This window comes from Oratosquilla oratoria, chromosome 14 (assembly GCF_046742065.1).
Source record: "Oratosquilla oratoria isolate Oo_2021 chromosome 14, ASM4674206v1, whole genome shotgun sequence".
NCBI classification, from domain to species: domain Eukaryota; kingdom Metazoa; phylum Arthropoda; class Malacostraca; order Stomatopoda; family Squillidae; genus Oratosquilla; species Oratosquilla oratoria.
The window spans coordinates 43,032,288-43,161,172 of record NC_134790.1 but is presented as its reverse complement, the minus strand read 5'-3'; the positions used below and the strand labels follow the sequence as shown (position 1 = coordinate 43,161,172).

The 128,885-nt window shown below is 39.0% G+C and overlaps 4 protein-coding genes across 16 annotated transcripts in view; 2 read left to right on the top strand and 2 right to left on the bottom strand.

Moving 5' to 3' along the window:
* Positions 1–7,609: 7,609 nt before the first annotated feature.
* ps (RNA-binding protein Nova-1-like protein passilla) lies at positions 7,610–63,824 on the top strand. Of its 9 annotated transcripts, none has more exons than XM_076198034.1 (9): positions 7,612–7,771; positions 24,785–24,814; positions 43,759–43,911; positions 44,539–44,693; positions 45,262–45,436; positions 45,589–45,807; positions 46,100–46,426; positions 46,654–46,879; positions 62,683–63,824. In XM_076198034.1, the coding sequence occupies exons 1-9, from the start codon at positions 7,648–7,650 to the stop codon at positions 62,687–62,689; spliced, it is 1,416 nt and encodes a 471-aa protein (XP_076054149.1). In that variant the 5' UTR covers positions 7,612–7,647; the 3' UTR covers positions 62,690–63,824. The 9 variants fall into 9 exon arrangements, with proteins under 9 accessions (XP_076054142.1, XP_076054149.1, XP_076054148.1 ...); XM_076198033.1 differs by having other exon boundaries at positions 62,610–63,824; XM_076198032.1 differs by lacking the exon at positions 62,683–63,824 and adding an exon at positions 49,068–51,804.
* On the bottom strand, positions 62,815–63,519 carry LOC143032635 (KRAB-A domain-containing protein 2-like). The gene is made up of 2 exons (XM_076197512.1): positions 63,259–63,519; positions 62,815–63,009 (listed from the first exon to the last, which is right to left on the bottom strand). Exons 1-2 carry the CDS (start codon positions 63,517–63,519, stop codon positions 62,815–62,817), a joined length of 456 nt encoding a protein of 151 aa, XP_076053627.1.
* Positions 63,825–93,268: 29,444 nt separating the features above from the next.
* LOC143032634 (uncharacterized) lies at positions 93,269–94,951 on the top strand. Its single transcript, XM_076197511.1, has 2 exons — positions 93,269–93,411; positions 94,381–94,951. The coding sequence occupies exons 1-2, from the start codon at positions 93,269–93,271 to the stop codon at positions 94,949–94,951; spliced, it is 714 nt and encodes a 237-aa protein (XP_076053626.1).
* A 30,394-nt stretch (positions 94,952–125,345) lies between these two features.
* Positions 125,346–128,885, bottom strand: part of LOC143032853 (LIM/homeobox protein Lhx3-like) — a 541,576-nt gene continuing 538,036 nt past the window's right edge. For 3 of the 5 annotated variants that reach the window (XM_076198017.1, XM_076198018.1, XM_076198024.1), the window contains exon 8: positions 125,347–128,885. This exon is cut by the window's right edge and continues 810 nt beyond it. The gene's annotated coding sequence lies outside the window, so the exon portion shown is untranslated. The other 2 variants (XM_076198021.1, XM_076198022.1) reach the window with 1 other exon arrangement.

Genomic DNA, 128,885 nt, shown 5'->3' with positions numbered 1-128,885 from the left:
AAGTCTCTGTTGGTGTAGTGGGCTAAGGCTCTGTGAAGGTAATCTTACTGGTGGCCGAAAGCAATGGGTTCGAATCCTGCATGTAACTGTCATAAAAATTACCGGATTGATGTCGCTGGTGAGTGCGCTCCCCTCCTGCATGTTCACTAATGAAACTTCTGGGCTGGGTTGTTAAAAAAAAAAATTGCACTGTCTTGGCGTTAAATCTATCTTGACATTAAACTTCATGGTAACACAGAGCGTTACAATGACATTTAAAATCAAGATGAACTAACGCCAGAATTAGTTTTTTGAACAACCCAACCCTAGACTCTAAATCCTTGTGAGAAACAGTCATACTTGATCAAGGCTGGGGCCCGACTGGGAGGTGGTGGTGGTGGTGTGGGGGGGGGGGTACTCATGCGCCAGGTAACTATCAGGTGAGGCACGTGGATGTCAACGGATGTCTGTCTCCAAGACCATGAAGATAAAAGCTGGCCTGCACCCTGGACGAATTGTGGCCAACATGTTTTTATCATACTAAAAGAGCATGGCCTATATTCCAATTTTGTACACTCTAAAAACCAAGTGTTATATTAACACCTCCAGGTTTTCGAGCAGGGACAACACTTGTACAAGTGTTATGGATGTAACACCTAGTGACACCTCCAAGTGTTCGAGCAGAGACAACACTTGTACAAGTGTTATGGATGTAACACTTGGTTTTTAGAGTACACAACTTTCATTCTTCGTTGCTTTTTGGAGTATCACTCCAGAATTTGGGAATTCCCCAATGTAATGGACTAGCTTACGCCTCTCACATCATCACTACTGAATGCACAAGAATCCGTCAACAGAAAGGAGAGGGGTGTAAGGGTCAGGGTTAAGGTTAGAGGGGGTTAATACTGATGCACTCTTGATACATAGGAATCTGTGCATCAAAGTGCATCAGCATTAACCTCCTCTAACCTTAAGTGTAACCCTTACACCCCTCTCCTCTCTGTTGACATCCTGCGACTGAAAGGGGAGTGGATTTCTAGGGCTGGCTTATGAAACAACTCATTGATAATGATTTATTTATATTTATTTACACTATAAAAACAGAGCTCTTATTTCTATAAAAAATATTACACAAGAAGCTCTTGATAAAATGATAAAAAGATAAAATTTATTCAAATCTCAGTTCATACAACTGTCTCAAACAGGTTCTTTCTATGTATATAAAAAATAAAGTTTTCCAGTTTTGAAAAATTCCTGGCGTTTTTATGATTTTCATGACCACCTTCCGAAATCCGGCAAAAATGTTCCATTGCGTAAGGAATCTGATTGGCTGAGAGAGTGGTGACGTCACGGCAACGGAGACAACTGATTGGCCAAGAGTGGTGACGTCACGGCAACGGAGACGACTGATTGGACGAGAATACTGACGTCACGGCAACGGAGACGATTGATTGGCCGCGAGCGAATGGCAGGGAGTACAAGAATGAGTTTTTATGACCACCTTCCGAAATCCGGCAAAAATGTCCCATTGTGTAAGGAACCTGAATTGGGATCCGTTGAGATTCCTACTTCAGCTTACAATATTAGTGAAGAAGCCGCAACGGCAATGATCCTGCCTGATTACGACTATGCCGTCGACGAATCGGAATCAGATGCGTCGGTCCCCCTTAAGGTTTGGGAAAGGACTTTCCAAGAAAAAGAAGAATTAAAGGAGAAAGAAGAAATAAAACAAGAATTAAAGAAGATCATAAGAAATATTTCAAAACGGGATGCTGACGAGAACATCGAGTGTCCTATCGGGAAAAAAAAAAAAAAGAGAGACCTTGAGGTTTGGGAAAAGACTTTTCAAGAAAAGGAAGAATTAAAGAAGGAGAAAGGAAAAATAAAACAAGAACTAAAGAAGATCATAAGAAATATTTCAAAACGGAATGCCAATGAGTACATCGGGAGTGTCCCATCGAAAAAAAAAATGAAAATAAAAGAGACCGGAGGTCCTGGAGCGAGCGAAGCGAGCAAGCGCCGTAGGCCAAGGCACCCACGGCGTAGCCGGTGCCTTGTCATAAAAAAAAAGTTCTCAATTGTTCATCATTCATAGTTAAAGTGTTTATAGTACAGTCAGTCACATCACTTCCCAGTTGGCGCATATATCCTCGCACAAGTTTTCAATAGTTCATAGGCGTTTTTTAGTCCTTTCTCGTATTTATCCCAGGCATCATAGATTCTCCCTTGTGTTTTGGCGTAAGCAGTTCTTTGATAATGTTTCAGCTTCTTTGCGCTAACCAGCTTCACTTGAACAGGAATCTAGTCGGCTTCGTTGGAAAGAAGGTTGACTAGCGAGTAGAGTGGCATGTTAGGGCGTCCTCGAGAGTTTAATCGTCGGTGCCATCCTTCGACATCGTTATTTGTGCGTACAGGTTCTTTAAAAACGGACCAAGATTCTGGAGTGAATATACCCGTGAACCACGTATTCCGAATGTTTCATGTGTAACCCCCCCCAAACAAAGGCCAGGTCCCTCCTCTCCCACAAAAAAAGGAAAAAAATATATATAAAAATAAATAAATAAATAAATAGATAAAAATACGTAGTGAAGACGCCACATTTTTGTAACCGACCCTACATCCTTAGCTGCGTGCCCCCAATCACTATGCAACATGTATCTGTAGCCCCTACATTCAATGTATTGGCCCATATGCAAATTTTCTTCAGTGTTGCAAAAACATAACTTCACACAAAAACATTTCTATTTCATTATTAACTAGTAAGTAAAAGAAAAGAAAACAATGATAAGTTACTTTATTGAAATCCAAGGACGTTTTGAACCGGGGATGTTTTGGACCTGAGATGTTTTGACCCGGGAACGAATTGACCGGTAACCGGTAACCGGCAAGACCGATAGTAGCCCCCTTAAGGCTGGCTCTCCATGTGAGCGTTTCAACGTGCGATATGTCACTTTTTTTCACAGGCGTTCAATAAAGTTGACGGAAGAATCACGCTCGGAACAAAAGGGAAAGTGACCGTATCACGCGCTGAAACGCTCACATGGAAAGCCAGCCTAAGCTAGTGAACTCGGCCCAACATTGAGGTGATTTCGGCCCGGAAAACATTGGGCCGAAATCACCGGGCCGAAATCACCTTGGGCCGAAATCACCCGAAATTGATTCTAGGACTGATTGCGCGATCTTTTGACTTCAAAAGTACATCTCTCATTAACAAGCTATACAAATTGTTAGTTCGTCCACATTGGGAATATGCTTTTCCCTATGGTCACCGAATCTCATTAAAGACACGTACGGCTAGCCACAAAACTGATTCTACATATCGAAAATAGATCATACGAAAATCAATAAGAATATATGAATCTGTTTTCCCTAAAAGAGCGTAGACTCAGAGGTGACTTGTAATTCAGTTTGAATCTTTAAGAATTATTTAGATAAACACTTAAGCAAGATACTGTAATGATTCACTTATTTTATATTGTTTATATTTGTTATCATTTGTCTGTATGTCTATTATTATTTGCTTGATTCTCATTTATTATTAGTTATATGTCAATTTATTATTATTGTTTACTATTTACTTTTTTTTTTTTTTTTTTAGGAATGTCCCCTTTTGGGGCTACAGGTAGTAGGACTCCTAATCCCATCCCCCGTCCCTTTTTTGTCGCCTTTTACGACTCAAGTGGAAATACTTGGTGGCAGTATTCTTTTGCCCCAACCCTATGCATTTATTTATTCATTTTATTACTATTTATATTATACTTATTTATCTATTTATCATTACTATAATTATTTCGCATCGGACATAGTTGTGGACCAAAGGGTCTCCTGTCGGCATGCTCCGCTTTTATAATCCTTTATAATCTTTTAAAACATACATGGAGTGCTAAATGATGGGACTAGATCCTCTTGCAGTAATACTAAATGTGTTTTTTATAAAGCATTATACAAAACAAATAAGATATATTGTTTTTGGAATTTTATGACATTTATAAGATAGATAAGTTTAAAAAAACAAGACAGAAGATAGGACGTGCAGTATAGGAATAAATGCAAAAAAACACTTCTTATTTCCCAGCACGGATTGTCATGTTCATAACGATATTTGTAGTAAAGCTTTCGTTTTTATACAGTGTAAAGAATAATTAGTGATATCTAGTAATAACAAATCACCATGATTAACCTTTTTACTGGCATACTTGGGCCGAGATGAAAAAATATATATTACGTTGTAGAAATCATTGTTTACAAAGCTTTTGTGGCATCCAGGAGGCGTAGTGTGAACATGATTTGATACAACATTTTGTGTAGGAGCACACTGCAAAAATATTGAATGCGCCACTTATACTACCCTTGACCAAAATGCCCAAAGACGGGTGCAATGATGCACCTATATGAAAATTTATTTAGAGAGACATTTCGGTTCAGACTGACGGCCATAACTATGCCGTCTATCTACATATCTTGCATGTTGTCAGATATATTTAGGGAGTCGAGAATACTTTCAAAAGACGATGAAAATCTCTCAATATCACTGAAAGAATCGTATGTTTCTCTACAGGACGACACTGCTAATATAGATGGTTTGAGTTAGTATACATCATGACGTCATTAGAACTAATTATCTACCAAGAGATGCGCTGTATAGCCTATCGTGCTTTAGAGTGCCAATAAGCAGATAACAAATATTTTCGTCAAAAAGTCCCTCAAAAATTACTTTTGAGATAAGATACTTGTTTTAAAAATGATTCTCGTGAAAATAGATAACATTACGAAAGAAAAAATGCCACGTTGTACCAGGGCATGATGGTTACCCATTTATGTACAGTCGAAGTGTGGCAACCTCTATTCTATGATCAGTCTCAAAGAACCTTGAAGTTCTGTATGATCCTCCAACGAGTACAGACAAGTATGTGATCAGTCTTCTTTGCCATTCCTCCCGTATTGCTATACAAAATCCATTGGTGTGGCTTTCGTCTATGGCACAAGGAATTGGCAATCCTCAATCTTCTGTACTTTGCAAATTTCAGAATGTCTGAGAACTGTTGGTGTTCCTGGTTCCAGGGCCATGGAGATCAATACATATTTCATAGCTATTTTCGGAGCCAGTAACCACAATGAAGTCGCCCAAAAAAAGTGTGGCGACTATGGATTCAAGCTTGGCATAGAACATCACTTTCTAAGTTCATATGCCTCGATAGAAGCATATACTACAATAAGAGAGATGAAGTCTAATATGTTATTCAATCCAACCGGCATCATAGGTTATTCAACCTAAGTTACGTTCAAAATGGCATGTTGTATTCGGCTAAATATGCCTACAGATACTGCTAGGTGAGCCCCATCGATATGACCCAACCAGTAGTAAATGAATCCTCACTTCTGATTTTACCACTGCCTGGTCTTCTCATCTCAGAGAGAACCACCATATTCATCTCAAACCTCTTGAATACCACCGATCGTTCTGGGAGAGGGAATACCCCAAGCGCCCATACAAGACCATCAGATCACCCCGAGCTTTCGTGTTCTATTTGCAACACCATGGCAACGCGCGCAGCAGGTTTTGTGTATTGACAGGAGCAATTTGCAAGCTCATTTTCACTATAATCGTCATATATGGATGTCATAGATATATTTTAAGATTTTCCCTTCCACGCATCCACTCACCTGCTCAAGATTTTTAACCCATCAGTCTCAGGGGTCGTGGTCACTCGTGGGGAATCATATGCACCTTGGCTCTCGAGGGAGACAGCCACAGACCGTGAGGTGTCGACCCAGACAGTAGCTGTTTGACTCAGGGTTTACCTGATTCAGAGTTGCAAGTCAGGTTGTCCAGCCAATTTGCCTCTCCGGACCAGAAGGGGCCACTCGTCTTGGGCTGAATTGAGGAAAAAATAAAATAAAGCGTGTTGCTAGCCTTCAGCAACATCACTCATACTCCAAAACTCCCGTATTGAAGCCCTGCAATGATGCCACACCCAATAAACATGTGGGTTTGTGATCCATAACGGGGTTGCATGACCATTGACTCGTAAAAAGAAAATATCTTTTATCCTTTTTTTATTCCTATTTGGATGGTTGATATATCCTCATTGGCGGGAAACCAGTGCGGGAGCCGGTTTGGTCGTCGACAACACAACATGAAGCTGTTAGCACTGGGTTACAGGGTAGAAGTAGATGGACAACTGCCTCATCTGAGCGTGAAGTGATTGAAAAAGAGAAAAAAAAAGTAAATGAGTAGTTAAACCATCAATAAAGCAAAGGAGAGATATCTGAGTCTTGAAAAAGGGTAGAAACACAGGATTGATGAAAGAGTGATATTTCACAGAATTGACGAAGATATAATGGCAAAAGTAATTGAAAATCTTATTTCGCCTTAGATTGGAATACGTGATAGGCCTGTTTTCCACACTAAAGGAAATATATAAGAAATACTAAAAAAAAAAAAAAATTCTTGGCCTGAGATAAGGTACGAAGAAAGGTTACAGAAAATGGGATTGCCTACACATGATTACTGTCCAGAAATATGAAGATATGGGAAAATGGATATATACAATTTAATGTGGAGTGAAAATATCAAGAGGACGTACAAAAAACTTAAGAAGACGAAAGGATTGAACGTCTAATAAATTTATTTTTCCGCATATATGTATCAATTTGCATAAAACACTAAAAAAGTACAGCTATATAGCATGGATTAATTTCTAGCAAAGTTTGATGAATGGAGACAGAGACAGGTCACGAGTATAACTTATGTCCTGTATATAACAGTGAAGTAAATATTTACGTATGTTTGGACGGGCGCAATGTGTTAGGGTGTTCCGTATGGTTCACAAAGATTCAGCATTGCGCTTCCTTCAACAATTGTGTCTGATGTGGAATTATTTAAGGGGACACGGAGGCAAAGCTGACAACATTGCACACCTAGATTTGGCTCGCCCACGATAAAAATTAAGCAAAGACAAACCTGTTTATATGCTGAGAATTACATCTACATGTATATATATTTAACCTTTTTGATACACTATATTTCCAATGTTTACACATCCATGGGGCGTTTCTCCGTACGTTTATTTTTTATTTTTTTCTTAGTTAAATTCACTTACATAGTATCCTGCATTTAAGTTATTATTTTGTATCGGTATTCAAAATCTTATTTGTTAAACATGTTATATTTACATTGCCACAATGCTGAACTGTACTAAGGAAATACGCACAACTAAATGTCATGTGGAGACGACTTGAGTTTTTGCATTAATCAATAATATGGTGATGCGCACCACAAACTTATAGTGTTTGTCAGGAAGGTAATTATTTTTCTCCATAAAATGGTATTTCATCACACTTGTTAAATAATTCCCCTAGTTACTTATATGTTTACCCGTACTGTTTAAATAATCCCGTGCGAGTAATCGTACGATTTGCATGGCACGCTAGTAAAATGTCAAATATACTATTTTTATTAATTATATTTGATAATTTCATATATTCATTATCAAAAGATAATTTTAACATGTAATCTCGAGATTGCACTACAATTTTGAAACGATGTTGTATGAAATTGAATTGAAATATATACAATAAAAACGTTTACGATATACCCAAATTGGCATATTTATGTCATCTTCCCTTGCGCTTGCGCACAAGTGGCGTGGTAGAAGACCGAGCAACATGGCCGACGTTAAGGTGAACATGGACGAAAGCATCAAATCTCCAGGTACTCCGGACTCCAGGAAGAGGCCACTTGACGGTGATTCTAACGATGCAATATCCAAGAGATCACACTATATACCTGGTAGGTAATGCTGTATGTAGCCTAGAAGTTGAGCACTTGAAACATTGAATTACGTCAGAACTCAGCGTCCCCGTAAAGCTTGTTCAAAGTACGATATTTCTGTCATCTTATATTTCACTTGCATTAAATTGTTAGGTATCATTTCTCGTCAGTTTAAAGTCAGTATGCATATAAGTTGCAAATATGCTATTGATAGAGTAGAGTTTCATGATGGTTTGTGAGCATCGTCTGCACAGAATTTTTTTTTTTTTTTTTGTTTGGGTAAGGATAGTATACATTCATGGCGACGTTCGATCGGCGAGTAGCGTCGGTAGGAGCGCGTGCGTAGAGCCCACTCCTTACAATGGGTTGTAATGACTTTGTTGTATTCCTCTCTTCATGTCATGTCGATGCGATATTTACATAATTTTGAGCAAATGTTATGGATACTTAGACTAGCGGAGGTGAAGGGTGTTTGGGTGAGGTGTGGTTTTCAGGAGCTGTTCTGGGCCGCCTTCGGCCCCGTCAGGTATGCACGGTTGGCGAAAGATTTTTAAGGTGGGACTGGAGAAACGTAGGATAGGTTTAAATTTGTGTACTATGTTAGGTGATTGTCATTAGCCCTTGGTTTATGTTATGGAGGGTATTCCCTGAAGAGGGAATGTTATTCTTGTGTTCCTGGGTCACATTCTGATGTAGAAGGCTAGGATGGTATATTGTTTTCAATTTTTTTTTTAAGTTTATGGTTAGGAATCTTTTGACAGATTGTTAACAATTGGTGTTGTTGCCAGAAACCATAACAGTCAAGTAAACAGCCTGATGAGCAATTGTGACAATGTCGTACATTTATTCAAATTTTCTATTGCCACATGCAAGAGTTTAATTTTTTTATTTTTGCTATTGAAAAATTATGTGAAAGAATAGAATATCACTGGAAAAGAAAAACAAACCAAATGTTTGTGGCAGTTTAGCAGCTCCAAGGGACGTTGAAATAAGATTTATGGAGGTACTAGGAAAGTGTATTCCTTGTAATATAGGAGCTGTAGTCCTCGTAAACAAGTGGGGCTGTTAGGCAGCCAGAGCCTGGCTGTAGGTAGAGAGTATTGAGGTCAGAAAAGGTTAAGGTACTGGCTTATGGCAAGGTGCCAAATGCAGTTTAAAAAAAGGAAATATGGTTCTAATTATGCATCCACAATAACTGGTTCTGTTCCAGTATCTCATATTTTTCACTAATTTTAAATTAAATATTTAGGAGTGCACATCTAAAAGAAATAGTAACAAAATTGAATACCAATTTTGTAAATTATGATGCATGAACGTAATGCATTTTTCTTGGTGGAAATTGATTAAAAAAAATGCTTAAAGCGATACATAACTGAATGGAGTTATGACGAGTGCATGAGGTGCCATCTTTGTTTTGATAGATGTAGAAGTTGAAGAAATTTATGTGGTACCTGTAATGCTAGATGTCATTGTCATCAGAGATGACCTAAACCTATTGTTGCAGCTTTGTTCAGTAGTGTATTTGCTTTTGACAAGGTTTTGTTATTGATTTCCCCCAAGAAAAATGGGTACTATGTTGATATATTTTAATTTACAAAAATAACATTTAAATTTTTATATATTGCTTAGGTGCGCATTTCGACAAACCCGTCTTTCTATTTTGCATTTGAAATTATTTTTTCCATGAAATTATGTTAGGTATATGAGGAATAATAGGTTAAAGTTTTGGACAAAGTGGATTTTATGTTAAACATGTTTGCATGATTATGAAATTTTACCCAATATTATATCTCCAATACACCACAAAACATCCATTTAAAAACTGGTTTACAAAACCAGTACACAATAATGAAACCAAATCCTCACCCCCTTCTGTGCAAAACAATTACCAACAAACTTATGTGACATAATATTGGTGGTAGTTTTTTTTGCCATGTTTCATTGGGAAGAGTGGAGGTTTTCAGACAGTTTCATGATTTGGACCATTTCCCTTAAATTGTACCCATTAATTGAAGTGGCATGTCAATGTTCACTTACCACTGCACCAAAACTGTACCTACACTGAATTGGCCAGGAAGACACCATTTGTCTTACAGCCACCACAGAAAATGCAGAGCACATTGTACTCTAATGTCCTGTGTAGTATTCCAGACAGCAGCACAGTTTTTTCACAAAGTGATTGACAAACTGAACCTATGGCTACAAGTGAGAACTGAGGCAGCAGATTGATTTATCAATTCAAAAGGTTGAGTGATGGGGACTGGAATGGAGAGATGAGGTCACATGTCAGAAGATGAGAATGAAATTGTCAGGAGTACAGTAGTTTATGATAGCTATGTGAAAGTGAACCTGTACTCCATTATCTAGGTTGTAGTTGATGTTAATTTAATTTAACAGATGCTTTTGCTTATCTGATAGTGAAGAGGTAAGTGTCCAGCGTCATATAGGGTGTCTTGTATTTTTCAGTCTTTTAAGCTGGCTTGGTCACTCTTGGGCATTTTATAATATCTGAACACCAGGAAAGCAACACAACACATGAGTTGAAGCAAAGTATATCCATATTTTATGTGTACAGTGATTTAAGATTGGTGATAATTTCAATATATAGTTTATATAGCTATAATGGCAACTCGACCATTTACCCTAGTTATGTTTGAGTATCTGTTTTCTTCATTGAATTGTTTTAATTAGGTTTGACTATTTCTTGTGACAGTCATCAAAAGTTAGTAGCCATGAGTAGAGTGGATTTGTGTTGAGGAAAGCAGAAAATTTTGGAATAGGTCAGTGTGATAATTCTGTCTTTTGTGTGATTGTTACATGTGAGACAAATGGTGTCCTTGTTGGGTACAATTGATAGTTTTAATGCAACAAGGTGACCTGAATGAACATGTATCACCAATATACAAAGTTGGGTAACAGCCTAATGAACGTCCAAAACAGTGTTTCTCAAACCGGGGGCATCTTGGTATAATACAAGATTTTTATGAATTTTGTCATGGATGGATTGTCTTGATACACATTTGTGACAGTGTTTGTGCAGAAGTCTGCCTATAATTAATTAGCTTTGTAAGAAGGTACTTTCTCTAATATTTTTTGTCGGCAGTTTTATGGGGGGGGGGAATGTAATTTATTTTTCCCCAGTAATTAAACAATAAATCCTGTAAAAAATCATGATTTCTGAATGGGGGTTGCTGTAGAAAAGTTTACACAAGATCAAGGTGACATCACTGAAAATTTTGAGAACCACTTCTAAAACTGAAGTACATTTCCATTTCAAAGGAGGTTGTTTTTAATTACATCACAAAAGCATGACCCAGTGATTCAATAAGAAACCAATTGTAGTACTGTACTACTCAAAACATCAGTAATTTACCACAGGCTCCAGAATATCTCCACTCTTTAACATACACAGGTCAGATAATGACAAGTGACTAACATGCCTGAAATCAGGCCATCAAAAAACAACAGCAGGTAAAATGCTGCTAAACTGATGACACAACATATTGTATGCACTTCAGACAACTTGACAAAATAACAAGTGACCTAGAGGGTTTCTTTTAAGTGTTTACAACCACCGGACAAACATGAATCGGGAAAACCATCTGATACACACCTAAGAAGAAGACCCATACACACCTAAGTAGAAGACCCATGTTATCATATCATGCCTTCTGCTCATTCACATCCGACAAATTGACAAAATATCAAGTTACTGATGGGGTCTCTAGCATAAACACAAATATATACATATTCAGAATAATAAACAGGACTTTCAACACAGACCAAACTTGGTACTCCAACAACCCCAAGACATAAGCCCCACAAAAAAAAACTCCCACACCTGATAAGAATCACACTGCATTCGGGACACCATCCAACATTAAAATGGTATCAGCACAGAATAGGGCAGGCTACAGATTGCCCCAGATACAACCACCATACAGAGAATAGAACACCTCGTGCTACAATGCACCATACTAACAAACCCCAGACAATAGCGCTATACACCTTCCCTGAGTGTCGTATGGTCCCACCTGGAGGCTTGCAGGTTACCTGAAGGCAGCTCTGCAGGAGAGACCAGGGACAATGTATTGATTGATTGTGGTTGGATTTGTTTGGGTCACAGGTTTCGGGGAGAGTTGATCAGTGGTAGTGGATTCATAGATTGATGGAAAATTGTAAAGGTGGGGGTGCAGCACTGGAGCTGTATTATTCTTTATTAAGTGACAGTTGGTCATTTGTGACCTAGATGGTGTATAGTATTAGAACTGGGTGAATGTAAATCCAATGTCCTAGTGTGTGTTCCTCCTTCAAGAATCAAAGCATCTTTCTCTGGTAGAGCTAGTTATTTCCATGCGACAGTATCTCCTTAATTCACATTTTATAGGCATTTAGAGTGCCTTATACTTTTTCCTGCTTTTTAGAAATTTCCGAAATCGACGAATGTCTTGGCACAGTTTTCAAGCATAATTCTTGGTGATTTTGTGAACATAATTTAGACATTAATTATCAGATCCAAGTCTTGTTATTATATTTATTGAATGGTGTAATTTTATGTTATGAATAGATTAGTTCCCAGGAGGTTTACATTTTCAAAGTGATGTATGCTATCATCGCATTTTGTAACAACCACGGAATAGCTATTAATTGATTTGTTGAGCCGGGAGGCATTTTCTAGTTTGGTCAGCAGCTCCCTCTTTAGTACATTTTGTAGTTTTTGAAATGTTTGGTAGTCAGTCTTACAGTAACACTTAAGGGGGGGGACCCCCCCTGAAAACTCCAGTCCAAAAAATGACATTTCAAGATATTGGCTTCTAATTTTTTTTTTTTTTTTTTCCTCCTCCTCTCTTCTTGTCCTGCCATGTGTATTCATCTGATTGGCATGAAATTTTCACATGATTTTGTATACATTATTGACTTAGTGGAGAATGATGAGGCATTTTGTCCTCCTTTCTATAGAAAGTAATAACTCATAGGTGATAAGCCAGGCAGTGATAATACATGCTAGTTTCTCCTTGGTTAATCTTGATGCCTTTTCTTTCTCCCTTTACCCTTCTTGAGGTTGGATATCTTCACTATTGCAAGCTTACGTTTGCAGGTCAGCTACACGACGATTATAAGATAAATATTGCAGGGATGCAGCGTAACAACCTCTCTTATGTCTGTGTAGGTACTGAATAGGCCTAGCTAGGAAGACCACACTTTTTGGGGAAGGGATGCCGTTTGTCGAAATTTATATAAAAAAAAATGTAATAATAGTTTACGTAGTTGTAAGCATTGAATGATACCTCATTTTTATTAGCGCATGTGTCACAATCTGATGCCCGGGTCATTTAAAATGGTGTCTGGGAGGGGGGAGAAGAATTTAATTTTTAGAAAAAAAAATCCAGTGGTAGTTTCAGGTAGCAATGACAGTGTGAGCGAATAAAAACTGAAAAGTGAAATTTGAAAGATATTCATGAAAAATTCACTGGGGTGGCTCCCCTTAAGAATCTTATTAGGTGCTTAACCTCTTAAATATGAGTCAAATCCTCACATGCAGCATCGGATGCCTCAGGTACGATGATTGATGCAACACAATACTCGTATTATAAAATATAATGTCACTTGTATTACTTATTCTTAATAAACACAGAAAAGGTGATCAAGCCAGTTAACAGTATTTGGGAATCACTCGGCTACAATTACAAAGTAAATATACAATAAATCCTTGATTTAATGGACAAATGGGGACAGGTCTGTTGTTATATCCAATGGAAATACTGGACAGATCTGTTGTATCCCAAAGTTTTGTCCAGTATAAGAAATTACAGTAAACCCTCAATACAATAGATGATATGGGGATGGGTCTGTCATTATATCCAAAGATCTATTATAACTGAGCCTTCACTATAATTGATTTTCATCTGTTATGGTGAGGGGTTGTTGGGTCAGATTCTTTTTTCCGTTATAACCGATATATTGGGATCCATTATATCGAGGGTTTACTGTAATCAAGACGCTGACATCAGCATCCTCATGTACCCACTTGCGCTTCATGACGCCTATGTTGTATGGAAAAGGTTTCAGCCCATCATTTCCTGCCTTGCTCTTAATTTGAGGCTCAGCACACATTTCACAGGCAAAGGATTTTTATGTTATTGGCTCCATAGGTTCATTGTAATAATCCACCACCTTTTGTCCAAGCATAGGATCATTAGTATACTGGTCAATCTCATTCTCATGAGTTTATGTTGTTAAATCAACATTCTCTTGCATTGCTGTGGAAGTAGTAATTATAATATTCAGTGTACTTGACCCTCCATTTAGCATATCTGTTCAGCATATTTTGGATGCAGCAGGTAAAAGCTAGATCCGTTGTTGATTTTGTAAACAAATCTGGTGTTTAGCAAAGCTAAGAAAACATGAGGTTTGGTTAAGAGAGATAGATTAAGCTGTTTATAAATGTTATGTATAGGAAAGATTTTGTGGGGTCAGGGTTTGTGTTATTGATATGATAGTTAATGGGAAGCATAAACAGCAACATAATGTTAAGTGGATATGGTAGCTCTAATTGTTAGTTTGTGTGTATGTAGGATTTGCTAAATTGCTGCTGTTTGGGTTCTAAAATTGCCTACATCCCAACCTGCCTGAAATTAGTGACAATTGATATTAATGGACCAAAGATTTCCCCCACTCCTTTGTTTTATTAAGTGAGAGAGTGTACATGATTTATAATGGTCAAGTTCATTGTTATTATGCCAAGGTTTTCACTGGTTACTAGTTTCAGGGATCACTGACAGGTCCCAATTAGTGGTGGTCCTGTAAGATGGATATTGGAGTGAATAGACCCATTCACCTATCTTCCAGACCTATTGGCACCCTCATCTCCCACTACAGGTGTAGCCCTAAGAGGGCTACATGGAACAAGCCTGAGGTCTTGTATAAAGCTCAAATGTATCTCCACCTTTTCACATTTCACAAAAACCATGATACTCCTCAGAGCAGTACATGAAAATGGTAGGCACATAGTATTGTCCAAGAGCTCTTAATCATACATATTTATTCTATAACAAACTCAACTTGCTGAACAGGGGGGAAAAAAAAAAGCATACTACTTAAATGTCAACTGTGCATCGCCTTTACCATGCAATACAACCATACAAAAGCACCTACACACTCAGATCACGAAAGTAATTCAAGAAAGACTGTTCTCCATCAAACCACCCCATCCCTAGATATCAACTCTAGAGATATATCCCACATGTAAGAACCAAACTAGCACAACTGCGTTCAAGCCACCATTCAGCTTTAAAACTACAAGCACAAAAGGCCTGACCAAGTAAGACACTGAACACTTAATTCTACAGTGCCCAACTCAAAACCATTCAGCTTTTAAACTGTAAGCACAAAAGGCCTGACCAAATAAGACACTGAACCCCTAATTCTACAGTGCCCAACTCGAACCTTTCCCAGACAAGACATCTTGCTTGAGTGACTTGTAGGCCATTCTGATGGTTTTTGCTAGTTACCAGGGAGTTCAAGAGAGATGTGGGGCAATGAATAGATTAGTTGATCTAGAGAGAGAGACTGAAGCTGTTGGTGTCTGGGTATGAAGTTGAGTGAAACATTAAATGATGTACAAGGAATGATGATGGCATTTTGATGTGGGTAAAGTGCAGGAGAATCAGGTACCAAGGGTTACTTGTCATAGTGAATGGAGTGGAGATGAATTACATAAGAAGTAAAGCCAACATAGCTGATTTAGTAGCTGCTAGTGCTAGTGACTAATGAACTAGCCTTCTACTTGCCCAATGTCAATGGAAAGTTAGTAAATATGCCTTCAAACTATCCTACTGTCAACTCTTACTTGCTGAGAAAGATAACTTGCAGCTAGCACTAGCATCTACTAAAGTAGCCCCATGTCAATGAGGCTTGTAAATGTCTGGGTGTAAATGAACAGTTGAAAAATAGGTTTTTGTGGGTGAGTATAAAGAGAAGGTTGTATGGAGTAGATATAAAAGATGAGGCAAAGATAATGTTTTATGATGGTCTGAAAAACAAATGTTACAAGAATAGATAGAAATGTGGAGGTAAGGTAGAACTGGAGTGGAATGGGAGGTGTCAGGGTTGAGCAGAATGCTGAGTTGGTTTGGACACAATGGAAAGAATGAGGAAAGGCTGGGAAACAAGTTGGAAAGTAGAAGTGGATGGATAAAACTTCAGATGAAGACCAAGGATGAGACGGATTGATAGGGTGAATGGGGCAATTGATGCACATGGAATGTGTTGATCTGGGGAAAGAGAAAGCAAAGGAGGAATGGATGGATAGAAGTGGTGCCACTGACCAAAGGGATGTTCTTGTTTGTTTAATCTTTTTCAATGGGTGAGGATGGGGATTACCACATAGTGAAATGCAGCATTCTACTCTCAAAACATCAATGCTCTACCCCTAGCTCCCTATAGAGTGATACCTTGGAGCATGAAATTAATTCATTCTGTGACCACCATTGTATGAAAAAAAAAAATCGTATCTCAAGACAATTATTCACATTTAAATTAATGATAATAGGATTAATCTGTCCCAGTGATACGAAATTACTCCAAAAAATTAAATTACACAAAACAAGCACATTTTTATTGATTAATACATGAGTAATAACACACAGTGATAAATAACAATGATAAATGTTATCATAACATACATACCACAGACAAGTTATTGTGGCGAATGGAGGTGTGAGCCAGGAGGAGGGAGGGAGGGAGAGTGAGAGGTAGTGTACTACACACATGTACAGTACAGTGGGTAGTGATAAACATGCAATTAACATTATAAACATGCACACATTAATACAAATGAAATGAAAATAAGATTTTTTCCTTTTTTATTATTATTATTATTATTATTTTTTTTTTTTCTCCTTCTCTCCATCACTTTCATGTCTGGTGAATAGTCTGCCACCTACTGTTGGTGTTTTAAATTATCATGCATCACCACATCGTATCTCAAAATTGTTGTCATATGTTAGGCCATAGATTTAAAAAAGATTTACCTGATCTCAAATTTTTCTTATGTTAGGGCGATTGTATCCCAAGATATCACTGTACTTACATAAATATATACACTCAGAGGAAGTATGTATGAGAAATAATTTGACGCAGCCCGAAGGGATTCCCTGTCATCTCCTTTTCTGCATGAGGGGATGGAGAGGGGGGGTCGGCAAATTAATGAAGCGGCCTTGCTGTGGATGTGCTGTCTTGTGGCACTGCTTCTGACCCAGGGCAGCGGTCAGGATGCAGGGATGACCTGTCATCCAGGAGGTGCCATGGTGAGAGGGAGGGAGGAGGGTGGAGGGGAGTGGAATATGTAGGGGATGAAATGGGTGGGAGTGGTTCTATGCCTTTTTCTTTTTGGCTACCCCCCTGTGTAAGGGGGGAAAAGCCTTTGGTATATATATATACATATATATATATATGTGCATATATACATATACCAAGGCTTTCACCTTACAAGGGAGGTAGCCAAAAAGAAAAAGGCATAAAAACCATTCCCACCCATTCCATCCCTAAATACACTCCACTCCCCTCCACCCTCCCTCTTATCTTGGCACCTCCTGGATGACAGGTCTTCCCTGCACCTTGTCCACTGCCCTGGGTCAGAGGCAGTGTCGCAAGACACAGCACATCCACAGCAAGGCCGCTTCATTAAATCTTTGATCCCCCCTCTCTGTCCCCTCATCCAGCCTTATAAGCTACCTGAAGAGGCTGGATGACAGCATAGGTACTGTCGAGGATTTAACACTTCACCCCATACTTTACAGCACATTATGGAAGACTGCATTGTACACAATCACACATGTCAACAACACAATACACTATAAGGGATTTGTGGGGAAACACTTCCAGCCATGGTATTCCTTAGGTACAGGACTGGTCAGCCAGACTGTCAAGGGAAAAACAATGATATATCCCACTGACGTGTGTTTAGATCGCCACCATGCACATTATCATTATCAGCACAAAATTGACCTAGCAACAGATGCTGAATCCCCAAGTTACAACCACCACACACAAGACAGCACTATTGTACAAAGTCTGACAGTCCCACAAAATCTTTTAATGTGATTACTTTGGCTAAACTGATGGCTGTGGCTAGTTTCCTTGGGCTGTAAGTCATCTGTAGACTGGGGCAATAGTTGGATGGTGTGTTATATTTGAGTCGTATTTTTGTTGTAACATTACTTGTGGTAGTCATTTGTTGCCTTGAGTTTTGTTGCCTGGAAATCCATATCCATAGTCCCACAGCAGCTGGCAATGATTGTGTATCTCATAGATCTCTGGGATAAAAACCTTGATTTGTAATCATGTTTCTATTTCACTGGCTGAAAGTAGTAGGAGGGGAACAGTTGATAGTCGTTAGTTCTTGTGTTTAAAAGTTGGGAAATACAGTTGACAGTGATAAAGAGAACCCAGTGTGAAGACAGTGTCAGTGCTGCACCACCAAATGGAAGTTAGGAAGTTAATAGAGGTTGAAGATGGGCAGCAGGAAAATAACGGACATGTCTTGCAGGACTACCTAATACAGGTACCTGTTGTTGGTTCCAGTATACTAGTGGTTGTTTTCCATTTGTCTTTACAGTTGCCAAAATGATCTCGGTCTAGTTCCAATTGATTCAAAATTGTCTAAAATGATGGAAAATTCTTATTTTGTGGTTCGACATTGTAGTTCTTTGAGGATAGCCCAGCATTACAACTATAGAATAGCAGTTAAGAATATACACCATACCTAATAGGCACAACACAGTAAATACAATAAAGAACAATCCCAACATCTTACTACTCAAACACCTATAACCTGCCCAGTGCCTTTATGAAAAAAATGCACACGCTCCATCACAAAATGCACTATCCATAATAGACCTACAAATACTATACTTCATTAGGTTCAGCCAGACAACCCAGTTGAGAAATTACTTCCAAAATGAGTAAGAACCACACTGGGATGTCTGCATCAAAGTCACTACCCCTCATTGAAATTGTATGGACATAGAATTGGCCTGGATAGAGAGACAACTGCCCCAGTTGCATCCTCCACAAAAGACACTGGGCGTGTTGGTCTGCACTGCCCTACTTGCACACAGCACTATAATGGATAGATTGATTTAATAGCAATCTTTAATTTCCTGTAAATTTGTTCCTCTCAATGTATATGGTAAAGGCTTCTTTCTTCATATAAGAGAGGCACACCACTACAAAACAGATATTCTTGCTTAGCAAGATAACTTTTAGATACATTAATTTTCATTGAGGTTAGTTCATAGTTGTTGGTTGTGCTTTGAGAATAAAATTTGTCTTACCAGTGATTGTTAGGGTTGGTGCTTATATACAAAAGAGGTTTACCTGTCATAGTTGTTGGTTGTGCTTTCAGGATAAAGTTTCCATGTCTTAATCAGTGATTATTAGGGTTGGTTCATTACATTTAAGAGACCAGTGGTTGTCCTGTTGTATGAACAAAAACGTAATCTTCTTGCCACAACCAAACTTACATCTGGAGGTGTGACATTGTCTTTGGACTAAGTCCAAGATTTCAGTCAACTTCAACTGTATTTCCTTCATCATTTTGTATAAGGAGAGATGGCAACTGCATCACTTCTACCATTTCTATATACTGGTGATATAGAAATTGTACCACACTAATACAGCACAAACCACATTCACAAGTTTCCAGAAAGATCTGCAGGAGGGCCTGGGGAATTGACATTCACTGAGGGGTTGTGGGTTCCAAGGTTTTCACTTAAGAATTATTTGATTTCTAATGTTCATCTAAAACAACATGGACCATATGGCCACTATGTGTGATGCAACAATCATTGTTTTTAATATTCATCCTAAACAACATGGACCAAATGTGAGCCTGCATGTGATGACAGAAATTGAAGAGAATAATCTCTCCTCCACTTGATTTGAAATCTCATCAACACTGACCTCTACCTGGCACATGGTGTCTGGGGTGGGTACAGGATGTGTATCAGGTTTGACTATTTTTGATCTTGCTCTCCATAATGGAAAGTTGACAACTGGCAAATACCCTCTTCATCCTGTCCAGGTACCAGTCATTGAGATTAAAACACACACACACATCATACAGCCAGTGATGCAAGGTTACTTCCCAGAGATCGGTGGGAGGACCCAAGGACCATTAGTTACAGTGTGGGACAGTGGGTTTTCAGTTGTTTGAACCAAAGACAATGTCCGAAGTGACACTGAAGGGATATTATGAAAACACATACACACACCATACAAGAATTTAAAAACAATTGGATGCTGAGAGATACAAAGACGGGTCACTACAAGCATAGCTCCCTATCCCATATAATACAACTAGGTAAACACACACGCAGACACACCTACCTCATGGCACTGTGGTTAGATATCTCGCCTGCCACTACAGTGGTCCTGCTTCGACTCCCGCCCAGGGCTGAAATAATATCAGTATCGCTGCACTGTGTGTGCATGTAAGGTCACAGTTACCCAGAGATCGGTCATATGAGCTCTGAGCTCTCATCTGGGAGGTTAATAACTATCGATCACAAGTCCAACACGTGATCTAAGACCATGGTGAATCACATGCACACACAAGTTGGTGGAAGTGACAACGAACTTTGGACTTTGTAAAAATTACAATTTTCGTGGATCTCAACGATGAGGGAGTACCTGTGTTGTATTAATAGGGAAGGGGAAAGCTTGTGGTGTAGTGTGAAGGTGAAGAAAAAGGAGAAGGGGAGGGGTTACTGAGGAAAATGGAAGGAAATGAGGAAGGGGACAAATAGGCCCAGGAGGTCAGACGGCATGTCAACAAGAGAGGGGCAGACGACAGTGGTGAAGTCGAAGAGGTTAGTAAAAATGTAAAAATTAGAAATATAGATAAGAGCAATTGAAGGTGAAGATAATTATTTCCATGGATTTAAAGATGGAGGAAATGACAACCTCCCCCGACTAGTAAATCTAGAGGGGAAACCAAAAGAAATGAACGAAACATGGGAGGTTATGTTTAACCAATTAATGCTAGTTACTCAAAGAGTTCAATGGAAATAGCAGAAAATTAAAAGTGTCTTACACAAATATAGATGGCTTAATAACAGGCTTGAACGAACTGAATGATTACCTGAAGGAAAAAGAACCGGACATAATGGAATTATAGAGACAAAATTAAAATGTCCACTACCACCCAACAGCATAGGACATGGTGTATATAATTATTGGATTAGAAACAGAGAGGTAAAACAAGGGGGTGGAATTATGTTCCTGACTAAGAAGGATTGTGAGGAATGTCACATATGGAAAGAATGGAGTAGAGATGATTATGGTGGAAGTGGAGGACAGGGATGGGAAGAGCAGGATGTTTGTAGTAAATTATGTGCTTTCTAAAATGGCTTCATGGGAAGAGAAAGAACACAGAAATGTGTAAAGAACACAGAAATATGTTTTAAGACACAAGGATAACACTAAATAAGATAATGGAAGATGGAAGAAGAATAGTTATAATGGGTGACTAATTGTAAAGAAATCTGCTGGGAAGAGATGACGGTGAAGGGTGGAGACAACCTATGGGGAAGTGTACTACTTAATATGATTATAGAACATACAACGATGCAATGGATACAAGAGAATACTAGGTATAGCAATGAGAAAGAACCATCAAGACTGGACCTAATAATCATGTCAGAAACCGAAATAGTGGACAAGATTGAATATAAGACACCAATAAGTAAAGGTGACCACATTGGTTGAACTGGAACTAAATGAGGAAAAATACATAAAAAAAAACGAACAGTATAGAAAGGGAAGATTGATGTATGAAAAAAACAAATTTTGATAAAGTAAGAGAATTCTTTAAAAAAAAGCAGACAAAGGGGAAAGAATACACAAGGAGGAAACAGCAGTAGAAAAGAAATTGAATATTTTGACAAAAATTCAAAAGGAGTGGAAAAGTATGTTCCAAGACAAAAAGCAAGAAAAAGAATATGTAAAGTGTTGGTACAACAAAAGATTTAGGGAGTTAAAAGACGAAAGGAATAGCTTGGATAAAATGGAAAAAATACAAAAGGCATGAAAAATGGAAAACATATACTAGTTATGGAAATGAATATGTACAAGTGTGCAGAGAAGAAAAGAGAAAATACAAAAAAGATGTCACAGAAAATGTAAAGATCAACCAAAACTTTTACAGATTTGTAAACCACAAACTGTAAAACAAACAAGAATTAGAGAAACTACGACAAGGAGGAGTTGAATACACAGAGGAAATAGAAATGGCAGAAGTTATGAACGAGCATTTTAAATTGGTTAAGAGGGAGAACATACAACCTAGAGATATCGAGTGGGAGGAGAAAGTCCCCCTATGAAAGAGAATATCAAGGAATGAAACAATGAATCACTTGAGTAATCTCGATGTCAGAAAATTGCATGGACCAGATGAAATGGCAAACTGGATTTTGAGAGAATGCAGGAATGAACTAACAGACAAAATACATAGTCTAATAAACAGTTCATTGAAAGAAGGAAAAGTTCCAGAAGATTGGAAAAAAGCAAATATACAGGTAAACGCCGACTTACGATGGCCGCGACTTACGATTGTTCGACTTTACGATGACGACGACGACGATATGATAATTTAACCCTTTCCATACGGTGCCGCACACGTAGGCGTCATGAGGAGCAAGTGGATTCGCGACGCTGCCATATCGGCGTCTTGATTATATTTATTGTAGTCGCCCCTGTGTTTTTACATTCTCTCAAATGTGCCCTAAATCCCATTCTCTGTGGTTTTCAAAATTCGCGGGTGAAAGAGAGAACGATCGATATAAGCGGTGACTATATTTTATGATGCGAGTATTATTACGTCACGTCGTACGGCTGGCATTGGCTGCTGCCCGCGAGATTTAAGTCCGTACTGAAAATACATATTATAGTGTTTGAATATGGTAAAAAGGATAAAAATAATTAAATAAACTACTGTACATGTTTAATAGGCTATATTCAGTATCTCTGGTGGTTAATATACAGGTAGGCTAGGTACAGTGACCACGGAACAGAGTGGGGATCGACTTACGATGAGATCGTCTTACGATGGCTCTATCGAAACCTAATGCCATCGTAAGTCGACGTTTACCTGTAATACCAATATATAAAGAACAAGGAAGACCCTACTAACTATAGACCGGTCTCTCAAGTACAATAGCTAAAATTTGTGGGAAAAAAAGATCAAAATTAGATGGGTAAGACATATGGAAAAAAAAAAACATACTAAATCCAAGGCAATTTGGATTTAGACAAGGACGATCATGCATCACAAACTTAATGTATTTCTATTCAAGGCTAATAGATGTACTACAAGAAAGAGATGGATGGGCTGATTGTACATTTTTAGACCTGATAAAAGCTTTTGATAAGGTGTCACATTAGGAGTTGCTAAAGAAATTAGAAACTGCTGAAGTAATACAAGGCAAACTGCTGAAGTGGATGGAAGACTTCTTGCATGAAAGAAAAATGAGTGGTGATAAAAGAGAAACACTCAAATTGGGATGACGTGATAAGTGGAGTTCCACAAGGAACAGTTTTGGCCCCAATAATGTTTGCTATATATATTAATGAAATGGATGAAGGAATTGAAAGTTATATGAGCTTCTTTGCGGATGATGCAAAACTGTTGAAAAAGTGAACAATGAAGAAGATTGTGAGTCACTACAGAGTGATCTCAATAAGGTATGGAAATGGAGTAGGAAGTGGGAGGTGGAATTCAATATTAAGAAGTGTAGTATAATGGAATTTGGAAGAAGCAAAAAAAGAATAGTGGGATCATATAAATTGGGAGAAGAAGAAATAAAAGAGTAGAAAATGAGAAGGACCTGCGAGTCATTATTATGAATAATATGCCCCCTGAGAAACATCAAAATTTTTGGAGAAACTTATAATTAAGAAGAATCAAAGTGGCATTTACATACCTGGATGAAGAAATGGTGAAGAGAATACTAGTCACTGATAAAACCAAGATTGGAGTATGCAGCAATGACGTGGTCACCAAGTACAAAAAAATGTATAACAAAACTTGAAAGAATACAAAGAGCAATTACGAAATAGGCACCAAGACTCTCAGAACTATCATATGAAGAGAGACTAGCAAAACTACATACATTGGAGCAAAGAAGAGAGAGAGGAGATTTGATAACTATAGAATCATGAAAGGCATAGAAACTATTGATAGAGAGGATCTAATAAAATGGGATAGTAGAAATACAAGATGACATGGAAAGAAAATCAAGAAAGACGGTTATAGAAGAGACCTGAAAAACAACAGCTTTCCCCACAGAGTAATAGACATTTGGAACAAGTTAGATGAGAAAGAGGTGTGCAAAAACAATACATGAATTTGAAAACAGTTTAGATAAAACGAGATATGAAGACAGGACACCACGAGCTTAGCTCCCCTTCCCATAAAATAGAACTAGGTAAATACACAAAATATTCAAGAGGTCTGTAACATTTCAGAAGGATTATGTTTATTTTGGGAGGATTTTGTTGAAGTGGAACTAATAGTAGGATGTTGCAGTGTCTTAGGTCAAATGGCAAACAGAAATCAGGTTCCTTGTTCTTCAAAACTGTTGAGTATGGATGACTTGCGTTCTACTTTGAGGTTGATCAGTTGCCATGAATGGTAAGTCAATGCTCAGAAGCCTGTGGTTTTCAAGTTTTTGCCATATGCTCCACAATGCAGGTCTCAAATATTATTGTCGAGTTAGTGATGAGCATATTGTGTACATAGTAATCATACTGGTTTGATAGGCAGAGGCATTTATGGAATTTTCAGGCCTTAATTGTGTATAGGTTTGGTAAGTATATTGCATACTGGTGTTTTTTAAATGTGTACTTTGAATATTGGTGTAGTTAATTAGTCTTAAGTGAGTCTTGATCATGAATTTTTTAAGAGTTAAGAAATCAATCACAATGGGGCATCAGTTACCTTTTTTTCTTGCTTAGACTTTTTCATTGCAGAAAACCTTCCAGCTGGATTGTCGCTTGAAGGTAGGATGTGGTTATGTTAATGGGTGGTCTTCTCATGCTTGTGTAAGTAGATAGGGTATGCAGCTACCATGTGAGGTTCTTTCACACTGCATTAGCTCAGGGCATAAGTTTGTGGGACTTCCATAGTGATGGAAGGCATACTGCTGTGGTTCAGTGAATTGAACATGTCTGAACTGCACTGAGTGCTTAGCCCCCTAAGCAGTTACATTGGTTGAGTTATCTGCTCTGATGTAGGAGCTGTTGCATGTGTTTCACTGTGCATTTGCCTGTTTTGGTTATTTGATTTGCTTGTAAAAGTGAAAATTCTTTTGAATTATTATATGCACCTGGGGCTGGATCCAGCAGAGTTAAATCCCACTTGGATATCAGAAATTGGTAGTAATTTACTACATACATTCCCATTTGAATCCAGCATACTGTTATAACATTGATATTGTGAGTTCAGAATAAGTTAAATGGGTAAAACAAGATGTGACTGGAAAAGAAGAAACTTATCAGTTATCGTACAAGAAGGTAAACTATAATAAAAACAAATGATATCTGGGGTGTGTATGCGTATGTAAGGTTGAAGCATGTGTGATTGTGTATACAATTTTATGGTGTGGGAGATTACTTGTTAGCGTAATGATTTTTGAAGGGTAGCCCAAAGGCAGATGCAGTAGGCATATGTAGGCATTCATTAATTCATTGTTAAACCTGTAATTGTATGACAGTTGAGTCCATGCCTGAGAGCTGTGGGTCCCCTGAAATAGACACCTATGGTAGTGTAGTGATTAGGCATTGCCTATATGGTAACCTGCTATCAGTAGTTCAGGGACTTGGGGTGCCCTAAGGACCAGAACCACACAAAATTTGGCTATGTGAGAGTAGTCACTACTCTTAAGATATTTGAGGTACTTTTGCATTATTATTGTCCATCCTTCCTGCTTCCCCCTCAAACCAGTGCTGTACCACTATTATGACTTATTTCCTTCCCAGATCCCCATGGGTTGGGGACATGGGAGGGGTGAAGAATGATATTAGTGTTCCGATGTTTGTTATAGAAAGTGACTGAATGAGATGGAGTGAGGGAAGTAGGGATCACCCTCAGTATTTTTTATCTACCTATATACCAGTCTTTTTTTTTTCTTTTTTTTTCCCCTTTGTAATGAAGGTAGCAAAGTCAAAAGGCTACCTTTTTCACCTCCAATAAGTTAAAACACAAGGCTCAGGAACGAGTCCAACCAGAAACCTAAGGTCATGTAATATGTATATGTGATGTGATGTAGATGTAAAAGGGAAGAGATTAATTGTAGGATTGTGAGAATAAGGATGGATGGTTAGTGTTGAAATGTTGTGAAATGAGAGAAATTGGAATTTGGGAACAGGTGGGTAGAGGTGTCAGTGGCCAAAAGGTGAAAGAAGGAAGGAATGGTCCTTTTTGGTGGGTGAAGATGGAGTGAAGTCATCAAAGGTGATGTGGGTGAAGGTGAAATTAGGAAGGTAAATAGTTGCTTTTGTAAGTGCTTATGGCCTTGCTAGTGAGGAAAATAAGGAAAGGGAAGTTTTTTGGAATTGCAAGAAAGGATAGTAGTGGAAATTTTGTTTATTTTAATTGAAAGGAAGGGAGATTGTAGTATTGTCTGGGGAAACCTAGAGTAGGGGAATGTAAGTTGGTGTTTGGTGTCCTTTGTGAGGTAACTGCTTCTGGGGCTTAGCCTGTTCTTGTTGTTTGAAAGCTTGATGGAGGCCTGAATATAGATGTGCTAGTGTGGTTCATCTTTGTGATGGGAGGGATTATTTGTAGGGCTGATGTCTAGTAAGTTGGTTGAGTAGGGAATGGTTGATGTAACAAGAATGGACCAAGTAAGAAATGTGGAAGTGGTGGGAAGAGAGTTGGAAAATAGAAGAGATCAAAGGATGCTGGGATATTTAGGGTATATGGAAAGAATGAGGAAAGGCTAGCAAAGAGTGGGAAGCAGAAGTGGGTGGCATGAACTTGAAGGGAAGACCAAAAATGAGGTAGATAGATGGATGAAGGGGGCATTAGATGCATGAGAAATGTTTGTTAACAAGGAAGATCAGAGGGAATTGAGTGATGAATGGATGAGGAAACTTGCCTGCTTTGTAGATTTCTCAAGAGGATAAAAGAGCTGGGGGGTTGCCATAGAATGAAGCATTGTGGGGAAATCAGCTCTGGTTGCTAGGACTTGCTGTAGAAGCATTGTGTCTTGCTGTATTGCCTGTGAACCAAGCAGTGTGACATGGGACAGTGGTGACTGACACTTTTCCCATGAAAGTATGTTGATGCATCACTTGCACACAAGACCTGTACCATTAAAATTGTTGGTATTGTTTACATGGGTGTTATTCAACTTGAGATTTGTAGGGTATCTTTTAAATGATTTCTGATTGGCAGATATATTTTCTGCTGTGACTGACCATATAGTCCTGCTGGATGCAAATCTGAACCATTGTAGAAAAGTTGCAAATGTATTGAACAAAGGTTAAAAACTACTCATAGGATCCTGCCCGAGGTGCTTAACTGTTAGAAGAGAGGTGTGTCCATGGGGTGCCAATGGTGTCAGTTACATGATTACTTGAATAGTTTCTTTGGCAGTATTTCATTGGCTCTAGATATTGTAAGATTTGTGTAAACTGGTTAGAGTGATCACAGATGAGTTTTTATGCAGTACACACATTTCTTTTATGCACACAAGTCCTAAAAGGCAAATATTGCATCCTTTTCATGTGCAAGGGATGCTCAGAATGTTTTAAGGTCTTGCATGTATCACTTCTTTTATCATTATTGTATATTATAATACAAATTACAGTTTTTGACAAGGTGAAGAGAGTATGGAGTAGAATTTAGAAATTTAAGGATAAATGTGATGAATGGAAAGGCACAAAATGGAGGTAAAGGAAAAGGAATGGATGAAATTAAGTGACTGAAAAATAATTTGGGAATTAGTGGCTTGAGACAAATTAGAAGCACAGTGGACTGTTGTCATATGGTGTATTAAGTGTGGGATTGTTCCTTTATTAGCTTTTAGTAGTGGGTGGAGAGATGCATTCATTACATGGCTGCCCTTTTGGGAAAAGATGGAGCAAACATTGTGAAATTGGTAGATATCGTTGGCCTGACCCAAAAATTGAGTGACCCCCCCAATGGGTTGCAAGTGGAGGTGAGGGTCTTCATGGATTTTGAAGATGGGCAGCATGGAGATAATTTTTTTCTGATGGTCATCTTGCAGGATCGCCCCTGTCAGGTGCCCTTGTTGATTCCAGCAACCTAAGAAAAGGTTTAAATTTTTGAAGATTGCTGAAAGGGTTAATTCCCCCTTAAAAGGGGATTGACTGGGTTAAGATGCACACTTGGTCAACACACATTCAAACCCATTCATCATCACACCATTTTAGTACTCTGTATAAGGGACGACACTGCGCTTGTAGCAGGATCAGAGGAGGGATTGAGGAAGTTGGGAGAGTGTGTGAAAGAAGAAAGTTGAAGATGAATGTGGGTGATGAGATGTACAAGAGGTGAAAGTGGCAGCAGACTGGAAGTGAGCATTAAGGGAGAGCGACTGGAGGAAGTGGATAGTTTTAGATACTCGGGTGCAAATGTGGCAGGAAAGTGTGGAGTGGAGGTGGAGGTAGAATGTAGATTGAGAGAAGTGAGTAAATGGATTAAAAAGTGTAATGAGGAATAGACATTTGGGAATGGAGGCTAAGAAGAGATTGTATGAAGGAGTGATTGTGGCAACAGCACTGTATGGGGCAGAAACATGGAACATAAGAGAGAAGGAGTTTGAATGTGTTTGAGATGAGTTGTCTGAGAAGTGTGATAAGGGTTACTAGGCTGGGTAGAGTGAGAAATGAAGAGGAGAACAAGGGTGGTAAGGGAGTTGGGAGATAGGGTTGATGAAAGAGTATTGGGATGGTTTGGACACATGGAAAGTGAGTGAAGAAAGACTAGTAAAAGGTATGGAAGGCAGATGTGGAGGGAGTGAATGTGAGGGAGCGACCTAGGATGAGATGGTTGGATGGGGTGAATGGGGCTTTGGGGAAAGAGGGGAATGTCTGTTGAGGAAGGACAGAAGAGGACAGAAGACAGGGGTGAATGGAGAATGGTTGTATATGAATGATGTTGTGATGCATGAGGTGGGATGGGGGGTGAGGTAGTATGTGTTAGAAAAATTTGACGCAGCCCGAAGGGATTTCTCCCCATCTCCTTTTCTGCATGAGCCTTTGGTATATGTATGTATAAGGGTGTGACAGCCAGAGCAGTTTTACCCCCCACCATTTAATTAAGTGGTAGCAACTTTCCTCATCCACACAAATATATTTAAGGAGCAGATAAGAATACCTGTAGGCCATACCATTCCCACATACACCCAAAATTTCTCAATCTTTTCATTTTTTTTTTTTTTTTTTTTCCCTTGATTACTTTACACTTCCGTTTGGTACTACATTCTGTCCATTCACCTCATTCTTGGTTTTCCTTTCAAGTTTGGTCCATCCAATCATGCTTTCCACCATTTTTATTTTGGAAGTCTTCACTTGTTCTTTCCATATGCTAAAGCACCCTTCACGCTCATTTATCTCCGTATGACATCTCTCCCTCCATATGTGCTCTCTCTCTATCATTGTAACACTTACCATACTTGTTAAACATTTGTTACACATTGAGACTTTTTTCCTCTGCCTCGTAGATTTCAAGTCTGCTGCAAACAGTGCGGTAGGCACAATCGCCCCCTCGTATAAAAAATTTCTTGTATGCGTGAACACTGAAAGTGATGAACAGAAGTAAATGAGTAATAAAAAAGAAATTCAGTCGTAGCCAAGTTATAACTACTATGCATATACCCTCAAAAGCTTAATCTGATGTTGGAAGCACTTTGTAGCTCAAATGGGAACTACATCATCAATACCATTGGCCAGTCGTACTTAGCCTTCACTAACGAAAGGGGAATCACGAGCTTGGAATTTCAGGTGATCAAATGCAGTGTCCAGGGGATATCTGCATCTTGTTTCCCTTCACAAAGCGCAGTCATGAAAAAAGCCATAATTGTTCAAGAACATTGGTGAAGTGCCCATTGTCAGTAAGTTTTTTCAAACGTGTTTGAATGCTAGCAGCTATGGCAATACAGTGAAAGTTTTAACTTGAGATCATTGAGTTTGCTAAAGACTGTTGATACTTATGAATATCATTATATATATATTTTAACAACTTTTATCTATTTCTTTTAGTTTTATATTGTTATTGTCCACCCCCTGCATAAGGGTAAAAAAAGCCATTTGGTTTATGTTTGTATGTACATTGTTGTAGCTGTTAGCCAGTGTGAAGTTGTAACATTCTAAATATTTCTGTAACCACACATGTTGGTGTAAAGTTAAGCTTGTAGATAAGTAGACCCTAGAATTCTAAAGGTTTAGGTCTCAAGTCTCAAGATAGTCCACCCCAAAACCAGACAACACCACTAGTCCATCAAGAGTTTGTATTTGTTAACCAACAGAATTGAAGTCATTCAAATCAAATGTGTTGAACTAGGACCAGTAATTTTGGTTAATGCAGTTATTTTATAGTCATTAACATATGATGGATGAGACAGCCTGTGTGGCAGTAACCACACAACTGTTACTGGTAGATTGTGCTTATCTTGTAATGGACCCATTGTTGACAGCTTGGCACTGATGCAAATGATGGGTATGCAGTGCTGTTGTACTGAACTTTCTACTATGGTAACTGTGTGAGATCTCATGGATTTACCAAATGTATTTTGATTTTAGATTATTTTGATGGGCAGCTGGAATTAGTTAGGTGATGCAAATGCTAGGGTAAGAAAGTTTTTCACTACCATTACTATGCTATAGAAGCCATTAATGTAATCGATGTTAAACAATTATAGACATGAGTTTCAGTTGGAAGTGATTGTGGTGTACAAATGTAGGGCAGATTTTCACTTCTCAATAAGATATCACATTTTATACTGGTTTTAGTTTTTTAGACAAGATATATTGACTAATGACACCAGCATGTATGGTATATGGCTTTCATAATTTATTGTCTATCTGTTGATTTGTGTTGTTGACAATGTGTCTTTAAGTAGGTATTCTTGCTCTTCAAGACATCTTTAGTAGACTTGTCAAAATGGTAAACGGTTACAGGTAATGCTCTCGATTATACAAGGGTATTCCTGAGGAGAGCAAGCAGTTATAAATTGTGTTCAGTAATATCTCCCATATCTGAACCATTATTCATTAATACATGATTTATATGTATTGCATACCTGTTTTATTCCTTCAAAATTAAAATTTAGTACAGAAGTGGTGGAGTGGAGACAGTTGGGGAAGTGTACTTTTAACTTGTGCATCCAGACTCGAAACTTGCAAACACTTTGTGACCCAATTAGTTCAGATATTGTAGGGATTACTGTAATTAAAACTAATACTCCCATAAACAGTGGCAGTTAGGTTCTGAGGTTGAACAGAAGTCTACCTTTTTAGGGGCTCCTGTAGAAAATATTTATAGTAATAACCTGCCATACATCATCAATTTGTACTAGATGACATGACACAGTGGTTGTTGACACGAATTGGACTAAATGAAAACATCATAAAACTAGTGTAGATAATTTTAATTATAATGAAAAACATTTTAGTTGTACATATTTTTAAAGAATAACATACATATTCCAATGGCTTTTTCCCCCATACAAGGGAGGTAGCCAAAAACAAATCTACTCCCACCCATTCCATCCCCACATTCACCACTCTTGTTCACCCCCCTTCCTCCCTCTTGTCTTGGCTCCCCCTGGGTGATGGGTCATCCCAGCATCTTGCCCCACTGCCTTGGGTCAGAAGCAATGTAGCAAGACAACACATCCACAGTCTCATGCAGAAAAGGAGAAGACTGGGAGAAATCCCTTTGGGCTGCCTCACATCATTCACACATACTTCCATGTCTCCCCATCCCCCACCCAATCCCTTCCATGCATCACACAATTTATAGAGTAATGTAGCATAATCTTTACCTCTTGAATTGCTTTTAAGAATGACAACTGCGAATGGGAAACTAGTTTTGCCCTTGTTTTGTGTGGCAGTTTGGTGGAACTAAATAATTGTCAAAATTTGTTAGTAAATTTTTGTACAGAATGTAGTGCGTTTTAAATGTAATGAAGGACATTTTTTTGTTTTTCAAAGTTGTGATGCACACACACACACACAAATTACCACATGAAAATTAATAAGAAAAATTTAAATAATAGGAATACAAGGTAAACTGCTGGAATGGATGAAGGATTTCGTTTTAACTGGGAGAAAAATGAGTGGTATTTAGAGACAAAAATTTGAACTGGGAAGATGTGAAAAGTTGCATCCCCCAATGTTCTGTATTGGCTCCTTTAATATTTGCCATATATAATATGGATGAGGGGGTAAATTGTTACATGAACTTCTTTGCTGATGATGACAAATTACTAAAGAAAGTAAGAACAGAAGACGATCGCAAATTGCTGCAAGAAGACCTAAACAAAATAGAAGAATGGAGTCAGAGATGCGAGATGAACTTCAACATTAAAACAAGTAGCATAATGGAATTTGGAAAAAGCAAAAACAAAGTATTGCGTCAATATAAAATTGGAAACAAGTAAAAAAAAAAAAAAAAAAAAAAAAAAAATCGGAAAGGGACCCGGGAGTAATAATCTCAAGTGACATGACACCTGATAAACATGTCAGTAAATTATTTGGAGAGACATATACCTTGTTAAGATCAATGAAAGTGGCCTTCGACTACACAGATGAAGAGATGGTACAAGAAATAGTTGTTACACTGATAAGACCCAAACCAGAATATGCTGCAACACTGTGGGCACCTAGAACTAAGAAGAACAAAAGGAAATTAGAAAGAATCTAAAGAGCAGCGACAAAAGTGACACCTGCACTGTCAAATTTGACATAACAAACAAAGATTGGAGAAATTACATCTGTCAACACTGGAACAGAAGAGAAAGAGGTGATTTGTTGACCATTTACAGAATTATGAAAGGGTTGAAAATTCTCAATAGAGACAACTTATTGAACTGGAACAAAAGAGAAACAAGAGGACACAAAAAGAAACTAAAGGAAGACAGCTACAGAAGAGACCTGAAAAAGAATAGCTTCCCACATAGTGATTGATGTCGGAACAAACTAAATAGAGAAACGGTGAATGCCAGAACTATGTGGAGAAATATGAACTGGATGTGAAGAAATATGAAAACAGGTCACTACGAGTATAGCTCTCGTGCCGTAAAATAGAACTAGGTAAATAAATACAAAGAAGGGGGGGGGTTGCAGAAGTAATGAAGCAGCCTTGCTGTGGATGTGCTGTGTCTTGTGGCACTGCTTCTAACCCCAGGCAGTGGACAGGATGCAGGGATGACCCGGCATCCAGGAGGTGCAAAGATAAGAGGGAGGGTGGAGGGAAGTGGAATATACAGGAAATGGAATGGATGGGAGTGGTCCTTTGCCTTTTTTTTTTTTTTTTTTCCTACCCCCCCCCCCGTGTAGGAAAAAGCCTTTGGTATATGTATGTAAAAAGACAGTTAAAAGAAGTAAAGATGAGAATGAGGAATTAAAGAAGAAGAATAAAGAGTCCATAGCAAAAGAGGTACAGGGTTGGAGAAAAGTCCAAGAGAACAACAAAATTGAATTTAGAGATTAGTAAAACAACAGATGTAAGAACAAACTACGAACAGTTATTAAAGTGATGAGAAAGGAGAATATAGTAAGAGACATATATCTAAGGCTTTTTCCCCTTACACGGTGGGGTAGCCAAAAAGAAGGCATAGAAACCACTTCCCATTCCATCCCCTACATATTCCACTCCCCTCCTCCCTCCCTCTCATCTTGGCACCTTCTGGATGACTGGTTATTCCTGCATCCTGTCCACTGCCCAGGGTTAGAAGCAGTGTCACAAGTCACAGCACATCCACAGCAAGGCTGCTTCATTAATTCGGCGACCCCTCCTCTCCGTCCCTTCATGCAGAAAAGGAGAAGACAGGGAGAAATACCCTCGGGCTGTGTCAAATTACTCATACATACTTCCTCAACCTCCACCCCCCACCCACTCCCCCTCATGCATCACAGCATCATCTATACACAACCCTTCTCCATTCACCCCTATCGTCTGTCCTCTCCTGTCCTTCCTCAACAGATAATCCTTTCTTTTGTAAAGCCCCGTTTATCCCATCCATCCATCTCATCCTTGGTCGTAACCTCATATTCACTCCTTCCACCTCTTGCCTTCCACACCTCTTTTACTAATCTTTCTTCACTCATTCTTTCCATGTGTCCAAACCATCCCAATACTTTTTCATCAACCCTATCTCCCAACTCCCTTTCCACCCGTTCTCCTCCTCACCTCATTTCTCACTCTAGCCTAGTAACCCCTATCATACTTCTCAGACATTTCATTTCAAACACATTCAAACTCCTCTCTTCCTCTCTTATGTTCCATGTTTCTGCCCCGTACAGTGCTGTTGGCACAATCACTCCTTCATATAACCTCCTCTTAGCATCCATTCCCAAATGTCTATTTCTCATTACACTTTTTAATCCACCAAGGCATTTACTTGCTTCTCTCGGTCTACATTCTACCTCCACCCCCACTCCTCCCTTTCCTGCCACATTTGCACCCAAGTATCTAAAACTATCCAGTTCCTCCAGTCTCTCTTCCTTAATGCTCACTTCCAACCTGCTGTCAGTCTCTCCCCTTGCACATCTCATCACCTTACTTTTGCCCACATTTATCTTCAGCTTCCTTCTTTCACACACCTTTAACTCTGCCACTAACTTCCTCACTCCCTCCTCTGATCCTGCTACAAGCCCAGTGTTGTCAACAAACAACAACTGGCTTATTTCCCACTTTTCTCCATTTTCTTTAACCATCTTCAAACCCTGACCCACTACCCTTGCATTCACCTCTTGCACCACCCCATGTATAGATTGAACAGCCAGGGCGACATAACACATCCCTGATGAAGTTCCACCTTTACCTCAAACCATTCACTCTCTCCATTTCTAATCCCAACACTTGACTGCTCATAACTTTACTCCTATCCCATATATCTGCAATACCTCCCACAGTGCCTTCCTGTCTACCCTGTCTAGCCTTTTCCAAATCCATAAAAGCCCCCAAAAAATCCTTACCTTTTCCTATAGCTTTCTTGCATATGTCTTACCACAAAAATCTTATCTACACAACCCCCACCTGTCCTAAAACCGCACTGTTCCTCACCAATTACTCCCTCTGTTCCACTCCTGATCCTCTCAATCAAGACCCTCCCATAAGCCTTCCCAACTACACTCAACAAGCTGATCCCTCTGAAACTACTACACTCACACTTGTCCCCCTTTCCCTTATAAAGTGAAATGATACAGGCACTCCTCCAGTCCTCTGGCACTCTACCCTCTCTTAAACAAACATTAAATAACCTCACCAGCCAGTCCACCATAACTGTACCTCCTTTCTTCAGACATTCAGCATGGCATCCATCCAACACAGGTGCCTTACCTGCTCTCATCATCTTACAGCTGCTTTCACTTCATCTCTCTATTTCTCCTCTATTTTCCTCACTCATCATGGTCATTTTCTTAGCGCTTCCCACTGCAACTACCTTTCCCTCCCTATCCTCCTTCACATTTAGCAACTCCCTAAAATACTCGGCCCACCTTCCTCTCACTGCCTTCTCTTCCATTATCATCTCTCCATCTGCACCTTTTAGTAAGAGACTTAGTGGATAAAAAGAAATGTGTAATTATATTAGGGATGGAAGAGAAGCATAATACAAATATGGCTACAAGAGTATGGGAAGAGGAAAAAGTAAACAAGATATGAATAGTAGTTCAAGAAAATGAACAAGAAATAAGGAAAGAAATTGAAGAAATATATAGATTAGGGAAATAAAATATAGATAAGACCAGTCCAATTAAGGTGAAATTCAGGTCACAAACAACAGCAGAGAATATCTTATCAAAAACAGGGAAACTAGCAAAAAGTGATCAGTAGAAATGGGTATGAATAGAAAAGAATAAAGAGGAAAGAGAGGAAGAGAAAACAAAATAGAAGCTGAGGAAAAAAACAAGAACAGAACAAAGTCAAAGATAAATTCTATGGGAGAGTAGTGGATATGAAAGTGAGGAAATGGTTCATAGCAGAGAAAAATGAAAGGGAAACAGAAAACAGGATGGAGGTAGCAGAAAATTGAAAGTGTCTTACACAAATATAGGGCTTAATAACAGGCTTGAATGAACTAAATGTACCTGAAGTAATTGTAGAGACAAAATTGAAAGGTCCACTACCACACAATAGTGCAGGACATGGTGTATATAATTGTTGGATTAGAAACAGAAGTAAAAGAAGGGGGTGGAGTTTTGTTCCTAAGAAGAATATTATTGTGAGGAATATTACATATAGAAAGAATATAGTGGAGGTGATTATGATGGAAGTGGAGGAGGGGGATGGGAAGAGCAGGAAGTTTGTGGTAAATTAAGTGCCTCCTGAAATGGCTTCATGGGAAGAGAGAGAACACAAAAAATGTTAGACACATGTATAACACAGAATAAGATAATGGGAGATGGAGGAAGAATAGTTATAATGGGTGACTTTAATTGTAAAGAAATTGCTGGGAAGAGATGACTGTGAAAGTTGGAGACGATCTATGGGGAAATGTAATACTTGATATGATTATAGAACATACAATGACACAACAGATACAAGAGAATACTAGGTATAGAAATGAGGAAGAACCATTGAGACTGGACCTTATAATCACATCAGAACCCGAAATAGTGGGCAAGATTGAATAGAAGACACAAGTAAAAGTACATATTAGTTGAACTGGAACTAAATGAGGAAAAATACATGAAGAAAAACAAACAATATAGGAAGGAAAGATTGATGTATGGAAAAACAAATTTTGATAAAATAAGAGAATTTTTTAAAACTGATTAGGAAAGGATACACAAGGAGGAAATGGTAAAAGAGATGAAAAATTTTGACAGCAATTTATAAAAGAGTGGAAAGGTATGTTCCAAGACAAAAACAAGAAAAAGGATATGTAAAATGTTGGTACAACAAAAGATGTAGTGAGTGTGACAAAAGGGACAAAGCTTGGATAAAATGGAAGAAAGACAAGACCTAAAAAATGGGAAATATATACTAGTTATAGTAAGAAATATGTACAAGTGCGCAGAGAAGAAAAGAGAAAATACGAAAAAGATGTCATAGAAAAATGTAAAGGTCAACCAAAACTATTTTATAGATTTGTAAATAACAAACAAGAATTAGAGCAACTGCGACAAGGAGTTGAATACACAGAGTAAATAGAAATGGCAGAAATTATGAACAAGTATTTTAAATCGGTGTTTATGAGGGAGAACATGCAACTTAGAGATGTCGGGTGGGAGGAGAAAAGTCCTTCCTATGAAAGAGATAGTAACAAGGAAAGAAATAATGAATCACTTGAGTAATCTCAATGTTAGAAAATCGCATGGTCCAAATGAAATTGCAAACTGGATTTTGAGAGAGTGCATAGTCTAATAAGCAGTTCATTGAAAGAAGGAAAAGTTCCAGAAGATAGGAAAAGAGCAAATATAGTACCAATATATATTAAGGGGGAAACAAGGAAGACCCTACTAAATATAGACCGGTCTCTCTTACAAGTACGATAGCTAAAATTTGTGAAAGAATGATCAAAATTAGATGGGTAAGACATTTGGAAAAAACAATGTACTAAATCCAAGGCAATATGGATTTAGACAAGAAGATCATGTGTCACAAACTTGATGTCTTTCTAATCAAGACTAATAGATATAATACAAGAGATGGATAGGCTGATTGTGCATATCTAGACCTGAAAAAAGCCTTTTGATAAGGTACTACATAAGAAATTGCTAAAGATTTTAGAAACTGCAGGAGGAATACAGGGCAAGCTACTCGAGTTGATGGAAGACTTCTCGCATGAAAGAAAAAGGAGTGGCGATAATGAGAACCATATAAACAAAAATATTTGAGAAACTTGTAATTTAATAAAAACAGTGGAGAGATTTTTTTATGCATTGTAAAGCACCATGTTTAGGAAGGGAAGGGAAGGGAGAAATCCACTCATACATGATGTAATGTGGCATATTTTCTGTCATAACCAGTCATAGTGACAGCGTGGCATGTTGTTTACATGATGTTGATTTTCTTTTCATATATCCTTATAACCGAATGTACAAGTATGTTACTTGGCTGCCCTGCCCACATAGTGGAATTTGTCATGTCAGGTAGCATGGTATAGTGCTTGAAAGTTGGTTGAGACTTTACCAGTTCTGGTACTGTACGTATGCACTGTATGTGGGATTTCTCCCTGTCTTCTCTTTTTCTGAATGAGGTAGATGGAGAGGGGGCAGGTCACTGATTAAATGAAGCAGTTGCTGCAATGCTTCTGACCCAGGGCACTGGGCAAGATGCAGGGATGAACAGTCTTCCAGGACCCAAGAAAAAAGGGAGGGAGGGGTGGTGAATGAAAGTGGAGTATGTAGGGATGAAATAGGTAGGAGTGGATTTATGCCATTGACTACCTCCTTTGTAAGGGAGAAAAAGCCCTTGGTGTATGTACGTATGGTATTGTAAGTTTTAGGTTGGTTGTAGGCAAACTGATAGAGTGAGTGTTGGTTTTATTTATCAATGAATTTGGGTGCCAATGTTATGTGGCTTGTTCAAAGGGCGAGAAAAGGGGGAGGGGACAAGATGGCAAGGGAGTGGATGACTTCTATGTTTCTGATTTTGTCCCAAGGTGATCTGGTTCTTCATCTATTTCATCTGTCTTTATATACATGGGCATGTCATGACCCATGCTCCTAATTGGTGTGGGGTCAAAGTGTGATGCGTGGGAAGTTGAATACAAAATGGTCTCGGATCACTGACTCACGAAGACAGAGGGTATGAGGGCTAGTATTGCATGTGTGTTCCTCAAAGAAGCTTTTGTGTCTCGTGACTAGACGAGGCATAGGTTGAGTTATCATCGGCTGATGCTGATACTGTATGTGTGTTTCTTCAACAGGGCTTTGTGGTAAACAATTGTTGTTTTGTATCACCAGTGCCATCTATTGGTACATCAGATTACTCATGAATAAAAAGGATTAATAAAAAAGAAAAATATATGGTACAGTGAGTCCTCCTTATATGGTAATTCTTTATCTGGTAAATTCACAGTTAAGATATTTGGTAATTACTACCCTCGATTCTATTTATGGTAAGAAAAATTCACAGATACGGTATCCGTTCGTGTTTTGTTTACACCATACCGTAGTGCCACCACAACAGTCAGTCTCTTCCAGCGTTTGGTATATGGTAATTTCAATTTGCGGTAAGGTTTTGAGGAATGCATATGCACCGTATAACGAGGATTTACTGTATTGCTGGTATTTTATTTTAAAAAGTATGTTCACATGGAACACATGATAATAACATGCCACATAAAAAAATCATTAGAATCCTCAAGTTGTTGATTTTGCTACAAATATTATAGCAGGTTACTGGTAGCATTTTATTGTTCACATGTTATGACAATTACTGGTACAGTGAGACCTCTCATTGACGGACATTAATTAGCTGTGTTTTCGGTGTTTTTGGTGCCGTTGTTTAGTGTGTGCAATCACTATGCCACCCAAAAACCACTCCAAAACACCAAAAAACAGCAGAAACACTGCAAACACAACTAATTAACGTCTGTTAATGAGAGGTCTCACTGTATAATGAACATTTTACATTAAAAGAAATACCCAGTATAATACATAAAAAATTACATTGGTCCACAAAATGAAAGTCCGACTTTTTCATGAGGTGGGATAGACTTTTTTTGGCCACAAATAGGGGGATGACTTGTATAGTCTACTATTACTCAAGGATATATGGTAATTAGAAGGTTATCTGCAACTTTACATGTCGGTGCTTTATCTTGTAGGAACATTTAATCACGTGTACATTCAGGTCACTCTTAACTTCGGACATCTTGTAATATAAAATCACTTGTTTTGAGTTTATCATAGGTCATTAAAAGAAGGAATCTATCGTTGACATTTTTCTGATTGTTTTTACTGTGCACAGTATCTGGGCCTTTGGTGAGTTATATTAGTGTGGATGATATGTTGATGAACATATACTACATATATCTCATCCTCAAAGTGCCTCATTTTATAGATGTAAATATACAATCATTCTGGCAAGTGGGTGGGGGAGGGGAATGCAATTCTAAATCTTTACTGGTCCCAAGTGTTTTGGATAAAGGAAAATCGGTCTACCAAATGTTCAAATTTATGGTGTTTTGGAGGCCAAATGTTAATTACATGGGCAGCCACCTAAGATAAACCACAATTCTGTGTATAAAAAAAAAGAAAGAAATCTGCAGAAAATAGTACATGTACGAAGGTGTTCCCTATGAAAGTTGTTTATATTAAGATATCAGAGGAGATCCTAATTGCCCAATTCTGCCCTATGTACTTGACTGATCCTTGTCACAGGGTACTCAGGAAAAAGTGAATGGGTCATATGGGTGGTTGAGAATTAAAAGCTGTTAGGAGTTGAAAATTAACAGCATTCATCCGAGTAGAAAATATATGCATACCAAAGAGCCGTTCCCCTTGTAAAGGGGTGGTCAAATAAAAATATGTACCTATTAAGCTCATCCGATCCTAAACATTATCCCTCTATCTTGTCACCTTGTCAACTGCTGTGCCACATTGTTGAGGTCAAATGCCTGCCTCCATCCACAGAAGGGCCTGACAGCTGAAGCTGGTTTACTCCCTACTGCTTCATTACAAGGGGACTCTTCCCCACCTCACTTATTTGGAGAATTTATGGAGGAGACAAGGACATCCCTTCAGATTGTGATACTTTCATCAATTTACAACCATCATTTACTCCTGTTTCTCTCTCCCCCTCTCCCTCACCCTCAACCTCTCTCTCTCTTCCAACCCTTGAAAGACATTCATCTTTCATCAATGTCCTCTTTACTTGACTGTCTACCTTATTCTTGGTCTTCCTCTTAAAGTTCACTCCATCCACTTTGGCATTTCACACAGTCCTCATTCTTTGCTTATGCCCAAACCACCTCAGCACTTTGATGTAGACAGACTGATAACTATCTCCACCTTTGTTATATTTTGCCACCATATTTCTCACAGTTCATCATTATAACACTTACCATACTTCTCAAACTTTTTATCTTGCGTTCCTTGTTAATTCCAAGTCTACTCCATACGAGGGCCATGGGTACATTCACTCCCTCGTATGACATCATGCATTATTCTCCAGATAGCTATTTCTCATAACACTTTTCATTCCCTTCAGAGGTTTGCTTACCTCCTTTCATCTATAATTTCCATCCACATCCACTCCTCCCTTTGCTGACACACCCAAACCCAAATACTTAACCTCTCTGCTATGATGACGCCTACATAGGCGTCATGAGATGCGAGTAGGTACACGAGGATGTCTGCATTGGTGTCTTGATTATATTTTTCTGTAGTTGTACATGAGTTACCCCTGGATTCTGTGAAGTGGTTTGATCATTTCTCCGTGTTTATTATCACCGAGTAAAAGAGAGAGTAATACAGTAATGACTTTTTTTTTTAATAATAGTGTAATGCATTGTACATATGGAAGCTGATGTGCACAGGAATTTGACTCATACTGAAGGGGTTAAAACTCCAGTTCCTCCAGTCCCTCTCCTTCCTGTGGTGGGGAGAAACCCATTATCATGTTCTCATGCACGTCATGAAGGGCTCCTTTTCAATAAGAGTCGAATCCTTGCATGCACATTAGGTTTCCTGATGTATGATGATGTATCACAATACATGTATTATTGGATGTTAAGTTATCACTGTTATTCACTTTCTCCCTGAAAAAATATTACCACAAGATGAGATCAGACCTGTTGACAGAATACAGGGGTCACTCAGCTACCACTACAAAATAAATATAATTGTGACTCCAACACCTGCATCCTCGTATACCCACTCGCAGTTCAGTCATGGTATTCTAGGGGATGGGAGTGAGGAAATAGGGGTCCCTCTTAGTTTTCCCCCCTCAAGGAATCATCTTGATCTCAATCAATCTATTGTCCCAATTTTTTATTGCAGACTTGTGGCCCTCAGTAAACTTGCCAAATAACTATTTCAATCCATACATTGGTGAAAAGATTTTTGTGTTGTCTGGAAAGAATGAATGTAGGACAGTATAGTGTAAGATTCTATCTTGTGTGGTAGTTGCACTAGGGGCAATTGGTGCCTGTTGTCAGACAGATTACATGTTGGTACTGTTTCAGTGTGAAATGGTAACACGGGTTTAGGCATGCTAGTACAATTTACAGATGTCTTAGGGGTGATTTCTGTGCTGGATTGATAGAATTTGGTGAAGTAATTTGGAACTGGTGTGGTGTGCTTGTTTTTTTATTATTATTTTTTTCTATGGGTGTATTGTTGTTATGGGTATATTGTGGGGATACTCTGGGTAGGATATTGTAGGTATTTGATTAGAATATTACTCTGGGGTTGGATTTTTTGTTGCATTTGGTGAACTGTATTATTGGTGTGATAAGGAGTGGTTGGCTCTTGTTTAGAACTGACTATCATTATAGTGTGATGCTCACACTGGGGAGGATTTTGGTTTTTGGGTGTAAATGTTCTATTGGTGTTTTAGTGCAACCAGTTGTTATAATTGATGCTTAGCAAGGCCTTTGCTCTAATTGTTGGATACCCAGCTGTGGATGCATAGTAAATTGTAAGATTTAATGATTAGGGTTCCTTTCTGCTGTCCAAATCTTGTGCCTGTTACTGCTCTTAAATGTTCAGTTTCATATTTGCCTTCATTGTGAGGTCTTAAGTGTGTGGGGTGAAGGTCATTGTATTAAATCTTAGGACAAGTACTGCATTGTAGTGGGTTTTTTGTTCATTGAGAGATGTTGACCATTTGAATTAATGCATTCAATGTTTAGATCCATGTTAGCAAGGGGGACTTTGGGAGATGCATTGTATTTTTCAGTTTGAGGTTATTGAGATAAATCTGAGATTTTTGCTACAGTTTTGTCATTTCAGTGCTGGGCTATTATTATTCAGTTATTTATGTCAGAGCTTTGATATACTTTTGATTTTGGTTGGGGAAATAACTTGTGAATGTGAATAGGTTATGTAATGTTAATGATGGCTCATATATTTGGTGTACTTGTGTCTTTTGGCCCCTGATTCGTGGTTGTTTTGAAATACTTTGCATTCTCTGCCAGTGCCCTTGTGTGAAAGTGGAGTGCTATAGTGAGCTTACACTTAGTTTATTGAAGAGCACATGCCTTCTTTTCGTGTATCAAACTTAAAAATGCAGTTTTAAAGTAGCGTGATTTTGTTTTGTTGAATGAATATTTGGGCACATTTTTATTGAGGTTCAAATTAATAAGTTGAATTAGAATGTACTTTGGATTTTTTATACATGTTAGGATGAACAATTATTGTAAATATCAGGGTTTACAGTGAGTGAGTTTTTATCTATTGCACGTGTTGCAGTTATTTTAACATGTAACAGTAGGTCATAAAGTTGAGAGATTAGAATTATAAGTAACAGTAGGTCATAAAGTTGAGAGATTAGAATTATAACTGTTTAGGAAGCTTAAAATTTTTTCTGTAAAAGGTATTGAGTATAATCTTAATTACTAGGGCAGCTAAAATTATATCATATTTTGGCAGAGCTAGTAATATAAATGTTGTAATACTCTTAGGGCAATTGCTTTTCTAAAAAAAAAAACTTTACTTGGAGGGACTTATAGCATGTGAAGATTTTTTTTTACCTATTTTGCATGTGGCTTTTCTTGTTTAAACTTTTATTTTTTCATTATGGCTTTGCTGTTAATTTTGTGGACTTACACATAAGGCTTGTTTGTTTGTTGCAGACTTACAAGGTGATGGCACTTATCACCTGAAAATCCTTGTGCCCAGTGTAGCTGCAGGAGCCATAATTGGAAAAGGTGGTGAAACCATTGCCCAGTTACAAAAGGATGCTGGTTCACGTGTCAAGATGTCCAAGGCTAATGATTTTTATCCAGGTAGGGTTTTTATTTGTTATTATTATTTTATTTATTTATTTATTTTAATCACTTTGATATGAGGATGCCGGTGTTGGCATCTTGATTATATATATATATATATATATATAATTTTATTTATTTATAAATTTTTTTTTATTTTTTTTTTTTTTTTTTTTTTTTCTGTACATGAGTTACCTCCAGATTCAGTGAACTGGTTTGATCATGTTTTCTGATTTATTATTATTCAGAGTAAGAGAGAACAAGCAATACACCAGTGACTTTATATTCTCTAATGTGAGTAGTGTGGTGCAAATCACATGTGGCAGCTGATGCTGTGCACAAAAATGAGTCGTATTAAAGTGGTTAATACATCATTAGGTTCCTAATGTCACAGTTTTATGTTTGTCACTGTTAATTTCATTTGGAAATAGTACTTTATTCCAGTGAATGTGATTGTCAATTAAGTACTGGTATCCACAGTTAACATTTTATTTTGGTGTGAATTGAGATTTGTTGATATTACCTAGGATTTTTTCTTCAAGTGATTGTTGAAGGATGTATAATTTTTGTGTGTGAGTGGAGAATTACATTTGATAATGTGATTGGCAAATTACAGTTGGTAACATTTTGTATGCCTATTTAAAGGAACGACGGAGCGTGTTTGCTTGATCACGGGAAATGTAGACGCAATCTTGACTGTACTATCTTTTATCATGGATAAGATCAGAGAGAAACCAGATCCAAATGCTAAGCCAGCCATTGACTTTGATAACAAACAAACTGCAGAACGTGAGAAGCAGGTAAGTATCAGAAAGACTTGTCAGGTGATTAATAATACTCTGTTTTACTGCTTATCTTCAGTTACATTTTTGCATTGGAAAAAGGCTATATTTGAATTGTTTATGGTGCTTCATATTATTATTTGTGTTGCCACAAGGTCTTAGTAGAACTTGTTCATGATTTCCATATGAAAGTTTAGTTAAGCAGCATACCAATGCATGCAAGATATTTTTGTGTAATAAATGTTTGGAAATGAAAAGCCAATAATGTAAACTACTGTCTTTAACTTGTAAATTTGAGAAACTTGAATTTTTTATTTGAAAGCAGTAAAATAGAGTATCCTTAACATATTCAGTTGGCTGCCAATCTATATAGTTTCCTTAGCTTATATTTATTTAATGACTTTATAAGCATTAGTTAAAAGATAATGCATGTCATATGTCATGTGTGGTGTGGTATTTTAATTTTCTATTGAGATGATTGTACTTAATGCAGTTGGAGCTATAAACTGAGCAGTTGGCTGAATATAGCTTAGTATTAGTGTCTTTATTGCTTAGTCTAGTGGACATAAAGGTAAAAACTAAGTAGTATGGTTCTGCCCAATGGAAGGTGAAAATCCTGGTGCCAAATAGTACAGCCGGAATGATCATTGGCAAGGCAGGGTCTTATATTAAGCAGATAAAAGAGGAGAGTGGGGCCTATGTGCAGATCTCCCAGAAGGCCAAGGACCAGAGTTTGGCAGAGCGCTGTATCACAGTCATATGTAAGCACCATATATTTTTGTTTTACTTGTTTTTGACAAGATTGCATTTCCTTGCTTACTAGAATGCTTAATTTCAATTGTCAATAATTTTTCATATATTATGGAGTACCTAGGGATATTTAGTACTGATAGTTTTATCTTGTTTTCTATAGCAAATGATATGGAAAACTGTAAGAAAGCATGCCTTATGATTCTGGCAAAGATTGTGGAGGACCCACAGAGTGGCACATGCCTCAATGTCAGCTATGCCGACATTAATGGTCCAGTTGCAAATCCGAATCCAACTGGCTCTCCATTTGCCAATATCCCAGGCGGACAGGTGGCTCCACAGAATGGTAGTTTTGGAAACTTATCCAACCCCCTCTCAGCAGGTATGTCAATATTGAAATTGTTTGTTCATAATTTTCAGTAGTTGATCCAGGATTTGAACTGAGATCTTGCTTAATGCCAAACCAACACCTTACCAAATGAAGCAGTTTGGCATCGAGCAAGACCTCTGTTTGAATCCTGGGTTACTGTCTGAAATTTTTATTATATTCACTGTTACTAGTGATTCACTTTCATTGTTTGTTCATGATATAATTATTGTACTGATATCATATTTATATATATATATACATTTTGTATGTTGTGTACCCACAATGGCTTTATTTTTGTTTATAGTGAGTGGCTTGGGCAATTTACTTGGAGGAGGAGTAAATCTGACTCTGAACCTGAGCTCAGCTTATGCTGGAGGAGGAGTTGGTAATCCAGTGGTCACAGCTCAACTCTTAGAGCATGTACGATCCCTTCTACGGAATTCGGCATTCTCAGACCAATCCAACTCGGAAGTGTGCCAGGCCATCAACACCCTCATTAACTATGGCATCATAGGTCTTGGTCTGGGCCTTGGCAACCCCAACACGCAAGGTCACCAAGGCCAGCAGCAGCAACAAGGCGGACAGCAAGGCCAGGGGCAGCAGCAGCAGGGGCAGCAGGGAGGGCAAGGAGGTATGGGCAACAATATTCTCAGCAACAACATGAACAACTCAAACAACCCAAATGATTCGTTTCATGGCTCATCCATGAGCAATGGAAACAATGGCCCTTTTGGGCCAATTGGTACCACTCTGGCCTCGGGACTAAATTTAGGCCAAAGCCTGGGGGGCCCAACATCTCCACAGAGGCAGGTAGATCGCTTCAATTCAGAGCCCCCTTTTGATCCCTTTCGTCGGCAGTCATCAGAGATGGGCAGTCTTCCGCTGAACAGCAATTCTTTTGGACTGGGCACTCCGCTGCGAAAGAGTCCATCCCCAGGCGAGATGACTACCAATCCCGATGGCTCCAAGAAACTGGAGGTGGAAGTGGGGGAGCACATCGTCGGAGCTATACTGGGGCCCGGAGGCAAGTCTCTGGTGGAGATTCAGCACATCTCTGGAACCACCATCCAGATCTCAAAGAAGGGTAACTATGCTCCTGGCACTCGTAACCGCATTGTCTCCATCACGGGCATGCCCTCAGGTATCTCCACAGCTCAGTTCCTCATTGAGCAACGTATCTCCGAGGAGGAGAACAAGAGGGCTCGCCATAACGCCATGATGGGGGTCATGCCTTAGTCACTCATTGCATCACCACACACTGTACCATGGCGCTTGAAACCTCAGTCGCTTATCAACACCATTCATTCAGAAAATTAGTGTGTGTGTTTCATAGTTTATGCCAGTTTTGTATGATAGTGTAGCATGGTTATGATTTGATTTCATAAATGTTTGCTTGTTGGGGTTTCAAGCTTCATTCATTTTGAAACATAGGGTGAAGGTGCTTGCCACTCCTAAAGAAGTTCATTGTGTAAGTGGCCATTTCAGTATGCATTGATTACTGATTTTATAATAGGCTTTCTAGAAGATTTTCTTTAGATGTTTTGTATATTTCAAGTGACAAAGCACTCATGAACCTCGTGAGGTCACACCAAACACCAATAGAATCTTTCATTTTTATCTCAAGAGAGACCCCGTGTTCAAGGTCATAGTTAATCACTTGGTCATCACCCAGTCCATGACTTTTCGTAACTGTTGGACCCATTCATCCCCACCCAGCTCTCATTCTCCCCACCAAGTGTACAAGTTATAGCAAGCACCACCTTAGCTTAGCATAGTTCATGTACAATACTTTCATAACTTACATGTATCTATCAGATCCATTCATAACCATGTTTCCATTGAATTGTTGTTCATTGAGGAATATATGTTCCTCTTTCTGTTATGCCCCATATGTCTGTATTGTCAGTCATTCAATTTGGTGGAGGATATGTTGAAAGTGGTTGCGTTTGTCATAAAATGAGGCCGAGGTGATCATTGTTTCAGCCAGCCACCATTTCTGGCTAATTGCAATTCAGCCCAAGCATTGCAATTATGCAGTTCCATGGTTCAGCTTACATTGAAGTGTGAAACATACCCATGGTATTCATGGAAGTGTACCTGTTATAGGTACATCATGGCTGCATAATTGTTGCCTTCTGCTCGACTTTCCTCACACCTTTCAAGAAAACATCATCGATAGTCATTCCTTTTTAACGAAAGCGAATGACAGAGTAGGTCTGTAACTCATGTTGAGTTGACGCTTTTCCTTCATTCAGGATTCTGCCTGGATCTTCTGGGGGCAAATATGCCACATTACTTACTTATGTTTAGTACCTTACCATTGGAATCATTGGATAAGTGTTGTGGCAATTTTCATTTGAATTTTCTAGGGTCGGACAATTGCGGTAACTTTGCCAAGGAAGCGGGAGGTAGATTGGAGAATTTTAGGATCAATACAATTTTCATTGCATATTTAAATACACATATAATCTGAACTCAAAGCATTTATCCTTATAGCATTAGTTCCTGGCGTAAGAGTTGTCAATTGTTGCCAAGTTAAGGATTGTTTGTGTCCCTGTGTGACCATCAGTCAACTCATTCATTTGCACACATTGTCAGGGAGCTAAAGTAGGTAGTCATTCTTTTTTTTCAGTGAAATCAACATTAACAATCAGTGTATTGTTTAATTGGCAATAAAATGTGTTAACTCGAGCTGTTACGGCTTTTCATCCCATGCCCCTGTCCACTTGACTGCACTGGCTGACTGACAGCAGCTGTCAAATGGATGTTGTCAAACTGCTGCTGTCAGTGCAGTGGTGTATGCATTCTACCTACCTTCATCATCTGGTCACTCTCTGCTTGTCGCCTCATCCTTACTAAGCACCGTCCTGTGTCCTGCCAAGTCGGACTGTTGTGCCCACACGCAGATGGCCCGACTTGACTGGCTCAAACTGGGTTTTTTGTACCGTAGAGACGACAGTTTAGTAAGTACAGAACCCCCAACAGCCCCCCACAGGGCAAGTGGGACTCATGGTCATCATCTGGCTAGCGTAGGTCACAAAGTGCTTTGCATTAATGCTGGGTACGTGGGCAGAGAACCATGTGTCTTGGCTCACGTCTCCTGCTGGGGGGAGAAGGAATCACATTCATGTAGGTGTAGTCTTCACAATGCCTGGGTCATCCCTCCTGCCATATTGAAATAATGGTGATAACTGCTTCACACTCTAATCTTAGTGAGTGTCACTTCTATTAATACCACTTTACTTTTTTTTCTCTCCTGTCTCCATAAATAGATTATGGGTGACCACTATATCTTGAAAGGTGATAAGCTGATGATTATGTGTGGAGCAGACAGAGGGTGATGGTGCTGGCCAGGAGAGCACCCACTCCTCTTCCTCTCCTGCTCCTCCTTCGGCGCTTCCCAGCCAGCAGGTAGCAAACCAAGGCTCCTCAGTCAGGCACTCTCGCCCCGCCCCGCCCCAGCCGTGCCCTGCTCTTGCCACCTGAAGCCCACGACTTCCCACCTTCTGTCTGTCTGCACCAGCAAATCAGATTCCAGGGTATATTCTCATGGTTCTCACCTCCATTAATCAGCAAAACTTTCATTAGCTATGGAGGCTATTCACCACCATTGTTTTGCTTGCCTGCTGTCATCAGAGGAAGGTGGGCTGGGAGGCTCCTGTGGTATACTGTAGGGGTTGGTGCAGGTTAACTCATGACATGACGCACAGCTTCCAGAATGCCACAATGAGAAAGCAAGTTTTGGTCATGAATTCCATCTTCACAACAGTTTCATGGTCATGAAGGAATGTATTGTGTAAGATCATATCTTGTGGATACCTTGGGAGAAATTGTTCCTCTGGGAATGAAAGTGATACAAGGGATTTTCAGTTGTGTGTTGTGTCATGGCTAACTGGACAAGTAGCACATTGTCATCCAGTCATACTCAGTCTTGTGTGCTTCCAAAGACCGACGTCATCATCAGGACTCTAGACTTGCTCACAATACTTTTGCTGAGCCATAATCCAGGTGCTGAAATGGGAGGGATGGTTGAATGGGTTTTGTTTGTTGATGATGAGGGTGTGTGCTTTGACACAGCCAACCCTTCTATAAGGTTAATCCTTTGGTGTAGGAACTTTACCTTTAAAACCTAGTTCTCAATTTTATTTTGTTTAACATATTTACAGTCCAATACTTTGGCATTATCATTGTTTGAGGTAGTACACATTATTGGTTTGTGAGCAGAGTTGAATTGGATAGGATAGTTTCAATAATCAGATAGTATATTTGTGTAAAGATGTTTGATTTTGTTACTTTTTAGGTTGTATTTTAATGTGTACAATGTGGTATAGCCCCAAATGATGTTTTCCTTGTAGATTTTGTAAATCCATTTTGTTCATACACACAGTTGTAAGAATATGTAGAACTGTTTTGGTACATTGTAGAGAAAAAATTGTTAGACAAATTGTCACAATTTTTTTTATAAAATATTGTTAGGTGATCATTAAACATATATTTTCTTTTTTATTTATTTATTTTATTTATTTATTTATTTATTTTATTTGTATATTTCATTTTTTCTTGTGAGATCTAGTGCAGGAGCCCTGATGATGAAATTGGCACTTAATCTTTTAGTTTATATCGAGTTGGTGGGAGTGGTACTAATGCTGTGGTAGAAGTTTAGTGCAATGTTGTTAGTGATGCCAGGCATGGGCGGAACAGCGCGCAGCACAGAGGAGCAAGGAATGGGGTTTGGAGCTGCGAGATGGAAAGGGGTGGGCTGTTTAGGAAGAAGTAGGAAAGTAAAAAAAAAAAAAAATGAAAAGCGAGAAAGATGTTGCTGGCTTGCCTTTCACTTTGTTTGCAGGAACTGTGGAGAGTCCTTTATTGTGAGAAAATTCATTGTTTTTGCCACTTCACCAGATGTTTACATGAGTGGAGGAGGTAGTTACACACATTTACCCATTAAACTCCGATGACAAGATTCTTGTCATTTGGTCAAATAAAACGCCAAAATGTTTGATCAAACACCAGAAAAATATGACGTCAGTCCTCGCACGAAGCGAGGACTGACATCATATTTTTCTGGTGTTTGATCAAACATTTTGGTGTTTTATGATTTTTTGTTTTATTTGACCAAATGACAATAATCTTGTCATCGGAGTTTAATGGGTTAAGCTTAAAGTGCACATGATCAATTTTCTCAAGCATGTGCACTGAGATATGCAGGAATTTTTACACCATTCCAGTACATGATGTTCTTGGATCTGATAAGAGCATTGAAGTAATTTGTAAAAATACAATGTCATCTAATTATGATCAAGTATTACAACAATGAAGGAAATGGTCTACAAGATAGAGGAAGACATGAGAAATGGAACAAATGTATCTTCACCATTACTTCAGCATATGTGTAAAGAATTTTGGTTATAACCGAACAAACCAGCAAGAAATAAGATTTTTTTGACAATGCATTTACCATTAAAGTTGTGTTGAGTATATAAAATGAAATTTATGTAGTCTTCATAACCTACAAGTGTAATTATTTAAGATGTTCCAGTATCTTCGGACTGCAGATAATTTTGAAAGGGGAGGAAATACAATCATGGAGAATTCATAGTGGATCTCATGTTCATATCAAGACAGGATACCACTTTGAAAGGATATAAGGATGTGTCCATATTTTCATTGCAAACTGTAATGGAAATAATTGTTCTTTTATGTAGTTGTGTATTTTTTGAAGTGGGGATATTGAAAAAAAATAAAACTTAGGAGAGTGTCAGAATGATAGCCTCAGGATTAAGTAGGCTTTGAATTTTTCAAGTAGGTAGCTGGCAATGTTGACTTCATAAAGAAAGCTTAAAATTGCATGTCATAATTCCTTTGTTCATAATCTGTAGATATTAGCTATCATATTTTAAAGAAATTGTAGTAAGAATGGATTTGTTTGAGCTTCAGTGTGCAAGAAATGACTAGGACCAAAATACTGTTCCAAAACTCGTGGAATGTAATAAAGCAAACAATGACCTATTATGTTGATTTACTATTCTATTTAGGATTTGAGTGACCTGACTAATCATCACCTCTGCAAGGTACTGATGTTAATATTCAGAAACATATTGCTGCATGTACTTGCCAATAGCAGTTTGATATAGAATGTGCTTGGTTGTACCTTCTAATAGCACAAAAAATTGCGAAATAATGAACTAATTGTAAATATTACAACAGTGAGCTGGTTATAACTGGAAATACATGCATACTCCTATTCATGACATGGTATATATGCATATAGAATGTTATTCAAACTGTTTACTCAAGATAATTTGCTGATAACACTACGCTTGTGGCTGATTCTGAGGAGAGACTGGAACATTTGGTGACCAAGTTTTGGAAGGGTATGTGAAAAGTTACAAGTGCATGTAAGCAAAAGTAGAATGATAGGTGTACAAGGATCAATGACTGTGTTAGGTTGAGAGTGAAGCCTTTAAGTGGAATATTAAGTAGTGGATTGTGTGTGTGGTAGAGGAGAAAGAATACTGCCACTGAATGTTCCCACTTGGGTTGTAAAAGGGGACAAACAGGCCAGAGGATAGTAGGAGGCATCTTATTCTCTGTAGCAATAAAGGGCAAATACCTAAAAGAAGTCAAGACAAAAGAGGGTTTGGGAGTTTTCTAACCATAACCCTAAAGTTTGATTATTGTTATTATTATTATTATTATTTTTTGTGTGTGTATTTACCTAGTTGTATTTTACAGGACAGGAGCTATGCTCAGTGACCCGTTTTCGTCTCTCTCCACGTCCAGCTTTTTCTTGAAATTGTGTGTAGTTCTGGCATTCACTGTTTCACTGTTCAATTTGTTCCAGACATCGATCGCTCTGTGTGGGAAATTATTCTTTTTCAGGTCTCTTCTGTAACTGTGTTTAGTTTTTTTTCATGTCCTCTTGTTTCCCTCTTGTCCTATTTTAATAGGTCATCTCTATCGAGAACTTCCATCCCTTTCATGATTCTGAAAATAGTCAAGAAATCTCCTCTGCTCCAATGTTGACAACTGTAATTTCTCCAATCTTTGTTCATATGTCAAGTTTGATAGTGTGGGTGCCATTTTTGTTGCTGCTCTTTGGATTCTTTCTAATTTTCTTGTTTTTCTTTGTGCTAGGTGCCCACATTGATATGGCATATTCTAATTACAGTCTTATCAATGTGATAATTATTTTCTTAACCATCTCCTCATCCATGTAGTCGAAGGCCACTTTCATTGATCTTAATAGGTTGTAGGTCTCTCCAAATAACTTATTTACATGTTTGTCAGGTGTCAAATCACTTGTGTGTGTGCATGGATGTGGTACAAATGAGAGTTAAAAGGAAGAGATAGGCAGTATATTTGTGAGAAGAAAGACGGATATGTTGGCATTTCTCCCCGTCCTCTCCTTTATATGGGGGGACGGAGAGGGGGGTCACCGATTTAATGAAGCGGCCTTGCTGTGGATGTGCTGTGTCCTGTGACACTGCTTCTGACCCAGGGCAGTGGACAGGGTGCAGGGGATGACCCGTCATCTAGGAGGTGCTAAGATGGGAGGGAGGGTGGAGGGGTGTGGAGTGTTTTCGGGGATGAAATGGGTGGGAATGTTTTTGTGCCTTGTCCTTTTTGGCTACCCCCCTGGTAAGGGGGAAAAAAGCCTTGGTATATGTATGTATGAAACTAAATTGAAAGAGAAGGATGAGTTTAGAGGTGTTGGGAGTTAGAATGAGGGAGAGAAGGGGTGGCTCTAATAAGTGAAGAGATAGGTAAGGATGTGGTGGAGTGGAAGGTTTAAGAGGTTAATGTGGATAAAGGTGAAGCTGGGAAGGGAGATGTGGGTCTTTCCAAGTGCATATGGGCCTGGTAGTGAAGAGTGTAGAGGAAAGGGAGGCTTCGTATTTATTTACCTGGTATTATATGGGAAGGGAGCTATGCTCATAGTGACCCGTCTTTGTATCTTTCAGCATCAAGTTTTTTCTTAAAATCTTGAAGAGTGTTTGCACACAGTTTCCTTTCTAATTTATTCCAGGTATTTACCTAGTTGCATTATACAGGAGGAGCTATGCTCGTGGTGACGCATCTTTGTATCTTTCAGCATCAAGTTTTTTCTTAATATCTAGAATAGTGTTTGCACACAGTTTCTTTGTCTAATTGTTCCAGGTATCTATCACTGTGGTAAGCTTTTTTTTTCAGATCTCTTCTGTAATTATCTTTTTCGAGTTTCTTTTCATGTCCTCTTGTTTTTCCTCTGTCCCATTTCAATAAATCATTCTTATTCAAGATTTGCATTCCTTTCATAATTCTATAGATAGTAGGTCTCCTCTATCCCTTCCTTGTTCCAGAGTTGGTAATTCTAATTTGGACAGTCTTTGTTCGTCATTTTGGAAAGAGTTGGTGCCAGTTTTGTTGTTGCTCTTTGTATTCTTTCTAATTTATTATATTCTGTTTGGTACTGGGTGTCCATAATGTTGCAGTGTACTCTTGTTTTGGTCTTATGAGTGTAGTTAAATTTTTTTGGATAAATTTAAATGAGTGCATAAAGGGTTTAACCCCTTCCATACGATGACGCCTATGTAGGCGTCATGAGGAGCAAGTGGGTAAGCGAGGATGCCGATGTCGGCGTCTTGATTATATTTATTGTAGTTGTACCTGCATGACCCCCATACTCTGTAAATTGGCTTCATCATATTTTCTATGATTATCAAAATTCACGGGTGAAAGAATGAGCAATACAGCGGTGACTTTATTTTTTATAATGTGTGTATTATGATGCAACATCGCACGTCTGGTAGCTAATGCTGCCCGTGAGATTTTGGCCCGGAGTGAAGGGGTTAAGGAGAAATAATAATGTAGTGGTATTGGAAGATCTAAATCCTAGAGTAGGCGATGAACCAAAAGACTGTGGGTAGTGTGGACTGCCAGTAAAGAATTGTGATGTATTTAGAAAGAGGGTTGAATACAGTGTTTAGGAAGAAAGACGAGCATAAGTACACATGGGAGAGGGTGGTAGATAGGGCTTTAATGGACTATATAGTGTTATCCAGAAGAAGAGCAGGAAGAGTGTTGGATGTATATGTTAGAGGAAAGAGTGGGGGAATATCAGATAATTTTTTGTTGGAAGGTAAGTTGAGGGTGGAGGATATATGGAGAAAGAGGAAAAGGACAGAAGTTAGGGAGGTGTATAGATTAATCTGCTTAAATGAGAAGGAATACAAGAAGCTGAGTGAGAGGTGAAGGATAGAGTAGAAGTAGGAGTGGAGGAATGGGGATGTTTCAATGAGATAGTCACAAGGTGTGCAAAGATGATGTGTAACAAGGAGAATGGGAAGAAATAGGAAGGGTAGTGAGTGGTGAAGCAAAGAAGGTTGTAGAAGAAATGAACATGAACTGGTTGAAAAATAGAGAAACGAGAGGTACAAAGAAAAATGAAGTAAAACATAAGATAAAGGAGAGTAGATTTAAAATAGGGGAAAAGTATGACAAGATTTTTGAAGTAATAATGTTTTGGAAGAAAATGAAGAGGAAGGGAATGTGAACCAAGTAGAGAAGAAAAAAATAAAAGGTGCAGACGGAGAGATGATAACGGAAGAGGAAGATGGGTAGAGTATTTTGAGATGTTAAATGTGAAGTGGGAGGGAAAGGTGGTTGTCATGGGAGACACAAAGAAAATGACCGTGATGGATGGGGAAAATAAGAAAAGATAGGTGAAAGTAGTTGTTAAAATGAGAGTAGGCAAGCACCTGGGTTAGATGGGTGTCATGTGAAGTGTCTAGAAAAGGGAGGTACAGTGATGGACTGGCTGGTGAGGTTTAAGGTTTGTCTAAAGGAGAGTAGAGTACCTGTATAGTTCTGCTTTACAAGGGAAACTGGGACAAATGTGAGTATAGTTACAAAGGGATCAGTTTGTAGGTTGTAGTTCAGAAGGCTTATGGGAGGGTTTTGATTGAGAGGAACAGAGGGCATAATTGGTGAGGAACAGTGAGTTAAGGAAAGGTAGGGGTTATGTGGATGAGAGTTTTGTACCAAGATATGTGAGAAAGCTTCAGCAAATGGTATGTATGTTTTTTGGGCCTTTATGGATTTAGGAAAAACTTAGGTATGGTAGATAGGAAGGCACTGTTGGAGGTTTTGCAGTTATATGGGATAGGAAGAAAGCCGTTAAAGTGAGTCGAGAGTTTTTATGAGAGTAGACCCTGTGTTAGAAATGGTTGTTCAATGTGTACATGGATGGGGTGGTGTGGGAGGTAAATGCAAGAGTAATGGGCAGGGGGTTGGAGATTGTTAAAGAAAATGGAGAAACTTGGGAGGTAAGCCAATTTGTTTGCTGACAATACTGTTCTTGTAGCAAGATCAGAGGAGGGATTAAGGAAGTTAGTGACAGAGTTTGGGATGGTGTGTGAAAGTTAAAGGTAAATGTGGATGAAAGTGAAGGAGAGATGGCAGCAATTTGGAAGCAAGTATTAAATGAGAGAGGCTGGAGGAAGTAGATAGCTATAGGTACTTTGGGTCACGTGTAGCAGGAAAGGGAGTAGTGGAGGTGGAGGTAGAATGTAGATTGAGAGAAGCAAGTTCCTTGGGGGATTAAAAAGTAATGAAAAATAGGAATATGGGAATGAATGGTAAGAGGAGACTGTGTGAAGGATTGTACCGACTGCTGTATGGGGCAGAAACATGGAGCATAAGAGTTTAAATGTGTTCAAGATGAAATGTCTGAGAAGTATGGTAGGGGTTACAAGGTTGGATAGAGTGAAAAGGAGAGCAGGGTTGGAAAAGGAGATGGGAGATAGGGTTGAAGAAGAGTATTGGGATGGTTTGGACACATGGAGAAAATGATTGAAGAAAGATTAGTAAAAGAATTGTAGAAGGCAAAGGTGGGTGGAGTGAATGTGAAGGGGCTACCGTGGGTGAGATGGATGGATGGGGTAAAAGAGGTGTTATGAAAGAGTGGGATGTCTGTTGAGGAAGGGAGAAGGCAGAAAATAGGGGTGAGTGGAGAATGGTTGTGTATGAATGACACTATGATGCATAGAAAGGGGGGGTGGGGGGATGTGTTGTGTCATGCTGCATTGCTTCTGATTCAGGGTTGTGGGCAAGATGCAGCCAGAGCCGAGATAAGAGGGATAAGAGTAGAATTATGCCTTTCCAGTTTGGCTACCTCCCTTAGAAGGGGGAGAAAAACCTTGGTGTGTGTATGTGAATGTAAATGGAGAAATGCTTGTGGCATAAATTGAAGTTGTTGTTATTGTAATTTTTTTGTTAGTTATTAATTGTTAGTAATAATAGGGTGTAGGAAAGGTGCATGCCTTGGCTGGCTACCTTCCTTACAGTGGGGAGAAGGCCTTGTTGTATATGTATTACTATTAGCATCATTATTATTTGGATGCTCGATGACTGAACGGGTAGGAGCACTGGTATATGCAACAAAAGTCAAGGTGATAGTGGTTTGAACCGTGCCATGGGCAAGTTGAACCAAGGGTGTGGTTGATTAAATTCCACGCTGCAAAGTCCTCTGTAAGGGGCATTGTCCTAATCTCCTTGTAGGGGGAGTTCATGGCATTAAATTTGATCATTATTATCCATGTATTCATTTATTTATTTATTTTTTCAAACTTGAAACCAAAATTTTGGTAGAACTGGAACTGATATGAAGTGCAAATATAAAAGTTTTGGAGAGGATAGAAACCGTTTTATTTTATTTATTATTATTATCATTTTTTGTATATATACAGTAGCGGCAAAAATATAAGGGTAAGTGAAAGCATATGTATTCAAATGCATATATTGAAATTAATACCCCACACAAGAACTTCATATTTTGTATACAATTAGATATACAATATATCTATATTACTTAAAAATTTGAAGCTTATGCAACTCATACAAAGAAAGTTAGTAATTAATAAAGAAAAGTGTGTGTAACTTCTTGCGGTCAAAAGTTTAGGGTAGCTTAGAAAATAATGAAATTCAACTTATTTTAAAAGATAAATAGCAATAACATTAATATTTGGTGAACAATCCTTTATTGTCAATCACCTGACACCTGTTGCTACATGAATTGATCAATTTCCTACAAAATTATGGAGTAACAGTGCTCCATTCAAATTCCAAGAACTTCCAGAGTTCATCTTGATTTTTTGGATTTTTTCGCTGTGCCCGTTCACCAATTATTTTCAAAACATTCTCTATTGGATTTAAATCCGGGCTTTGAGCAGGCCAGTTCATTGCATAAAGTTCTTCTTCAGTAAAGAATGATTTGACCTTCTTGCAAGTGTGGCAAGGAGCATTATCTTGCATGAATATGGGACATTGAACCCTTGAAGATCTCAAATATGGAAGGGCATGCTGTCGAAGAATCTGTTTATACACCTCTCCATTGATCTTCCCATGCAAGCGAACAAGAGGGCCAGTACCAGCAACAGAGATCCCCCACACCATCACACTTCCTCCGCCGTGTTTCACAGTTTTCTTCACACATTTAACCGACAATCTTTCACCAGTCGTTCGTCGGACATAATTTCTGCCATCTGAACCAAGTAAATTAAACTTAGATTCATCACTGAAGTAAACGCTTGACCACTGATCTTCCGTCAAGACAACATATTCAATACAAAACTTCAGGCGGGCTTTTTGGTTCTTCTTGGATATCAATGGTTTGGATGCAGGGACTCGGGCATTCAAACCACCACTTACTAATCTCCGAGACACTGTTTTACTTGACACATCGCAGTTATAAGATGCATTTAACTCACGGGATATCTCTGCAGCGCTCTTGAATCTATCCTTCCGTGACAACCTTACCATAAGACGGTCCTGCTTAACTGAGGTTTTGTGTGGTCTACCAGTTTTAGGTGGTGAAATTATTGATCCTGTTGATTTATATTGAGCTACAATGCGTTGCACCACACTCACAGACCTTCCTATCCTCTCTGCTATGACTCCATTTTAATGTCTATCTTTGTGAAGATCAACAATCCTCTGTTTATCTTGAGAAGACACCGGACGTCGTTTATCAGCAGCCATGTTTACAAGTTTGAGGTTCCAATATTTTAAACGCTAATTTTATGTTGCGGTTCTGATTTGACAGTCTTGTAAAGCATAGAAAGTCCTTCTTTCTAAGGTACCCTTAAGTTTTGACCGCAAGAAATTACACTCTTTTCTTTATTAATTATTAACTTTCTTTGTATCAGTTGCATAAGCTTCAAATTTCCAAGAAATATAGATATAATGTATATCTAATTGTATACAAAATATGAAGTTCTTGTGCAGGGTATTAATTTCAATATATGCATTTGAATACATATGCTTTCACTTACCCTTATATTTTGGCTGCTACTATATGTATATATATATAATATATATATATATATATATATAATATATATATAATATATGTATATATATATATATATATAATATACATATATATACATTATATACATATATACATATATATAATATACATATATATACATATATATAATATACATATATATACATATATATATATATGTATATATATATATATATATATATATACACAGTCGACCCTCAAAAGCCCGGACCCTCGTATGACCGGTCGAAATGAACAAAGGGCGGACTTTTCAAGCAAAGTTCCCTATTTGTCCGGTAGGTGGCAGCGACGGCCGTACATATGTACTCAAACCCGGCCCAGTCAAGCCGCCACCAAGGCTGCCGTTTCATAGAATTTTGTACCAAAACGTAGTAAAATAGCGGCATGTGGCAACTGCACAAGGACATGAGGAATTTTTTTCTACATATCAGCGGGCTGTTAAAAACATTCAAAAACTCAAACTTTTGTTTAAATATCATAGAACTAGTTATCAAATGATAAATGGTACATCCAAATATGACTTTTATTGGTAATTGTGGTACTTATAAAATATTATACCCCAAAAGATACGTTTTTACCGTGTAGAAAAAAATTCTACGCTAAAGTTTCAGCTTTGTGATAATATAAAAAATAATTTTTATATCTTACTGAATATGTTAGGGCATGGGGACCTTTTATGCTTTCAAGAATAAAAAATAAACTAGAACCAACATTTTGTCAGTTTGACAAGTATATCTTGCTATGAAAGTCTGCACACACCCGAGAAAAATGTATGCCCTGGTATGGCAACACTCCCATTCTTCACGGTTGTGTAGAAAACACAGCAACCCTGGCCGCCACCACTGTCCTGTGTGCATACCTTCCGATATTTACAGTGTACGTAATAAAAAATACAGTACAGTACACTGTATATACAGTACATTTACATGCCTGTATTACAGTTATTATTACAGAATTATTAGTATTATAGTATTATTACAGTATTGTTATTATTACAGTGTTGGAGTATTATTCTTGTATGTTTCTATGCCATATCATACATTACCTATACGTATACTGCAAAGAAAATCTACGGGTGTTAGGGCGATATTTTTGATGACTGGACTTTTGGTATGACCGGACCACCTCTCTCCAATTAGTCTGGGCTTTCGAGGTTCGACTGCAAATATATATATATATACACATATATATAATATGTGATTTTTTTTTAGTCTTAGGTCATGAGCCATAAGAATTCCTTGTGTGCAAGTATTCTAAACTGTTGGTTTATCAATTTTTTTTTTTTTTTTTTTTTTTTTCTCATCAAATTATTGACCATAACAATATTAGGTCAGTGAGGATTTTCATGTTGACCTGCATGTCAAAATCACAAAAAAAAAATTGTATTGGGTATTTTATTCAACTATTTGTGACTTGGTGTTCCCCCCACTTTTGTACACTGGGAAGCTATTTGCCTTCATGATTTTGTAGAACAGATTTTTATTTTATAGTCTTATAATCAGTATTATTCTGCTACCATCCTCCATCCACCTTGTTATGTCCCCCTACCACCACAACAACCATCACAACAGCCACCACAACCATCACCAATACCACCACTGCCATTAAGTGCTTCAGTTTTTCAACTTGGCTACAAGCTTTCTGCAAACAACTGGGTCACCTTCCACTTCCCTTCGTTCTTACTAGTTTCAAACACCTCTGCCTAGCACCCTTATGTTTACTTCCCTCACTGTCCCATCCATATACAAGTTGAACAACCAGTTGCATAGCATAACACTGTCATAGTCCCACCATCACCTCAAGCCACTTGCTCTTTCCATTCCTTACCCTCACACAAGCTCTACCATTCTTGTAAAAAATTTGAATGGCCAAAAACACCTTCCTCTGTATATCCATAATGCACATAACATTCCTCTGTCTCCAAATTCATAAAGAACAACAAGATACAATATCCTTTGCCCCAAAACTTAATGTATATGTCATATGAAATATTGGTCTATGCACCCACTTCCCATCCCAAACCCACACTGTTCTTCTCATATTTCTCCCACTGTTTGGTTCATAATCATCCCAACCAGCTACACTAAACATAGTGATCACTCTAAAATTATTACATTAATACCCTTTTCCCATGTATGAAGTTCTACATGTACTCGTTTAAATGGAACTCTTCCTCCCTTTGAACACATCATACAATCAGGCTAATCATTCCACTACATTGTTAGGTACTTCACATGACAACCATCAAAGCTGGGTGCCTTACCAGCTTTGATCTCTTTTAATAGACTTTGTATATCTTTCCTTTTAGTCCAGTCATTTTTCTCTCCAGTTCTGGGAATCTACTGTCACATTCAAAGCAACCCTATCATGTACATTCAACAAATCCCTGAATTACACCACCCATCTTCCAGTTATTGTTTTCACTTCCATTAGCATTTGTCCGTCAGCACCCAGTACTTTTTGTCTACCCAACTCCTCATTCTCATCATTATATTTTATTATAATGATTATCATATATATATGTTACAGTGAATCTGTAAAGTCAGGGAATATATGCGTTGATATTTTTAGGGAATGTGTATGTCTGATTCATTCGGGGAATGTATATTCCTAAAATTTTCAAGGTATATACATGTTCCCTGAAATTTGGACCTTATTATTATACAGATTCCCTGAATCATATTTAGAATGACAGAACAAAGGAAAAAACAAACACATGGATACAATTATCTAATTTATTGATCACATAAATACAACTAGTCACAAAACAGTCAATATTTAAACCATCCAAAATCAAGCTAATAAAATTAATTATGAATGGTAATACAGTTAACTCAATAAAAAGTAAAACTTGTCAGTCACAATATAGTTAATATTTAGAACATCACCTCGTTTTCACAATGCAGGCTTGAATGGCATCATGAGTTGCGTTTAACCTTGAGCTTGAAACATTTACATCAATTTGTTTGGCAACATTTTGAACCAGCACAGTTACATTTGGCAAAACCTTGGCCACCTGACTAAGACTCTTGCTGTACAGCAGATCGAAGAGAAACAATCCTTGGTTGTCACATCATCTTCAGAGTAACAGTTCATATGTACATAAATCAAATTTATTCTGGGTATACTTCCCATTCAGTATGCCACTTTTCACTGCAATCGTGTAATTATCATTTTCGTCAATGTCCACAATCATTCCCGTGATATCCCTTGGATCACCATGACCCCTATCCACCATTGGTATTGGAATCGTAACAATGATCCAGACGTTTCCACGGTCCATAATATGACTTCGTTTAACCATACATTCAGCTTGTGAAAGTTGAGCTTCGCACGCACATTTTCACTGAGAGATAATATTGTTTTGACAAACGGAAAGTGGTGATGTTTGTTCTACAGATGTTGGTTCAACAGGTGATTCTACAGCAGGTGGTTTGACAAGGTAAACATGTTGCTCTGACAGGTGGTTCAACAGGTGGTTCGACTGAAGTTGTTTCATCCGTAGTTACTGACAGCAGATCATCCTCACTTTGCAGACGGTGAATTACATCATGTGGAAGAGCAGAAGTTGTGAGACCTACTTTAGCATCTGATCCAAAGAACGCAGCAAATGGTGACCTTTTAATGCCAGAGTGGTAGCTAGAGTTTTTTTTTTAATTGCACAAATTTTAATCCAACTGTCCAGTCTGTGGTTTGTTTATCACCCAACCAGCTACCAACATATGTTTGATATCACAATTGGTACGTTCAACTGACCCCTGGCTCTGGGGATGTCTAGGTTTTCTATGAACCATAACGAGATCAGGCCAAAGCAGTTTAAGGTCGGTTATAACACTAGCAGTAAACTCCAATTCATTGTAACTCTGTAAAATTTCCAGTGTGCCAAGTAAAAGAAAAATATCCAAAAGCTGATAAGGAATCGCAGCACGTTTTGATGTGAGTGGTCTCAAGACACAAAACTTTGTGAGGTGGTCTTTGTAAACCATTATACACTTATAGTTGCCTTGCTTCATTGACTGTATCAGCAAGGTCAACCTGTGACCTGGAACCAAAGTTCTTTGTCAGAATTGGTCAAACAACAGTTCCTTTAGTTGTTGGCTGCGTACGTTTACGTGACATTTGATGCACAGTGATTTGTAAATTGATATGGTATCATGCGTAATATTGGCATATTTTTTGGTTAATTCCTTCACCATCTTATTGTGACCTCCGTGGCCAGTTGCAATGTGAGCACGCTTAATAATATCATACATAGCCTCCAATGTAGCAAAATAAATAGGATCCTCATTGGCATTCAGTCTTCTAATCAACCTGAAAACATCACTACTCTTGAGAACCTCGTACTTCTTCAGCAGATAGTATTTGTGAGGCATTTTTTTTTTTGGCTGACGCGTCAGTTGCTGTCATATCTGCAATAATCTTGTTATATTGCTCTTTTGCAAGCAAGATGGATTTCTTTAATGCATATCTTTTCAATGACTCTTCCCAAAAATATGCTTCTAAATCACAGTTGGATTGACACTAGCACAGATGGCGTGTGACTGGCAAATTTTACTTTGTATTGAGTTAATAGTATTACCATTCATAATTAATTTTATTAGCTTGATTTTGGATGGTTTAAATATTTACTGTTTTGTGACTAGTTTTATTTATGTGATCAATAAATTAGATAATTGTATCCATGTGTTTATTAGTTTTTTTCCTTTGTTCTATCATTCTAAATATGATTCAGGGAATCTGTATAACAATAAGGTCCAAATTTCAGGGAATATGTATATACCCTGAAAATTTTAGGGAATATACATATTCCCTGAGTGAATCAGACATTCCCTGATAATATCAGGGAATATATGTATTCCCTGATTTTACAGATTCACTGTAACATATATGTACATATATATACAGTGCTTGTCACAGCATTATGGCGGCTGCCCCAGCCTATGTTTCTTCTGCCGCTTGGTAAGGATGGGTTTCTTAACCTGATAGTGGCTACTGTAGCCCAGCTTGGCCACCTGCCTGTTGACTGTTCTTATGGACACCTCAGAAAGTAGATGCAGGATTATTCTTTCAATTCTCCAGCAGTTATGGTAGGTGTACTCCTTATCTGCTATTTGAGCACAGTCAAAGTACATACAGATGTCTTGAGGGGCCAGGCTGAGGATTAGCATATGGTAACTTGACACCACTGTTGGCCTTGAAATGCTCCACCCAGTTTCTTACAGATTGCTCACTCACACCAACATTAGCCATCAACGTGATGAGAGGTACAAGAGGTGTGTGTGTGTGGCTATTTTGGGTTGGAAAACAGTTTAAAGGGTGAGATGCTGGAGGAAGCAAAGAGGTTTCAAGTAAATGGGCTCTATTTAGCAGAGAATGGAGGAAAGGAGGTCCAGATGAATTTTTATAGCATGGGAAACAAATAGATGTCTGGGTAGAAATGAAAAATGGCAAGAGTAGACACTAAGTTGCCTGAAGCAATCCCTGTAACTGATAGGAAAATAACGAAAATGAATGAAACAATCTATTGCACTTGGTCTCTTGCAGAACATCTGTGGCCTTCAGGTAACTAAGATAAAGAAAAGGAAAGGATAAATGATTTAAATAAGAAAAGTATAGATATGGACAAATTTGGCTAAAATGGAATTATTACTTAATATTGTCACAAAGCATAACACCAATAACAGGAGTGGCTAGTCCTGTGATTCCTTCGGCACCCAGTTAGCAGCTGATTTAAATTTGATGTTATCTGCGGTTGAAATATCACTGTCCAAATGGTTACACAAACCAACAGAAGTGGGCAGGACACCACATATACAACTTCTTCCTAGTTGCAAACTGGAAGAGTACACAGTTGTCATAGAGTTGTACTTTTGGAGGGCATGTGTAAGTCTAGCTCAGTTATATAATGGAGAGGATTTTACTAACTTGTACTGCATAAAGTAAAGGAAGTAAATGGGTAGAATGAAAATGAGAAATTGGTATTGGGGCTTGAATACAAAGAGGTGTGAGTGATAATACCCATGGTACTGAATGGACCAGTCTTGAAAATAGGAGAGACTATAAAGAGGAAGCATTTGAGATGACTTGTTGAAAAAAAAAAAAAAAAATGGTTTCATACATTACTATACTTTTTCCTATGCTTTTTGACCTGACAAAGCCAAAAATCACAACCATTTTTATGTATGGAAGCATTGCTGCATGGAGGCTGAATTTTTTTGCTATCCTATCAAATAGGTCAATTTTGAGGTATTTCCAAGCATATTTTGTGGTGTAATTTTTTTTTTATCTGACCAAGATAGAGCAGCAAATTCTGTAATGAATGAGAAGGATCTACTCTACATATATCAACCATTAGAATTGGTGAATTTTCCCTGTGACTTGTAGTAGATAAGAAATTGTTGCAAATCTTTTTTTTTTTTTTTACTAACCTAGAGACATGGTTTTTGCAGGGAGCAAGATAGAGTAACAAAATAGTTATCAGATTAAAGCATTTGTAATGCTCTTGAATGATATGATTAACACTACCAAAAAATGTCATATTTATAATATTTAGTAAATGCCTTGAGGGATTAAAAAGTGTAATGAGAAATTGCCATTTGGGAATGGATTCTAAGAGGAGATTTTATGAAGGAATGATTGTGCCGACAGCACTGTATGGGGCAGAAACATGGAACATAAGAGAGGAGTTTGAATGTGTTTGAGATGTATGATGGGGTTTACTGGGCTGGATAGAATGGGGGTGGAAAGGGAGTTGGGAGATGGCGTTGATGAAAGAGTATTGGGATGGTTTGGACAAATGGAAAGAATGAGTGAAGAAAGACCAGTAAAAGAGGTGTGGGGGGAGTGAACATGAGGGGTAAACCTAGGATGAGGTGGATGGATTGGGAAAGGGGAATGTCTGTTGAGGAAGGATGGGAGGGGACAGAAGATAGGGATGAATGGAAATTGGTTGTGTATGGATGATGCTGTGATGCATGAGGTGGAGTGGGTGGGGGATGGGGGGTGAGGGAGTATATGTGAGAAATAAATTGATGCAGCCCGAAGGGATTTCTCCCTGTCTTCTTTTCTACATGAGGGGACCGAGATGGGGTTGCCAATTTAATGAAGCAGCCTTGCTGTTTCTTGTGGCACTGCTTCTGACCCAGGGCAGTGGGGAAGATGCAGGGATGACCCATCATCCAGGAGGTGCCAAGATAAGAGGGAGGGAAAGGGGTGGATGGGAGTGGAGTATGTTGGGGATGGAATGGGTGGGAGTGGTTTTTATGCCTTTGTTTTTTGGCTACCTCCCTTATAAGGGGGAAAAAGCCTTTGGTATATGTACTGTATGTATGTATAGAAAAATAACAGTTTCATACATATGACATATACAAAGTGGAAAGTTTAATTTTGCAAGTCAAACTATCAACTGAAACTACCAAAATAATCATGATTATATGTATCAAAATATGTTATGCAGTCATTTGTTAAGTGTGATTCTTGAAGCTTTTGAAACTCCGTCTGTTGTATTCCACAGCATAGAGGAGATATTCCTTCGGCTTGGGATCTATGGTAATGACATTTGCAAAATCACTCATCATCATGACTCCATGCTCAGCGATGTCATTCACTGCTCTACGGTGTCTCAATATTCCAAGGCTTTCTTGTCCTCCTTCTCCAGCCATGATTCAGCCCGATCCAGGAGCCAGTCAGGTCCAATGCTGAGTATGTCTTAACAGGTGGGATTCTGGACCAATGAGATCCACTAGTGTAGTCTTGGCTATCACCTTCTGAACCACAGGTTTTTCCCTACTCAAACTGTCTGGCTTCTGAGTGGCATGCAGCTGAGCAGCAATATCCTATTTCTGCTCTTCGCTCTGTCTGCTGCTGAAGAGCACAAATGGCATGGCCTCTTGTGGTACCACTTGTGATTTTCCATCTTCTGAAGAACTGCATGATGTGTAGAACATCACCAGGAAGATGTTGAGTCATTCTAGCTTTGCAACAGTCTCTTCATCATACTCAAGCTGGTCACAAAACATCAGCATCATGGAATACAAGTTTCTGGCCATCTATCTGGCCAGGTGAATACATAATATACCAAAGGCTTTTTTCCCCTTATAAAGGAGGTAGCCAAAAAACAAAGGCATAGAAACCACTCCCACCCATTCCATCCCTATCACACTCCACTTCCCTCCACCCTCTTCCCTCCCTCTTATCTTGGCACCTCCTGGATGATGGATCCCTGCATTTTGTCCACTGCCCTGGGTCAGAAGCAGTGATGCAAGACACAGCAAGACCACTTCATTAAATCGGCACCCCCCCCACCTCCTCCGTCCCCTCATGCAGAAAAGGTGAAGATGGAGAGAAATCCCTTCGGGCTGCATCAGGTTTTTCTCACAAGTGAATGGCTGATGGTAATCCATATCCTCTATGTTTGCATCACTGTCAATGGAATCACCCCAGGTAATGTCATCCACATGAGTAACTGCCTCTTGTTTTGCTGCAACTGCAAGACACAGCAAGGCCACTTCATTAAATCGGCAACCCCCCCTCTCTCTCCCCTCATGCAGAAAAGGAGAAGACGGGAGAAATCCCTTCGGGCTGCATCAAATTTTTCTCACAGGTGAATGGCTGATGGTAATCCATATTGTCTGTGTTAGCGTCACTGTCACTGGAATCACCCCAGGTAATGTCATCCACAAGAGTAACTGCCTCTTCTGCTGCTGCAACTGCAAAATAATACAATGTGGTAAGCATGTAAAACTTCCAGCTTGTGATTTCAAAAGTATAGTAAAAGTATGAAAGGGTAATTACCTTGTTCTTGCCTCTGCAGTTGCCTCTCAGTCTGGCCTACTTGATGCTGGGCATTTTGTCTTGAAGATCTTGTCATGACCTGACACGCAACCTTTCCTCTCAGTCCTCTGGTCCTGGTAGAATCTGATGTCTTCATCTTTTTTCTCCCTGGATAACAGTCTGTTGCTTTCTATATCCTGGACAGCATCTGGAGCTCCTATGTTAAACAGGCTGTCCAATTCCAAGACAAATGCATTCCTCTTTCCTCCAGGGTCACTTGCTCTTCCTTTGTTCTTCATCAGTGCTCTGTTTTTGTCATGAAGTTTCACGAAGAGCTTCATGTAGTTCTGTCTGGTCATCATCTTGATCTTAGCCATCTGCCAGAATGGGATGATAGCTTCAATAGTTTCATAGGCGAGGTCTTGAACCTTGGGTTTCCCTGTATTTTCTGGTAAATTTTGGAGAGAAAGGAAGTACTGGAATGCTTGTGTGTTGGTGGGAAGCTGGGTATCTGACCAGGAAGGTGTCAGTAAGAGATCTGGTGGATGGCTGACTTGATGCTTGTGGACTGTAGGTTGAAGTTCTGAGACATCAACTGTGTGTCCTCATAACTCTATGCTTAATGCCATTGTGAAGTATCTTGTGGATAGTTTTCTGGATTTAAATCAATTTTCTGTGGTGGCCTTGCCTTTGTACTGTTCAGTATTACCCAACATCATTAGCAGGTTTCTGTAAATATAAAATTAAATGCTGAAATTATGTATGAGTTTTGGTCTAAATTCACTTAAAATTCAAACATCCATACAAAAACCATATCTCCAGGTTAGCAAAAAAGTCAGGATTTTCACCATTTTCATATGTTTTAAAATTCTGGCTGAAAATTCATCAATTCCAATGGTTGGTATTTGTAGAGTAGATTCTGTTCTTTCATTTAGTACCTAATTTGTTGCTCTATCTTAGATAAATTATACCACAAAATATACTTAGAAATGCCTCAAAATTGGCCCTTATGGTAAGATTGCAAAAAAATTCAGCCTCCATGCAGCAATGCTTCCATACATCCTAGATAAAAATGGATGTGATTTTTGGCTTTTTCAGGTCAAAAAACATGGGAAAAAGTACAGTTATGTATAAAAATATGAAAAAGTTGTTTTTTGAACGGGTCTAATGATACAGTCACCGCAAAAAAAGAGTCGGACCTCCCGGTAAAATGGTATGGAACCGAGGCACGTATGTTATTTGCGATGAGTAGGCTATACAGTCGGTTGCTGTCACTGGCGACATCTGACATCTTTCTCGGCGAGTCTGTGGACCACATGGTGGACTGCTTAGCCACTCAGTGTTGTTTGAGAGGCTGAGGGGGGATGCTGTAGAGGTTTGCTCCTGAACATTGTGCCCAGGATTTTGGAGCTACAGTTTTTCTGGCCTATGATTTTCTCCAATGCTTTAAACATGGTTCACAAATATTTATCCCAAGAGGAGAAAGCTAGGATTTTGGCCTGGAGACAGGAAAATGTGCCAATTAAAGAGATCATCAGGCGTTCTGGCCGGGCCAGGTCTACAGTGATGGGGTTGCTGGCGGCAGCTCGCAGCCTCCCACCCAATGTTTGTCCTGAGCACAAACCCATCCCTGGATGCCCTTGAAAGACTTCAAAGGCAACTGACAACCTTCTAAAAAGGGAAGTAAAGAAAAATCCAAGGGTTACTGCTGCACAACTAAAGGAAAGTCACCCAAAACTTCTAGAAAATGTCTCAGTAAGGACAATAATGCACCTGCAGAAGGACCTGAAGCTCCCTAGCCGTACCGCTGCCCACAAGCCTTTACTCACCGACCGCATGCGGAAGGCTAGGCTGGCATTTGCAAAGCAGTATGCTAAGTGGACGAAAGAAGAGTGGTCTAAGGTCATGTGGTCTGATGAAAGCACATTTCAACTCATCCCAAGCCAGCACGTGAAGGTCAGACGCCCGTCAACAGCAAGCCAGTATGATACGGCCTACACATCCCCCACTGTGAAGCACTGTGAATCTGTCATGGTTTGGGCATGTTTTAGTGGTGCATTCGGTCGAGGAGGGCTGTATTTCCTGCCAAAGAATATGATGATGAATAGTGACCGGTATATTAGTGTGTTAAATGACCATCTCCTTCAGTGTTACAATATTCATGCCAGCAACATTTTCATGCATGAGAGTGCTCCGTGTCACAAAGCAAGGAAGGTGACCAACTGGCTTTCTGAAAAGAATATTCAGGTCTTGCAGTGGCCAGGAAATAGTCCTGATCTCAATCCGATTGAGAACTGTTGGCATGTAATGAAAAACAAACTTGCAGAAAACAAACAGTCATCCTTGCCTAAGCTCATTGATGCAATTAAGAAAGTGTGGTGCACTGAAATGGGAGAGGATTACTTCCACAAATTGAGTGACAGCATGCCTAAATGACTACAAGACGTCATCAAGAACAAGGGGAACATGACTAAATATTAAAAGAAAGTGTTTGTATACATTATATGCCCATTTTTAATTGTTATCTTTGCACGTGACGGCCAATTCTGTTTATAGTCCAGGTAGGTCCGAATCTTTTTTGTGGTGACTGTAGGTGTTACAAGAATAGTGAGAAATGTCGAGAGAACAGTACTGATGGTTTGGACATAGAAATGATGAGCCAAGAAAGTGGAAAACTTGTGGATGGAATGGGCTTGAGAGGAAGACCAAGAATAAGATGTATGGATGGATGGGGGTTGAAGGAGGCTTGGGATGTACATGGGATTTCTATTGATCTTTGAAGAAAGCATGAAAGATAGCAGTGAAGGAAGGGAGATTGTAAATGGATGAAAAGATGAACCCAAGGGGATGTTCTCATCTGCTTCAAAACTTATTTTGACTGGATGAGGAGGCAAGTTGCCATATAGTAAAGTTGTGAGAATATACCAACTCCAACAGGGGAAGTGTTCTGCTTTGCTGCATTGGTATTTACCCAAGGAATGTGGGGGACAGTGTCACTGTCCCCAAAATGCTGAGATGAAAGGGATGTTTTGAGTGGGTTTTGTTTATGATGCAGTTGTATGCTTTGATTTGACTTTGACCCAAGCATTATGACCAGACTGGGATAACCCTTCATCCATGAGGTACTTTGGTAAGGGGTGTTAAATGGGTTTTGTGTATAGTTTGAATTTATACTTTTGACTGACACCCACTGCAAATGTCTTTTGGTTGTATATAATATAATTATAACTATGTGATAATGGAAATAGAAGTTTTGACACACGTATCTGATGGTTGCAAATGAAAACAACCCTGAATAATACCTTTGATATCTCCTGTCTTGGAATAGTTTAATAGAAAGAAATACACAAGAATGTATGCCAAGTAAAAAAGAAATACAGGTAAGAGGCTAAAACATTTTAGAAAATAAAGCACATTATTACAGTTGGGTATGCATACATTCACTTAAAACCTGCTCACCCTTTCATTTCATATTGTTCAAAATGAGTTTTTACAGCTTTGTTCTGGATTGTACTGTTTTGATGAGCACAACCAAAGATGCCATACTGTAATGAACTTTTATTGACACCAAGAAAATTAAAAGATGTACACATTCAATATGTTCTACCAGGTGATGCTTATAAGTCAGGCAGCATCATGGACATACAATGAGTATATGTGGACAAACACAAAAGAAGGGGTCAAACCAGAATTTTGAAAAAGTCCTGAATAATCTTCAAGGGTTAGGGTCATTAACTACCTCATAAGGGAAAGTATTAATACTAAACCTATCTACCATCTATCACAGATTGATTACAAAAGAGGACGGGGGAGTCATATGAGACGTACAAAGAAAAGAGAAGAGAAGTAAAGCAAAAGGTATAGGAGGCAAAGAGGAGAGCAGATGTGAAATGGGGTAGGAGTATGACAGAATTTTGAAAGTAATAAAAAGATGTTTTGGAAAGAAATAAAGAGAGGAAGAGGAGGCGAATCAAGTAGAGAAGAAAAGGTAAAAGGTACAGATGGAGAGATGATAATGGAAGAGATGGCAGTAAGGGGAAGATGGGCAGAATATTTTAGGGAGTTGCTAAATGTGAAGGAGGATAGGGAAGGAAAGATAGCTGCAGTGGGAAATGCGAAGAAAATGAGAGTGATGAGTGAGGAGAAATAAGGAAGGATGAGGTGAAGGCAGTTGTAAAGATGATGAAAGCAGGTAAGGCACCTGGTCTGGATGGATGCCATGCAGAATGTCTGAAAAAGGGAGGTTCAGTGATGGTGGACTGGTTGGTGAGGGAGAGAGGGTAGAGTACCGGAGGACTGGAGAAGTGCCTGTATAGTTCCTCTTTACAAGGGAAAAGGGGACAAGTGTGAATGTAGTAGTTTCAGAGGGATTAGCCTGTAAGTGTAGTAGGGAAGGCTTATGGGAGGATCTTAATTGAGAGGATTAGGAGAGGAACAGAAGGAGTAATTGGTGAGGAACAGTGTGGATTTAGGACAGGTAGAGGTTGTGTAGATCAGATCTTTGTGGTAAGACAGATATGTGAGAAAGCTATAGGAAAGGGGAAGGATGTTTTTTGGGCTTTTATGGATCTGGAAAAGGCTTATGATAGGGTAGACAGAAAGGCACTGTGGGAGGTTATGCAGATTTATGGGATAGGAGCAAAGCTTCTGGGAGCTGTCAAGAGTTTTTATGAGAGTAGTAGAGCTTGTGTCACGGTTAGAAATGGAGAGAGTGAGTGGTTTGAAGTAAAGGTGGGACTTCGTCAAGGATGCGTTATGTCGCCCTGGCTGTTCAACTTATACATGGATGGGGTGGTGCGAGAGGTGAATGCTAGGGTAGTGGGTCAGGGATTGGAGATGGTTAAAGAAAATGGAGAAAAGTGGGAGGTGAGCCAGCTGTTGTTTGCGGACGACACTGCGCTTGTGGCAGGGTCAGAGGAGGGATTGAGGAAGCTGGTGGCAGAGTTTGGGAGAGTATGTGATAGAAGAAAGCTAAAGATAAATGAAGGTAAAAGTAAGGTGATGAGATGTACAAGGGGTGAAAGTGGCAGTAGACTGGAAGTGAACGTTAAGGGAGAGCGACTGGAGGAAGTGGATAGTTTTAGATACTTGGGTGCAAGTGTAGCAGGAAAAGGTGGAGTGAAGGTGGAGGTAGAATGTAGATTGAGAGAAGCGAGTAAATGCCTTGGTGGATTAAAGAGTGTAATGAGGAATAGACATTTGGGAATGGATGCGAAGAGGAGACTGTATGAAGGAGTGATTGTGCCAACAGCACTGTATGGGGCAGAAACGTGGAACATAAGAGAAGAAGAGAGAAGGAGTTTGAATGTGTTTGAGATGAGGTGTCTGAGAAGTATGGTGGGGGTTACTAGGCTGGATAGAGTGAGAAATGAGGAGGTGAGGAGGAGAACAGGGGTGAAAAAGGATTTGGGAGATAGGGTTGATGAAAGAATATTAGGATGGTTTGGACACATGGAAAGAATGAGTGAAGAAAGACTAGTAAAAGAGGTATGGAAGGCAGATGTGGAGGGAGTGAACATGAGGGGACGTCCTAGGATGAGGTGGATGGATGGGGTGAAGGGGGCTTTGGGGAAGAGGGGAATGTCTGTTGAGGAAGGAAGGGAGAGGACGGAAGACAGAGGTGAGTGGAGAATGGTTGTATATGGATGATGTTGTGATTGCATGAGGAGGAATGGGCAGGGGTGTGGGGGGTGGGGTAGTATGTGTGAGTAAATTTTGACGCAGCCCGAAGGGATTTCTCCCCGTCCTCTCCTTATATGCAAGGGGGGACGGAGAGGGGGGGGTCGCCGATTAAATGAAGCGGCCTTGCTGTGGATGTGCTGTGTCTTGCGACACTGCTTCTGACCCAGGGCGGTGGGCAGGGTGCAGGGATGACCCATCATCCGGGAGGTGCTCAGATGAGAGGGAGGGTGGGAGGGGTGTGGAGTGTATGTAGGGATGAAATGGGTGGGAGTGTTTTTATGCCTTTCCCTTTTTGGCTACCTCCCTTGTAAGGGGGAAAAAGTCTTGGTATATGTATGTATGTATGTATACCAATACTTCAATTGAATGAAAGTGACTCTGTTAAAAGTTTGGCATAGATAATTTAAGCACAGTTTCTAGGAAAAAGAAAAGCAAATACAGGTTTGATCCCTTCATGTATGCATGTTTTCTTATACAGGGTAGCATGTGAATTTGTATTTACTAAGTTGTATTTTACGGGAAGGGGGAGCTATGCCCCTGGTGTTCCGTTTTCATATCTCATTTTATCTAGACTGTTTTTAAATTAGTATATCGTTTTTGCACACACCACATTTTCATCTAACTTGTTCCAAACGTCTATTACCCTGTGGGGAAAGCTGTTCTTTTTCAGGTCTCTTCTATAACTGTCTTTCTTGATTTACTTTCCGTGTCCTCTTGTATCTCTACTTTCCCATTTTATTAGATCCTCTCTATAAATAGTTTCTATGCCTTTCATGATTCTATAAATAGTTATCAAGTCTTCTATCTCTCTTCTTTGCTCTAATGTCTGTAGCTCAAGTTTTGCTAGTCTCTCCTCATATGATAATTCTGAGAGTGTTGGTGCCAATTTTGTAATTGCTCTTTGTATTCTTTCAAGTTTTGTTATACATTTTTGTGTGCTTGTTGACCACATCATTGCTGCATATTCCAACCTTGGTCTTATCAATGTGACTAGTATTTTCTTCATAATTTCTTCGTCCAGGTATGTAAATATCACTTTGATTGTTCTTATTACAGTAAATTATAAGTTTCTCTAAAAATCTTATTTATATGTTTCTCAGGTGACATATTATTCATAATAATGACTCCTAGGTCCTTCTCATTTTCTACTTTTTTAATTTCTTCCTCTCCCAATTTATATGATCCCATTATTCTTTTTTTGCTTCTTCCAAATTACATTATACCACACTTCTTAATATTGAATTCCATCTTCCACTTCCTACTCCATTCCTATACTTTATTGAGATCACACTGCAGTGACAATCTTCTACAGTGTTCACTTTTTTCAACAATTTTGCATTGTCTGCAAAGCTCATGTAACTTTCAATTCCTTTATCCATATGATTAATATGTACAACAAACATTATTGGGGCCAGAACTGTTCCTTGTGGAACTCCACTAATCACTTCATCCCAATTAGAATGTTTATCTCTTATCACCACTCATTTTTCTTTCATGCAAGAAGTCTTCCATCCACTTCAACAGTTTGCCTTGTATTCCTCCTGCAGTTTCTAATTTCTTTAGCAATGGCCTAGAAATGCACAGTCAGCCCATCTCTTTCTTGTATTACATCTATTAACTTTGAATAGAAATACTTAAATTTTGTGATGCATGATTGTCCTTGTCCAAATCCAAACTACCTTGGATTTAGTATGTTGTTTTTTTCCAAATGCCTTACCTATCTAATTTTGATAATTCACAAATTTTATCTATCGTACTTGTATGAGAGACTGGTCTATAGTTAGTAGGGTCATCTTTGTTTCCCCCTTTATGTATTGGTACTATATTTGCTCTTTTCCAGTCTTCTGGAACTTTTCCTTCTTTCAGTGAACTGCTTATTAGACTATGTATTTTGTCTATTAGTTTGTCCCTTCATTCTCCCAAAAATCAGTTTGCCATTTCATCTGGTCCATGCGATTTTCTGACATTGAGATTACTCAAGTGATTCATTATTTCTGTCCTTGTTACTTTTATCTCTTTCATAGGGGGGGACTTTCTCCTCCCACTCGACATCTGTAAGTTGCATGTTCTCCCTCGTAAACACCGATTGAAAATGCTTGTTTATAATTTCTGCCATTTCTATATCATCTGTGTATTCAACTACTTGTCATAGTTTCACTAATTCTTGTTTGTTTTTCAGTTTGTTGTTTACAAATCTATAAAATAGTTTTGGTTGATCTTTACATATTTCTATGACATCTTTTTCATATTTTATCTTTTCTTCTCTGCACACTTTTACAAATTAATTTCTATAACTAGTATATATTTTCCATTTTTCAGGTCTTTAGTCTTCCATTTTATCCAAGCTTTATCCCTTTTGTCTTTTAACTCCCTACATCTTTTGTTGCACCAATACTATATATCCTTTTTCTTGTTTTTGTCTTGGAACATACTTTTCCACTCCTTAATAAATTTTTGTCAAAATATTCCATTTCTCTTCTACTGTTGTTTCTTCCTTGTGTATCCTTTCCCAGTCTGCTTTTTTAAAGAATTCTCTTATTTGATCAAATTTGTTTTTCCATACATCAATCTTCCCTTTCTATATATATATATATATATATATATATATATATATATATATATATATATATATATATATATATACATATATATATATATATATATATATATATATATATATATATTTTATATATATATATATTTATAATTTTTTTTTTTTTTTTTTCATGTATTTTTCCTCATTTATAAATATTCCAGTTCAACCAGTATGTGGTCATTTTTACTTAGTGGTGTCTTATATTCAATCTTGTCCACTATTTCAGGTTCTGATGTGATGATTAGGTCTAGTCTCAATGGTTCTTCATCATTTCTATACCTAGTATTCTCTTGTATCCATTTCATCATTGTATGTTCTATGATCATAGCAAGTAGTACATTTCCCCATATGTCGTCTCCATCCTTTACTGTCATCTCTTCCCAGCAGATTTCATTACAATTAAAGTCACCCATTATAACTATTCTTCCTCCATCTTCCATTATCTTATTTAGTGTTATCCTTGTGTCTTCTAACATATTTTTGTGTTCTCTCTCTTCCCACAAAGCCATTTTAGGAGGCACATAATTTACCACAAACTTCCTGCTCTTTCCATCCCTGTCCTCCACTTCCATCATAATCATCTCTATTCTTTCCCTATGTGACATTCCTCACATTTATATCCTTCTTAGTCAGGAACATAACTCCACCCCCTTGTTTTACCTCTCTATTTCTAATCCAGTAATTATATGCAGCATGTCCTACACTCTTGGGTGTTAGTGGACCTTTTAATTTTGTCTCTACAATTCCCATTATGTCCAGTTCTTTTTACTTCAGGTAATCATTCAATTCATTCAAGCCTGTTATTAAGCCATCTTTATTTGTGTAAGACACTTTAATTTTCTGCTACCTCCAACTTGTTTTCTGTTTCCCTGCCATTTTTCTCTTCTATGAACCATTTCCTCACTTTCATATCCACTACTCTCCAGTAGAATTTCTCTTTGAGACTCTGTTCTTTTCCCGTTTTTTCCCTCAGCTTCTATTCTTTTTGTTCTCTTTATTCATTTCTCTTTTTATCCATGCCTGTGTATACTGATCACTTTTTGCTAGTTTCCCTGTTTTTGATAAGATAATCTCTGCTGTAGTTTCTGACCTGAATTTAACCTTAATTGGTCTGGTCTTATCTGTGTTGTATTTCACGAGTCTATATATTACTTAAATTTCTTTCCCTGTTTCTTGTTCATTTTGAACTACTAATATCTTGTTTACTTTTTCCTTCTCCTCCTTTACTCTTGTCCTATTTGGATTATGCTTCTCTTCCATCCCTAATACCATTATACATTTTTTTTATCCACTAAGTCTCACTATATTCTCCTTCTCTCTCATCACTTTAATAACTGTGTCGTTAGTTTGTTCTTTCATCTATTGTTTTACTGTATCTCTAAATTCAATTTTGTTGTTCTCTTGGACTTTTCTCCAACCCTGTACCCCTTTTGCCATGGACTCTTTATTCTCTTTATTATTCCTCTTTAATTCCTCATTCTCATCTTTTCTTTTCACTGTCTTTTTAATTCTTCTATTTAGGTTTTTGTTCTCCTTCTTTAGTTCTTCCAATTTATCAACTCTGTGTAATCCATGTAAATTGACTGAACCTAACTTCCCACTGTTTGTTCATTTTCACTAGTTTTTCCTCTAGACTTGATAATAGGGGGAGGTTGTCATCTCCCTCATTAAATCCATGGAAATAATTATCTTCACCTTCCATTGCACTGCTCTTACCTATATTTCTAGTTTTTACATTTTTACTAATCTCTTCAACTTCACCTCTGTCTTCTGCGCATCTCTTGTTGACATTCCTTCTGACTTCCGGGGCCCGTTCGTCCCCTTCCTAATTTTCTTCCATTTTCCTCAGTAATCCCTCCCCTTCTCCTTTTTCTTCACCTTCCCACAACACCACGAGCTTTCCCCTTCCCTACTAATACAACGCAGGTACTCCCTCATTGTTGAGATCCATGAAAATTGTAGGGTTTTTTTTCTGGAGTCCAATCTTTACTGTCACTTCAACTGTCGTGTGTGTGTGTGTTTTACCTAGTTGTATTTTATGGGACGAGCTATGCTCGTAGTGAATCGTTTTTATATCTCTCCTCATCCAGTTTGTTCTTAAAATCTTGTATAGTTTTGGCACTCAATGTTTCCCTGTTTAGTTTGTTCCAGACATCAGTCATTCTGCGTGGGAAGCTATTCTTTTTCAAATCTCTTCTGTAACTGTCCTTCTTTAGCTTCTTCTCATGTCCTCTTGTTTCTCTTCTGTCCCATGTTAATAAGTCGTCTCTATCAAGAACTTCCATCCCTTTCATAATTCTGTAGATAGTCAGTTAATCACCTCTTTCTCTTCTCTGTTCCAATGTTGATAGATGTAATTTATCCAATCTTTGTATGTCAAATCTTAGAGTGTAGGTGCCATTTTGTTGCTGCTCTTTGAATTCTTTCTAATTTCCTTATGTTTTTTTCGCACTAGGTGCCCATAGTGTCACAGCATACTCCAGTTTAGGTCTCATCAGTGTAATTAGTATTTTCTTTACCATTTCTTCATCCATGTAGTCAAAGGCCACTTTCATTTGTTTATTAACATCTTTATCAGGCGTCAAGTCACTTGAGATAATCACTCCCAGGTCCCTTTCTGAGTCTACTTTTTTTTACTTCCTTGGTACCAATTTGATAATAACCCAATATTCTAATTTTGCATTTACCAAATTCCATTATACTCCATTTCTTAATGTTAAAGTTCACTTCACACTTCTGACTCCATTCCCATATTTTGTCTAGGTCGTCTTGTAGCGATGTGCAAGTAATTTGACATCGTCAGCAAAAAATTCATGTAACACTTCACTCCCTCGTCCATCTCATTTATATATATGGCAAACATTAAAGGAGCCAATACAGAGCCTTGTGGGATGCCACTTATCATATCTTCCCAGTTCGAGCTTTTGTCTCTAAGTACCACTCTCATTTTTCTCTTTTCTTTAGAAATCTTTCATCCATTCCAGAAGCTTACCTTGTATTCCTCCTATTATTTCAATTTTTCTTATTAGCTTTTTATGTGGTACTTTGTCAAAAGTCTTCTGCAAGTCCAAGAAGACACAATCTGCCCAGCCATCTCTTTATTGTATTATCTCTATTAATCTTGAGTAAAAACGTATTAAGTTTGTGGTACATGATATTCCACTTCTAAAACAAAATTGTTTAGGATTTAGAATTTTATTCTCTTTCAAGTGTTTGATCCATTTGTTCCTGATAATCATTTCGCATATTTTTGCTATAGTGCTTGTAAGGGATACTGGTCTGAAGTTTGTAGGATCTTCCTTGTTTCCTTTATTGGTACGATGTTCGCATTTTTCCAATCTTGTGGTATCTTTCCTTCTTTAAGTGAGAAATCTATTATCTTGTATGATTTGTCCGTTAGTTCATCTATACACTCTTTCAGTGTCCAATTTGCAATTTCATCTGGTCCATGTGATTTTCTAACATCTAGACTCTTTATTTGTTCTCTTATTTCTTTCTGTATTACCTTTATTTCTTTCATTTTAGGGGATTTTTCTTGTCCATCTTCCCAAATTTGTGAGCTCTCAATTGTAAAAACAGATATGAAATGTCTGATCATAACTTCAGCCATTTCTATGTCATCTACATATTCTTTATCACCACGCAGTTTTACAATTTCGTGTTTGTCTTTTAGTTTATCATTTACATATCTGTAAAAGAGTTTAGGTTGATCCTTACATTTGTCTATAATATCTTTTTCATAGTTTCTTTTTTCTTTCCTGCATATATTCACATATTTGTTCCTAAGTTTTATATATGTTTGCCGTTTGGATGCTTTTTTTTTTTTTTCTTTTTTCCATCTTTTCCAGGCTTTGTCTCTTTTGTCTTTAGCCTCACTGCACCTTTTGTTAAACCAACACTTCATATAAATCTCTTTTTGCTTCTTTGGTACATATTTATCAATTTCTTCCTTGTACTTTTCTTTAAATATGTTCCATTTATCTTCCATCTTTATTTCCTCTTTGGAAAATTAACTCAGTTTGCATTTTGGAAAAATTCTCTTAAGTTTTACAAAATCCATTTTGCTGTACATTAACCTTCCTTCTCTATGTTTTTCATTTATCACATCATTTTGTTCTTTTATTTCAAACTCTATTACTATGTGGTCACTCTTCCCAATTGGTGTCTTATATCCCATTTTGTTCACAATATCAGGTTCAGAAGTTAATATTAAGTCTAGTTTTGATGGTTCCTCATTGTTTCTATATCTAGTAATTTCCTTAACCCATTGTGTTAAGGTATATTTGATGGTCAAATCCACTGGTCTGTATAACACCTGGATAGCGTATACGGGCCGTCGGCTGCCCCAGGGGTGAGGCGGGCAGGCGGGACATGGCCGCCATATTGGTAGTACCAAAACATTAGCACGTGTGAACCGCTCCGCCGGTCATGGGAGCTGTCGTGTTACTCTCGTGGCCTGTGATCCAAGCATGATTGGGTATATAATGGCCACACAATTCGTCGCTGTTGGGCCCTCCACATGGCATACAAGGTGTATATCAAAATAGCATCATCACAATAAAACAATATATTGATAGTTATTACCTCTAGCAGAAATAACCATTTATATACATAAACTTGTGCATGTCTATGGATGAGTTGGCACTGACAAATTATAATTCCAGTAAATATTATACGATCTTCAAGGGAATGTTACACAGACAACAAATGGGATAATAATATATAGTCAAAATATTACAGGGATAATAATAGATCTATACTAGCATTTAACGGAATAAATATCCCTATAACATTTGATTACTGTACTGCTTATCGTTATTGGTGCTTGAATAAAACAAGTTTTGATAACTCCTTCCTCACTTTGACACCGGTTACTTTTTGAGAATACGATTTGGAGATATGATGGGGCCTGATTTTGCAGAAGCACGTGACGATACACTTCATCAAATTGACGATGTGGTTAGAACTCGGGGTTGTGTCGAACATGTGGTCGCTGAGAGAGGAAAATAGGGGGACGGCTGCAAGGTGACTCAGGACTGTGACTGCTATGGTGGCAGGTACATTTGCTGCTTTTGGGGGATCTCCGTTGTTGACCTTGAGAATGCTTTGGAAACATTTTACAGTTACCTCGCAAACTCGGATAACACTGTCAACAGCTATGTCCCGCCTGCCCGCCTCACTCCTGGGGCAGCCGATGGCCCATATACGCTATCCAGGTGTTATATAGATCAGATCAAGATCTATATACACCAGGTCTAACAACTTGAGCCGTTCTGCGCAGCTTCTGACGTCATCTGGCTGCTTCCGTTTTCTCTCTGTGAAACACTGAAGAAAACTGTGAAACGCTAAGGAAGACTGGAACTATTATATTTCCCCCCCCCCCGCTATCTCTCTCTCTCTCTAGCTCATTGCTATTATCAGTGTGTGTGTATTTACCTAGTTGTACCTAGTTGTATTTTACGGGAAGGGGAGCCATGCTCGTGGTGTCCCGTTTTCGTATCTCATTTTATCTAAACTATTCTAAATTCATGTATTGTTTTTGCACACACCACTTTCTCATCTAACTTGTTCCAACTGTCAATTACTCTGTGAGGAAAGCTGTTCCTTTTCAGGTCTCTTCTATAGCTGTCGTTTTTTATTTTCTTTCCATGTCCTCTTCTATTTCTGTCATCCCATTTTATCAGATTCTCTCTATCAATAATTTCTATGCCTTTAATGATTCTGTAAATAGCTATCAAATCTCCTCTCTCTCTTCTTTGCTCTAGTGTCTGTTGTTCAAGTTTTTCTAGTCTCTCTTCATATGATAGTTTTGAGAGTGTTGGTGCCAATTTTGTAATTGCTCTTTGTATTCTTTCAAGTTTTTTATATATATTTTTTTGCACTTGGTAACCATATCGTTGCTGCATATTCCAATCTTGGTCTTATCAGGGTGATTAGAATTTTCTTCACCATTTCTTCATCCAGGTATGTAAATGCAAATTTGATTGTTCTTATTTAATTATAGGTTTCTCCAAAAATCTTATTTATATGTTTCTCAGGTGACATATTATTCATAACAATGACTCCCAGTTCCTTTTCATTTTCTACTTTTTTTGTTCCTTCTTCTCCCAATTTATATGATCCTGTTATTCTGTTTTTACTTTTTCCAAATTCCATTATACTACACTTCTTTGTATTGAACTCCATTTCCCACTTCCTACTCCATTCCTGTACTTTATTTAGATCTCTCTGTAGTGATTCACAATCTTCTTCCGTGTTCACTTTTTTCAATAGTTTTGCATCATCTGCAAAGAAGCTCATATAGCTTTCAATTCCTTCATCCATTTCATTAATATATATAGCAAACATTATTGGGGCCAGAACTGTTCCTTGTGGAACACCGCTTATTACTTCATCCCATTTTGAGTGTTGGTCTCTTATCACTACTCTCATTTTTCTTTCTTGCAAAAAGTCTTCCATCCAATTTAGCAGTTTGCCCTGTATTCCTCCTTCAGTTTCTAATTTCTTAAGCAACTTCTTCTGTGGTACTTTGTCAAAAGCTTTTTTTAGGTCTAGAAATGCACAATCAGCCCATCCATCTCTTTCTTGTATTATATCTATTAGCCTTGAATAGAAACATATTAAATTGGTGACGCATGATCGTCCTTGTCTGAATCCAAATTGCCTTGGATTTAGCACGTTTTTTTCTAAATATTTTACCCATCTATTTTTGACAATTCTTTCACAAATTTTTGCTATTGTACTTGTTAGAGAGACTGGCCTATAGTTGGTAGGGTCTTCTTTATTTCCCCCTTTATATATAGGTACTATATTTGCTCTTTTCCAATCTTCTGGAACTTTACCTTCTTGCAAGGAACTGTTTATTATGTCTGCCAGTTCATTCCTGCATTCTTTCAAAATCCAGTTTGCTATTTCATCTGGTCCATGCGATTTTCTGATATCAAGATTACTCAAGTGTTTCAATATTTCATTCTTTGTTACTTCTATTTCTTTCATAGGGGGGGCTTTCTCTTTCCATTCGATCTCTTCAGGTTGTATGTTCTTCCTTGTAAACACTGATTTAAAATGTTTGTTCATAATTTCCGCCATTTCAATTTCCTCTGTGTATTCAACTCCTCCTTGTCTCAATTTCTCCAAATCTTGTTTGTTTTTCAGTTGTTTACAAATCTGTAGAATAGTTTTGGTTGATCTTTACATTTTTCTATGACATCTTTTTCATATTTTCTCTTTTCCTCTCTGCACGCTTGTACATATTCATTTCTATAACAAGTATATATTTTCCATTTTTCTGGTCTTTTGTTTTTCTTCCATTTGGTCCAAGCTTTGTCTCTTTTGTCTTTTATCTCCCTACAACTTTTATTGTACCAGCACTTTACATATTCTTTTTCTTGTTTTTGTCTTGGGACATACTTTTCCACTCCTTTTTTTTTTTTTATAGATTTTTGTCAAAATATTCCATTTCTCTTCTACTGTTGTATCTTCTTTGTGTATTCTTTCCCAGTTTTCATTTTGAAAGAATTCTCTTATTTTATAGAAAAAAAAATCGTACATCAATCTTCCTTTTCTATATTGTTCATTTCTTTTCATGTATTTTTTCTCATTTAGTTCTAGTTCTATCAATATGTGGTCACTTTTGCTTATTGGTGCCTGGTATTCTATCTTTTCCACTATTTTAGGTTCTGATGTGATTATTAGGTCTAGTCTCGATGGTTCTTCTTCATTTCTATACCTAGTGTTCTCTTGGATCCGTTGTGTCATTGTGTGGTCAATAATCATCTCAAGTAGAACACTTCCCCATGATACTTCTCCACCCTTTACGGTCATCTCTTCCCAGCATATTTCTTTGCAATTATAGTCGCCCATCCTAACTATTCTTCCTCCATCTTCTATTATCTCGTTTAGTGTTATTCTTGTGTCCTCTAACATGCTTTTATATTCATTCTCTTCCCACGAGGCTGTTTTTGGGGGCACGTAGTTTATTACAAGCTTTCTGCTCTTCTTATCTCTATCTTCTACTTCTATCATAATCATCTCTACTCTATTCTTCCCATATGTGACACTCTTCACGTTTATATCCTTCTTAGTCAGGAACATAACTCCACCCCATTGTTTTATCTCTCTGTTTCTAATCCAATAATTATATGCATTGTGTCCTATGCTGTTGGGTGGTAGTGGACCTTTTAATTTTGTCTCAACAATTCCCATTATGTCCGGATCTTTTTCTTTCAGATATTTGTTCAGTTCATTCAGTCCTGTTATTAATCCATCTATATTTGTGTAGGATACTCTTAACTTTCTGTTATTTCCATTGTATTCTCTGTTTCTTTTGTGTTTCTCTCTGTTATTTTCCATTTCTTCAATTTCATATTCACTACGCTCCAGTAGAATTCTTGTTTTTCTGTCTCCGTTCTGGTCTCGTTTTTTTTCTTAGCTTCATGTCTTTTCCTTATTTCCTCCTCTCTTTCCTCTTTATTCATTTCCCTTTTTATCCATACCTTTTTATATTGTTCACTTGTTGCTAGTTTCCCTGTTTTGGATAAGATATTCTCTGCCGTCGTTTGTGACCTGAATTTAATCTTAATTGGTCTGGTCTTGTCTGTACTATATTTCCCGAGCCTGAATTTCTCTTCGATCTGTTTAATTATTTCTGGCTCATCTTCATGAACTAATTCTAGTAAATTTCTTACTTTTTCATTTTCCTCTTTGATTCTTGTGGTTCTATCTGGGTTATGTTTCTCTTCCATTCCTAATATAATTATACATTTCTTTCTATCTGCTAAGTCTCTTACTATATTCTCCTTCTGTCTCATCACTTTAATAACTGAGTCTTCAGTTTGTTCTTTCATTTGTTGTTTGATTATGTCAGTAAATGCAACTTTGCTGTTTTCTTGGATTTTTTTCCAACCCTCTTTGTTGTCCTTACTATTCTCCTTTAAGACTTTATTCTCCTCTTTTACTTCTTTTAACTGTTTTTTTAATTCTTGAATTTCCTTAGTTAAGTTTGTGTTCGCCTTCTCTAGTTCTTCCAATTTTTCAACCCTCTGTACAATGTTGTTAACGTGACCGAACCTAAGCTCCCAGTGCTCGATCATCTTATCGGGGTGGGGTGGGGGTGGGGTGTCCCCCCCACCCTCTTTAAATCCCTGGAAAATATTCTCATCACCTTCTACTGTATCGCTCTTATCTATACTTCTAATCTTTACATTTTTGTTGATTCCGTCCTCTCCAAAGTCATCGTCTTCAGTTCGTCTCTTATTTACATTTCTCCTAGCTTCCTGGACCATGTAATTCTCTTCCTCATTTCCTTCCATTTCCCTCAATATCCCTTCCCTTCTCCTTCCCTATCACTTCCCCACTATTCCACGAGCACTCCCCTTCCCTGTAAATACAAAAAGGCACTTCCTGGAAGTTGAGATCCACGTAGTTTTTCCTTTTTCTTTGGAACACCAATTCTCGCCGTCCATTCGGAGAAAGGGTGTGTGTGTGTGTGTGTGTGTGTTTTTTATGGGAAGGGGATATATAGTCGTGTGTGCTTATATGTGTATATGTTCACATGTGTGTGTGTGATTCATCTTGGTCTTTTGGATCACGTATTGGACTCGTGATCGACAGCTATTTCCCTCCCGGAAGAGAGCTCAGAGCTCGTATGTCCGATCTATGAACTTACACGCACACATATCTCCAACTCCCCGCCCACGAGAGTTGGAGTAACGACTCGAAACGCAGCGAGACTGACAAAAAATGAAACCTGGACAGGATTCGAACAAGGTACCGCTGCTACCTGAATGGTATATGCCTGACTTTCAACCAACTGCGCCACCGAGTCATATGATTGTGGGTGTGTGTGTGTGTGTATTTATATAGTTTTATTTTACGGGAAGGTGAGATATCGTCGTGTGTATTTATATGTGTACACGTTCACATATGTGTGTGTGTGTGTGTATTTTATGGGAAGGGGATATATCGTCGTGTGTGCTTATATATGTACATGTTCACATGTGTGTGTGATTCATCTTTGTCTTTTGGATCACGTATTGGACTCGTGATCGACAGCTATTTCCCTCCCGGAAGAGAGCTCAGAGCTCGTATGTCCGATCTATGAACTTACACGCACACATATCTCCAACTTCCCGCCCACGAGAGTTGGAGTAACGACTCGAAGCACAGCGAGACTAAAAAAAAACATTAAACCTGGACAGGAATAGAACCGGGAACCGCTGATACCCTGGCTGTATATACCTGTCTCTCAACCGATTACGCCACCGAGACGCATAACTCGAAGTAATACAAAAGGGGACAATACATAGTTTAAAGCTGGGTGTAAGGAGGAGGGTTGGGGTGTTAGTAGAAGACGACAGTATTGAATGGTTGGACGGACGTGTTGGTCATTTTGTTAGAAGGCGTATTGAGGTTGACCAGGGGGTGCGTACGGATTTTTTTTTTTTTTTTTTTTTTTTGTATATGCATGTTTTAATTTGCCTTTAAATAGGTTGTTGAATTTCAAGGGGTATTAGTTGTTGGGTATTAATGGTAACCACTAGCAAGGGGAGGGTCAGAATTACACAGTATGTACATACATATGTTTTGATAACAAGTGCGATTTTTAACCGGCTCCTCAGGGAGTTTGTGATGTTATTTATTAATTCTTTTATCTCTTTAGTTATTTAGTTGTTCTTTGGCGCTCTGCTTATGTATTTATTATCTGATGGTAAAATTGATTTCAGTATATCGCACGTATTATCTTTTTTTTTTTTTTTCATACATAATGTGAATATAGTGTAAACACTTTCACACATATATATGCACATATACTTAATTATAAAACATGGGAATAATATGTACGACAATTTGTCTTAATTAGACTATGATTTAATGTTTATCTTAAATACACTATTGAATTGAATTGAAGTAAAGTTAAGAATTTATGTAAAGGAAAAGAGTCAAAGATGAATTGATTGAAGCAAGATTTGTGGTACATATTATTTAAGTGACGACACGTGTGGTTAACACGCTACCTCACTAAAATAATGACATTTACATTGACAAATTAATTATATCTAAGTTTTAGTTTGAATATGATTTGTTTATTGGATGTGTGTGTAGATTAGAATTAGCTGTAATATGGTGTGGGTGGATTGATGTTTATTCTAGGGGAAATTCTTGGCCACCAGTGGTGGTCAGGAATGTTGTCTGTGTCTAGTTTGTTGCTCTGAGTTATAAGGTCTTGGTTGAAGGTTGTAAGGCTGTTCCATGTTTTCTATCCTAGTCTGTGGCATCTTGTGTTAAGAGGTTCTATTTTATCTTGTTTGTGTAGTTGTTCCATTGTAGTGTTGTAAGGAGGTGTGTGTTTGTGTGCTTTTCTTATGATCTTGTTTTGTGTAGCTTGTAGTTTTTTGTATGTACTGTGTTTAATGTGGTGTTGAGTATTGGAGGGTATTCTAATTGTGGTCTTATTAGTTTCTTATATAGTTTTAATTGGATTTTTGTGCTTAGTTTTTTAAACCTTATTAGTTTTTTTATTTGTGTTGTTAGCTAACTTTATACGTGTGTTTGTGTGTGGTCTTATGCCTTGTGTTCCTATGCGTGCTCCTAGTGTGATTATTTGTTTTTTGAATGGTATGTTTCCTTCTATTGTGATTGGTGTTGGTTTGCGTGCGTAAATGGAAAGTATTTGGAATTTTGTTTTATTTGTGGCTATTTTCCATTTCTTTTCGTATGTGTCTATTGTTTGTATTTCTGTTTCTGTCTTTTTGGCTAACATATTTCTACTTTTGTGTTTGGGGTAGGTGATAATTTGTGTAAGGTCGTCTGTGTATTGTATTTGGAAGCAGTGTGGTGAGGGTTTTGGTATGTCTCTTGTGTAAAGGTTGAATAATGATGGTGATATGATGCTTCCTTGTGGTACTCCACTGTGTATTTTAAATGTTGGTCCTATATATGTATTTATTTTTATGTTTGATGTTCTGTTGTCTAAGTAATTGCATATAAGTTTGTTTATGGGGTCTGGTAAGTTTATCTGTTGTATTTTATATTTGAGTCCTTCGTGCCATACTTTATCAAAAGCTTTTGAAATGTCTCATCCTTGTTTTTGTTGTTGGCTGTTGGCGATGTGTTCGTAAAGTGTTGCTAGTGCTGTATGTGTGCCTCTTCCGGGAGTGAATCCGTGTTGGTTTGGGTTGATTTGGTTGTTGTTTACTAAGTGAGTGTATAGTCTGTTTGTAATAATTCTTTCGAATATTTTGGCTGGTACTTCTAGAAGAGAAATTGGTCTGTAGTTCCCTACGTTTGTTGTCTGTTTGTTCTGCTTTGGGATGAATATGAGTGTGGAGTGTTTGAATATGTTTGGGAAGTATCCTAGGCTTAATGTTTCGTTTAATGTTGTTGTTAAGTAATCAAGCATGTTGTCTGGTACATGTTTTAAAATTATTTTGTTTATTCCTGATTGTCCTGGTGTTTTATTTTTCATGTTTTTTATTGTGGTTTTGATGTCTTGTGTTATTATTGGCTGTGTTATTGTGTTTTCTGGGTCTAGTCTATTTAGATCTACTATGTCATGTGGGGTGAGTTCTTGTGAATGTTGTTGTAAGTGAGCTAGTATTATTTGTTCGTGTGTTTGGTCAAATTGTATGTTTTCTTCCGGAGTGATTTTGAATGTGTTCTCCCAGTGTTTGCGGAATGCTGTTTATTTTTCTTTGTCAGTATGGTATTTTGTGTTTTTTTTTTCTATTTTGTATGGTATGTTAGTTGTGTTGGTACCTGTTAGTCTTTTTATGTCATTCCAGAAAAGTTTTGGGTTTTTGGTGTTTATGTTTATTTTGTTCATTAAATTGTTCCATGTTTCGTTGTATAGTTTTTTGCTTTCTTCTATTAGGTCTTGTTGGATTTGTCTGATTTGTGTTTTGGTGTTAGGATTCCAAATTCCATTTCTTGTGTTTGTTAATATTGTTTTATATTTCCATTGTAGTAGTTTGATTTTATCTGTTGTTTTGGGTGAAGGAAGTTTACGGTAAGTGGAGATTGGTATATGTAGGCGGATGGCTGTCTGTATCCAATTGTAGAATATGTTTAGTTTTTCGTCTATGTATTTTGTGTCTTTTGTTGTATAGGATAATGTGTGGGTTTGTCTATGTATGTTATGTGTATTGATAGTGTTTTCTAATGTGGTCTTGAAGTCTTTCCAGTTTGCTTTAGAGAAATTGTGTTTCGGTGTTGTTGGTATGAGAATGGGTTTGGTGGAGAGTTTAATTTCTATTGGTAAATGATCTGAGGACGTTAGGTCGCCTTGTCTTATACTATGTATTAGGTGGTGGTGTCTGTTTGCGAGAATGATGTCAGGTTTTCCTACTCGTTGATGTGAAATGTAAGTGTGGAAATCAGGGCCAAGGTAAGTCATGTGGTTTTGTTGGATGTATTTGTAAATAGTTATGCCTAGAGTGTCGTTGTAACTGTGTCCTAGTGAAATGTGATGTGCGTTTAAGTCTCCTATTAGGTAGACTGGAATTTGTTTGCGCATGAGACTGAGAATGTCTTGTGTCGGGAAATGTGGTCTGCGAGGGGGTAAGTATGTGGTGGCAATGATTATATTATTGGTCCTTTTTGAGTTTGTAGTTCTATTGCTAGAACTTCCTCCTGAAATGAGTCTAACAGTCTGTATGATATTCCTTTTCTTATTGCTATTGCTATGCCGGCGTTGTCTTCATTGTATGTGTTTAGTGAGTGTGTGTTATAGTCCAAATCTTTATGTTTTGTTTGCCTGTGGAGTTGAGTAATATTACTTCTGGAGATATCTTCAGGTAATAGTTGCTCAGTTCGTTTCTTCTGTGAAATGTCCATTTTAGTACGTTATGTTGTATTATGGTTACTTGTTCTAACGTGTGTTTTTATGATCTTTTATTAGTTTTTGATTGTTTTTGTTGTGAATGTGTATTTCTTTTGTTTCTTTTGTTAGTTTGGTCTTCTTGGGAGTTATTCTGAGTGTTTTCTGTGTTTGAGTGATCTTGGGATTCTGTGTAGTTGTTACCGGAAAAAGGTCTGTAGTTATTTGGTGTGTGTTTTGTGTATGAGGAGGTAGAAGCTTGAGGTTCTTCTTCTTGTTCTTGTTCTTGATATTCATTGTTACTTGTTTGTGTGACTTCCTCTGTATTTGTTGTTGTTGTTTGGAGAGTGAGTTTGTTGAGCATGTTTTGTATTGCGTGTGTGTTTCTGATTTCTTCTGGAATGATAACTGTTGGGAGACCGTTTGCTTTGTAAATTTTGTCTAGTGTGTTCTGAAAGGTGCCTGGAGAAACTGCTTCGCTCATGTTTGCGTAAATTAAGGCTGTGTTGTGCGATTGGAGATGCCGTGTTGTTGGTGCGTGTTGCCTGTGCATATGTATTGTTTGATTGGTTTCTTGCGTCTTTTAGGAGTTGTTTATGGAGAGCCTTCCTTTTAGGGCAGCTTGCTACGCAAGTTGGGTGGTTTCCTTCGCATGCAATGCATTTGAAGGTTTTGGAGTTGCAGTGAGTTCCTCTATGTTGTGTGGATGTGCACTTGTTACAAATTGTGTAGTTGTCTGGAAGGGTGCAATGTGTTCGTGTGTGCTCGTAACTGTAGCATATGTTACATTGTGGAATGTGTATGTAGATGTCTTTGGAAAGTGAATGTGAGGGAAATGACTGACTTAGTATTAATATGCCATTATTGATGAATTTGTGTTCCATTTTGATCTTTAGAATGTGTGTGCTTCTGGGGATTCTTATTATTTCTTTGACCAAGGTGTCTTCATAGGTTTGTTCGATGTCTTCTTGGATTTCTTCATCAGAGAAGGAGGCGATGTACTTGTCAACGTTTGTAATAACCAAGGTTCTGCTTGCATTAAGTTCTGGGGGATCTATAATTTCAAAGTTGAGTTTTTGGAACTTCGTTTTTACTTGTGGTTCTGTGAATTTCTCCATCTGTTCATCGGAAGTAATGACGTTGAATCCATTTCCTGCTTTGAACACTTTATAAGCTTGTAATCCAGCATTTCGTATAGCTCCCCACAGGTCTTGTCTTCTTTGGTCTTCAGTCTTGTTTGGGTTGTAAGGGTCTTTGATTCTAATTTTCCCCATGGTGACGATTTATGTATTGAGGTTATGTCGGAAGATGTAATAGTTCCATTAGTATCTATGAAGGAAAATTTGTTATTTACTAAATACTAAGAAAGAAAGAAGAGAAATGAATAACGGTCTGGGATGTATGTGGTAGTGTTAATATCTGACGGAGGTCAAGGGAAAGTTAACGTGAATGCTGGTACCCTACTGCCTAAATGCAGCTCTAACGGTTTTTTCTCGGCTGCCGAGACCTACGATTCCTATGCCGGGACCGCTGTAGGAGCGGGAGACCGGAAGAAGGTTTTCCCTTCCCCACCACTCAACCAAGCAAGTTTTAAGACCAGCAAGGGCTATGCCTAGTTGAGAGGGGTGTTATTAGGGTATACGCCAACAGAGCGAGAGGCGAGAGAAATGCCTTAACTCGGGTGAAGGCTTAATTCTTGAAGGCTTCTATTCGTCGCTCGGAGAAGATTCTTCTTCTATCTTCTTCTTAAGCGTACACGTACGCACCGGGTGGTGTCTTATGCCATTCTCCATCTATATCTATATAATTGATTGGATATGTGTGTGTGTATTTATATAGTTTTATTTTACGGGAAGGTGAGATATCGTCGTGTGTACTTATATGTGTACACGTTCACATATGTGTGTGTGTGTGTGTTTATATACTTGTATTTTACGGGGAGATATCGTCGTGTGTGCTTATATGTGTACACGTTCACATGTGCGTGTATTTGCAGGGAAACGATGAAAATTAACATTTGGCTTAATTCCTCTTTGGTTTGAGCCACAACCCTTAATGGTACAATAAGCCATATTGTCAAGATCTATATATACCGGTATATATAGATCTTCATTGTCAGAATATAACTAATTGCGTGGAGCGGTGCGAGCGGAGGCAGCCACATACCCGTACAACGAACCAGCTTCAACTAACAGTGACGGGACCCGCGAACCCCACTTTGAGAAACCAGGTGAAGTCACGGGCCCGCTGCGCCAACACTCGAAATTCGGTCGGAAGTGGTTAGACCTGGTTTATATAGATCTTGATACAGATCAGTGGTTAAACCTGTCTCTCGAAAAGTATTCGCCTTTTCAATAAATTACATCTAAATATCAAGAAGGTAAGATTGAACTTTCTCATTTTGAATTAGTCTAACTAAAGTAATAAATTGTTTGTTTGGATGAGGAAAACAGATCCTTTTCTAAAACATTTAAAGAGAGGTCCATTAACATCAAGACTCGGCATAATCTGTCTAATTCGCCGTAGCCAAGTTTACCTCCATGAATTGATTCAGGTCTTTGATAAGCAGCTTCAGGATGGAATCATAGAGCAGATTGAAATAGACTTTTCTGATGAAAAGGTGAATAATCACACTTGGATTCCACATAGGCCAGTCATCAAGATGTAAGAGGTCTCAACTAAGATTAGACCAGTTTTCAATTGTTCACTAAAAACTGATAAGAATCTACCTTCTTTGAATGAGGCTGCATATACTGGAGTTGATCTAATGGAGTCCTTGCTTAAACTATTATTTTGCTTTAGAACTAATGATATAATCTTGCTGAGTGACGTCAAGCAGGCCTTCCTGTCAATTAGGCTCAGCCAAGAGTTTGACAAGAACCGTTTTTGTTTCCTTTGGGAAAGGGATAAATTGACTGCTTATAGATATAGAACTCTAGTATTTGGATTTACATCATCACCCTTCATTCTACATTATGTAATGAAGAAACATGCCAGTAAATTTCCTCTTGACAAATGTACTAACATTCTTTCCAGTCAATTCTATGTTGATAATTTAGTATTCACAGGTAATACTTTTAAGGAAATGAGATGGAGAAAATTCTAGGTTACAGATTTAATCCTAATAGAGATGAGATGCAGCTAGCGCCTGTTGAATTTCACTCTGTCACTATAAAAGACAATTGTTATCCGAGACTTCAAGTTATTCGATCCACTGGGGTTAGTCTTACCCATTAGTATCAAAGGAAAGTTATTGATGAGGAAGGTGTGGCAACACAAATTTGGATGGGATGAAAAATTGCCAGAGGACATAATAAATGAGTGGGATAATATCAAACCAGACTTTGAGAAAGCTAATCAGGTCTCCTTTAATAGGCAGGCATTAAATGAGAATGAAGAGTATGGACTTAATATTTTTAGTGACAGCTCACAAAATTGCTTTGGGTTTGTTGCTTATGGTACCATTAAGGAAAGTAGTTCCCTCTTATTTGCTAAAGCAAAAGTGGCTCCTGCTAACAAGGAAAAAGAACATAGTATCCCAGTCTTGGAGCTACTTGGAGTGATTCTTGCTTTAAAGTGCATCTCCACTATTTTGAATGTCTATTCCAATATAAGATTCAACTATATCAATATTACTGTTGATGCACAAGTTGTGCTCAACTGGTTAATAACCAGACAGACTAAACCAAAATCTAAGTTTGTCAAAAATAGAATAGGTGAGATGGATAGTAAACTACAACAGCTTGAAAGGGAGTATAACATTCCCATTAGTTTTAATTATGTCAAAACTGAAAATAATCCTGCTGATCTCTTAACTAGAGGATTAACCTACAACAAATTCATCGATAAATTTGAATTTTGGCTCAAGGGACCAGATTGGATGAAATATGATTTAAATACCTGGCCTAAATACCCATTGTTGAGTGTGGGTTTTAATCTGATAAATCAGAATGTTAATACTTGCAATACCATGCAAGGAAAAGAAGTTGAAATCAAACCTATTTTTGACATTAATAAGTTTTCAAACTATAATAAAGTTATGGAAATCACTGAGTATCTCTTCAAGTGGATTTGTATGAAGAGTGGTGAAAACTCTCATGAGAAGGCATTGGATTATTGGATCAAGATAAATCAGTCAGTCAGTTTTGCTAATGAAATTAGCTTCTTTAAACAAGTGGATACACTCAAGTCAAGCAACTTTAAAGATTCAGAAGTGCCTTCCTTAGTATTAAATTTAAACTTGTTTCTTGATGAAAAGGGCATCCTGAAATCACGAGGAAGGATTTCCAAATCACTTTATTTTGATTATAATGTGCACAATCCTATACTTTTGGGAAAAGATCACCATTTCACTGTACTTTTTACCAGATTTTGTCATGCTCAGGTACAAAACATGGGAGTCAGTACTACCTTAAATTTCCTAAGGTCCCAAGGATTCTGGATCCCAAAAGGTAGATCTTCTATTAAAGCTTCAATTAAGGACTGCAAAATTTGCCAGAAGTATAATAATTACCCTAAAGTAAACAGTATGCCTAAGCAGCACATGAATCTGATCAGACCTTTCAATCATGTGGGAGTTGATTTTACAGGTCATCTGTTTTTGAGAAAAGATAATACTAATGCCTCGAGTAAATATTTTATATTGATTTTCACTTGCCTTAATATCAGGGCTGTCCATTTTGAGTTGTTGCCTGACATGTCAACTAAGAATTTCACTCTGGCCTTTCAAAGATTTTGTAATCATTCCAACTTGTACAGTGATAATGCCCGATCATTTGTGAAAGGGGGAGACATATTAGAGAAAACTCTCGAGTCGAATGAATTTTTGGATGAACTCTCAAAAAACAAAATCAAACATGTAAGAATCCCAGTATATTCAGTATGGGTTGGAGCAGCATGGGAACGTCTTATCAGAACATTAAAAAAACTGTCTGTATAAGGCAATTGGAAGATCTAAATCAACATATTTTGAGTTTCTCACTGCCCTTTCAAACATAAAAATTGCCATTAATTCTAGGCCTCTCACTTATAGAGCCAGTTCAGAAGAATTTAAATTTATAACTCCAAATTCATTCCTCAAACTTAACAACATTGGTTCATTGATGTTCAAAGATGAAACTGATATTTGGGTTAATGATGAAAATCAGGAAAATCTTGAAAATGCACTTTGCAAACAGAATGAGATGTTTGAGGAATTTAGAAGATTGTGGTATGAAGACTATCTTCTGAGTTTAAGGGATCATGCAAAAAATCTTTACCAGAAAGAATGGTCTGACAAGATAAAGAAAGGAGATGTAGTTTTGATTAAACATCCAAATAAACCCAGACCCTTTTGGTTAATGGGAATAATATTAGAGATAATTATTGGGCATGACAATAAGGTTGGGATTGTTAAAGTGAAACAAAATAATGGAGAAATTGCCTTCCATACAATAAAGAATTTGTATCCCATGGAATTAAATATTGCTCTTGGAAGTCAAAACCCATCACAACCTTCAAAGGTAGATACTGGAAACGACTCAAATCAAACAAATCCTCAAGCTCCATCTGCAAATAATAGAGATCTCAAACCAAAAAGAAAGGCTGCGTTAAAGCAGCGTGAACTTATGAAAAATAAACTTGATTATTTATAAATTATAAATTGGGTATTAGGTGTTGGGTAAAATGCTATACCCTGGTTCAGGGGTGAGGATACATGGTGGTGGTTTAGATACTTTACCCTTAATCTAAGGGTGAGAATAAAATGTTTTATTAAAGACTGATTTGAGGCATTAAATCTTGATTTATTATATTTGTATTTATATTAATTTGGACACAAGGTTGCATTGCATTGCATTTGTTACAAATGCAATTGTAAGGATTCATGTTTGTGTTTCATTTACTACTTAGAGTTTGATCCTAAGTTATATTGTGTTCTGATTCTCTTTCATAATACTTAACTGTTTATGTTTTGTTACTGCCCACTGACGCCTGGCATAGAGATACCAGTACTTATGATTTTGAGCCATGGCGGGCACATGTAAACATGGTGAAGATTAAAGCTAAGAAAAACAATGTTTGTTTGGGAATTATCCCGCCATAACAAGTGGCGACGAGGACAAAAATTGGATAATGAGTGCTATGGTTAAGTGGACATTGAAATTACACGACTGTAAGTATGTCTACAATACATTATTAGCCTCAGATTAGGCACCGGCTTTTGCATCGGCAGTGATTCTTAGTGTTTGCACAAAAAGATGTCTAAGGATAGACAGATTGACAGATTTGAGCCAAATAGGATTTCACTAGACCTATGGCTGAGTCTTTTGGAAGCTCACTTCCAATATATAGGAATAACTGGCACCAGTGATGAAGATTTAGTGAAGAAGAAAAACTTATTATTAGTGTCTGTTGGAAGTGTTGTGTACGCAGAGTTGGGAAGGATCTGTGCTCCTGATCTCCCTCATACAAAATCATTTAGTGATTTAGTGAAAACGTTAAAGCAGTACTATATAGTCACTCCATCCTACCATAGAAGTCTTGTAGCATTTCAACAAAGGAAAAAACGGCCAGGTGAAAGTTTGAATAATCTATATGCAGAGTTAAAGGCTCTGGCCAAAGACTGTAATTTCGCTGATCAGTTTGACAACCGTGCACGAGATCAGTTGTTCATGGCGGTGGACAATGAAACTTATTTCCCCAATCTAGTGGCAGAAAATTTCAAATTACAAACTTTGACTTCCCAGGATACTTTTGATACAATATTAAATATGGAACAGGCATTTGTGGGTGAAAATAACAGTATAAGAGCGGTATCAGAGTCAAAATTTCCACAAGAAAAAAGGAAGTAGACATGACCCTAAGACCTCTAGTTATTATCAATCAGGTAATAGTAAGCTTAAGCTTACATGCAAACACTGTGGTTTTCCCCATGCAAGTGAAAAATGTAGGTTTCAAGATAGACATTGCAACATGTGTGGTAAAAAGGGACATTTGAAAGCAGTCTGTCGATTAAAAGATTCAAAGTTTGGAAAGAAAAGTAAGGAAAAAGGAAATGCAGCTGCAAACAGACTGGAAGATTCTTCAGATTCAGACAGTGCAGATAATAATTTGTTTAGTGTTAAATCAGATGTCTTTTCTGTTAAATCTGAGTTAGTCAACTTCAAGATTAATGACAATTTAATACCATTTGAGATTGATATAGGTGCTTGTGTTTCCACATTATCAGAAAATTGGGTACATTCCTTAAAACTATCCATGTCACCTGTTAATAAAGTGTTGCGTGCTTATGGTCACACAGCCATTGATGTTTTAGGAAAAGTGGATGTTACAGTATCATATAATAATTGTCTTGGAACATACCTTTTGTGTTGTAGCTTCTGGTAATATTAATTTATGTGGTAAAGATTTACAGAAGTAGGAATTTCTCTTACAGGTATTCCTGATGCCTCTAGAGTGTCTAAGAGTAAATAATATTGTGAATGCTAGTACCTTATTAGATGAGTACACAGTTGATTCAACAAAACCCATAACTAGTGTTAAGGCAGCAATACATCTTAAACCTGAAGCTGTACCTAAGTGTTGCAAAACTCGTACAGTATCATTCCATTTTCGAAAGTTAGTGGAAGACGAGTTGGACAACCTAGTTAAGGAGGGTATCATTTCCCCTGTAGAATTCAGTGAATGGGCAGCCCCGATAGTACCAGTTTTAAAACAAGACCAGAAATCTGTACGCATATGTGCAGACTTTAAATACCTCAATCAATTTTTGCTAGTAGATCAGTATCCATTACCAAAAGTGGATGAACTTTTGTCTGTAGTTGGAAGGGGACAACTCTTTTCCAAGTTGGACTTAAAAAATGCTTATCTGCAAATGGCAGTAGATGAAGAGGCTCAGAAGTACTTAGTGATTAACACTCCAAAAGGTCTATTTAAATACAACAGATTACCTTTTGGGCTTGCTTCCTCTCCTGCTATTTTTCAGCGCTTCATGGTTCAGTTAATGAGTAAAATTCCAGGAGTAGCAGTATTTTTGGATGACATTCTTGTAACTGGTTCCACTGAACAGGAACATGATGAAAGACTTTTAAAAGTACTAGGCATACTTCAAGAAAATAATGTCAAGGTAAATAAAAGTAAATCTGTACTTAAAGCTGATTCAATTGAATATCTAGGATATGATGTGAGTGGGAAGGGTATAAAGCCTTCTGAATGTAAAATAAGAGCAATTGCTCAAGCCCCAGCTCCTACCTCGGTGGCAGAAGTAAAGTCATTTGTTGGCTTAGTAACTTATTATTGTAGGTTTGTTCCACAATTTGCTACAATTCTTGCTCCTTTGTATGATCTTCTACAGAAAAATGCAACCTTTAAGTGGACTAAGGTAGAAGAAAATTCTTTTTTGACTATTAAGAAAGAATTGTGTAACTCAAGAGTTTTGTCAAATTTTGATGGCTGTTCTCCCCTTATCTTAGAGGTTGATGCATCCCCAGTTGGAGTTGGATGTGTTTTAAAACAAGTTGTGAATAAGGAAAACAGACTGTGTATTTTGCCAGTAAGAAGTTATCTTCCGCTGAAAAGAATTACTCTCAGCTGGATCGAGAGGCTCTTGCGGTGGTTTATGGAGTAGTTAAGTTGAAATATTTCTTACTAGGAAGAGAATTTGTTGTAAAAACGGATCACAAACCATTGTTAGGTTTATTTGGTAAACAGAAACAAATTCCAATTCATGCCAATGCCAGATTGCAGCGTTGGGCTCTGTTGTTATCACAGTTTAACTTTGATCTGGTGTTCAGAGCAGGCAGAGAAAATCAGGTTGCGGATGCTTTAAGTAGATTACCCATAGTAGATTCGGACAATGAATCTAGTGTACCTGTTGAATATGTCAATTTAATCAAGGTAATGGCATATAGTGATATTGTTTTGGACAAAGTCAAACTGTATACCAGAAAGTACCCAGTTCTTAAACATGTTGTAAATAACCTTAAATTTGGTTGGCAAAATAACCCAAATGTGTCAGAGTACTCCAAGATCAAAAATGATCTTAGCCTTCATGATGAAATTGTGTTGTTCAGAAATAGAGTGGTAATTCCGTCGGAATTAAGGAAAGTAGTGTTGGATCATTTGCATTTAGGTCATAATGGAGTAAATGCGATGAAAGCTGAAGCAAGAAAATGGGTATGGTGGCCTAAGCTGGAGCAAGATCTGTTGGAAGTTACCAAAAGTTGTTCTATTTGTTCTATTTCTAATCACCAGCAGCCGCAATCTCAGTCTCTTGCTTGGCCAGATTCGGGTATACCATGGTCAAGATCACATTGACTATGCAGGACCTATAGATGGACAATATTTTTTAGTAATTGTTGATTCTTTTTCCAAATTCATGGATGCGCATGTTACTGAAACCATTTCTTCAAAAGCTACTATTAAGTTGTTGCGAAGAACATTTGCAAATTTTGGCTTACCTGACCAAATAGTGTCAGATAATGCTGCAAATTTTTGTTCAGCAGAAATGGAGGAATTTTTGTCTAAGAATGGTGTTAAACATGTGACGCCAGCACCATACAATCCTTCCTCAAATGGGTTAGCAGAACGTGCAGTGAGAACCTTTAAAAGTGGATTGCGTAAATTTGAAAGTGGGGATATTCATCTTAGAATATGTAGATTTTTATATAATCAGAGAAGAACTGTTAGTGCTTCCACTGGCAAAACGCCCTCAGAGATGTTAATGGGTAGAACTTTTAAGGGACCTTTGCACTCCCTTCAAAAGGAAAAGAAGAGAAGTAAGATTGAGGAAGAGGTTGTAGGTGTATCCAAATATAAGTTAGAAGATGCTGTGTTTGTGAGGAACTATGGAAAGGGAGAGAAATGGTTGCCAGGAAAAGTAATTGAAGAGTTAGGTGTACGTAATTATAAGATTCAATTAACAGATCATGGAAATGTATTTTGGAGAAGGCATGCTGATCAGATTATGCCAAGATATGTAACCACTGTGGCTCAGAATGTTAAGAAGCCTATAACTCCTGTAGTAATGGATAATAGTTCTGTTCATGAGTCTTGCCATTCTGAAGCTCATAACAAACCTTCATGTGATATTCCTAACACTGATGTTAATTTTCCTGATGACCCGGCTAAAGACAATGTTCACATTAACAATTCTCCGGTTAAATCTCCTATCAGGGAACCTGAGAATAGAACCAAATCTGGTAGACTTATAAAGCCTCCAGATCGCCTTGATTTGTAGTGCTGTATTGTGTGGCACCCTAATTGGTTATGTCATACAAAATTAAGGAAAAAGGGATGTAAGGATTCATGTTTGTGTTTCATTTACTACTTAGAGTTTGATCCTAAGTTATATTGTGTTCTGATTCTCTTTCAACTTAACTGTTTATGTTTTGTTACTGCCCACTGACGCCTGGCATAGAGATACCAGTACTTATGATTTTGAGCCATGGCGGGCACATGTAAACATGGTGAAGATTAAAGCTAAGAAAAACAATGTTTGTTTGGGAATTATCCCGCCATAACAGCAATCTCTTGTCTGGAGTATATTAGAAATTACGTAAAAGGTGACGTCATATTGAACTCATTTATTGAACTCTGGAGGTTTAATTTAATTAAAGTAATAAAAAATGTATATTTAAATTATTGGATAAAATCTGAATAATTAATAATTTTAATAATCAATTGCTACTGATAATTTGTAGTCTATTGAAAAATTTAAATATTTGAAATAAATTCCGAAAATTTCTGGTCGGTGAAAAGTAAACAATGGTTGCGAAAATTATAGATATTACGTATGGCTAGCGGCCGGCTTTATTCAAATCTCTGATTCCGTGAAGTTAAGACGCTGAGAATTTGTGTTAACTAAAATTACTGTATATCAATTTAGGAGGAACATTTACTCCCAACTGTAAAGAGAAACCTCTCTTTAAAACAAAAGAGGATTACCTCACAATTTAAAATAACAGTTGGATAGGCTCAATAAGGCGAAAGAGACGTAAGTACATACTCGGCCGAATTAAAACCTGTCTCTCGAAAAGTATTCGCCTTTTCAATAAATTACATCTAAATATCAAGAAGAAGGTAAGATTGAACTTTCTCATTTTGAATTAGTCTAACTAAAGTAATAAATTGTTTTTTTGGATGAGGAAAACAGATCCTTTTCCAATAGGTTGTATAGACCTTGTCCCACCACACTTGTTGATAAAGAACCTTTCAGTTTTGTCTCCACAATTCCCATAATGTCAGGTTTCTCTATTTCCAGATAGTCATTTAATTAAATAATTCCAGAAATCATACCATCCATATTTCTGTATGCCACTTTTAGTTTCATATTTTCTTTTTTTATTCAAGTTTCCATTTTTCTGATGTACCATTTTTTCAGTCTAAGATCCAATACTCTAAAAAAAAAAAAAAAAAAAAAAAAAAAAAAAAAAAAATCTCCGTTCTTTTCTCATTTCTATCATTGGCTTCAATTCTGAGAGCCTTGTCTTTCTCCTTTTCCTCATCACTCATTTCCTTTTTTATCCATATATGTCTGAATTTCTCACTGTTTGCTAGTTTCGATAGTATCTCCTCAGCTATCAATTGAGTTTAGTTTGATTTTCGGAGGTCTATGCTGTTTTTCTTTTGAGTATTTGTCCATCCTGTGAATATCGTCAATTTCCTTGTCAAAATTTTGCCCTTTGTCTTGAATTTCTTTCAGAATTTCCTTTAACTATTTCCTTTTCCTTCTTTTCTCTCTTGTATTTATACACACCATGTTTTTCTTGGATACCATGGACCACAATGCATTTACCTTTGTCTACTGTATCTCTCACCCTATTTTCCTTTTCTTTAATTACTTTCATAACTGTTTCTTTTGTATTTTCCTCCATCTGCTTTCGTACCATTTCTCTAAAGGATATTCTTTTATTTGCCTGTTCCTGCTTCCCCTGATTTTTTATTTTAAGGTCTGTTTCGTTGATTGACTCTTCCACCTTTCTGGTCACTACCTGTAATTGCTCTTTGACCTCCTTTTTCAGTTCTTCATTTTTGTTCTTATCCTCATTTTTCATTCTTTCATTTTCACTTTTAAGCATATCAATTTCGCTCTTTAGGTCACTCAATTTTCTAATTGTTTGCTCGTTACTCTTACACAAAGTAGTCAATTCCCTAAGTAAAGCTCAGTAGTCCAAATTTAAATCTATAATCTCTTACAATAATTCGTTCACTTCACAATTTCTTAATTCATTGCTATATCTAACTTCTATATATCTATGCCTTTACTTATTTCTCCTAGATTTCTTTGAAAACCTGAAAAACTGTTGTTTTTCCACCTTTGATTTATTCTTGGTGTATCAATTAAACATGTCCTCTTCAGTATCACTCCTCTCGGTGACTGCTTATATCAGCCCTCTCTTCGTTGGTTCATTTAATATTTTTTCTTTTTCTTTCTCCATTGTGCCAAACTATATGTTTTTTTAAGAACTGGATTTCACCTTGTCGGTCACTCGATAACATAACCTAAATGTTCCGCAAAATAACAACCAGGTGTTTCCTTTGTATCAGCAACAAAACTGCTAAATCAGAGCTCAATTACTGCACTGCCTTTCGCTTCGATGTCTACCGTGTGTGTGTAATTCACCATGGTCTTGGATCATGTGTTGGACTCATGATTGACAGTTATTTCCCTTCCTGAAGAGAACTCAGAGCTCATATGTGACTGACCTATGGGTAATACAACCTTACATGCACACACATCCCCAACTTCCTGCCCACAAGAATTGAAGTAACAACTTGCAGTGCAGTGATACTGAAATTATTTCAGCCCTGGGCAGGATTTGAACCCGGACTGCTGTAGTGGCGGCTGGTAACTCTACCACTGCGTCACCAGGTCGTGTGTGTGTATTTACCTAGTTGTATTTTATGGAAAGAGAGCTATGCTTATAGTGACCAGCTTTTGTGTCTTTCTGCATCCAGTTTGTTCTTAAAATATTGTATAGTTTTAGCACTCACTGTTTCCTCATTTAGTTTGTTCAAGATATCTATCACTCTGTGTGGGAAGCTGTTCTTTTTCAGATCTCTTCTGTAACTTTCCTTAAGTTTCTTCTCGTGTCCTCTTGTTTTTCTTCTGTCCCATTTTAGTAAGTCATCATCTATCAAGAATTTCCATCCCTTTCATAATTCTGTAATGGTTAGCAAATCACCTCTTTCTCTTTGTTCCAGGGTTGGTAGATTTAGTTTATCCAATCTTTGTTCGTATGTCAAATTGCAAAGTGTTGGTGCCATCTTTGTCATTGCTTTTTAAATTCCTTCTATTTTTTTTTTTTTAAACCAGGTTTCCATAGTGTCGCAGCTTACTCTAATTTTGGTCTTATTAGTGTAACTAGTATTTTCTTTACCATTTCTTCATCCATGTAGTCAAAGGTTACTTTCATTGATCTTAATAAGTTAAAAGTTTCTCCAACTAATTTGTTGACATGTTTCTCTAGTGTCATGCCATTTGAGATACCGGTAGTTATTCCTAGGTCCCCTTCCGAGTTTACTATTTTTGCTTCCTTTGTACCAATTTTATATTGACACAATATTCTATTTTTGCTTTTTTCAAATTCCATTATGCTACATTTCTTAATATTGAAGTTCACTTCACACTTTTGACTCTATTTCCAGACTTTGCATCATCTGCAAAGAAGTTCATATAACAATCTACACCTTCATCCATAACATTTATATAAATAGCAAACATTATCAGAGCCAATACAGAGCCTTGTGGGACTCCACTTATCTTCCCAATTTGAGTTCTTCTAAGTACCACCCTCATTTTTCTCCTGCTCAAGTGTGTGTATTTACCTAGTTGTATTTAATGGGAAGGGGAGCTATGCTTGTGGTGTCTTGCCTATATACAGTACTACCTCTCATTAACGGACTAAAAGGAGGGTAATGGTATCTGTTGATGTGAATAATCCGTTGATTTGGAGTGGTTTTTGGGTGGCATAGTGATTGCACACACTAAACAGCACTGAAAACACGGCAAAAACACCACAAACACAGCTAATTAACGTCTGTTAATAAGAGGTCTCACTGTATCTCATTTTATCTAGACTGTTTTTAAATTCATGTATCGTTTTTGTACACACCACATTTTCATCTAACTTATTCCAAACATCTATTACCCTGTGGGGAAAGCTGTTCTTTTTCAGGTCACTTCTATAACTGTCTTGATTTTCTTTCCATGTCCTCTTGTATCTCTACTATCCCATTTTATTAGATTCACTCTATCAATAGTTTCTATGCCTTTCATGATTCTATAAATAGTTATCAAGTCTCCTCTCTTCTTTGCTCTAATGTCTGTGGCTCAAGTTTTGGCAGTTTCTCCTCATATGATAGTTCTGAGAACGTTGGTGCCAATTTCATAATTGCTCTTTGTATTCTTTCAAGTTTTGTTGTACATTTTTTTTTGTACTTGGTGACCATGTTGTTATTGCATACTCCAATCTTGGTCTTATCAAAGTGAATAGTATTTTCTTTACCATTTCTTCATTTTGGGGGGCATATTGTTTATAATAATGACTCCCAAATCCTTCTCATTTTCTACTTTTTTAGTTTCTTCCTCTCCCAATTTATATGATCCCACTGTTCTTTTTTTGCCTCTTCCAAATTCCATTATACTACACTTCTTAATATTGAATTCTGTCTCCCACTTCCTACTCCATTCCCATTATTGAGATCACTCTGCAGTGATTCACAATCTTCTACAGTGTTCACTTTTTCAACAATTTTGCATTGTCTGCAAAGAAGCTCATATAACTTTCAATTCCTTTATCCCTATCATTAATATATATAGCAAACATTATTGGGGCCAAAACTGTTTCTTGTGGAACTCCACTAATCACTTCATCCCAATTAGAATTTTGTCTCTTATCACCACTCTCATTTTTCTTCCATGCAAGAAGTCTTTCATCCACTTAAGTAGTTTTCCCTGTATTCCTCCTGCAGTTTCTAATTTCTTTAGTAATTTCTTATGTGGCACCTTATCAAAAGCTTTTTTCAGATCTAGAAATGCACAATCAGCCCATCCATCTCTTATATTACATCTGTTAGCCTTGAATAGAAACACATAAAGTTTGTGGCACAAGATCTTCATTGTCTAAATCCAAACTGCCTTGGATTTAGTACATTGTTTTTTCTAAATGCTTTACCCATCTAATTTTGATCATTCTTTCACAAATTTTTGCTACCATAATTGTAAAAGAGACCAGTCTATAGTTTGTAGGGTCTTCTTTGTTTTCCCCCTTGTATATTGGTACAATATTTGCTCTTTTCCAATCTTCTGGAACTTTTCCTTCCTTCAATGAACTGCTTATTAGACTATGTTTGCCTGTTAGTTCATCCCTGCATTCTCTCAAAATCCAGTTTGCCATTTCATCTGGACCAAGCCATTTTCTAACATTGAGGTTATTCTTGTGATTCATTATTTCATTCTTTGTTACTTCTATCTCTTTCAAAGGGGGGACTTTCCCCTCCCACTCGACATCTAAGTTGTATGTTCTCTGTTGTAAACACTGATTTAAAATGCTTGTTCATAATTTCTGCCATTTCTATTTCCTCTCTGTATTCTATTCCTCCTTGTAGTTTCAGTAATTCTTTGCGGTAATTGTTACGAGAATGGCGTTGTTTACTCTTGAGCTTCGGCAATTTCCCGGAAGCTCGTTTAATTTTTGAATTGGGTATCTTCTTGTAACTTCGTACCACACTATTGTAATTTTAATTATTATTATTAAACTCCCCTCCCTCTTTATTAACTTTAAACCTATGTCATAATTTGATTCTCAAATCGGGAACTTGAGAACTTACTTCAAGTATGTTGTCCCGTGACTTCGAGACTGCTTCGAAGTTTCAATAACTCCTGCCGAACAAGACGAATTTTCTGTCACGGTTTGTTAGACCAGCTGCAACCCTAGTGACGCCACTACAAGCCTAGTTCCTGCGGATAGCTTCAAGACTGGTAGCGAGACTAGCTTTAACCGCGTATCCAAAGGACGACTAATTTCCTCGGCAAGGAAGTAGCCTCCGAAGTCGAACTTTTAATCATTTTCTAACGAACTTATGTTAGAGAACTCGTACAGGTAAGTTCTCTAACGCCCTTTTGTTGATCAATTACGACTTAGGTTTTTTCTCTAACATAAGTCGCGAGAATTCGGATCAGTCTATTACTATAGCTTTTTTTTTTTTTTAACTAATCTGAATTCTCGGCTTAGTTTGTTTTTTTTCGTCACTGAATTTGAGTTTGCTTAGAATTTAAAATTAACTTCGCTAGTCGATTTCGACTTTGAATTTATTTCCCCCTTTGTGTCGTAAGCCGCTATGTAAGCGTTTCCTTTTATTAGATTACGATAGTGTGTGTACGAAGTCCGGTTTCCTGTTCATTATACCGAGTTGTTAGGTTTTATTAATTTGCCTCATTTGAGGACTCTTAACTTTCGGGAAATTTCTGCCGGCTCAGGTACCAACTTATTCTCGTGAACATTCGGAAATTTCCGTTTAGTTCTCTATGCTCGGTGGCCTCTTTTGTTGTATTGTCGTGGTTTATCTTGATCCGTTGTTTTCATCCGGTTTAAGCTTACATTTTAATCAATTTAGCAATACTTTTCTTATTTTCTATCTTCGTTGTGCTTAGCCCATAAGACTGTTTTCGGCACGACTATTTGCTTGTGTTTTTTTTGTGCCGAATCGTTTGGGTTGGAGTAGTTATGGCTAGCCACGAAAAGACTTTGTCCGATTCGGAAGTTTTACAAAAACTCCGAAGACAGAGCTCACAAAAAGGGGCTTATCTCTAAGGACCTTAAGGCTCTTAACGCCCAGTCTGAATCTTTGTCTATTTCTGTCCTTGATGATATGTTAAATCAAATTGAGAATTTCCTCTCAAAGATACAAGATTATGACGAGGAAATTATACTAATGCTCCCCGAAGAAGAAAAGGACGAGGAAATGGAGACATCTAGAGCTTATCGGCTGTCTGTTCTTATTCAATTGTCTCCGTATAAAGAACGAAGACAAGAACTGAAGAAAGTTCTTGAATCTCAAAGGGATGAAAAACTAAAGTCCACTGATAATTCTGTAAAACTTCCTCTTCCTCCTATTATTCTTCAACATTTCGAGAATAACTCTAGCAATTCCTTTGCCTATCTAAACTTTAAAAAGGGTTTTCTGAATGCTTTAGCTGGTATCCCCAATCTGACCAATAGTCAGAAATTAATTTATTTGAAGGGATACCTCAGAGGGGATGATTTAAGTTTTGACTCTGCTTTCCATCTTGATGAATTATATTTCAATAAAGAAGAAATTCTTGATAAGGTGTTGATTTCAATTACATAGAACAAATTTTTTTTTTTACTGGAGATGTGTAAAGTGATTTAGACCAATTTGGGTACGCTGATTTCAAAAATCATAACCGTTTTGCTGTATCACGTCAGGATTTTCAGTGACAGAAATATTCCCATTGCCTAGAAGTCAGGATTTCAATGAAATTTACAAAAATTCATTTATTCATTTATTTCATCATGAATGCTTCAAAATTATAGAAATTACAAAAAAAAAAAAAAAACTCCACTAGAATGTAATTAAAAATGCTTTAGGCATTTGGCTTTGCGTTTGTGCTGCTCTGTCAGTTTCACGATGCAGGAACCAGCAGAAGTCGCCCATCATGTTCGGGTTGTGCCGCCCTTGGTAACGCGTCTCCATGAGTGAAATCTCTTGGTGGAATCGCTCGCCGTGCTCGTCCGAGACAGCTCCCAAGTTGTCAGGGAAGAAGTTCAGGTGCTGGTGTAGGAAATGGATTTTCAGGGACATCCTGGAACCAAGTTTCCTGAAGGACTCCAGCAGCTGCTGCACTATTTCTTCATAGTTGTCCGCGCGCTCGTTCCCCAAGAAGTTGTCCGTCACAGCTTTGAAGCTCCTCCACGCTGCCAGCTCTTTGGGGTTTAGAGTTGTCGGAAAAGTTTCGTCCTTCATAATCTGTCGGATTTGCGGTCCAACAAAGACACCAGCCTTGATCTTGGCCTCCGACAAGGTGTTGCCAAACTTCTCCTTGAGGTATAAAAACCCACGCCCATTCAGATCCATTGCCCGTACAAAACTTTTCATCAAGCCGAGCTTTATGTGGAGTGGTGGAAGGAAAATCTTGGCTGGGTCGACAAGGGCGACATGCTTCACGTTGTGTCGACCAGGTACATGCTCCTTTCGCTCTTCCCAATCTTTCTTCGTCCAGTGATTCTTGTCGTCTCTGCTATCCCAGAGACAAAGGAAGCACATGTATTTCGTGTAGCCTGACTGCAGCCCTAACAACAGCGCCACCACTTTCAAGTCTCCGCAGATGTGCCAGTTGAAGTCATTGTACTTGATGGAATCAAGCAGCTGCCGCATAGTCTCATAGGTCTCTGTCATGCCGAACGCGTGAGCCAGTGGGACTGATGGTTTCTCGTTGCCATTGTGGAGCAAAACAGCCTTCAATCTGTTCTTCCCCGAGTCGATGAAGAGGCGCCAGTCTGCAGGATCGTGATCACACCCAAGTTCTTCCAACAGACCGTTGATGTCACTGCAGAATGTCGTGTCTTCCATCTCAAAGAACTCAGCCATGTCTCTGTGACGTGCTCTGAACAAGGATATCTTGGTGTTAGGTTCAAGTAGATTCCACTGCTGCAGCCTTGATCCAAGCAGCTCTGCCTTCGCCTTTGACAGCGAGAGATCTCTTACAAGATCATTTAAGTCTCCCTGGTTCAGAAGGTGTGGTTCTTAAGTGTCGGGTTCAAAAGGTTCATCATCACCATCCTCTTCACCACTGCTTACAGCTATGTTCTGATCAGCTGGAGGTGTTGGATAGGGGTTCTCGTCATCATGAGGCACAGGTTTACGAGCAGAGACGCAGTCAGCGTACTTGATGTGGCCTTTATTCTTCTTGTTGAAGCCGGCGATGCTTGTGCAGCAGAAATAACAATCATCATGATGATTCTGCGGCTCACGCCATATCATGGGCACCGCAAATGGCATGCTCGCGCGCTTGCCCACCAACCACTGAGTCAAGGCTGTGTGGCAGCTTGTGCAGCAGATGTGTGGTGCCCAGCTCTGTTCTTGGTCCCCCACCTTTCCCCCGAAGTAGTGAAAGTAGGCGGCCTTCATTTTCACTGCTGTAGATATACTTCGCCGTTGATCTTTTTTGGTATACCGACCACAGACATAACAGAAGTTGTCAGGATGATTGGTACAGGAACGCCTTTATCTGAAAGAAAGAAATATAACACAAGTTAACAACAATTGTACGAAATAGACATGTTAAAGACATATGCAAATTTCATTGAAATCCTGACTTCTAGGCAATGGGAATATTTCTGTCACTGAAAATCCTGACGTGATACAGCAAAACGGTTATGATTTTTGAAATCAGCGTACCCAAATTAGTCTAAATCACTTTACACATCTCCAGTAAATTTTTTTTTTAACTTGTTGTTCAGTGTTATCAAAGCACCGGAGGTCTCTCACTTGAGAGACCTTGAAGTCTATATTAGGTCTGTAGATTCCAAGCTACAAGACCTTAAGGGAATTGGGGTAGATTTCACTAGGCCAGGAAGCGAGGGCCTCCTCTTAATAAGTAAACTGATCTTAATCAAATTGCCTAAATTTTTTCTAATTGAATTGTCTCAGGTGATTAACAATAATTACCCCAATTTTAACCAAATCAAGGAAGTTAGACTCAAAATGGGATCAGATGATCTTGGTGTCAAACCGAAAAGAAGCCTTACTACCAACTTCCTTGCTTTCGAGGAAATTTCCTTGAAAAAACCAGTTGACACCAGTAAGGGAGTTGAGGGGTCCTTTAAGGCCAAAATCCCTTATAAGGGTTAAAGGGTGTTAATAGATGTAAGTGTTAAGTGTACTTCTTATAAATCCCTTGAACATAGGAAAGTCAGAGCATCTCAGTTAGGACTGTGCAATAGATGCCTAAATCATGGACATGGATCTCTGGAATGCCCTGGGTTAAAGGCTGCTCTGCCTTATAAATGTTTTGTTTGTAACAAACCCGAGCACCATGGAGCCATGTGTCCTACTACTTATAAGACTCCACTTTCTGAAGGGAAAGTATTTAATTTTCTTAATTCAACTGATTCCATCGTTCCTTTGGTCTCCCTATTAGCAGAGGAAAAAGAACAGCCCAATGTCTCTTTTTGTTGGACACTGGAGGAATTTGTAGAGGACAAAGTTGGTCCTTGTTTAAGTCCTCCTATGGACAAGTTAGTTTCTTCCTTTGGTTTACCTCTAATGAATAAAAGAGGTTTTAACTACACTGCTAACTTAAAACTCCCTTCTGGGATGAATTTGTTTAGTTTGTTCTTTGCCATTGAAGGATTCAACTTGTCCTTACAAATTCCTTCCTTATCTTCTATACTACTTAGTATGAATAATCACCAATTTTTTGTCTCTCCAAGTTTTCCAAAGGTGAAGGGAGACCAACTGAATGTTTTAGGGATCATCGGAAATGATGTCCTGCAAAACCTCTCAACTTTTTCAATAGAAAGTGCCCCCTTGTATGGTAGCCCGTCATGCAAGGTTATCAAACTTGCCAATGGTTACATTCCATACGGGACTGGTGCCCAATATATCCCTCCTAGTGAGAAGCCTTTCTACTTAAGGAAAATAAGGGGGATTCCTGAAATGCCTTCTAATGTAATCCAAGATGTTGATAGTTTCAAAAACAAGGAGAGGCCTTTGAGGATAAAACCACTTGGAGTGGATTCTTTAAATTCCTTAGAGGAATATCATGGAGATTCTCTTGTTTTCTACAATTCTTCTTTTAAGACCACTGGAGTATCTCTAAAGAAAACTAAGAAAGGCTCTTCCCTTACTCAGTATTGTAAGACTGCTAAATATTTTCCTCCCAAAAGGTTAGGCAAGGAAAAGTTTCTTATCAACTTTTGTTTAGAACCTGTAAGTTCTCAATTTGATCCTTTGCAGGAAGTTTTTATTAATTCTAATGTTGAGTATGGTCTTGACAATTTCTATTCTTTAGAGTCCATTGGTATTAAAGAGGAGGGGAGGAGGAGGGGAGGAGGAGGGGAGGGGAGGAGGGGAGGGGAGGAGGAGGGGAGGGGAGGAGGAGGGGAAGGCAGGAGGAGGGGAAGGGCAGGTAGGAGGAGGGGAGGGGAAGGCAGGAGGAGGGGAGGGGAGGGGAGGGGAGGAGGAGAGGAGGGGATGAAGAGGGGAGGGTAGGAGGAGGGGATGGTAGGAGGAAGGGAGAGGAGGAGGGGAGGGGAAGAGGAGGAGGAGAAGGAGGGGAGGAGGGCAGGAGGAGGAGGAGGAGGAGGAGGGCAGGAGGAGGAGGAGGAGGAGGAGGAGGGCAGGAGGAAGAGGAGGAGGGCAGGAGGAAGAGGAGGAGGGCAGGAGGAAGAGGAGGAGGGCAGGAGGAAGAGGAGGAGGGCAGGAGGAAGAGGAGGAGGGCAGGAGGAAGAGGAGGAGGGCAGGAGGAGGAGGAGGAGGGCAGGAGGAAGAGGAGGAGGGCAGGAGGAGGAGGAGGAGGGCAGGAGGAGGAGGAGGAGGGCAGGAGGAGGAGGAGGAGGGCAGGAGGAGGAGGAGGAGGGCAGGAGGAGGAGGAGGAGGGCAGGAGGAGGAGGAGGAGGAGGAGGAGGAGGAGGAGGAGGAGGAGGAGGAGGGCAGCAGGAGGAGGAGGAGGAGGAGGAGGAGGAGGAGGAGGAGGGCAGCAGGAGGAGGAGGAGGAGGAGGAGGAGGAGGAGGAGTGTCACGTGGGTCACGTGACGAGCTTGGAGCTGGGAGCTTGGTGCTGGTCAGCGAGCACACCTGACCGGCCGAAGGACTGTCAACGTGAGGTCATGCTTGGCTTCCAGTGCTGCCAACTGTCCCTATACGAGGTCACTACTGCTGTGCGCATGCGCAGATCCATGCCCTTCCACTCTCCCTCACCCTCCCGGACGTGCAAAGGAAGGGCATGGAGAACCTGGAAGGATTTCTTTTCCGACGCTCGTCGTCGTCGAAGGACAAGAGAGACCTGTCTGCTTGCCGAGCAGGACACTTCAGTCTCTTTCTCCCCACTCAGGGAAGTTACAATTTGTTTTTATAATTTAATTTTTTGTGTAAGCTTAATTTAGCCTGTGTTATTCCGAATAAACACATTTAGTTGGTGTGACGTGTGTTTCTCTCTCGCCTTCTCAAATTTCCCGAGTATTACCGTTCGAACCTATTTGACAGTGGCGCCACGAACAGGGACTCGGTTGAGAGAGAGAGAAATACAGAACTGCGGGACAAGTGAAGTGTGCATGATTAGTATTAAGTACGTCCACGCAGTTGTCGGATTAACTCAGCGCTCATCATGGCAGGTAGTGAAGGTACTTTCAGGACCGCCCAAGCGATCATAGAGGAGGCCAAGGAAGGGTTAGGAATGACCGACCCGGCCGAGATCGCTGAATACGTGAAATCACAACAGGCTTTGGAACGACAGGACAGGCAATGGGCGCGCGAGGAGGCCGCTAGGACTCACGAGCAGGAAATGGCTAGGCTTAGCATGGAGGAAGCCGCGCGGGTTAGGAATCACGAGCTAGAACGGGCGAGACTCGCGTGCAACGGTCAGAACGAGAGCCAGGGTACGTCTTTCATGCCCGCAGCCGCGAATTTAGAGAGGTATTCGGAAGGGGAATGTATTGAAACATTCATGGAGAGATTCCAGGACATAGCAGGTAGGATGAAATGGTCCGAAGACGCCAAAGCCATCCAATTCATGAGCCTTTTCTCCGGAAGGCCACTAGATATATTGATGAGTGTGCCATCGAAGGACAGAACGCACGACTCTATGAGGCAGGCGCTGATTCAAGCGTATGGCGTGTCCAGTGAGGACGCCCGCAGGCAATTTTTCGAAGCAGAAATGCTCGAATATGAGACGGCATCACAATATGCTAGTCGCTTGGCGAGCCGCCTAGGGCTCTGGATTGAAAAAGATGGAGCAGAGAAGACGTTCTTGGGCCTAGTGGATCTTTTGGTGAGGACCCAGTTCGAGAAGGCTTGTAGTCCTCAATTAGTTGCGCAGCTTAGGTTAGATAAGGTGACTAGCATAGAGGATGTGTGCACTAAGGCCGAAGCACACTATGCAGCGTACGGGAGAAATACCTTTAGGAGAGAACAGAGTAAGGGAATAGGTGGTGCTAGTGAGGTAAGTCAGTCACGTGAATGGTATAGGCAGCAGGTAGCCGACAGGAGCGGCATGAATAGGGCTAAGTCTGGCTCATGGACGGCGCCACGAGGTCGTCCCCAACAAGATGGTGGAATGCGAGCCAAGGGGCGCGAACAGCCAGCGCAGAGTTGGAGGATGGGTGCGGGCATGACCGCTGCCAATCTGGTGAGTACCCAGGACGACTCCATGAGCACGAATCAAGGTCAGACCAGTAACGAGCGTCCCATCCTTGCCGGGAGCTCGCCACGTTCGTGGGCAGAAGGTTCTCCTGACATTGTAACAGGAGGCTGCCGCGAGACGCACCGGTTATGACTAGAAGGCCAGGAAGGACTTAACATTTGGTTAGGCCTGGTGAATGGCGAGGAGGCACATGTAATGAGAGATTCGGGCTGCACAGGGTGCATCGTGAGAAGGCAATTGGTTAGACCCGAGCAGTATACGGGTAAGAAAATTAAGTGCAGCATGGCAGACGGTTCCACTACCGTCGTGCCCGAGGCTACCGTGCACGTGGAGTCGGCCATATACACTGGATGGGTAGAAGCGGCGGTCATGCGGAATCCCATAAGTGATTGCGTGATTGGCAATATCCCCGGGGCGCGTAATACGAGCACCGTAGAGGCAGGAACGCAGACCACCGCGGCCGTAGTAACCCGCGCAATGGTGAGAAACCTTTCTGCTGCGGTGCCTCTGACTGTGCCTGAGATGCAGGAGTTAATAGATTCGAAGGAAGTTCAGGATAGGCAGCTAGACGATCCCTCGTTAGAAACCGTACGTAGGAAACTTCAGGATAGTACCGTACGGCGAGTGGGTCAAAGTGTTATGACATATGTAAGGAAGGCAGGAAGAATGTATAGGAAGGTTTAGACAAGTCAAGAGATTAAACACCAATTCATAGTACCAGAGCGGTATAGGCAGGCAGTATTTAAGCTTGGACACGAGGCAGCATTAGCAGGTCACATGGGATACCATAAGACCCTCAATAGGATCAGCAAGGATTTCTTTTGGCCGGGTATGGCCACAGATATATCCCGTTGGACAAAATCATGCGATATGTGCCAGAAAACCACAGACCGGGGCAGAGTTAAGCCTGCACCCTTGCTCGGACAAAAGGTCCCCGGACAAAAGGTCCCCGGACAAAATGTCCTGAAATCTGCACCCCTGGGACAAAATGTCCCCAACGGCCTAGGTGGGTGGTCAAAATGTCCTCAATTTTTTTTTTTTCTAAAAATTTGTCAGATGTGTTTTACTTTATTCCTTTATATGTTTTTTGGTGAATATTTGGTTTTTAACTTGATTTTTTTTATATAGGCATACAATATAAGTTCAATAAAGCATAATATTATTTTTTTATAGGCATACAATATAAGTTCAATAAAGCATAATATTATTGTGTGCTGTAATTGTACTCATAATTTGCGGAATGAACATTTAAAAAAAATGGTCTGAAAAGTGGCTAATGAAATTTAACAAGTAAATGCAAGGTAATGCACATAGGTAAAAATAACAATAAGTACGATTACAAGTTATTTTGGAAATTCGTTAACAAAAGTGAGTGGTGAATTTTTGGTTTCTCCTGAATTTAAGGGTTGTTATAAAACCACAATTAACTATGTCCCAAAATGTATAAACAGTTGATAAAAATCAATATTTGTTGAAAAAAAAAAATGGGGACCTTTTGTCCTAAATATCGGGGACATTTTGTCCTGGGGGTGCAGATTTCGGGACCTTTTGTCCGGGGACCTTTTGTCCTACATTCCTTGCAACAGCTACCCATCATAGCCACGCCATTCGAACGCGTCGCGGTCGATATCGTGGGTCCCATTAAGCCCCGATCGCGAGAAAGGTCTGAAAAGTGGCTAATGAAATTTAACACAAGTAAATGCAAGGTAATGCACATAGGTAAAAATAACAGCAAGTACGATTACAAGTTATTTGGAAATTCGTTAACAAAAGTGGATAGTGAAAAAGATCTCGGCGTAATTATCAGTAACGACCTCAAATCATCCAAGCAGTGTATTTCAGCCTCTGAGAAAGCAAATAAGATTCTGGGATTGATTGCGCGATCTTTTGATTTCAAAAGTCCATCACTCATTAACAAGCTATATAAATCGTTAGTTCGTCCACATTTGGAATATGCTGTTTCCGTATGGTCACCGAATCTCATTAAAGACATTGACAGACTGGAAAAAGTACAACGGCGAGCCACAAAACTGATTCCAAATATCAAAAATAAATCATACGAAAATCGACTTAAGCACATGAATCTGTTTTCCCTAAAAAAGCGTAGACTCAGAGGTGACTTGATACAGGTCTTTAAGATTTTAAAGGGAATTGACAACATCAAAAGTGACCAAATTTTCACATTGAATGAGAATCAGACAAGAAACAATGGCCTCAAACTGTCCGGAAATAGATTCAATTTGGATGTAGGTAGAAACAACTTTGCCAACCGTGTAGTTAATGAATGGAATAAACTTCCTGCACAGGTAGTGCAATGTAGTTCAGTTCGAAGCTTTAAGAATCATTTAGATAAATACCTAAGTAAGATGCTGTAATTATTATAATTTATGTTATATTATTTGTTTTTGTTTTGTTATAATTTGTCTGTCTGATTTTCATTTATCATTAGTTATATGTCAATTTATTATCATTTACTATTTACCTGTTTGTTTGTTATTCAACTATACCAATGCATTTATTTATGTATTTTAATTGTTATTTACATTGTTATAGTTTTAATGTATTATTAATATGATTTTTTTTTTTTTTTTCCCTTCCGCCCTAGATATGGATCAAAAGGTCTCCTGTCGGCATGCTTTGCCTTTGTAATATATTGACGCTAGTCGATTTTGCTACTCGTTGGCCGGAGGCCGTAGCTCTTAAGAACATAGAGAGCATTACTGTAGCGGAGGCATTGCTGGGAATTTTCAGCAGGATAGGGGTGCCCAAGGAAATCCTTAGTGATAGAGGAACCCAGTTCACCTCGGGAATGATGAACGAGTTCTTACGGTTGCTTTCGATCCAAGGCATCCGAACTACGCCGTACCACCCCCAATGCAATGGTCTGTGCGAGAGATTCAACGGCACGTTGAAAAAGATGCTAAGGAGGATGGCGAGCGAACAACCTAAGGAGTGGCCTAGGTTTGTCGCACCCTTGCTCTTCGCATACCGCGAAGCTCCTCAGAGTAGCTTGAAGCACTCCCCCTTTGAACTGATTTATGGGAGGCAAGTCAGAGGGCCCCTCCAGATGTTGCGTGAGCTGTGGGACGGCAGTGTTCCCGATCCCGTGGTTAGCTCTACGTATGAGTATGTGCTCAACTTAGCAGATAGGCTCCAGGCCACGTGTGAACTTGCTAAGGAGGAGCTGGTTAAGGCCAGGGAGGTCCAAAGGTCCTACTTTGATAGGAAGGCCGAGCTGAGAGAATTTCTGCCAGGGGACAAGTGCCTGCTATTAATGCCTACGTCCCATAATAAGTTGTTGGCCACCTGGCGTGGGCCCTACGAAGTAGTTGCCAGGAATTCCGAGGTCAACTACACCATACAGGTGGGCCACCATAAGACTAAGCGCTTCCACGTGAACATGCTTAAGCGCTATATAGAGCCCCAGCAGGCCGTAGCTAGTATGAATGTAGGAAAGGAAAGAGTGACAGGACATAGGACATCTGAGCAGCTAGGATGCCTGCGCTTAGTTAGGAAACAGTTCCAGGACGAGGTGAGAGAGCTAGTAGGCTGTGCTACCGTCATTTCGGAGGAAGGTGAGAATGATGTAGGTCCCGAGACAGCGCAGGCCAGGCAAAACGAGACATGGAAAGATATAACGGTAAGTGACTGCCTGGAAAGCGGGCAAAAGGACGAAGCTGTGTCCTTATGCAGGGAGTTCGCCCACGTTTTTAGCGACAAGCCGGGGCAAGCCCAAGTGGAGCCCCACCGCATTGAGTTAATCAATGAATTCCCTCTTAAGACTAAGCCGTATTCTATACCCCTCAGACTCGTGGACGACGTCAAGGCAGAAATAAACGCAATGGTCGAAGCGGGAATAATTGAAAGGTCGACTTCCCCGTATTGCAGTCCCGTAGTGGTGGTTGGTAAGAAGACCGGAGGAGTAAGGCTGTGTGGGGATTACAGCCCATCGCAGAGCCAATGTCCGATCAACGGATGATATTTTCTAGATTAGCTAATTCAAGGGTTTTTTCAAAACTAGATCTCTCCCGAGGATTTTTTCAGATAGGACTACATCCCGAGAGCAGGAGGATTACGGCTTTCGGCACACCATGGGGGCTGTACCAATTCACCGTGCTGCCCTTCGGCCTCACCAATGCCCCAGCGGTGTTCAACAGGACCATGCGCGACGTACTTCACGATGTGCCCGGCACAGAGGTATTCGTCGACGACGTCTTGGTTCATACGGAATCATTCGAGGAGCACATGGTGGTGCTAAGGAAGGTACTGGAGAGGTTATCAGCAGCAGGTATGACTGTCAAACCCTCCAAAACGGAACTCGGCCAGACCGTAATCTAGTATCTGGGCCACACAGTGGGAAATGGTAAGTGTGGTTGTCAAGAGGACAAGGTGAAGAAGATTAAGGAGGCCCCGATCCCTACGACGAAGAAACAAGTGAGGGCCTTCGTTAATCTTGTGGGCTACTATCGGCAGTTCATCCCCGAATTCGCCGCGGTAGCACTGCCGCTGCATAACCTTCTAAAGAAGAGTGCACCAAACAGAGTAAGTTGGGGAGAGACAGAGGAAAGGGCATTCCAACAACTAAAATCACACCTATGTAACAGTCCCATATTGCAGCTCCCGAACCCCAGAGAACCCTTCACGCTACGAACCGATGCATCCCAGGACGCCGTCGGAGCTGTTCTACTCCAGGAGCAGGACGGATGGATGTACCCAGTGGCTTACCATAGCAGAAAATTGCGGGCAGCTGAGAGGAACTACAGCACCATCGAGCGTGAGTTACTAGGTGTGGTAGATGGGATAAAGAAATTTCAATTCTATCTGTACGGAGGTAAGTTCGTCTTGGAGACGGATCATATGCCGCTGGAGCATTTGAAGCCGTCCAAGACAGCCAACGCCAGGCTCACCAGGTGGGGACTATACTTGCAACAGTTTGACTACACCTTGCGTTACATAAAAGGGAACGAGAATGTGGGGGCGGACTTACTGTCCAGACTTGGAAACAAATAACTGCTGCATTTTTTTGTCGCCAGATCCGGAGGAAGGAGACATCGTTTTTTTTTATACAGTACACCTGTACATACACACACGCACAGACATTCGACACTTATGTCATGCCATATTGGTCACATTAGCCACAGCTTCTCGATCTTCCGACGGAGTTTTCCCTCAAGGAAAAAGAAAGATCCTGAGGTTTTTCGCTCATACCGCAAGATCGAGGTAGCAAGGCTAGATAATTTAGGAGGAGGAGGAGGAGGAGGGCAGGAGGAGGAGGAGGGCAGGAGGAGGAGGAGGGCAGGAGGAGGAGGAGGAGGAGGAGGAGGAGGGCAGGAGGAGGAGGAGGAGGGCAGGAGGAGGAACAAAAGAACAAAGGAACACAAAGGAAGAACAAACAACAGCAGGTCTACTGGCCCTAACGAGGCTGTTTGTGTTAACTAAACTACACTACAGTTAAGGAAACAGGGCAACTAGGCGATAGAAGATGAACTAATACTACTGCTATCACTATCCTATCCGATTAATCCAATTATGATTAAATGTCTGGTTGTCATATCTTTTATTGCAAAGGATGATATTTTATCTGCGGATTAGATTCCAAGTATTTGTCTAAGCGATTTTTAAATGTTGTTATCGTGTTACTTTCGAGGAGGAGGGGAGGGGAGGAGGAGGGCAGGAGGAGGAGGAGGAGGAGGAGGAGGAGGAGGAGGAGGAGGAGGAGGAGGAGGAGGAGGAGGAGGGCAGGAGGAGGAGGAGGAGGAGGAGGAGGAGGAACAAAGGAACAAAGGAACACAAAGGAAGAACAAACAACAGCAGGCCTACTGGCCCTAACGAGGCTGTTTGTGTTAACTAAACTACACTACAGTTAAGGAAACAGGGCAACTAGGCGATAGAAGATGAACTAATACTACTGCTATCACTATCCTATCCGATTAATCCAATTATGATTAAATGTCTGGTTGTCATATCTTTTATTGCAAAGGATGATATTTTATCTGCGGATTAGATTCCAAGTATTTGTCTAAGCGATTTTTAAATGTTGTTATCGTGTTAGGAGGAGGAGGAGGAGGAGGAGGGCAGGAGGAGGAGGGCAGGAGGAGGGCAGGAGGAGGGCAGGAGGAGGGCAGGAGGAGGAGAAGGAGGAGGAGGAGGAGGGCAGGAGGAGGAGGAGCAGGAGGAGGAACAAAGGAACAAAGGAACACAAAGGAAGAACAAACAACAGCAGGCCTACTGGCCCTAACGAGGCTGTTTGTGTTAACTAAACTACACTACAGTTAAGGAAACAGGGCAACTAGGCGATAGAAGATGAACTAATACTACTGCTATCACTATCCTATCCGATTAATCCAATTATGATTAAATGTCTGGTTGTCATATCTTTTATTGCAAAGGATGATATTTTATCTGCGGATTAGATTCCAAGTATTTGTCTAAGCGATTTTTAATTGTTGTTATCGTGTTACTTTCGAACTAACACTACTGCTATCACTATCCTATCCGATTAATCCAATTATGATTAAATGTCTGATTGTCATATCTTTTATTGCAAAGGATAATATTTTATCTGCGGATTAGATCCCAAGTATTTGTCTAAGCGATTTTTAAATGTTGTTATCGTGTTACTTTCGACGACAGTGGGAGGTAACGAATTCCACACGTTAACAACCCGGTTAAAGAAGTGCTTACTTTCGTTCGTAGAGAATCTTTTGCCAATTACTTTGAAATCGTGGCGTCTTCTTGTATTTGATTGGTCTAATAAGAAATAATCTTTGACATTAATGTTGTCAAAGCCTTTGAACATTTTAAAAACCTCAATCAAATCTCCTCGCATTCTTCTTTTTGAGAGGGAGAATAAGTTTAGATTTTTTAGTCTTTCTTCATACGGCAGATTTCCCAGCCTTGGTATCATTTTGGTCACTCTCCGTTGTACTCTTTCTAGTTTGTTAATATCTTTCTGGTAGTATGGGGACCAAAATTGTACACAGTATTCTAGATGGGGACGAACCAAGGAGTTATAGAGGTTTAGCAATATTTTTTCTGATTTATTTTCGAAGATTCTTCCGATGAAGCCAACTAATTTGTTTGCTGTTTTAACAACTTCTGAGCAATCTTGACTTGGCTTCAAATCATTTGATATTAAAATTCCTATATCTTTTTCTTTAGTTACTGAATCCAGTATTTCGCCATTCATTTGGTATTGGGTGTGATCATTGTTACCTCCAATGTGCATAACTTTACATTTGTTAACGTTAAATTTCATTTGCCACTTGCTAGCCCAACTTGATAATTTATCTAGATCGGATTGTAGAGTTTCTTTCTCTTTGGTGGTTATTACTTTACCGGCAATTTTTGTGTCATCAGCAAATTTTGATACTTTGCAGAGGAGGCTGTCATCTAGATCATTTACATATATTAAGAACAAGACGGGTCCCAAAACTGATCCTTGCGGTACGCCACTTTTAACGTCGAGCCAGCTAGATGGTGCCCCGTTAATTACGACTCTCTGTTTCCGCTCTGAGAGCCAATCTTTAATCCAGTTGTGGATATTACCAGAAATGCTGTGCATTTTTAATTTGTCGAGCAATCGTTTGTGGGGGACTTTATCAAATGCCTTCTGAAAATCTAGATAGATTATATCAACAGATCTACATTCCTCGTATTTGTTAAAGACGTCATGAAAAAAGTCAAGGAGATTAGTTAGACATGAGCGTTTGCTTCGGAAGCCATGTTGTGAATCTTTCATAATCTTATTTTCTTCTAAAAAATTTACTACGCTGTCACGGATAATTGTCTCTAGCAGTTTGCACACAATCGAAGTTAGGCTAATCGGTCTGTAGTTGCCTGGTTGTGATTTGTCCCCTTTCTTGAATATTGGTGTTACGTTAGCACATTTTCAATCTGAAGGGACTTTACCGAGTGCTAATGATCTGTTGAAGAGGATGCACAAGGGTTTACCGATTTGATTTTTGACTTCTTGCAGAATTCTAGGTGAAATTTTGTCAGGTCCCGGGGCTTTATTCATTTTGAGGAGGAGGAGGAGGAGAGAGGAGGAGAGAGGAAGGAGGAGAGAGGAAGGAGGAGAGAGGAAGGAGGAGAGAGGAAGGAGGAGAGAGGAAGGAGGAGAGAGGAAGGAAGAGAGAGGAAGGAAGAGAGAGGAAGGAAGAGAGAGGAAGGAAGAGAGAGGAAGGAAGAGAGAGGAAGGAAGAGAGAGGAAGGAAGAGAGAGGAAGGAAGAGAGAGGAAGGAAGAGAGAGGAAGGAAGAGAGAGGAAGGAAGAGAGAGGAAGGAAGAGAGAGGAAGGAAGAGAGAGGAAGGAAGAGAGAGGAAGGAAGAGAGAGGAAGGAAGAGAGAGGAAGGAAGAGAGAGGAAGGAAGAGAGAGGAAGGAAGAGAGAGGAAGGAAGAGAGAGGAAGGAAGAGAGAGGAAGGAAGAGAGAGGAAGGAAGAGAGAGGAAGGAAGAGAGAGGAAGGAAGAGAGAGGAAGGAAGAGAGAGGAAGGAAGAGAGAGGAAGGAAGAGAGAGGAAGGAAGAGAGAGGAAGGAAGAGAGAGGAAGGAAGAGAGAGGAAGGAAGAGAGAGGAAGGAAGAGAAAGGAAGGAAGAGAAAGGAAGGAAGAGAAAGGAAGGAAGAGAAAGGAAGGAAGAGAAAGGAAGGAAGAGAAAGGAAGGAAGAGAAAGGAAGGAAGAGAAAGGAAGGAAGGACGGCGGACGGCTGGGCTGGGCTGGGCTGGGAGGAGGACGGCTGGGCTGGGCTGGGAGGAGGAGGGCTGGGCTGGCCTGGGAGGAGGACGGCTGGGCTGGGCTGGGAGGAGGACGGCTGGGCTGGGCTGGGAGGAGGAGGGCTGGGCTGGCCTGGCCTGGCCTGGCTGTGGCAATCTGGATGCGCTTTCGGAGGCACTAAACATCCCTTAGCCCCTCCGTTGTGAGCACGTGTGTAAAATCCTCCTATTCGTTAGTCAGAAGAGTGACACTCTTGTGCCTTTCACTGACTCGGACAATTGTAGGCGTGAGCTTCTGTCCTTCGCTCGTGACACTATTGATTACAACTCACGTGCAATAGAAAAGGTGAGTGAAATGATAGAGATCCGTAACAATATGTTCTAATTCTTTTTTAATTTTCCATTGTCGTAATTGATAAACAAAGGGGCGTTAGAGAACTTACCTGTATGAGTTCTCTAACATATTGGTTAGAAATGTGAAAATGCTTGACTTCGGAGGCTACTTCCTTGCCGAGGTAGTTAATCGTCCTTTGGGAGACGCGGTTAAAGCTTGTCACGGTACCTATTCACTGGGACGAGGCTTGTAGCTAGTCTCTCGAGGGTTGTTGCTGGTCTACTCAATCGTGACAGAAAATTCGTCTTGTTCGGCAGGAGTTATTGAACCTTCAAAACGGTCTCGAAGTCACGGGACAACACACTTGACGTAAGTTCTCAAGTTCCCGATTAGTCAATCAAATTATGACATAGGTTTAAATAGTTAATAAAGAGGGAGGGGAGTTTAATAATATTAATTAAAATTACAATAGTGTGGTACGAAGTTACAAGAAGATTCCCAATTCAAAAATTAAACGAGCTTCCGGGAAATTGCCGAAGCTCAAGGGTAAACAACGCCATTCCCGTAACAATTACCACAGCATTTCTTCACCCGCACTCCCTTCTTGTCATTCACACGATGTGATATAGTCGAAGTATCTTTAGCAAATACTCTATTTTACCCAGATTTTTGATTATCTTATCTCTGCATAGTAATCATTATCTATTTTCCGGGAGTATTTGCAATGTTCTGAACGTGAATGTGACCATATCACTGTTGCACAAAACATATTGCCGCAGCCCCAAGTTCCAAGTTGTGTTCAACAGGAGGACAGTGTGACCACGGTTTTCGCAGTCACTCGCGGCAAAGCTCCACCAATCAGAATGCAAGGCATAAGTGCTTTTTGAATTATGGTAATGACTATTGCCTTGAGTTTCATTGGCTGGAAACTTGTAGACCCACAGTGGCTGGAAACAGTCCTCAGGACCTCCCAGAGATATTTTTATTTTGGGGAGAGGAAACCTTGAACTATTGTCTGTGTTGCATTAGCTTAGTTATGTGTTCGAATCCCTCGCTCCTCTCCGATTCCTAGCAGTGATTTTTATGTGCCCCAACAGTAGAATGGCATAGGGCAAGTCTGACGGATGCAGCCGGAGCTACGCGCCCTCTGACGCCACCTTTTTCTATGTCACTGTCTTATAGTGGTAGTGGGAGGGGAACAGTCACCAGTTGCCAACTCTTTGTGAAAAGGTGGAGGAAATAGTCAAAGCTGATATAGTGAGATCTTGAATCCGGTACGGAGATCGAGTGTCAGTCCCTCGGGGCTGCACCTCCGCATGGAGGGTGTTTGAAGACAGACGGCGGGGAGATAATCCTCTCTGACGTCCGTCCCATAGGACCACCACAAACAAGCACAGTCATGAGCAAAAGTTTTGACACCCGCTACAATTCTGACAACGTCAATATGACTTTTTCTTTGTTGAGTACGTGATATGAGTTCCAATATAGTATTTGGTTTACAATTAGTTATTTTTCTTGGACAGGTAAACCTAATGAGAAATCCAGGACAAATTTATTTCTATAAGCTACAACTCTGGGACTCGAGCCCTGGACAGTGCTTAACATAAATACGAATAAAGGGTGCTTCTAACTAGACCTAGTTGGTAAGATCCTTTGTTCGTGATAATGTTCCGCAGTGTCAAGAGTTTCAACCCCAGTAGTGTATTTTATAGAAATCAGTTTGTCCTAGATGTCTCAACTTGTCGAATGGCTCACCTGCATAAAGACCCGATAAAAATGAGAGTACGTACAATTACTTCATGTAAGAGCATTCCGGAAGTTTCTCAATTACTTTTGTAGCATCGGCATGACCTAGTAAATAGTCAAGAATGCTACCAACTAGGTCCTAGTTGGTAGCATTCTTGACTCATGATTATGTAATGCACTGTCTAGGGTTCGAGTTCCAATGGAGTAACTTATAGAAATCAAATAAACAAAAGTTGCCAGAGAAAATACTCGAATTTTGTGTCTTTTTTATGACACAGAATTCAAGTACTAGGTAAGTCAAAATTTCAACTCGTGACTGTACTCATTGTCCCTTTTTTTAGTAACAATAAAAACTATTAGAAGGGGTTATGTATAATAGATCTTCTGCTAAAAGCTGACCATGAAATGGCACTAGATGATTTGAATACCTGTGCTCTATCTCGTGGCACATTTGGAATTGTTTCGTCTAGCCTGCCTTTCATCAGACGTATAGATATATAACCTGTAGCTTCTCTCATTGGCTACGGTGAATAAAAACCGAATATAATTGTCTAATATTAGTCAGTATAATAATTGTAGAATACGTCACCATGGCAATTTCAATTGAATTATCGAGGGGTGTCGCATTGTTAAGAATTTCATTCAAACTATTTCGTTTTGTTGAAAAAAGCCCACACTCCTCACTGGACTAACTGTTGAAATCTTTCCTTTTGTTGTTTTTGTTAAGCCAGTAAACCTAGGTTACTTCTTTTACATCACCTTTAACTATGCATCTCCAGAGTAATTAAGATTTTGCATCCCTGTAATGTAATGATTATTTTTATATATCATGGTTTTCTTATTCTACGATGTCATCTTATCAAAGACACGCCTTCCATCCTACGATTAGGCGAACAGGAATTTACACCACAACCCAAATAAGGATTAGTAAATGGAAATTTTAGTTTTAGAATCCCTTCAACAGTTGTACTACTTGAGACTAACAGCGAAAGATTTCAGGATATTGAACTAGAAAAAAAAAAACATCGGACAGATTCAACTATAAGTGAAGAAGAGGAGTTGATTGTAAATACCTTATAAAATGGTAACATTGATAATAACACAAGCAATGGGAATGATGGTGATTGTAAAGATTGTGCACCCACGTATTCTTTGTTCCCCAAATGAAAGGTAAAGATACAAAACACGTTGACTGTGAATTCTTTACATTTATTCGGTAATGTACCACCCGTCACAGGTGTGGCCGTGACGGCTCCTCTGAACGAACCAGCTGTACGTGTGCTCGGCCAGCTACCCAAGACCGCCTTGGCTGGTTGCTGGCCTCCGCACGCGTTGTAATCACGCGGTACACAGACTTATACTTAAATCATCTTTAGTGAAACAGCGACAGAGGAGGGTTGTGGGTCTAGGTCGGCTGGGGATGTAGTCAGTTTCGGTCAGACCTAAAATGCGACGAAAACTGACCTACTCCAACCTTAAGAACAATTTCGGCTGCATCCTTAAACCTCACAAGACTATGGGGAACACCTTCCCACAACATTTTGATCTTGAATGTGATATCTAACAAATGCGTAAACTATACATCATGACTTGTCTACCCTGTTGGTGTACACTTAATTTGTCATATAGAGTACAGTTTAGATATTAAAATAGTGGCCATACAACATTTAGGGAAGGTGAGCACCATAATCTAGTGAGTTTTAATGACACAGCCTGTAGACTTTTAGTCAACACCCGTGGCATTGTGTACCACCACAAGCTTGATTTAAACCCCTCAGTATCACTCGGGCTACACGCAAATAAAATAAGACACAAAACGTACAACGATTCTAATATAAACGTAGCATTTGATTCTTTGGTACGTAGGAATGTTAGGATCTACTGGTTGCTGGCGCGTGAAGGACACAGAGTATAAAGTCACCACTTCTTCTTTAAACCTAACACACAAATAAACACAGAAATATCCTCTTCTTTATTTGGCGTAGTTTGTTTATGATAATATCAGGTAGGCAATCACGCCCACACGACTCATGTATGTCTCCTTACATCCATTTTCATCCTTACGCTTCTATACACTGATTAACACTGAAAATGTCTATGTACAGTAGTGTCAGTTGGCTTGGTTGCCTCGTGTGCCGGCTAGAGCTGTCAAGGACTCCATCGAATTGATATAAAAACACGTAGCGAAGTTCGTAGGAGAAACTTGGGATGTAAAAAATGATCTGGGGGGGAGGGTCTTACCCAACCACCTTCGGGATGACTTTAAACTTCCTGTCACGAGCTTTCTCCCTTCTGTCTCCTTCTTCCTATCTCTTTCTCTCTCTCTCTCTCTCTCTCTCTCTCTCTCTCTCTCTCTCTCTCTCTCTCTCTCTCTCTCTCTCTCTCTCTCTTTCTATCCTCTATATGTACACATTCATAGGTGGCTAGAGTAGCTCTTAGTAACAGTGAAGCGATTTCTCTTTATATTCGAGGTGATCCACTCAACAATTGTTCCTTACACGGGCGATCGTTCTTTGATCACTAAGTTTTCACGACGGAATGCATCGGAGCCGTGCGCCATTTCAACGCCTCCGTTAATTCCCAAGTCCCCACGACGATTCTCGTCAGTGACGCACGTCAGCAACAGCGTAACACAATCGGGAAGGAACAGTGCTCACTTTTTTTTTCTAAATTTTCTTTAAAAAATATACAACTACTCATTGGTACTGTTGTGCTCAGATTCACATTCTTTTTTCGTAACGACGAGTGTAACGGTTCGAGAAACTATCCTCGACGACGACGACGACGACGACGACGACGAACGGAAGGCTGGGGTTGAGAGGAGCATTTGGTCGAGCGGGGGGGGGGGGGGGTTTGTGTGCCCGCCAGTCTTCGGAACTTCAGTCTTTTTTTTTCTTTCTTTCCTTTTTACAGAGGAAATAATAGTGACGAAGAAGACGGGTTTGAATGTAGACAGACATAGAGGTGAAGAACTAAATAAAGTCCCATGAAGTAACGCTTCGAAAAAAATAAGTTTGTACTCGATTGGCTGAACCATGAACTAAGCTTAGGTGTGGCTACTCCCTCTCTCCACACGTGGTTGAAACTGGCCTTGGTTGTTTCGATCTTCTTCGTTTTCGATGCCTGTTCAGACTCCTTGTTCGGAAATGCTTTTGTTCTGGACAAAAGCCGTCGACATAAAAGTAACCTGGACTCACTCTTAAAGGTCTAAAACCTTTCATTCTTTTCATTAACCGTGGATATGTGTCAGGAGTCATTAACTTCACCCCCGGTGCTGGAGGCTGGCAGGGTTTCGTAGTTTTCAGGTTTCTAATTCTGTGGGTAACAACTCAAAGTCAGATGACGGGGATATTCTAGGTTTAAACACAGCAGTTTCCATTCTGGAGTTCTATACTGTACTAGTTTCTCCAAAGTATTAAGAGTTGGATGACAACACTTCCTCTGGCTTTTGTAGCTCACAGGATCGAGTCTCAGCCAGCAACTCGCAAGCTGGAGATGTTCCTGATCTAATCATCACGATGTATCAGAGTAAAATATGACGGTCTTCGCCACACAAATCACGATGAATCCCTTCTATGCTGGCTGGCACTTGTCCTTTACTTTTGGCTACCGCAACACTTTTGGTAACAGAAGGCTAGGTTCTAGGTTCGTCTTTCTGCATGTCTTTTGTCTGAGAATATGTGTACATATTTTTATTAGATTGGGTACTGAAGGCATGGTGTGTGTTCTTATATCATTGTTGCGGAGATAGCATTGATTGATTTGTTTTATTCGGAACTGTTATCATAAGTAGAGTGATGATTTTCTTGTACTAGCGGTGATGTATAGATGCCACGCGAGTGGTTTCATTGTAAAGTCTGAGACACAGGTGTTTTACTCTGTTCTTGATTAAATTATTGGTGTTTCCCCAACCACTTGAATATGATTAGCAATGGGAGAGTTTCTTGTGGTAAAGACTAGTCGATTTTTCTGAAGGGCTGCCCTTAACCTGAAGGAAGCCACCCCACACCCCCAAAAAAAAGTATTTTGTTTACCACAAGAGAGTCTATACATCACTGTATTGAAGGAATTAAAACTTATTCTAGTCATGGCTCGTAACATGAACGAAAGTTCCCTCTTGATCCACCAACTTCAAAAACTAGAGCTCGGCTGCACCTTTGACCGGGCTGAATGCTGAATTGTAATTGTTGCACTAGATCAGTGTTGTCACTGCAGCTGAAGAAAAGGTTGTCTCTAGGTAAGTCTGTATTTTGGAACACGGATGGTCTGTGGAGATATACTGCAAGTTGTCAGGCAGAGTGACGATGACGGAGTGAAAAGTAGTTAATAAAACCGAATGTTTAAGTGTTTTGTGTTTAAAAACATAGTGTCTGAACAAGTAGTCCAAGAAAGCTTTAGAAGTGTGTGGGGGCTGTGGGAGTCAGATATGATAACATCTTATCTGGACGAGTTGGCAAAGGAAACACAGACAGAAATATGGCCCAGAGTGGACATATATGAGGAGAGTTAGTTCTATGAATCAAAAATGAATAAACGTGATAAGTCGTGGGACAGGAATGTGGGATCAATATCCCTCTGCGGAATGTCTTTGAATGCTAGAATGTTCTGGGTGGAATGTACGGATTACAGAATGTCATGGTGCTCGCAGCCTCTATATCGAAGAAAGTATTGATGAGTGGGATTTTGTATGGATTTCCTTGTTTATGTTGTCATACC

Coding starts and splice junctions, on each gene's coding strand:
- ps (XM_076198025.1), top strand. CDS start 7,648: ATGGCCGACGTTAAGGTGAACATGGACGAAAGCATCAAATCTCCAGGT. Junction 43,912..44,538: donor GGCTAATGATTTTTATCCAG/GTAGGGTTTTTA, acceptor GCCTATTTAAAG/GAACGACGGAGCGTGTTTGC. Junction 45,437..45,588: donor GCGCTGTATCACAGTCATAT/GTAAGCACCATA, acceptor TGTTTTCTATAG/CAAATGATATGGAAAACTGT.
- LOC143032635 (XM_076197512.1), bottom strand. CDS start 63,519: ATGCCTCACAAATACTATCTGCTGAAGAAGTACGAGGTTCTCAAGAGT. Junction 63,010..63,258: donor CACTGTGCATCAAATGTCAC/GTAAACGTACGC, acceptor GAAATTTTACAG/AGTTACAATGAATTGGAGTT.
- LOC143032634 (XM_076197511.1), top strand. CDS start 93,269: ATGAGGAAGGTGTGGCAACACAAATTTGGATGGGATGAAAAATTGCCA. Junction 93,412..94,380: donor GCATTAAATGAGAATGAAGA/GTATGGACTTAA, acceptor ACTTTTTACCAG/ATTTTGTCATGCTCAGGTAC.